This window comes from Gorilla gorilla, chromosome 15, assembly GCF_029281585.2.
Source record: "Gorilla gorilla gorilla isolate KB3781 chromosome 15, NHGRI_mGorGor1-v2.1_pri, whole genome shotgun sequence".
NCBI classification, from domain to species: Eukaryota; Metazoa; Chordata; class Mammalia; order Primates; family Hominidae; genus Gorilla; species Gorilla gorilla.
In genome coordinates, this window is record NC_073239.2 from 31,447,482 (window position 1) to 31,591,660 (window position 144,179).

General features: G+C 38.4%; 1 long non-coding RNA gene across 4 annotated transcripts; it reads left to right on the forward strand.

Annotated features, from left to right (window-relative positions):
- Positions 1 to 44,479: 44,479 nt before the first annotated feature.
- LOC109023193 (uncharacterized) lies at positions 44,480 to 104,919 on the forward strand. Of its 4 annotated transcripts, none has more exons than XR_008671314.2 (5): positions 44,480 to 44,579; positions 44,939 to 44,999; positions 55,211 to 55,351; positions 96,368 to 96,605; positions 104,726 to 104,919. It is a non-coding gene; the product is annotated as an uncharacterized lncRNA (long non-coding RNA). The 4 variants fall into 4 exon arrangements; XR_008671313.2 differs by lacking the exons at positions 96,368 to 96,605; positions 104,726 to 104,919 and adding exons at positions 77,236 to 77,412; positions 78,119 to 78,474; XR_008671316.2 differs by lacking the exons at positions 96,368 to 96,605; positions 104,726 to 104,919 and adding exons at positions 72,304 to 72,666; positions 74,578 to 74,782.
- Positions 104,920 to 144,179: the final 39,260 nt, after the last annotated feature.

The window sequence follows — 144,179 nt, forward strand, 5'->3', positions numbered from 1 at the left end:
ATCAGTGCGCCTTGAAAAAGAACAGAATAACAGCAACTTTTAGGGAACAAGGGAAGTCAACCATAAGGTCTGACTGTCTGTGGGGTTGGGCAAAAAGAGCCATATTTTTCTTCTTGCGGAGATCCTATAAATGGACATGCAAGTAGGAGAGATATCACTAAATTCTTTTCCTAGCAATGAATATTAATATTAATAACCTGGAAAAGGAATACATTCCTGGGGGGAGGTCTATAAATGGCCACTCTGGGAATGTCTGTCTTGTGCAGTTGAGATAAGGACTGAGATATGCGCTGGTCTCCTGCAGTACCCTCAGGCTGACTAGAGCTGGGAAACTCCACCCTGGTAAATTTGTGATCAGACCAGTTCTCTGCTCTCAAACGCTATTTTTTGTTGTTTAAGATGTTTATCAAGACAATACGTGCACGTCTGAACATAGACCCTTATCAGTGGCTCTGCTTTTGCCCTTTGCCTTGTGATCTTTGCTGGACCCTTATCAGTAGTTCTGCTTTTGCCCTTTGTCCTGTTCCCTCAGAAGCACATGATCTTTGTTAGACCCTTAGTAGTAGCTCTGCTTTTTGCCCCTTGAAGCATGTGATCTTTGTACCTACTCCCTGTTCTTACACCCCCTCCCCTTTTGAAACCCTTAATAAAAACTTGCTGGTCTGAGACTCAGGAGGGCATCACGGTCCTACCAATATGTGATGTCACCCTCGGCAGCCCAGCTGTAAAATTCCTGTCTTTGTACTGTCTCTCTTTATTTCTCAGCCGGCCGACACTTATGGAAAATAGAAAGAACCTACATTGAAATATTGGGGGTGGGTTCCCCCAATAAGTTAACATGGATATAAGAAAAATCACTTCACCTCTCCACTTTAATTTTCCTTCAGTACAAAGAGGATCATGTTTAATTTCTTTACCTACAGCAAAAGGATTTCTATGATGATTAATTCAACAATGCATTCTAAAAACTAAGTTTTAAGGATTATAAATGTCATAGAAATGAGCTGATGAAATAAAGCTAAGTTTTAAAATTTAAACTAGTAGAACACTAAATTATATTTTACAGTGTGATACCATCAATGTAAAAATGCATAGTATAATCCAAGAAGAAAATAATCTAAAATTTTAATGGTGATTCACTCTTAATGATAGGATCATGGACAACTATTATTTGCTTCATAATGTATTTTTTACATTTTCCACAGTGGGCACATAATTCTTTTATAACAGAGAAAAAATATTCATCTTTTTAAAATCCGTGCTATCTGAAAGAGGCACCCATATAAAGAGAAATCCCAATATTTAAAACTACTGCCACAGTTCTGGGGAGGACTGTGGGGCTTGATTACTTACTGAACTGTGACAAGGAATTGGTCCTCTCTTCAAGCTTCTCCCAGAGTTAATGTACAGGAGACATTACCAAGGATAATTCTGGACCATCTCCACATTACCTGGCTGAGGAGGATGAAAGCAATACAGAAGCTGACAGTTAATTAAAGAGGTTGCCACATGGTTAACAGGTCCAGACTGTGGTGGGTGACAAGTGTAGCTCCTGTAGGGCCTCAGAATAAAATTCCTTATACTAAACCAGTGAAATTCCTTATACTAAATCAGCACTAAATAAAGTGAAAGTTATATTTGGACTTTAGAGAAATTGCTAAGTTACATTTCAGTCAATAATATTCTCTACTAATTTTATACATACCATCTAGAGGAACTGAAGAATAACCCAAAAAGGAATCATATATAGATTCTTTCTTGGCAGCTGGATTTTCATTAAAAAACTATTTTCTACCTTTCTGTATTTTCAGCTTCTTGGCTTGTCTCTTTCACAGAGAAAGTTCCTTTTAAGTATTTCTACCATGCAGGAGAGTAGACCCACACTAATGACAGTGGCACAAGTAGATTTCTACAGCTTAGTTCTTCTCACTTCACACAGAACAATGTGCATAACAACCTTTTTTAAATATAATAGACTTAGTAAAATTCATCACTGGAAAAACTTGGTAGCTTTAAACCACTGGTTCTCAAACAGGGGTGATTTTTGTCTCCAAAACAACATTTGGCAATGTCTGGAGACATTCTTCATTATACAGTTATATAACTGAAGGATCCTGCTGGCATCTAATGAGCAAAGGCCACAAATGCTGCTAAGCATTGGGCAATGCACAGGACAGCTCCCACAGCAACTAATTATCCAGCTCAAAGGTCAACCATGGCAGGTTGAGAAATCCTTGAACAACCAAAACAAAGAAAATCCTAGAACTAGTTCACAGTCACCAGTATTCAAGAGTGAGAGATAAATTTATATCTTGTTGTTGTTTTTGTTGTTAGACTCAAAGTCAATTACATTCCTCTTAAGTGCCTGCCCAGTAAAACTTGAGATTCTCTACAGAAACTGGGAGAAAGGGTCAACTCTCTAGTCTTTACCAATCTCTCCCCACATAATACAAGCAGCAAGCCTTTTCTTATAAATAGAAAAGAGAAAGCATTCCTTCTAAATTTCATACATACCTGCTCATCACATTAACTATTATTTTATCACATTAATTAGCATTTTATATTTGGCAGAGACTATTTAACAACCTGAGAACAGAGAACAAGAATTAAATACAAATTAGGCTCTGGGGTTTTGTGGAGCCATAGGGAGAAGGAGAAGGATAGGTAAAAGTGGATTAAGAAAATGTGGCACATATACACCATGGAACACTATGCAGCCATAAAAAATGATGAGTTCATGTCCTTTTAGGGACATGGATGAAGCTGGAAACCATCATTCTCAGCAAACTATCGCAAGGACAAAAACCAAACACCGCATGTTCTCACTCATAGGTGGGAACTGAACAATGAGAACACATGGACACAGGAAGGGGAACATCACACACCGGGGCCTGTTGTGGGGTGGGGGTAGGGGGGAAGGATAGCATTAGGAGATATACCTAATGTTAAATGACAAGTTAATGGGTGCAGCACACCAACATGGCACATGTATACATATGTAACAAACCTGCACGTTGTGCACATGTACCCTAAAACTTAAAGTACAAAAAAAAAGTGAAGGTAATCAAGACAAAATCCAATAACCTCAAATTGTGCCTAAATTCATCATACCAAACAAAGTACATGAACTTTGAAATAAGTTAAGCGGAGTTTGAATTCCAACCCTTCCATTTAGTTGCTGCACAATATAAGACAACTACCTTCTATGAGTCTGTTTTTTTTCTATCTTAAATGGAAATAATAATGACACCTTCCTTCCAGGGCTCTTTTTGATCCCCAAAACCATAAGTGATAAATAAACATTAGCTTTCTTGTCCCCTCTACATTCAATGTTCTAACAGTGACAAGGTCATGTTTATTTTCAAATACTCTTCCTCAATGGAAGATTATTTAGTATCTCAGGGCTTTGATTTTCACATGATAAAGAGTATGCACGTCTCACATATATAAAGTGAATATCAAACAATTTATTAGTATCTAGTATTATGCCTGGTACTCAGATAGTGCTGTAAATTGTTAGCTATTGTTACTCCCCAGAAAGGTCCCATGAATACTCATCTTCCTGAAGAAGTCATCTTGGCCCACTGTGTGTTCTGATTAAAAGTCTCCAATATCTGTGTGATCCTGCACCAAGAAGTTGCCTTCTCTGGGTATTGCTACCTTAGAACACCTAAGCACACCATTCACTCACTCCTAGGGAGTCACTTGGATCCTGGTGAGAAGAAACTAACATTTTCCAAACGTATCCCATCTTTTCCCCTATTCTGGGGCTTGCAAGAATGAAAAATTTTAAGTTTCAAACATCAGGGTTTGTGTTCAGTATTGTACCTAGACCTTGGTGTACAGATAAATAAATCAATAACAACCCAGAAATAGGAATCTTGTGTCTGGGGCTTTGAAGGGGAGAACAGAGGTGTCCCTAGAGCTGTATTCTCACTAACCTTATATTAAATAATCTCTGAAATGTTGCCTACTTTTCTACTTTGAAAGCCAGCCTAACTTTATTATGATTTTTGTAGCATATTTGAGAGATTGTGTCTAACTATAGCCTGTCTGTATCTTTTTACAGCTTTTGACCCAGAGCAGTCAAAGTCAGCCTCTCAAAACTGTTCCATGTGCTATGCTGTACAATCAGCCCTACAAAGAACTTCATTTCTCCTCTAGTTTGTCCTGCTTTCACCCTTCACAAAAACACTAAATTGATTTGGCAAAGATTCATAAATGCAAGAAATATTTTGTCCTAGAAAAAAAATTCCATCATATGTCACATCTTTCTATTGCAGCGGATTTTTCCCACAGCAGCTAGGACAATGCAGTATGAAAGGAAGTTTACAGTTAATTTCATGTCTTCTTCCATGAACTAATTTCCAGATAGTCCCTCAACACCCCTGCTCTATCCTCTATCTCAGGACACTAAAGAGTTTACCATTCTTTACTTGATTCTTTTTTATATACAGCTTGATGTGTATTTATCCTCCAGCCTTGTACCTATTTACCTATCTTCCCAAAAAGACATGAAGCAGATTCTAAGCAGGACTGGCTCAGTTTACAGTTTCTTCCTGTAAACTGACATAGCACAGGTAATAGTCCATTAAAGGTAAGCAGTAAATGTTTGTTGAAAGAGTTACACCTAAAATACATGTCTATTTGTATACAAAGTATAAGACAGGGAGACCCTATATACCATCTAAAAACCCATGCACAGAGATGTTTTGTAAATATATGTTATTGCACTAACTCAGGTATCAAATGAACTTCTATCTGAACTGATGACACACTGAGAAAGGTCATCTCGGCCTTTGAGTAATGGAAAGTCATAGTGCCATCCAGCAAACTCAATTCACAATAAAGAATTCTAACACCTATGAGAACTGGCATCAGAGTATCTTACTTTTTCTTTCAGGCAGGCCAGTTCAAATTAACTCCAGCTCTTACCTGAGGGTGTGAAACTTCAGCTTAATTTCCATGGAACCATGTTCCCTGGCTCATCCCTCAGAGGGATAGCTTCTTCTTTAAGGAGCTTTGGCAGTGACATATTCGAAACACGCTTACCAATGAGTAGCTCTTAGAATGGCTCCAGATCATGAGACTTGTGTACAGTAAGCAAAAAGCAAACATCTTCTAAAATTGCTACAAGTGATGTGAACTTCAACAAGAGCAAGAAAAGAGGGCAAGAGAAATGCTTTCTCGTTTTACTATAACAATCCTGTGTACAGTACTGTAGTAAATGTTGGAGAAGAACGTATCTTACAAAAGCAGCTTCTAGGTCATTTTCAAGAACAGGAATGTTCTGAATAATCAATAATTCCATTAGCAAAGGGATAATGGTTGATATTTAGTCAGTTTTAGGTACTTTATTGTCTGTGATGGCTCAAACTTGAAAACACTCCTAATTTCCTTTAGAAACGGAAACTGGTGCGCTAAAAAAAAACAAAACAAAAAAAACTTAAGGGTTCATCTGTTCCAAATCTCATTGTACAGATGAAGAGTCAAAGCCTAGTAGATTACAAAAATGTATCCAACTTACCCAAGATTTCTATTTATTTATTTATTTGCACTCCAACTTGTTCCAGAAAAGATTAATGGCAACTACCAAAAAGGCATTCAGTTTGACAAGAGGAAATAAATAATTGAATGAGGTTAAAGAGGGATGGGTAGGAAAGAGTGAAGTCGGCGCACCAGAAAAGCCTCCATATTAGTTAGAAGTAGGCAACAAAATTGCTTCCAAGCGTTCTAAAAGCCAATCATGTAAAGAAAGAATCACAATCTGGTTCATGGTTTCACATCTATAAATTAAGAACACACCAGTTTCTCAGGAAGTTATTAATCCTGTGCCAAGATCACAGAATAATTTCTTTCAAATGTTCTCATAGAGAAGACCCTGAGTGTCACAGAAAATGCAGCTGTTAAGTGTCAGATGATTCTTTCTCATAACATCCACCCCGAAAATATGATGGCATCAAACTGGTAGCTTCAACTGCTGTTAAATAAAAGTGATTCTTGAAAGGACTAAGATGTTTTGGGCACATAACTCAATTAAGAGGTAGAATCTAGGGAATAGAGAGAAGTAGGTGAACTGCATAACCTTGAGGCCAGCCTCAAGAAATAACATTTTTCTCAAACATAATTGTGATAGATGTTGAGTAGCAGTGATTTGTCAATACTTAACCAGCCCCATCCTCCATGTGTTCTCTCAAGGTGGCCTTCCATTCATCCACTCACTGTTCAAGCAAGATCGAAGAGCATTCCTTGATGTCTCCCATTATTTTCCCACCCGTCAGTCAATAAGTTTATTAACTTTGTCTATCAGAACAAACCATTTCCCTCTATCCTAAACTTCTACACTAACTTGTCATGATTTCACCTAAAACAAAATTCCCTGAATGTAATCTTGTGCTCCTCCAGTCATGGTTCACAGAGAGATTTTGTGACTTTTTAAACACAATTCTAGTGATATCACTTCCCTACTTAAAACATTGCAGTATTTCCCTGGTGCCCTCAGAATAAAATTCCACGTTATTCACAGCAGGCCAGGCTTTGCATTGTCTGGTTCCTGACTGTCTCCAGCCTTATTTGGGGCTCCTCTCCTCTTCACTCTTTACCCCAGGCATATGGGTCTTTGGGTAATTTGAGGAGGAGATTAACCCTTTTCGTTCATCAGAACCTTGATGTCTCCAATTATTCACTTTTGTTGAACCTTATTTGCATATGCCACATTGTAATGAGTTGGTATTTGTGTGATTATGTTGTTAGAGTCTCTCTTCACTATGGAATATAAGCTTCACAAGGTCAGGAACTGCATATTTCTGGCTCACTGTTGTATTTCTAACCTAGCACAGTGCAATGTAAGCACTGAGATATGAGAATGAATAAAGAAAAAAATGGGATGATTAAACAGATTAATAAAAAATTAGTATGTAGAGTCTAGCTAACTCTTTTCTCTAGACATAAATACACAATAGACAGATAGAACATAATTTTATATATTATGATGATATGTAAAGCCATGTGTTGGCAGACATACCCCACAGTTTTCTTGTGTTTCTGCCTGTCTTCCAAGAAAAAGGTATTGACACCTTTGTTCTGGACTATCTCTGCAAAGATGTTTACACAGCTTTAGAAGACAGAAGTAGTGTCTCCCTCTAGAGTAGAGGGCATATCTGTTTTCTCACTGGGATAATAAATATAATGTCTTCCTCCTGAGACAAGGTTGGGGAAGTTTACCAGCAGCACTCTTACACAATTGAGGGTTTTCTAAATTCAGGGGTTCTCAGCTGTGACAAAAATCTACTGTCTGCACAGCATCTACCTGGGCTACTTTTCATTGCATTTATGGGATATAATGGACAAGAAGAACCAATCTGAACATGAAGCTCATGATACTTGCTGTGCTAGGAGAAATAAAGTCCTTTGTCTCTGACACAAGAGTTTTATGTCTCCTGCCAGCATCTACAAAACTATGGCAGGCTAACTTGTTACCTTTCAATTAGGGTAAAATCACAGATCCTTAACAATTTTTGACATTAGGTGCCTTAACAATTGACAGGGTTGGGAGGAGAATAGCGGAGGCTGATATCTTCCTGTGAAAAAATGGGAAATCTAGCAAAGACAATATCCCAATTTGTTGTGAATTGGAAATCCTCCTTGAAAGGTAATTTTGGGGTGACCCAAAAAATAAATGAGAAATCTTGGTTCCGGAGATGTATATCATAAAATAGAGTTAATAAATCTGTGATTCTTGGAGCACTTGCAAAAGAGATGCCTGTGTTTAAAATGAAGACCCCATGCCAAATACCAAATCTATTAAATCCAAACTATACTCATAGGATTGTATTTCTAGTTGACAAATCAAGTTTGCACTGATTTTTTTTTTATTTTTCCCTGACATTCTTAAAACCATGACCATGCATCTTCCCTGAGACAAAAAAAAAAATTTTAATGTGTCTATTGTACAAATGGTACTATGTTAGGGTTGGGCCAAAATAGGAAGCATATAGAACTTGTTCAACACCAATATCAGAAACCCTGAACTCCTAAACACATTCTAGCCATGCCCCCATCTTTCTCTCATTTCATTCTCAGTATTTGCAATTATCCCATTCATTGTCTCCAATTCTATATATTACTATTATATAAACATTATAGATAGATGATGGGTGGGTCGACAGATGAAAGCTAGCTAGCTAACTAGATAGATAGAGAGAGAGAGATAAAAGTAGATCCAAAAGCAAGATAAACAAGATATACTAAAAATCTCCATTTTGAACAGAACAAGTATGTAAGTTATCCATTTAAGAATTTTAAAGTTTTACACTAGCAGAAAATGAATTGTTGGAGTAGTCCTCTGTTTAAATTCATTGGTGGAAAATTAAATGACATTCCCAGCAACTAAAAAGCTCAATATCTAATAGTCTTAATTGCCAAAGTATAGTCTGCATTTTCTGCTTCCTTTACTTCACAAATATGCTCCAAACCTTGCAGTGTCCTAGCATGACAAGCACTGCTTGTTCAATGCCAGGAATGAAATATCTAATTACTGATGGAAACTCACCTGTGAGCACAACCCAGCAAGAGCCACTAGTGGGGCTCATTAAGAGACTCCTAATGGTTTTGATTCAAAGAACTCCCTGAAAACTGAACTGATTACATCAGAATTTCTGGCTGCAATGGTCAAAGTAATATCCACAGGATATGACAGGAATTATGATAAATATCGAAAGCTCTGTAAGTCAAAGAGTAAAATCACTTTTCTACCTGAGAGTTCTGTTCCATATAAAATGCAGAATATATCAACAGTGAAAAGCTAATCTTTTCACAGTGGAAGTAATGAAGATATACAACACATAGCTTGGCTAAAGAAAAGAAAAAGAATCCCTTCTGCATGAAGATTTTCTCTTCAATTTAGTTGGAAATGTGAATATCATACTAAATAATTCATTGAATTATTAAATGTCCACCAGATTAACTTGGAAAAAAATTGACCAGCCTTCACCATATATGTAAATCTTTTGTTGAAAACTTTCTCCTTTCAAATCAGTGTCTTCCAGATACCAGGTAGGTCTTTGAAAGTGACCTGAAGTTTGGTGCTATGACAAAAATAAGAAAAGTCTGAGAAACTGTCATAGCCAAGAAGAGCCTAATGAGACACAATAACTAAATGTAATGTGATATCCCAGATGGGATCCTGGAACAGAAAAAGAACATTAGGTAAAAACTAAGAAAATATGAATAAAGCATGGACTTTAGTTAATACAAATTGATTAATATTTGTTCATTGCTAGTGACAAATGTACCATACTATAAGATGTTAATAGGAGAAGCTGGAAGTAGAGTATATAGGAACTACGTGTACTATTTTTGCAATTTTCATGTAAATCTAAATCGATAAAATATAAAGTTTATTTTTGAAGTTTTTTTTTTAAAATGAGCCAATAAACTATTTTCTGAGAAACAAATTAAAGCTACAAATATCTGAAGCAGACTTGATGGTAAGCCAGTAGTGATTATCTGATTATATCCATGTAGGCTAATTATAAAACAGCTACATTCCAACAGAACTAAACATAATCTAAAGCAAGACAGAATGTTATATATAACAAACCAACCAGAGAACAACGGCACACCCAAGATTAGAAAATCTTCTATGCCTAAATGACTAGCATCTTCCTAAATGTCCACTTTTCTAGGACATTTTTTCAAAATGAAAACCACTATTTCACTGTTCCTGGGAAATATAAGCAGTAAACTAACCTTAAAAGGCAGTAAGAATAAAGTATGCAGAGATAATAAGCCATGAATTCAGGATTAAAAGTTACCTTCTCTTTTAAAACTTTTTTCTATACATGGTACTTAAAAATTATTTTCCAGGGTATAAAGTATCTCACTATTACAGAGACTTAATTGCAAATTCTTCTGACCCAGGACAAATTAAATTTCAACTCAAATCTAAATGACTGGTAAGGAGTATTTTGCTTCCACAGCTGGGCGATGGCCTTTCATGAAAACATGGATTGAAATGAGAACGTGAGAGAGAGACGTAGGAGGAGATGGTCATATTCATACTATAATTCAGCAGCTCAGCTGTATTTGAGCTAAATATAGCCTCAAGAGATATACTGGGAACCAAAATACCAATTATAACATAATTTTAGTATAAAAATATGTTTTGATTTTCAAACACTAAACTATAAACAACTGACTTTGGAACTCAGACCTTGTATAAAATGTATGCTGATATATATTCATACTGTTAGAGAGTAGGCAGATAGCCAAAAATGAGTAGGCAAGGGAGCCTCCTAGGAAAAGAAGTCCTGGAGATGCTGCCCACTGATGGTCAGGACTTCCCACTGACAGTCAGCAACAAGGATGATGCCTACGTTGGCTACATCTGGCCTCGTGGTTGGGATCCTCTGGCCCTGAAGGGGACTTACGATGCCTTAGCTGGAGACAGGTATGCAAGGGATTTTCCCCACTGACGAACATGCCCACTCCTCTAAAAACTCACCCTAGAGTAGCCTTCTGCTCATTATAATAGTAAAAAACACACCTCTGGGAGATTTTAAATGCTAATAACACATGCAATGTTTGTACTAACATGTACAACCATAGAGCCTGTGTACCCAAAAGACCTCCCAAAACATGCTTGCAATTAGCACCCACTCACGCCCCTTCATAAATAATCATGTAAGATTCTCCTAAAGAGTGTCCCTCAGCATTAGCTCCTGGTTCATTCTCTTGTGCATTCCACTCTGTTTTGACTTTGAGAGTGTACTGTCTTTTTAAATAATGGTGATACTGCTGCTGCTACTATTTTTCCAGCTGGACCAACCCAGAGCTGTTTTCTACTCCTCTCCAGGAATGTACCTATAGTCCTTCAGTAAATTCTGCTACAATGTGTCTCTTGACTGAATTCTTTCTTCCAAGTCAGACAAGAACCAAAGATGCTCACACTTCCTGATAACAATACCAGGAATTTTACATGTTGCTGTGGTGTTTGACTAGTGCTATGCCTATCCTCATCTCCACAGAAGGCCTGTTAAAGTACTGATGCTATTTGTCCTACGGAAAAAGTTGAGAAGATGAACTAAACTTTGGTTGCAGAGTTGTTCTGTATTCAAACTAGGGATGAGCTAATTTCCAGCCAAAAAGGAGACTGCAGAAATGGATATGTACATCTATATATTGGTCTGTTATGCAGTTACTAGAAAGGCTATAGAAAAATGTGCAATATCAGAGAGAATTTTTATAATACAATTATTTATTATAATACAATTATTGTATTATACACAATACAATACATTAAATACAATAAAATTTTTTTATTATACTTTAAGTTTTAGGGTACATGTGCACAATGTGCAGGTTTGTTACATAAGTATACATGTGCCATGTTGGTGTACCGCACCCATTAACTCGTCATTTAGCATTAGGTATATCTCCTAATGCTATCCTTCCCCCTTCCTCCCACCCCATGACAATTCCTGATGTGTGATGTTCCCCTTCCTGTGTCCATGTGTTCTCATTGTTCAATTCCAACCTATGAGTGACAACATGCACTGTTTGGTTTTCTGTCCTTGCGATAGTTTGCTGAGAATGATGGTTTCCAGCTTCATCCATGTTCCTACAAAGGACATGAACTCATCATTTTTATGGCTGCATAGTATTCCATGGTGTATATGTGACACATTTTCTTAATCCAGTCTATCATTGTTGGACATTTGGGTTGGTTCCAAGTTTTTGCTATTGTGAGTAGTGCCACAATAAACATACGTGTGCATGTGTCTTTAGAGCACCATGATTTAAAATCCTTTGGGTACATACCCAGTAATGGGATGGCTGAGTCAAATGATATTTCTAGTTCTAGATCCCTGAGGAATCGCCACACCAACTTCCACTATGGTTGAACTAGTTTACAGTCCCACCAACAGTGTAAAAGTGTTCCCATTTCTCCACATCCTCTACAGCACCTGTTGTTTCCTGACCTTTTAATGATCGCCATTCTAACTGGTGTGAAATGGTATCTCGTTGTGGTTTTGATTTGCACTTCTCTGATGGCAAGTGATGATGAGCATTTTTTCATGTGTTTTTTGGCTGCATAAATGTCTTCTTTTGAGAAGTGTCTGTTCAAATCCTTCGCACACTTTTTGATGGGTTTTTTTTTTCTTGTAAATTTGTTTGAGTTCATTGTAGATTCTGGATATTAGCCCTTTGTCAGACGAGTAGGTTGCAAAAATTTTCTCCCATTCTGTAGGTTGCCTGTTCACTCTGATGGTGGTTTCTTTTGCTGTGCAGAAGCTCTTTAGTTTAATTAGATCCCATTTGTCAATTTTGGCTTTTGTTGCCATTGCTTTTGGTGTTTTAGACATGAAGTCCTTGTCCATGCATATGTCCTGAATGGTATTGCCTAGGTTTTTCTTCTAGGGTTTTTATGGTTTTAGGTCTAACATTTAAGTCTTTAATCCACCTTGAATTAATTTTTGTATAAGGTATAAGGAAGGGATCCAGTTTCAGCTTTCTACATATGGCTAGCCAGTTTTCCCAGCACCATTTATTAAATAGGGAATCCTTTCCCCATTTCTTGTTTTTGTCATATTTGTCAAAGATCAGATAGTTGTAGATATGCAGCATTATTTCTGAGGGCTCTGTTCTATTCCATTGGTCTATATCTCTGTTTTGGTACCAGTACCATGCTGTTTTGGTTACTGTAGCCTTGTAGTATAGTTTGAAGTCAGGTAGCATGATGCCTCCAGCTTTGTTCTTTTGGCTTAGGATTGACTTGGCAATGCGGGCTTTTTTGTGGTTCCATATGAACTTTAGTTTTTTCCAATCCTGTGAAGAAAGTAATTGGTAGCTTGATGGGGATGGCATTGAATCTATAAATTACCTTGGGCAGTATGGACATTTTCACGATATTGATTCTTCCTATCCATGAGCATGGAATGTTCCTCCATTTCTTTGTGTCCTCTTTTATTTTGTTGAGCAGTGGTTTGTAGTTCTCCTTGAAGAGGTCCTTCACATCCCTTGTAAGTTGGATTCCTAGGTATTTTATCCTCTTTGTAGCAATTGTGAATGGGAGTTCACTCATGATTTGGCTCTCTGTTTGTCTGTTATTGGTGTATAAGAATGCTTGTGATTTTTGTACATTGATTTTGTATCCTGAGACGTTGCTGAAGTTGCTTATCAGCTTAAGGAGATTTTGGGCTGAGACAATGGGGTTTTCTAGATATACAATCATGTCATCTGCAAACAGGGACAATTTGACTCCCTCTTTTCCTAATTGAATGCCCTTTATTTCTTTCTCCTGCCTGATTGCCCTGGCCAGAACTTCCAACACTATGTTGAATAAGAGTGGTGAGAGAGGGCATCCCTGTCTTGTGCCAGTTTTCAAGGGGAATGCTTCCAGTTTTTGTCCATTCAGTATGATATTGGCTGTGGGTTTGTCATAAATAGCTCTTATTATTTTGAGATACATCTCATCAATACCTAATTTTTTGAGAGTTTTTAGCATGAAGAGTTGTTGAATTTTGTCAAAGGCCTTTTCTGCATCTATTGAGATAATCATGTGGTTTTTGTCTTTGGTTCTGTTTATATGCTGGATTACATTTATTGATTTGTGTATGTTGAACCAGCCTTGCATCCCAGGGATGAAGCCCACTTGATCATGGTGGATAAGCTTTTTGATGTGTTGCTGGATTCGGTTTGCCAGTATTTTACTGAGGATTTTTGCATCAATGTTCATCAAGGATATTGGTCTAAAATTCTCTTTTTTGTGTGTGTGTCTCTGCCAGGCTTTGGTATCAGGATGATGCTGGCCTCATAAAATGAGTTAGAGAGGATTCCCTCTTTTTCTATTGATTGGAATAGTTTCAGAAGGAATGCTACCACCTCCTCCTTGTACCTCTGGTAGAATTCGGCTGTGAATCCATCTGGTCCTGGACTTTTTTTGTTTGGTAAGCTATTAATTATTGCCTCAATTTCAGAGCCTGTTATTGGTCTACTCAGAGATTCAACTTCTTCCTGGTGTAGTCTTGGGAGAGTGTATGTGTCGAGGAATTTATCCATTTCTTCTAGATTTTCTAGTTTATTTGCATAGAGGTGTTTATAGTATTCTCTGATGGTAGTTCGTATTTCTGTGGGATCAGTGGTGATATCCCTTTGTCATTTTTTCTTGGGTCTCTTTGATTCTTCTCTCTTTTCTTCTTTATTAGTCTTGCTAGCGGTCTATCAATTTTGTTGATCTTTTCAAAAAACCAGCTCCTGGATTCATTGATTTTTTGAAGGGTTTTTTGTGTCTCTATTTCCTTCAGTTCAGCTCTGATCTTAGTTATTTCTTGCCTTCTGCTAGTTTTTGAATGTGTTTGCTCTTTCTTCTCTAGTTCTTTTAATTGTGATGTTAGGGTGTCAATTTTAGATCTTTCCTGCTTTCTCTTGTGGGCATTTAGTGCTATAAATTTCCCTCTACACACTGCTTTGAATGTGTCCCAGAGATTCTGGTATGTTGTGTCTTTGTTCTCGTTGGTTTCAAAGAACATCTTTATTCCTGCCTTCATTTCGTTATGTACCCAGTAGTCATTCAGGAGCAGGTTGTTCAGTTTCCATGTAGTTGAGCAGTTTTGAGTGAGTTTCTTAATCCTGAGTTCTAGTTTGATTGCACTGTGATCTGAGAGACAGTTTGTTATAATTTCTGTTCTTTTACATTTGCTGAGAAGTGCTTTACTTCCAACTATGTGGCCAGTTTTGGAATAGGTGTGGTGTGGTGCTGAGAAGAATGTATATTCTGTTGATTTTTGGTGGAGAGTTCTGTAGATGTCTATTAGGTCTGCTTGGTGCAGAGCTGAATTCAATTCCTGGATATCCTTTTTAACTTTCTGTCTCTTTGATCTGTCAAATGTTGACAGTGGGGTGTTAAAGTCTCCCATTATTATTGTGTGGGAGTCTAAGTCTCTTTGTATGTCACTCAGTACTTGCTTTATGAATCTGGGTGCTCCTGTATTGGGTGCATATATATTTAGGATAGTTAGCTCTTCTTGTTGAATTGACCCCTTTACCATTATGTAATGGCCTTCTTTGTCTCTTTTGAGCTTTGTTGGTTTAAAGTCTGTTTTATCCGAGACTAGGATTGCAACCCTTGCCTTTTTTTGTTTTCCATTTGCTTGGTAGATCTTCCTCCATCCCTTTATTTTGAGCCCATGTGTGTCTCTGCATGTGAGATGGGTTTCCTGAATACAGCACACTGATGGGTCTTGACTCTTTATCCAATTTGCCAGTCTGTGCCTTTTAATTGGAGCATTTAGCTCATTTACATTTAAGGTTAGTATTGTTATGTGTGAATTTGATCCTATCATTATGATGTTAGCTGGTTATTTTGCTCGTTAGTTGATGCAGTTTCTTCCTAGCCTCAATGGTCTTTACAAATTGGCATGTTTTTGCAGTGGCTTGTACCGGTTGCTCCTTTCCATGTTTAGTGCTTCCTTCAGGAGCTCTTTTAGGGCAGGCCTGGTGGTGACAATATCTCTCAGCATTTGCTTGTCTGTAAAGTATTTTATTTCTCCTTCACTTATGAAGCTTAGTTTGGCTGGATATGAAATTCTGGGTTGAAAATTATTTTCTTTAAGAATGTTGAATATTGGCCCCCACTCTCTTCTGGCTTGTAGAGTTTCTGCAGAGAGATCAGCTGTTAGTCTGATGGGCTTCCCTTTGTGGGTAACCTGACCTTTCTCTCTGGCTGCCCTTAACATTTTTTCCTTCATTTCAACTTTGGTGAATCTGACAATTATGTGTCTTGGAGTTGCTCTTCTCGAGTAGTGTCTTTGTGGCATTCTCTGTATTTCCTGAATTGCTAGATTGGGGAAGTTCTCCTGGATAATATCCTGCAGAGTGTTTTCCAACTTGGTTCCATTCTCCCCGTCACTTTCAGGTACACCAATTAGACGTACATTTGGTCTTTTCACATAGTCCTATATTTCTTGGAGGCTTTGTTTGTTTCTTTTTATTCTTTTTTCTCCAAAATTCTCTTCCCGCTTCATTTCATTCATTTCATCTTCCATTGCTGATACCCTTTCTTCCAGTTGATCACATCGGTTACTGAGGCTTATGCATTCATCACGTAGTTCTCGTGCCGTGGTTTTCAGCTCCATCAGGTCCTTTAAGGACCTCTCTGCATTGGTTATTCTAGTTATCCATTCATCTAATTTTTTTCAAAGTTTTTAACTTCTTTGCCATTGGTTCAAATTTCCTCTTTTAGCTCGGAGTAGTTTCATCTTCTAAAGCCTTCCTCTCTCAACTCGTCAAAGTCATTCTCTGTCCAGCTTTGTTCCCTTGCTGGTGAGGAGCTGTGTTCCTTTGGAGGAGGAGAGGTGCTCTGCTTTTTAGAGTTTCCGGTTTTTCTGCTCTGTTTTTTCTCCATCTTTGTGGTTTTATCTACCTTTGGTCTTTGATGATGGTGACGTACAGATGGGTTTTTGGTGTGGATGTCATTTATCTTTGTTAGTTTTCCTTCTAACAGTCAGGACCCTCAGCTGCAGTTCTGTTGGAGTTTACTGGAGGTCCACTCCAGACCCTGTTTGCCTGGGTATCAGCAGCAGTGGCTGCAGAACAGTGGATGTTGGTGAACCGCAATTGCTGCTGCCTGATTGTTCCTCTGGAAGTTTTGTCTCACAGGAGTACCCGGCCGTGTAAGGTGTCAGTCCTCCCCTACTCGGGGGTGCCTCCCAGTTAGGCTACTCAGGGGTCAGGGACCCACTTGAGAAGTCAGTCTGCCCGTTCTCAGATCTCAAGCTGCATGCTGGGAGAACCACTACTCTCTTCAAAGCTGTCAGACAGGGACATTTAAATCTGCAGAGGTTATTGCTGTCTTTTGTTTGTTTGTGCCCTGCCCCCAGAGGTGGAGCCTACAGAGGCAGGCAGGCCTCCTTGAGCTGTGGTGGGCTCCACCCAGTTTGAGCTTCCTGGCTGCTTTGTTTACCTACTCAAGCCTGAGCAATGGCAGGCGCCCCTCTCCCAGCCTCACTGCTGCCTTGCAGCTTGATCTCAGACTGCTGTGCTAGCAATGAGCGAGGCTCCATGGGCATAGGACCCTCCAAGCCATGTGCGGGATATAATCTCCTGGTGTGCCATTTGATAAGCCCATTGGAAAAGTGCAGTATTAGGGTGGGAGTGACCCGATTTTCCAGGTGCCATCTGTCACCCCTTTCTTTGACTAGGAAAGGGAATTTCCTGACCCCTTGCGCTTCCCGGGTGAGGCAATGCCTCGCCCTGCTTCGGCTCATGCACAGTGCACTGTACCCACTATCCTGCACCCACTGTCCAGCACTCCCCAGTGAGATGAACCTGGTACCTCAGTTGGAAATGCAGAAATCACCCATCTTCTGCATCGCTCATGCTGGGATCTGTAGACTGGAGCTGTTCCTATTCGGCCATCTTGGCTCCCGAGAAAATTTTTTATGATATGCTATGGAGGTCAAAAAATTGTTCTCAGTTCATTCCCTGTCATTCTCTGCTCTGTTCCATCTCAGAGGGAATCATATTTCCTTGTCCTGTGGCTTCCAATAGTTGCAATGACAGGCACAAGCAGAAAGCTGAGCACAGGTACAGCCAACAATGTCAGTACTGCACCCAGATTGCCTGGGATCCCTTTTTTATGGATTTTGCATGCATCCTAGCTGCTTTCATGTGATTTCATTTCAAGGAAATGCCTTCATTTATTTTCCTGAAAACTGTTTGCAGGTTCCCAGAGCCCACTTTTCCTAGCAAAGAACTGGAAATGCCCAGGAGTTTAATTCCAAGAGTGGGGCAGTCACCCTTAACCAATGACTAAGATGATCGGAAGTAGGAAAACATAGCTCTTTTGCTTCAGGGTCAAATAATTGAGGTATAGCTTACACTTCAGTGGTCCCTGCAGGATTCAGCTACAGCCATCCTCTAAGGTACTTTGCCTGGATTTTGGCTTTTGCCCCTCCCTTATCCTACTCCTTCCACTCCCCTATGGGGTTTCCCCAGAAACACTTCTGTAATAGTTCTTTCCATACAAATTCTTGTCCCAGTAAAACTCATTAAAAACCAGTAAAAGAAAGGGAGACACTAAGGGATGTTTTCCCTGTCCGTCTGCCTCAGTGCTGTCCCCAGCAAAGTCTGCATCTGCTCATTGGCTCCAATTTCCATCAGGTAGCCTTCACTGGGGGTTATTCAATGCAAGTACACTCAAGTCTTTTACATTACAGTTAAGACAATATGTGGAGGAATGTGACTGCAAGATTTGGGATGGGTGTCTCAGTTAAAGCTGAAAAATCTTAAACCACCAAAAACCTCTTGCTATTTTAGTGCAAAAATGGAGACTTGCACCTGCACTATTCTCTCATCTTATCATGTAGCCCAAGAAGCAGCTAACCTAACAGAATAGGAGATGGTCTACAGAAGATTTACTGGGGTTGGTGTGCTATTTTCCAAGATCTAGTATGTTTTAAAACAGAGGCAAATATAAGGTGTTATTTTCTCCCATTGCCAGTACACATAGACATGAAATCAACAGATGGAAATAGAAGTGGCTCTTTCACTATTACACAAAATATTCCATCATTGGAATCTTGCAGCCCTGTGTTCTGATGCTTTATAGATCTTAGTTCCTAAATGCCATCTGGTCATTTGGGGCTCCTCATGCCAATGATTCAACTGGCAGAAGAGGAGTTACTGCACCAGTTTTGATGGTTTACCCAATTTATCAAAGGGAAATTGCATTGTTAATAGGGACTGGGAAGACTATGTCAGGATCCACTAGGAAACATCGTAGTACTTTCATATCCAGTAGTAAAAGTTAATGGAAGATTATATAACAACCAAATCAAGGCAGGACCACTAAAGACCAAATGTTTCAGGAAGAAAGACTTAGATCTCGCCACCAAAAGAGAACCCAGTTAAGGTGCACCTGAGTGTAAGAGAACAGGGAGCAGATGGTGGAAGAAGAAATTGAAAAATATCAGCTATGGCCTCATGACCAGTTACATAAATGAAGACTGTATCAGCTATGCATATTTTTATTATTACTGTGCCTGTATTTCTTAACAAAATATCCATTTTCCCCTTTTATCTATTCTTTACTATTTTGTTGGAGGAGTACTAGTGAGTTCTAATTTTATAAACTTAGTTTTCAGAGATGACCCCACCATAAATAAGTATCCAGAATTAATGAAAGGGGCTACATATCACCTGGATAAACTGTCCTTGGATAATACAGTTACTTTTTGCCTCCACTTTGAAGGAAAGGAAGAAAATGGTTTTTTTTCTATATAAATGACTGCTGTCTTCTCTTAGATGGAAATATTAAGTTGTTGTGTGGGCATTCAACATGGGTAGAAGGATGAAAATGGAGGCCAAGTAACAAAAGGATAGACTATAAACAGCCATTCTACTGTTTGCTTTTAAATCCATTTCTTCTCTTCTCCACCCTCCTATGTATCACAGCCAACTACATTTCCCTGGTCCAAAGTATATAACAAGCAGAAGGCCAAAGGATAGGAAAAGTGAGGAAACTTGGCTATGTTCTTTATTTTATTTATTTTTTATTTTTTTGAGATGGAGTCTCACTCTGTCACAAGGCTGGAGTGCAATGGTGCGATCTCAGCTCACTGCAACCTCTGCCTCCCGAGTTCAAGCTATTCTCCTGCCTCAGCCTCCCAAGTAGCTGGGACTACAGGCGCCCACCACCATGCCCAGCTAATTTTTGTATTTTAGTAGAGATGGGGTTTCACCATGTTGGCCAGGATGCTCTTGCTCTCTTGACCTCGTGATTTGCCCACCTCGGCCTCCCAAAGTGCTGGGATTACAGGTGTGAGCCACCGCACCCAGCCTATGATTTTCTTCTTTTCCTGTTGCAGGTGCACCCCCAGCAGCAAATGTATCTTCTCTGTGGCTCCAGCTTCCACTTAACATCACCATTATCCCAGCTCTACTTTGCAGCCCCTCTGTAGATCTAACTCTCACTGGATGACCCTGGCATCTGTGTTATGTTAACTCCACTTCTTCTCTTTATTCCTTAAGGTCTATGAAAGTAGTAAGAAGCATTTTCCTACTGTTGATAATTTCTGGGTTCCCTCATCATTCTGTTTGTCTTCCCAACTCTTGAATCAGCAGTGTAATACGTTTCCTTTATTTTACACTTCTATTTAAAATATTGCTGTGGCTTGATTGTCCCCACCAAAACTCATGTTGAAATTTAATTGTCATTGTAACTGTGTTGAGAGGTGGAACCTTTAAAAGGAGATCACAAGAGCTCTGAACTCATGAATGGATTAATGACATTATCATGAGAGTGTGTTAGTATCAGGAGAGCAGTCTCCTGATAAAACAATGTGCTCAGTATATTTTTTTTCCCTCTCTGTGCCTTGTGTACACATTTCCTTGCCATGTGATACCTTCACCAATGATGCAGCAAGAAAACTCTCACCAGATGCTAGTTCTATGTTCTTGGACTTCCCAGCCTCCAGAACCATGAGCCAAATAAACTTCTGTTCTTTATAAATTACCCAGTCTGTTGTATTCTGGATAATTTCTATAGCAGCAGAAAATGGACCAAGATAAACAAGTACAGTGGTTTCTATTTGCTCCTAATACCATTCTTAAGTGTACAATATAGAATACCACATAGTATATACAATATGATCTCACTTTATTAAAGAAAATACATATACATACACAAAAAATGTTTTGGAAAGATATACTTGTATATTACTAACAGTGGTCAGGGAAGTCAGGTATATATATATATTTGAGACAGGGTCTCACTCTGTTGCCCAGGCTGGCATGCAGTGGCACGACCATGGCTCACAGCAGCGTCAACCTCCCTGCTCAGGTGATACTCACCTATCCCTCAGGTGATACTCTCACCTCTGCTTCTACAAGTTTGACTATTTTAGGTACTTTATATAAGTGGAATCATGTAGTATTTGTCTCCTGTAACTGGCTTACTTCACTTAGCAAAACATCCTCCTGATTCATCCATATTGTCATAAATGGCAGAATTTCCTTCTTTTAAAAGGCCAATAATATTCTATTGTATGAGTATGCTGCAATTTTTTCTCAACTCATCTATCTGTGGACACTGAGGGGTGGTGTTTTAGTTGGACTTATTAACGCTAGTTGTTCTGACACCTCTAAATCTCAGTGGTTTCACAAAATGAAGTTTCATTGCTGGCTTACCTCACAGTCCAATCAGATGTTTGGCAGATCAGTAGTGGTTTAGGGCTTTTTGCTTCTTCTGTCTGTGGTTCTAGTATCTATCCTTTGATATTCCTTTGGAGTTATCTGTTGGATCCTCTGCATTCAACCAGCTAATAAGTGAATTGGGAAGGTATAAACAATGGCATAAAATACTTAGGGGCCCGGTCTCTCCCAAGTGCTTGAATCATCCACAAGTGTTCTAAGTATGTCCAGTATATTTTTCAGGTTTCTTTTGTCTACACATAACAGAAATCCAAGTACACTACCATTAACAAATCGAGGTTAATTTTTTCCACAAACAACAACAAAAATAAGCAAAAATGAGAAGTCTTACACTAACACAACTATACCAAGTTGCCACCAGGAACCCAGGATTCTATATCTTTTCACTTTACCATCCTTACCATGTATCTTTCTTCTTTATGCTTGCAAAATGGTGCTATACTACTAAAGATTAGCATATTAGATCAAGTTCCAGGAAGGGAGGGAGAGGAGAAAGTGTTAATAGCATGTGCCACCTGTCCATCTCTTTTTATTCAAGAAAAAAAAATAGCTTTCCCAGAAACCATACTTAGAATGTTTTCTCTTATTTTTCACTGGCAAGACTGCATGTGCAGGGAAATTAATACAATGAGTATTTAACTAGCTGCATTACCATAGTGAACAAAGATGGGCTCCTGTAGCTAAGGCAAAAGGGAGGAAGGATGCTGGACAGCAACTATGAGCTTGTGCTTCATGTAGATGTGCCAGTCCTCCAGAGCTTTAGTTGAGATCTCTAGTGCACTGATTTTTTTTTCTCTGCCTCCTTTAAGACATTTAACTGTGCAGCCCAACCAATCAAAATAAACATCCTCATTTTCTTTAATATCCATAAGTCGAAGGAGTTGAATATTTCAGATTTGCTTCCTCACACAAGCTATAACTCTAATTTCCTGTTTGAGTCAGACAAGAGTGTGACTCAAGATATAATAATATAGGGTGGGGTCCCTTTATAGCATAGGCTTGGTGCCTTTTCAACTGAGGCACTTTCTGCCATACTCTAAGTTTATTCATGTTTCCTGACCTGGGAATGTGATTCAAATGACTGTGTGTATAACTGTGGTTTGCAAGAACAGACATCACACATGCAATTGGAGAGGCCTCTGGACATGCAGTTAATGCTTACTATCAACTTTGCCCGGGATCGGGGAGAGGCTTAGAACACTATTTTGCATTCGATAATGTGGTTTTAGTTCACTTACCTAAGACACATCTTTAAAATAGTTTCTGCTATGTGTAAGATTGATATTAGGTAATTGGGAAGACATGAAGATATATTAGACACAAAGCCATCTTCAAATACTTGACAAATTAATAGAGGGTAGATAACATGTATTACAATATCCACAATACAAATTAGATTATGATAAGCATAATGTGTGTAAAAAAATTATTTCCTTTGTGGGTGTGTAGAAAGATGACTATGACATCTATCTGGGTAAAATTTTGATAGGTAAATATAGGGAAGAGGAAGTCCAAATAGAGAGAAAACATAAGCATGTAAGCTTAGCAAAAAAAAAAGGGGTGGGGGGTGAAGTCTATGTTCATAAAATCTAGAAAGTACTTTAAAAATGAAGTTAACAACATGGGTTGAGACCAAGTTATGGGACCAGGAAAGTCTATATCTTAGGTGAATTAAATATGTCCACCTGTCCTGAGTTGTAAAACTGACAAGAAGCTTTTTTTTAAAAAAAAGTTACAGTTTAAAGGGGCAAGGGAAGAATTTGCAATAACAAGTTTTCCAAAGGTCCAATTAAAGGAGGCCAGAGGCTTAGAGTGAGGAATAAGGCTCGTCTAAAGTCTACTCAAGCTGAAGGAAATGTTAAGTCTGTCTCGGTGGTGTCTAAAAATATAACCTGGGGTCTACACAGGTCATGGTTGTTTCATGCAATATGGAAGGGAACCATAATATTGAAGTAAAACATAGTTAACAAATCCTGTATCTTCTTAATATTCATATTTAGGGAGGTGAATAGTTTAAATTAAATATATAACAGGTTTTATAACAATGTCTTTATTTTAAAATTCAAAAGCATCTCTGTTCTCAAAATTTATTAAATCAATGCACATTTCTAACTGCATGCCAAACAGCCTGCAGTACTGGAAGTACAGAGACGGCACCAAGACCAGAATCTTGCCTCATTTCTGCTAAAGCCAATAATGTTATGCTTGCTTGGCATTGTTGCCAGCACGGCTGTAGCTTGCTGTCACTCATCTCTAAAAAATTAATGGCATTAGTATAGAAAGTGTTGCCCTCCTACCAGTGTAATCCTGAGTTACTGGTGTCACTAACGCGAAGGTGGGAAGTTGAAGATTATTTTCATAATTGCTGCCTGCTCTGATGGAAACATACAGTGAACTGCTTTTTTTCAAGTGTCAACGAAAATACCATCTTGCACATATCATTTGAATGATTCATAAATCACAATGAAAGTTTGCCCTTGCTCAAAGGCGAAGAAAAAAATTTACAGGGGACTTAAATAGGTAGAAGTGGGTTTAAAAACAGCTTCTCAAACAAAAATGTTGGATAACACTAAGCGATGGTTAGAGACACTAGCTTCAAAATAACTCAGCTTTTCTTCAAGATTACTTGATTCTTTCAGAGTACATCTGAAATTTTCTATTAATTTTTTGCTTCTCTCAACTGTATGGATGGGAGGCATAATAAGATTTACTGTAGGTGGTATTTCCAAAATATATTTATGTAAATGTCACTTGGATAAAAATCCTGTACTCCCAGAGCAAGAAAATCAATCCCCAACATCACTGAATATTTGATCTATAATTACCTTCCAAAATTAGGTACCGGAAGGACATAATAGGTCTAATTCCACTGAAGTATTTTTAATAGCATATTTAAATCATCCCTGATTCCTCCTATACTTATTAACAGTTTTCTCAGATAATTTTATGAATGATAATGACAAATCTTCAGGGATTACTTAAAAGGAGTTTTCAAAACCATGCGTCAGGAAGACAAAAAAAAACAAAAACAAAAACAAAAACAAAAAAACATTCCATTGCTTTTTCGAGTAATTTTCTCTTTAGTGAATGGAAAATAAGAATCAAACGTTTAAATTTCAGTGTTTCATGAAAATAAAATATCCTATTATGCCAAATTATTTAGGAATTCAAAATTAAGTCCAAAATATCTTCAGGTTATGGTTTAGTGCCATCTAAAAAATACATGGGGCCAATTTTCAGACAGAAGCCATATACTTTCATATTTTTCTTTCAAAACTAAATAACAGCAAGAAAAAGGGAATATGAAGAACACAAAAATAGGTGAAAGTAAGAAAGAAGAGAGGTCAGTGAATACTAAGCTGGCTGGCAATAATGTTTCTGCTGAACTTGGAGCCCTTCGACTTCTGCTTTGAAGTCTGCATAAGTCAGGGACAGAGGCAAAACCTAGAGCAAGTGCTAAGTAAGGAATCTTATAAGAAATTATACTTCATAAGACTGAAATCTCACTGGGTTTCACCCTCAGTGTAAGGATTTGAAAAAGAAATACATACTCAGGCACAAAAATATAATAGTCTCAACCTTGGCACTGGAAACTGGAAAGAAAAGAGTTCCCTTGAGAACTCATAACCACAATCCAGACCTCATACTAGTATGCAAGCCAAACCATGCAGTCTGTGCAATCCATACAACTTTAATTGAGAATTCAAAGTGTTTCTGCATTGGTAGTGACCTAAGGGAACTGGCAGAAGCAAGCACAAATTATCTCTGGAGACCTCAAAAATATTCCTATAGATGAAATTCAAAGAAATACCAGCAAGTCAAGTCAAAAGTCACAAAACATACAAAGAAACAACACTATAGGTGAGGGCAATCAAAAATAATAAATGTTAGGATCTGACATGCAAAGAATTTGAGATTTTTGAAATTATCAAAATACTAATATTTCTCACAGAGTATTAAAGAACTATTAAAATACGTATACAGAAATAAAAGAGATCATTGAAAACATGAGTAAGAAAACTCTAAAGAATTGTAAGATATATATGAAAATAATAGAATTCCTAAATATGAAAATATATAATTAAAATGTAAAACTCAATGGATACATTCAACAGCATGCTAGACACAGAGAAAAAATTATTAACTAAAAGATAAAGCCTAAATATTATTCACAGCATAGCAGGAAAGACAAAGAAATGAACATATTAGTATTTGTTTAAAGAGAGATTAAGGAAATAGAAAAGAGATTGAGAGGATCTAGCATGAATCTAATGGAAGTTCCAGAAAAATAAAATAAAATAATAGGGGAAATTTAGAAGAATATGGAAACAGATATCTGAGAATATTCTAGAATTTTTGAAAGTCTCCAACTATCAGAAGCCCAACAATATTAAGCATGATATAGGAAAAAAATACAGATACAGACATAATCTCCACAGTTAGATACATTATTCATTTTGGAAAACGACAGGACACCATATTTCAAGAAACCTTAAAATCAGCCAAGGAGATAAGATCAATCATCTTGACTGTTTTACAGTAATGAAAGCTAGAAGCAAGATATGCTCCATGTGCTAGAAAACAAAAACAAAGAGACTGCCAGTCTAAAATTTTATAACCGGTGACAAAACCCTTCAATACTGAAGGTGAAATCAGTACATTTTGAGACAAATAAAAACTGAAAAGAGTTTGCCTTTGTAAACCTGAATATATTAATCAGAGTTCTCCAGAGAATAGAACCAATAGGATGTCTGTACACACACAGACACAGAGAGAGAGAGTCACGGAGAGAGAGATAAAAAGAGACAGAATGAGATTGATTATGGATATTGGCTCATACACTTAATGAAGGATAAGAAGTCTCACAATCTGCTGTCTCCAAGCTGGAGAACCAGGAAAGCCAGGGGTGTAATTCAGTCTGAGTACAAAGGCCTGAGAACAAGGGAAAGGGAAGGGGGACGTGGGGAGGAGATGCTAGTGTAAGTCCCCAAGTCCAAAGGCTCAAGAACCAGGATCTTCAATGTCTGAGAGGAGAAGATGGATGTCCCAACTCAAACAGAGAGACCTAATTCACACTTTCTTTCCTCCTTTATGTTCTATTCAGGTCCTCAATAGATTGAATGATGCTCCTCTACATTGATGAGTGCAGAGTTTTACTGTCTACTGCTGCAAATGCTAATCTCTTCTGGAAATACCCTCACAGACACACCCAGAAATAAAGTTTTACCAGTTATCTGGGCATCCCTTAGCCCAATCGAGTTAACATAAAAAAATCACCACCACACTGCACAAAAAGAAATTCTAAAGAATGCATACTACAGAAATAAGCCTTCTACAACTTTTACATAGAATTTAAGTATACCCAAAGAAAAATATAATTGAGATGGAGATACATTAAGTTATAATGTTTTAGGGACCTTATGTTTCCCTGGAGGAAGGTGAAGATTTTGATTAATAATAGGATTTTATAAGTTAGGAATTTCTGTTTTAATTTATGCGGATATAATAAAATAATAGAAACAGGCCAGGCCTGGTGACTGATGCCTGTAATTCAGCACTTTGGGAGACTGAGGTAGACAGATCACCTGGGGTGAGGAGTTCGAGACTAGCCTGGCCAACATGGTGAAACCCTGTCTCTGCTAAAAAATACAAAAAATTAGCCTGGCGTGGTGGTAGGCGCCTGTATTCCCAGCTACTCAGGAGGCTGAGGCAGGAGAATCACTTGGACCAGGGAGGTGGAGGTTGCAGTGAGCCAAGATCTTGCCGTTGCACTCCAGCCTGGGCAACAAGAGAAAAACTCTGTCTTAATAATAACAATAATAATAATAGAAACAAATTATATAAATTCTAAACTAGTAGAAAGAGAAACTGAGTTGGTTAAAAAAAATCAAGCTACAAAAGGGAATAAAAGAATACAAAGCCCAGGAAACATATTGTGGAGAAAAATGTACAAATTTATAAATGCATATGTAAGCTAAATATGAATAATACACTAAAATTTAAAAACATACATAAAAATGTAGAATAAAGTGAATGATAGTACAAATAAGATGGTAGATTTAAATCCAAATATATTATTATATTAAATGTCAACAGACTAAATGCAGCAAAGACAAAAATTACAAAAATGGGTATAAAAGAATTATATGTACATTGTGTATACACAAACATACATATTAATATATATTTATATACACACATATATAAACTACGAAGAAACAGAACATTTCAAAGTTAAAAGGTAGAAAAAAGATAAATACTAACAAAAAAACTGGTGAGATAAAGATACTAACAAAAGTTTTTATATATATATATTTTTTATTATACTTTAAGTTCTAGGGTACATGTGCACAACGTGCAGGTTTGTCACATATATATATATATGTGTCATATTGGTGTGCTGCACCCATTAACTTGTCATTTACATTAGGTATATCTCCTAATGCTATCCCTCCCCCCTCCCCCCACCCCACAACAGGCCCTGGTGTGTGATGTTCCCCTTCCTGTGTCCAAGTGTTCTCATTGTTCAATTCCCACCTATGAGTGAGAATATGCAGTGTTTGGTTTTCTGTCCTTGCGATAGTTTGCTGAGAATGATGGTTTCCAGCTTCATCCATGTCCCTACAAAGGATGTGAACTCATCATTTTTATGGCTGCATAGTATTCCATGATGTATATGTGCCACATTTTCTTAATCCAGTCTATCATTGTTGGACATTTGGGTTGGTTCCAAGTCTTTGCTATTGTGAGTAGTGCCGCAATAAACATATGTGTGCATGTGTCTTTATAGCAGCATGATTTATAATCCTTTGGGTACATACCCAGTAATGGGATGGCTGGGTCAAACGGTATTTCTAGTTCCAGATCCCTGAGGAATCACCACACTGACTTCCACAATGGTTGAACTAGTTTACAGTCCCACCAACAGTGTAAAAGTGTTCCTATTTCTCCACATCCTCTCCAGCACCTGTTATTTCCTGACTTTTTAATGATTGCCATTCTAACTGGTGTGAGATGGTATCTCGTTGTGGTTTTGATTTGCATTTCTCTGATGGCCAGTGATGATGAGCATTTTTTCATGTGTTTGTTGGGTGCATAAATGTCTTCTTTTGAGAAGTGTCTCTTCAAATCCTTCGCCCACTTGTTGATGGGATTGTTTGTTTTTTTCTTGTACATTTGTCTGAGTTCTTTGTAGATTCTGGATATTAGCCCTTTGTCAGATGAGGAGATTGCAAAAATTTTCTCCCATTCTGTAGGTTGCCTGTTCACTCTGATGGTAGTTTCTTTTGCTGTGCAGAAGCTCTTTAGTTTAATTAGATCCCATTTGTCAATTTTGGCTTTTGTTGCCACTGTTTTTGGTGTTTTAGACATGAAGTCCTTGCCCACGCCTATGTCCTGAATGCTATTGCCTAGGTTTTCTTCTAGGGTTTTTATGGTTTTAGGTCTAAGATTTAAGACTTTAATCCAACTTGAATTAATTTTTGTATAAGGTATAAGGAAGGGATCCAGTTTCAGCTTTCTACATATGGCTAGCCAGTTTTCCCAGCACCATTTATTAAATAGGGAATCCTTTCCCCATTTCTTGTTTTTGTCATATTTGTCAAAGATCAGATAGTTGTAGATATGCAGCATTATTTCTGAGGGCTCTGTTCTATTCCATTGGTCTATATCTCTGTTTTGGTACCAGTACCATGCTGTTTTGGTTACTGTAGCCTTGTAGTATAGTTTGAAGTCAGGTAGCATGATGCCTCCAGCTTTGTTCTTTTGGCTTAGGATTGACTTGGCAATGCGGGCTTTTTTGTGGTTCCATGTGAACTTTAGTTTTTTCCAATCCTGTGAAGAAAGTAATTGGTAGCTTGATGGGGATGGCATTGAATCTATAAATTACCTTGGGCAGTATGGACATTTTCATGATATTGATTCTTCCTATCCATGAGCATGGAATGTTCCTCCATTTCTTTGTGTCCTCTTTTATTTTGTTGAGCAGTGGTTTGTAGTTCTCCTTGAAGAGGTCCTTCACATCCCTTGTAAGTTCGATTCCTAGGTATTTTATCCTCTTTGTAGCAATTGTGAATGGGAGTTCACTCATGATTTGGCTCTCTGTTTGTCTGTTATTGGTGTATAAGAATGCTTGTGATTTTTGCACATTGATTTTGTATCCTGAGACATTGCTGAAGTTGCTTATCAGCTTAAGGAGATTTTGGGCTGAGACAATGGGGTTTTCTAGATATACAATCATGTCATCTGCAAACAAGGACAATTTGACTTCCTCTTTTCCTAATTGAATACACTTTATTTCTTTCTCCTGCCTGATTGCCCTGGCCAAAACTTCCAACACTATGTTGAATAGGAGTGGTGAGAGAGGGCATCCCTGTCTTGTGCCAGTTTTCAAAGGGAATGCTTCCAGTTTTTGTCCATTCAGTATGATATTGGCTGTGGATTTGTCATAAATAGCTCTTATTATTTTGAGATATGTCCCATCAATACCTAATTTATTGAGAGCTTTTAGCATAAAGTGCTGTGGAATTTTGTCAAAGGCCTTTTCTACATCTATTGAGATAATCATGTGGTTTTTGTCTTTGGTTCTGTTTATATGCTGGATTATGTTTATTGATTTACATATGTTGAACCAGCCTTGCATCCCAGGGATGAAGCCCACTTGATCACGGTGAATAAGTTTTTTGATGTGCTGCTGGATTCGGTTTGCCAGCATTTTATTGAGGATTTTTGCATAGATGTTCATCAGGGATATTGGTCTAAAATTCTCTTTTTTTGTTGTGTCTCTGCCAGGCTTTGGTATCAGGATGATGCTGGCCTCATAAAATGAGTTAAGGAGGATTCCCTGTTTTTCTATTGATTGGAATAGTTTCAGAAGGAATGGTACCACCTCCTCCTTGTACCTCTGGTAGAATTCAGCTGTGAATCCGTCTGGTCCTGGACTTTTTCTGGTTGGTAGGCTATTAATTATTGCCTCAATTTCAGAGCCTGTTATTGGTCTACTCAGAGATTCAACTTCTTCCTGGTTTAGTCTTGGGAGGGTGTATGTGTCCAGGAATTTATCCATTTCTTCTAGATTTTCTAGTTGATTTGAGTAGAGGTGTTTATAGTATTCTCTGATGGTAGTTTGTATTTCTGTGGGATCAGTGGTGATATCCCCTTTGTCATTTTCTATTGCATCTATTTGATTCTTCTCTCTTTTCTTCTTTATTAGTCTTGTTAGCGGTCTATCAATTTTGTTGGTCTTTTAAAAAAACCAGCTCCTGGATTCATTGATTTTTTGAAGGGTTTTTTGTGTCTCTATTTCCTTCAGTTCTGCTCTGATTTTAGTTATTTCTTGCCTTCTGCTAGCTTTTGAATGTGTTTGCCCTTGCTTCTTTAGTTCTTTTAATTGTGATGTTAGGGTGTCAATTTTAGATCTTTCCTGCTTTCTCTTGTGGGCATTTAGTGCTATAAATTTCCCTCTATACCCTGCTTTAAATGTGTCCCAGAGATTCCGGTATGTTTTGTCTTTGTTCTTGTTGGTTTCAAAGAACATCTTTATTTCTGCCTTCGTTTCATTATGTACCCAGTAGTCATTCAGGAGCAGGTTGTTCAGTTTCCATGTAGTTGAGCAGTTTTGAGTGAGTTTCTTAATCCTGAGTTCTAGTTTGATTGCACTGTGATCTGAGAGACAGTTTGTTATAATTTCTGTTCTTTTACATTTGCTGAGAAGTGCTTTACTTCCAACTATGTGGCCAGTTTTGGAATAGGTGTGGTGTGGTGTTGAGAAGAATGTATATTCTGTTGATTTTTGGTGGAGAGTTCTGTAGATGTCTATTAGGTCGGCTTGGTGCAGAGCTCAATTCAATTCCTGGATATCCTTGTTAACTTTCTGTCTCTTTGATCTGTCTAATGTTGACAGTGGGGTGTTAAAGTCTCCCATTATTATTGTGTGGGAGTCTAAGTCTCTTTGTAAGTCTCTAAGGACTTGCTTTATGAATCTGGGTGCTCCTCTATTGGGTGCATGTATATTTAGGATAGTTAGCTCTTCTTGTTGAATTGACCCCTTTACCATTATGTAATGGCCTTCTTTGTCTCTTTTGAGCTTTGTTGGTTTGAAGTTTGTTTTATCAGAGATGAGGATTGCAACCCCTGCTTTTTTTTTGTTTTCCTTTTGCTTGGTAGATCTTCCTCCATCCCTTTATTTTGAGCCCATGTGTGTCTCTGCATGTGAGATGGGTTTCCTGAATACAGCACACTGATGGGTCTTGACTCTTTATCCAATTTGCCAGTCTGTGTCTTTAAAGTGGAGCATTTAACCCATATACATTTAAGGTTAATATCGTTATGTGTGAATTTGATCCTATCATTATGATGTTAGCTGGTTATTTTGCTCGTTAGTTGATGCAGTTCCTTCCTAACTCAATGGTCTTTACAATTTGGCATGTTTTTGCAGTGGCTGGTACCAGTTGTTCCTTTCCATGTTTAGTGCTTCCTTCAGGGGCTCTTTTAGGGCACTCCTGGTGGTTACAAAATGTCTCAGCATTTGCTTGTCTGTAAAGTATTTTATTTCTCCTTCACTTATGAAGCTTAGTTTGGCTGGATATGAAATTCTGGGTTGAAAATTATTTTCTTTAAGAATGTTGAATATTCACCCCCACTCTCTTCTGGCTTGTAGAGTTTCTGCCAAGAGATCAGCTGTTAGTCTGATGGGATTTGTGGGTAACCCGACCTTTCTCTCTGGCTGCCCTTAACATTTTTTCCTTCATTTCAACTTTGGTGAATCTGACAATTATGTGTCTTGGAGTTGCTCTTCTCGAGGAGTATCTTTGTGGCATTCTCTGTATTTCCTGAATTTGAATGTTGGCCTGCCTTGCTAGGTTGGGGAAGTTCTCCCGGTTAATATCCTGCAGAGTGTTTTCCAACTTGGTTCCATTCTGCCCGTCACTTTCAGGTACACCAACCAGACGTAGATTTTGTCTTTTCACATAGTCCCATATTTCTTGGAGGTTTTGTTTATTCCTTTTTATTCTTTTTTCTCTAAACTTCTGTTCTCGCTTCATTTCATTCATTTGATCTTCAATCACTGATACCCTTTCTTCCAGTTGATCGAATCAGCTACTGAAGCTTGTGCATTCGTCACGTAGTTCTCATGCCATGGTTTTCAGCTCCATCAGGTCCTTTAAGGACTTCTCTACATTGGTTATTCTAGTTAGCCATTCATCTAATCTTTTTTCAAGGTTTTTAACTTCTTTGCAATGGGTTTGAACTTCCTCCTTTAGCTCAGAGAAGTTTGATCGTCTGAAGCCTTCTTCTCTCAACTTGTCAAAGTCATTCTCTGTCCAGCTTTGTTCCATTGCTGGTGAGGAGCTGCATTCCTTTGGAGGAGGAGAGGCGCTCTGATTTTTAGAATTTTCAGTTTTTCTGTTCTGTTTTTTTCCCCATCTTTGTGGTTTTATCTACCTTTGGTCTTTGATGATGGTGACGTACAGATGGGGTTTTGGTTTGGATGTCCTTTCTGTTTGTTAGTTTTCCTTTTAACAGTCAGGACCCTCAGCTGCAGGTCTGTTGGAGTTTGCTGGAGGTCCACTCCAGACCCTGTTTGCCTGGGTATCAGCAGTGGAGGCTGCAGAACAGTGAATATTGCTGAATAGCAAATGTTGCTGTCTGATCATTCCTCTGGAGGTTTCATCTCAGAGGAGTACCCGGCTGTGTGAGGTGTCATTCTACCCCTACTGGGAGGTGCTTCCCAGTTAAGCTACTCAGGGGTCAGGGACCCACTCAGGGAGGCAGTCTGTCCATTCTCACATCTCAAACTCCGTGCTGGGAGAATCACTACTGTCTTCAAAGCTGTCAGACAGGGACATTTAAGTTTGCAGAGCTTTCTGCTGCCTTTTGTTCGCCTATGCCCTGCCCCCAGAGGTGGAGTCTACAGAGGCAGGCAGGCCTCCTTGAGCTGCCGTGGGCTCCACCCAGTTCAAGCTTCCCGGCCTACTCAAGCCTCAGCAATGGCGGGCGCCCCTCCCCCAGCCTCGCTGCCACCTTGCAGTTCGATCTCAGACTGCTGTGCTAGTAATGAGTGAGTCTCTGTGGGCGTAGGACCCTCCGAGCCAGGCGCGGGATATAATCTCCTCATGTGCCTTTTGCTAAGACCATTGGAAAAGTGCAGTATTAGGGTGGGAGTGACCCGATTTTCCAGGTGCCCTCTGTCACAGCTCTGCTTGGCTATGAAAGGGAATTCCCTGACCCCTTGCTTCCCAGGTGAGGTGATGCTTCGCCCTGCTTTGGCTCATGCTCAGTGGGCTGCACCCACTGTCCTGCCCCCACCGTCTGACGAGTCCCAGTGAGATGAATCCAATACCTCAGTTGGAAATGCAGAAATCACCTGTCTTCTGCATGGCTCACGCTGGGAGCTGTAGACTGGAGCTGTTCCTATTCGGCCATCTTGGAACCACCCCCGCCAGTAACGAAAGTTTTAAATCACCAGTATTTACAACAATCTTATATTTATATGTATTGAATAAAATGGTCTCAAAACATATAAAGCAAAATTGATAGAACGACAAGAAAATAGAAAATTCCAGCACCATAATAATGAAAAAAATGTGTCACCATGTTTCTCACTGATTGCTCATTACAAAAAAGAAAAGATGCTCAAAGTCATTAGTAATCAATGAAAAGCAAGCTATAGCCATAGCAAGATATAACATCTCATCTGCCAGCTTGGCAGAAATTTATAAACTGAACAATAGGCCATGAAGCAACAGGAATGCTCATCCACTTGCAACTGCTCAGAAAAAAAGAGTTTGGTATGTGCATTCCTTTGAACTAACAATTACACTCCTGGAAATAGACCTTAGAGAAACTTCTTGTACATCTGTATCAGAAGAAAGGTTTGTTCATGAATGGTTTTTTTTTTTTTTGCATTTTTCAAAACCCAAAAGTGCAAACTACAGAAAGTATAAACTATGGTATATTTCTACAAAGGAAAATTGTAAAGCAACAAAAACAAATGAAAATAAACACAGCAACCACCAAATAATGAGGAAATCTCAGAAATATAATCTTGAGTAAAAGATTCAAATCACAGGAGAGTATAAGAACTGTGATTCTATTTAAATAAAATTAAAAACAGGGAAAATCAAAGAATATATTTGAGAGAGAGAGAGAGAGAGAGTGTGTGTGTGTGTGTGTGTGTGTGTGTGTGTGTGTGTGTGTGTGTGTGTGTGTGTTTTGCAATACAGTACAGTGGCTTGCATTGGGCCAACAAACCAAGTTGACTAAGGTAATTCAGAAAAATCAGGACATCTGGATGTGACAGCCCACACATTCAGGACTACTAGAACCCAACTTTCAGAACATTTTCCAGGTTTCCAAAATTTTCCCAAGTCAATATAGGCAATGAGGAATCAGAAAGAAATTTGAAGTTAAAAGGAATCAAAGCTCAAAGCTCTGAAAGAGAAATAGTAAGGCTATGGCCTAAGAAACAAAAGCTGTACAAAGCCCACAGTATTCATCATATTCTCTCCCTCAAATCCTCCAATTACTCCCCATAATTAAATACTAATCCCTTAGCATTCTGAATTCAACCCACTTTAGCTAAGCAAAACAGGCCACTTTATCCTCCAGCTTCACATTTTCTTCATTCCTCATTTTTGTTACTATTATTCCCTCTCTCTAAAATCCTTTTTGCACATCTCATCATGTCAAATCCCTGCTGAATAGGGAAAAACTGAATGCCTTTTCTCTAAGAGCTGAAACATGACAAGAATGCCCATTGTTACCACTGTTATTGAACCTAGTACTGAACGTCTAGCTAAGGCAATTAGACAAGACAAAAAATAATAATAATAGAGAGCATCCAAATTGGAAAGGAAGAACTCAAATAAGCCTTGTTTGCAGAGGGTATGATCTTATATTTGCAAAAACCTAAAGGCTTCAGCAAAAAACTGTTAGAACTGATAAATAAATTCAGTAAAGTTGCAGGATGTAAAATCCACATACGAAAATCAGTAGCATTTCTATATGCTAACAGTGAATAATCTGAAAAGGAAAGAAAAATGTAATCCCATTTACAATAGCCACAAATAAAATTAAATACTTAACCAAAGAAGAAAAAGGTCTCTATAATGAAAACTATAAAACACTGCTGAAAGAAATTGAAGAGGACACCAAAAAAATGGAAAGATACTTCATGTTCATGAACCGTAAGGATCAATATTGTTAAAATGCTCATACTACCCAAAGCAATCTACAGATTCAATGCAATCCCTATCAAAATAGCAATGGCGTTCTTCACATAGATAGAAAAAACTATCCTAAAATGTAAATGGAACCACAAAAGAACCCAGAATAGCTAAAGAAATCCTAAGCAAAAAGGACAAAATGGGAGGAATCACATTACCTGACTTTAAACTATAGAGCTATAGTAACCAAAACAGCATGGTTCTGGCATAAAAGCAGGTGTATGGACCGATGGAACAGAACAGAGAACCCACAAACGAATCTACTTACCTACAGTAAACTCATTTTTGACAACAGTGCCATAAGCATACACTACACAAAAGATAGTCTTTTCAATATGCAGTGCTGGGAAAACTGAATATCCATATGCAGAAGAATGAAACTAGACCCCTATCTCTCATCATATACAAAACTAAAATTAAAACAGATTAAACACTTAAATCTGAGACCTCAAACTATTTAACTACTACAAAAATATTTCGAGGAAACTCTCCAGGTCTGGGCAAAATTTTCTTGAGTTATACCCCACAAGCACAGGCAACCAAAGCAAAAATGGACAAATGGAATCCTATCAAGTTAAAAATCTTCTGCCCAGCAAGAGAAACAATCAACAGTGAAGAGACAATCCACAGAATGAGAGAAAATATTTGCAAACTACTCATCTGACAAGGGATTAATAACCAGAATGTATAAGGAGCTCAAACAACTCTATAGGAGAAAAATCTATTAATCCAATGTAAAATGGGCAAAATATTTGAATAAACATTTCTCAAAAGAAGACATACAGGACTGGGTGCCGTGACTCATGCCTGTAATCCCAGCACTTTGGGAGCCAAGGCGAGTGAATCACTTGAGCCGCGGTTCGAGACTAGCCTGGGCAACGTGGTAAAACTCTGCCTCTACAAATAAACACACAAAAAATTATCTGGGTGTGGTGGCATGTGCCTGTAGTCCCAGCTACTTGTAGGGCTGAGGTGGGAGGATTGCTTGAGGGCAGGAGGTCAAGGCTGCAGCAAGTCAAGCAAGCAAGCACTCCAGCCTGGGCAACAGAGCAAGAGGCTGCCTCAAAAAGAAAAAGACATGCAAATGGCAAACAGGCAGATGAAAGGAGCTTAACATCATTGATCATCAGAGAAATGCAAATCAAAACTATAATGAGATATCATCTCACCCCAGTTAAAATGATTTATATCCAAAAGATAGGCAATAACAAATGCTGGCAAGGAATGAAAAGGGAACCCTTGTACACTGTTGGTGGGAATGTAAATTGGTACAACCACTATGGAGAATAGTGTGCAAGTTATGCAAAAATCTAGAAATACAGCTATCATATGTTCTAGTAATCCCACTGCGGATACCCAAAATAATGGAAATCAGTATATCAAAGAGATATCTGCGCTCCCATGCTTGTTACAGCACTCTTCACAATAGTTAAGATTTGGAAGCAACCTAAGTGTCCATCAACAGAAGAATGGAAAAAGAAACTGTGTTACATATACAAAATGGAGTACTGTTCAGCCATAAAAAAGAATGAGATCCTGTCATTTGCAACAACATGGACGGAACTGGAGGTTATCATGTTAAGCGAAACAAGTCAGGCACAGAAAGACAAACATTGCATGTTTCTCACTTATTTGTGGGATCTAAAAATTAAAACAATTGAACTCCTGGAGATAGAGAGTAGGACAGATACCAGAGACTGCGAAAGGTAGTGGGGAGGTGAAGGGGAGGTGAAGGGGAAGTGGGATGCTTAATGGCTACAAAAAAAAAATGGCAAAGGGAATAAATAAGACATAGTATTTGGTAGCACAACAGAGTGACTATAGTCAACCATAATTTAATTGTAAACTTTAAAATAACTAAAAGAGTATAATTGGATTGTTTGTAATACAAAGGATAAATACTTGAGGGGCTGGATATCCCATTTCCCATGCTGTGATTGTTATGCATTGCATTCCTGTATTAAAACATCTCGTGTCCCCCATAGTGGATCTGTATGTCCCTATTATGTACCCATAAAAAATAAGCTAAAAAAAATGGATTGAGGTCACCAAGGGACAGAGTGTGGCATTTTTCTCAGGAAAAGTGACTAGCCTTCAACACGTGTTTCTATTAATAGGTATCAGATATTTAGACAAATGACATTATTAAATGTACAATAGCCAGCTTCTTTCACAACTCTGAATACACTGCTTAGACGCGAAAGCTGCAAAAGAATGCAGACTGAAAAGAAGTAGCCATCATTTAATGTTTCTCCACTCCTTTATGTACAGGAGTCAACAGTTTTATTATTTATTAGGATAATTGCATAGGCTGAACTATCAAGAATGAAATGGAATTGCCGAACCTTAACCCAAGGACTACCATATTGCTTTGAAACCCCAATTTTACTTCATCAGAAATCCCATTCATGAGGAATTATGAGTGTAGCACAGCTGTGCTATCTGTAAACTTTAGTCTCACCTCACCTTCTGTTTCCGAGGTGACCAAGGAGTTGCATATAAACTCTACAATCTAGTTCTCCCATGTTTGGCCTGTTCAGTGAATGGAACAAATCTCATGGGGGCAGGAGAAGTTAGAGGACAAATACCAACCTGTGGAGTACCTGTGGAGTAAAAGGTATAAACTCAATGTTCTGCAGTATATTATCTGGCAACACCTGTAAGCTATCTCCAAACAATAAAAGTTAATTACATTCATCTCTTCCCCTGGTCATAGTCTCTTCCCCTGGTCATAGTCATCATTCTAGCCCACATCAGCATACGGGGTTATTTAACATATTAAATAACGTTACAGCATTACAGGACTAGTTACTGTAATATCCCAGTTGATCCAAGCACTGCTTGGATATTGGCTGCAAGTCTGTTGGTTGCAACAAAATTCTCTTTGGAAAATCTCATGCAGTAGGGGTATGTAGAGGATTCATTGTGTCACTACACTTAATGAAACCGGTTTTTGAATATAAAATTTCCCCAAGAATTATATTCAAATATATTACTTCCATTTATGTCATTCACTTTCTCCAAAACCAGCTCAAAAATAAATTATTGAACTCAAAATATTTTACTCAGCCTTGATTAAACTCAGAGGTCATATGTTTCAGTAACAACTAGTGGAAATTTTAAGTAAAGAGCTGTTGAAATAGGGTTTTTGAGAATGTAAAGCAGATGATTACAAATTATCTTTGTTGAAATGAAAAATAAGGGGAATGTTAGTGGTATTTGCATATTAGTTGCCTCAAAATTTCAGTGAAAGTTGTTTTTTTAAGATCTTATAATCGTAGTTGATTTTTTCCTAAATCTGTTTACCCAAGGAAAAAAAATGAAATGTTTAACAACTACAGGAGTCATTAATTTATAAACTTGAGACTGTAAATGTTTATTATCAGAAACTATATTTGTTAAAAAAACTTACTCTTTCTTTAAACAATGTTTATCTTGGGAAATTGGCTTTTCTCACCAACCTTAAGATAATTAACCTACTATATATGATTTCACTGATCTGGCTCTAATTTACTTAATCAGTGTAAAAGAACAGAAAGATACTCATATAATTAAAAATATACATAAGAGAAATCAATGCCCAGAGTGATGATGTGAGAAGGGTGGACCCTCTTTCCAGTCAACCATTCAACTGCTGAAAATGATATTAAAAAAAATCTCCGGAAATTGTCTTAAGGCATACAGCAAATGGAAATCATTTAGTCCAGAAAATCTACTAAATCTCACTAAGGACATCAAGAGCCTGGGGCAATTGAGCCATGAATTTGCTCACATACCATCACTTCCCCCAGGCCCCAGATCAATATGATGGAAGCTCTACTGCAGGCATGTGCAGCTGAGACCAAAATTCTTCTCTACCTAGCTGCCAGCTAGAGACATATAGAACTAACAGACATCTATAGAACACTCACTCAATAAAAGCAGAATATTCTTCTCTAGTGCACATGGAACATTTTCCAGGAGAGCCCATATGCTAGGCCATAAACAACATGGGTATTAACCATAGGAAAAGGTCAAGAGAATTGTAAAGAAAGCAATTCTGACTTCACTAAACCCCTGAACCAACCCCAGCAGCCACCTACTTATAGATTTCTTGTTATGAGCTGAAAATAAACATCTTTTTATTAATCTGCTGTTAGTAAGGATTTCTATTTCTTGTTGAAAGCTGAAAGTATTCATAAAAAATTCTATTGCTATACCGGAAAGAGGAGAAGATGGTGCTTAAAATTTTGGCAGGAGATTGAGGCTTTTTACAAAAGAATATGCTTTTTTCTTCCCCACATACACCATTCGATTAGGACAATGTTAGAAGTCACTTGCACTATGGCCATCCACAATCTCACTTAATAGTATGCACAGCCTGACAGTAGAGCAGCCCAGTCATTCACCCTTATTGCTCAGGCTCTCAGTGTGCATGTGTAATGATGTCTAATCCTTCCTGTTTGTTTTCAAAGGCTCTCAACTTGTAGTTTAAAGCCTTGAATAATGATCTAAAAATCACTTTTAATTTGGTCGACAAACTGAAAAAAAATTAGAGTCGATACCAGAAAGTGGTAAACATCTTTCCTAGTCTCTTCCCATAAACTCTTACACTGGATCTCAAAGTGTAGTCCCCAAGCCAGCTGCATCAACATCATCTGAGAACTTGTTAGAAATGCAAATTCTCAGGCCCCCACAGACCTTCTGAACCACTTGCTCAGAGTTTGAGAGTCCCTGCCTACAGCACAGAGCCATATCAGGTGATGCACTCTCTCCTCCTACTCTTACGCTTTTCTTTCTTCCCATCTTCTTCCAGTATCTAGCTTTTCCCCTCTCTTCTGTCAGGGTTAAAAGCCTGCAGATAGTATCCAAATCCATCATCTGATCTCATTAATTATCAGGATGATTGCTGGCCCCACTCTAAGGCTCACGGGAGATTCTCCACTTCCGTATCATAATACATAACCCAAAAGCCCACGCCCCAAATATTTAACCACAGACTGTCAAAACCAGGAGGTAAGTAGAGTAAAAGGTCCTATATGTCTGTCCCCATCCTAAGTAAAGACATGGAACCTCTTTCTTCATTTAATCCACCCTTAATCATGGGCCCTTCCTCTAATTTTTCCTTCCTTCCCCCTCTTATCTCTTCACCTAGTACTCAGTCAACTCACTTCATGTTCAAAATAGCTCTCACTGTCAACTCTACCTCATTTCAAACTCCAATTATTATCTTTACTCTGTCTAAACTTCACACTGTCTATTTTCATTTCTTTTAGCCAGCAGAATGAAAGCTGAGCATCGATGAGCTGTGTGTATATATCCTAGAGATTCAGCCTAGTTATCTTGTGTTAAAGACAATGTATTATTGTTTCATCCATTTTTAATCAGCCCTCACTGCAGTGAAAAATGTCCTTTTTGAAGAAGTGATCTCAGTGTGAACCACCCCCAACCCTGGTTACGTTTTACTAACCTCTAATTAATGTACATATTCACAAGGTTGTTTTTATATGCTTCTCACTGTGTATCCCCTAGCAGATTTTTTAACAGATATTTCTCATGTATTTTTCTGATTACTTGAAGACTTTTAAAAATCTGACTTTGGTTATATGTTCATTAAAATGTCATGCAGCACTATCCTTCCAACTAGAGACAAAAAGGTAATGAAAGACAAACGAAAGCCAAGAGACTCCTCAGCCTGGGTGTACAGTAGAGTTCACCCCAATTACAATAAAGTATCCCTCATTTAAGCACCTAAAAAACAAGTTTAAACAGTACTATAGAACAGACGTCTCTCCTCAGGAGTGGCAGCCATTTGAAAAAAGATTTGAAGAGTATAATGGAAGTAATGCCTACATGTGTCTCTATTTACTGTTCTATGAACAAAGTTGCACTCTGCCAACTTTTATATTCTTCTTTTTTCCTTGGTACTGATATTTCTCTATTTTTATTTTATTTTGTTGTTTGAAGCCACCACAAATCCTTCTTGGAAAAAGCATCATAAAACCAATGATTTATTCTTAAAAAGAGTTTCAGTAGCATATTTGTTACTTTTAGTAATATTAAAGTGATAATAATAGAATAACTTATATAGTGCTTTTAACTTTTCTATGCATTTCATTAACATTTTTCCATGGATTCTTACAGTAAATCCAAGAGCAGGAATTTTTAAATTTTAACAATAAGGAATTAAAATTTAGAGATGTAAGTCTCTCAAGGTCATTCATTTAGATATTATTAACAATAACAAAAACAACAGCAGCAGCGGCTCATTATATTTGCAGATTGCTAAATAGGACTTAAACTAAGGACCACCGACTCCGATTCCTACGCTATTTTCTCTAGTCACAACATACCTCTCCAGCACCTATGAGAAAAAGTAACTAATGTACTTAGAATTATCAGGAAGGAGAAATGATTAAAGCCCAAGCCAATGATACACATCATCAGTCACTAGCATACACCTGAATATTCACATAGCTGCTCATTTCTCTATTTAAGAAAGTCTAATAAAGAAAGAAGTTAACAAAAAAAGAGCCTAAATAACCAAAGAAATCCTAAGCAAAAAGAACAAAGCCAGAGGCATCACATTGTCCAAATTTAAACTATACTATAAGGCTACAGTAATCAAAACAGCATGGTGCTGGTTAAAAAAAAAAACAAAAAACAAAAAAAAAAAACAGCAGACACATAGACCAATAAAACAAACTAGAAAGCCCAGAAATAAAGTCACACACTCACGACCATCTGATCTTTCACAAAGATGCAGAAAGGACACCCTATTCCATAAATGGTGCTGAGATAGGTTGTTAACCATACGCAGAAAAATGAAATTAGACACTCGTCTTTCACCAGATACAAAAATTAACTCAAGATGTATTAAAGATTTAAATGTAAGACCTCAAACTATAAGAATCCCAGAAAAAAAAAAAACCTAGGAAACACCTTTCTGAACATTGGCCTTGGGAAATAATTTATGACTAAGTCTTTGAAAGCAAAATTTAGTAAGTGGGACCTAATTAAACTAAAAAGCTTTTGAACAGCAAAAGAAACTATCAACAGGGTAAAAGAAAACCTACAGAATGAGAGAGGAACTTAAACAATTGAACAAGAAAAAGTCAAATAACCCCATTTTTAAAAATGGGCAAAGGTATGCACAGACACTTCTCAAAAGAAGACATACATATTAGCCAACAAACATGGAAAGTATTCAACATCACTAATAATCAGAGAAATGCAAATCAAAACCACAGTGAGATATCATCTCACACTAGTCAGAATGGCTATTACTAAAAGGTCAAAAAATAACAGGTGCTGGTAAAGTTGCTGGGAAAAAGGGAACACTTAAACACTGCTGGTAGGAATGTAAATTTGTTCAGCCACAGTTTGAAGACTTCTCAAAGAATTTAAAGAAGAACTGCCATTTAACCCAGCAACCCAATTACTGGGTATATATTCAAAATAAAATAAGTCATTCTACCATAAAGTTACATACACTTGGATGTTCATTGCAGTACTATTCACAATAGCAAGGATATGAAATCAACCTAGGTATCCATCAGTGGTGGACTGGATAAAGAAAAGGTGGCACACATACATCACAGAATACCATGCAGCCATAAAAAAGAGTGAAATCATGTCCTCTGCAGTGACATGAATGCAGCTGAAAGCCATTATCCTAAGTGAATTATCACAAGACTAGAAAACCAAATCCCACATGTTTTCACTTATAAGTAGGAGCTAAACATTGGGTATTCGTGGACATAAAGATGGCAACAAAAGAAACTGGAGGCTGCTAAAGGGGAGGGAAGGAGGCAGAAAAGGGTTGAATAACTATTGTATGCTCACCATTTGATTGACGGAATCACTCACACCCCAAACCTCAGCATCACACAATATACCCAGGTAACAATCCTGCACATATACCCCTTGAATCTAAAATAAATATTGAAATTATTTTAAAGAGAGATTGAGGTTCAGTGGTAGGACAAAATAATAGAAAAATCAGTGGCTCAAGATCCACCTAGTAGGTAGAGCCAAGACTAATTACTATTCTTATCACATGCTGGGAATGCACCATTACTTCCACTTGAACCTATTCTTTTCTGTCTTCCACTCTAACATACAAACTTGGAGTAGGTCATTGAGTTCTATGAACCTTGGTAGTGTCGCCTGTAAACTAACGTTATTGGACTAGATGATCTCTAAGCTCCCTATTCTAATGGCCCCTGCTTCCATAAATAAGAGGTGAGCAGGTTCTTTTAACAATTCTTGAAAAGTAACAAGTGAGAAAGCAATGCTCAGAGATCATCAAGTTGGGCTTGATCAACCCTAGCTAATGATTACCACACTTTAGTGTGCAGCAAAATCATCTGTAGTATGCTTAGGATTCAGGCTACGTATGTGGGGAATATAGCAGAGTTATGTGTATAAGAATTACTTCAATCTCAGTGTTTTAAATTCTCAACTGAGGAGCAAAAGGTCTCAGCCTTTTTATATAGGGCCTTCTCTCTCCAAATAGATGAAAAAGTTCCAGAAGTACCCACATGTACCATTTAAATGGCCCCTAATCCTCATCAGGATTGGACCTCTTATAAAAATCACTTTTTCAGTCTCCAAGGGAGGGATTAGTAAGGGAAGAGTTCACCAAACACCATGAAAGCAACTCCTTACAGCTCAGGTCTGGGATCCTCCAGTGATGCTGGTCTCGGGCCTCTGTCCCCCTACAGGTGCTCATTTGGGATCATTGACTGTTAGCCCTGGGATGTGTGTGGCTTATCATTCTCTCCAGTTAGTAGAAAAATGCTTTCCCTTTTCCTGTCCAATTTTATAAGATTATCTCAGAGTAAAGCTGTTTTGAACCCAGACAATAGTGGGGTTTTTCTGTTTGTTTTTTCCCACCCCTCATGAGACTTATGCAGTTATGTTTATCTTCCTTGAGCACCTAGAGCTCATTGGTGGTGGAGGGCATCTTACGGCATAGGTGGCCTCTCAGAGTCTCAGCAAGGTCACTCTTTTCCATATGTAATAATGAGCCATTGTTCTGTTCATCATGATCTCATAGAGCCTTTTCTTTTTCTCAGGTCTCATTTACTTCCTCTTTTTTTTTTTCCTTTTCCTTTTCCTATACCTTCCTTTGGTCCTTATAAGTATCCAAATTGCCCTGTAAGTATGAATTTTACAATAATGTCCTCAATTTGGTATATCAAGACTGATCTTAGTAGTTTCCTTGCACTAGGCACGTTCAGCTTAAAAACAAAAAGTGCAATCTATTTTCAATAGGAATAGATAACGTCGTCCAAAAGCCTGAGGATAACAGTTAAACCCATTGAAAATCACTAAAAAGCCCTTTAAAGGCTACTATTTTCTTTAATGACATTTTTTCTTAGTGTTGGATGCCCCCTACCACCAGACAATTGGTAATAGGATTGCAACTGGTATAGGGAAGGTGGAGGGACTGAGGAGAAAAGAGAAATTGAATTTATGTGTCTCCTTCTTAGCACAGCCTCAAATTTCTTTTTCAGAAAATAACTTCTGCACATACAGCATTAGGAAGCAGTGTTTCCCAACCACTACATTTGAATGGTGAGTACCCAACCCAGAGGTCTCAGGAACCTACTAGATTCCCAACTCTGTCATGATTTTGCACCAAAGGGCACTTAACTTATTTGTGGATGTAAAATGAAGAGAAAGACGCCTGCCCATCAGAAGTCAGCACCATGCTCCAGGCATAGGGCTTCAAAAAAACACAGAAGATTCAAAAATGAGGATTGTCATCTCAGAGAAGTTTATGAAATTATTAAAATTTGCAAAACAATTTTAATCCTATCCAGGGGTCAGGAGCTGCTCATCTTCCATCTGAGGGACTGGGCCAGGGACAGTTTTATCGAATGTGAATCTAGGCATTGCACCTCCATACATGACCATCAATGTTTACAGTTTTCTTTTCTGCATTTACTCTGGTTTCACCTTTCATATGGGACTCCTCTGATCTTCAATTCTCTCCCAACTCATGTCTTACCAGGCTGGCTCTAACATCTGATAACTGACATCATCTGGCCCTATAACTTCTCTCTCTCATGAATAGGCAGTCAAGGTCTGGCATATCCTGACTTCTGTAATCAATTGTTGTGATGAAAAAATTCATTTGAACAAACATAGAAGTGTCAGAAACATTTTTAGGAAGGCAGAACCGACCCTGGAAACAGAATAGGAAATGATGACAACATGCCAACTCGAAAATAATGTAAGTTATTCTACAAATAAAACCTAGTCAACATGAACAAATGACTCAACTGTTGCTCCCAACAATAGCTGTAGAAAAAATTTTTTAAATGTTGAAAATATAAATATTTGGGTAATTACCCACTGCCATTACTCCACACAGTGTCTGGATTTTCAGCTTTACCTTCCAGTCAGATGAAAGATTCTTGAACTGGTATGTGAGTTCCGCATCTTCTTTTTAGGAGAACTATTTAGACAATGGTCAACTTACAAAGAAATTGCCACTACTCCTGTGTGAAAAAAGGGCACACAGGAGAAGTAGTGGCAATTTCTTTATAAGTTAAGAGGAACTCTGCTAGTTGAGAGGAACTGCTCAAGTGTCTCTTAACTAGCAGACTTTCCTGGACTGCCTGAATCCCTGTCTGCCGTAAGAAGAGAATTTCAAAATGAACTGGTGCTCTTGGAGAGTTCCTGGGTTCAGAAGCGAGGAAACGGAAGAAGTTTCAAGACCTATGTGTATCAATTACTAATTTTTTTTGCAATTAAATCAAAAACTCTGGTAACAAAAAACATTTGTTTCCTTAGCAAGAAATTCAACAGGAGGACTGAGAGAAAGGCCCCAATTTAGCAACCGGGAACCCAGAATCAAATAGGTTCAGCGGACTTCAGTAGAATGGTCAGGGTAGAGACCATGTTGCAATGGGTTGTCTAAGAATAAGCAGTTTTTTTTTTAAAGTGCAGAGATAAATTATATACTCTAGACCTTAAACAACTTAAAAGACACACAAATGGCCAACAAGTATATGAAAAAAATGTTCAACATCACTAATCAACAGAGAAATGCAAATCAAAAACACAAGAGGTATGATCTCAGCCCCTATTATCAAAAAATAAAAACTAATGAATGCTGGCAAGGATGCAGAGAAACGGAAAACTTATATGTGTTTAGTAGGACTTATACTAGCAAAGCTACTACAGAAGACAGTAAGTGGTTCCTCAAAAAACTGCAAATAGGGCTACCACATAATCCAGCAATCCCACTACCGGGGCATTTATCCAAAGGAAAGAAAATCAGTGTAACAAAGAGACCTCTTCACTCTCATTTTTATTACAGAACTATTCACAATAGACAAGATATGGAATCAACCTAGGGTCTAACAACAGATGGCTGGATAAAGAAGATGTGGTATATACACACAGTGGAATACTATCAGCCATTAGAAAAAGAGGTTGAATTGGACTTACAGTTCCACATGGCTGGGGAGGCCTCAGAATCATGGCAGGAGGCAAAAGGCACTTCTTAATGGCGGCGCAGCAAGAGAGAATAAGGAGGAAGCAAAAGTGGAAACCCCTGATAAACCTATCAGATTTCATGAGACTTATTCACCACCACAAGAACAGCACAGGAAAGACCAGCCCCCATGATTCAGTACCTCACCCTGGGTCCCTCCCAAAACACATGAGAATTCTGGGTGATACAATTAAAATTGAGATTTGAATGGGAACATGGCCAAACCATATCATGTACATATATGACATTTCATGGATGGAACTGGAGGACATTATGTCAAGTGAAATAAGCCAGGAACAAAAAGTTAAACACCACATGTTCTCATTCATATGTGGAAGCTAAAAAAAGTTAACCTCATAGAGGTAAAAAGTAGAACAGAGGATACTAGAGGCTAAGAAGTGTAGGGGAAAAGGGATGGGAGGTAGGGAGAGATTTGTTAAAGGATACGAAATTATACCTAGATAGGAGGACTAAGTTCTAAAATTCTATAGCACTGTAGGTAACTATAGTTAATAACAATATAAAGGTTCAAATAGCTACAAGGAGGATATTGAATGCTCCTAACACAAAGAAATGATAAATATTTGAAATGATGGATATGCTAATTACTCCAATCTTATCATTACACATTGTTTGTATTGTCATATCACTACGTACCCCATAAATATGTATGATTATCCATTTAAAATTTTTTTAATTTAAAAAATAGAAGAAAAAACCTTAGCTTTAGAATTTGGCAGAGTTGCAGAGACAAGAAAAATTTCCCAAAAGGTATCTATAGATATTAAAAAACATTACAGAAGATTAAAAAGGGAAAGGGTAGGTTTTACAGTAAAATAATTTAGGGATATACAGAGTAAGCAAAGGTAAGCAGATGTCTTTTCATTACTGCAGAACTTCTCAGCACCTTTAACAAGCTACTGTGAGTTCTAAATATTCAAAAGGAAGTTAATAGTATATGAATGACTCAAATTTATTTGACGAAATGATTCTTTTTTCCACTGAGTACCTCCTAAAACTAGTGTTTAGAAGAGAGGCTATGGAAAACATGGCTTAAAGGATAGAGGATACCATTTTATAACCAGGTAGAAACTGGAAGTAAAAAAGGAGAGATTAAAGAAGCATTAAGGGATACCTGATGGGAGAAGGGCTCAGAAAGTATAAGAAGGGATGTGGCAAAAGTGAACAGGTGGAGGCTAGAAGGGTGCTTCTTCCTCAGCTGTCTGAGAGGCATAAAGAGAGAGGGAGAGAAAAAAGTGTCAGCACATCTACACAGAGCAAAGGGAGTGGAGGAAATTCACAGGGGAAGACTTCATTCTTTTCACACAAGAAAAGGTTAGATGTGCATAAAGGACAAAGGGCAGGGCTGACTAAGGGAAAGAGAAATATAAAGCCATCAGGGCCTGGGAAGGGGCACCAAGAACAAGGAATAAGTGAAGAAAGGGAGATGGGACAATATCAATTTCAAAAATATGCTTTTATTAACTGTCAAGATTGTAATTATGCATAAGCTTTGACCTAAAATTTTATTTTAATGGCATTTACTCCATATATATATATACACATATATATGTGTATATACACGTATATATATATATACACATATACTTGTATAAGTCTGTAGTTACAAGCCCTAGGATGTTTATTAAAACACCGTTTACAGTAGCAGAAAATTTTTAAAAACATCTACATGTAAATTACTTAAGGATAGTTAATAAATTAGCCCACATTCTTATATCAGAACAGTAGATAGGCAGACAATAAGAATATACTGACTTGAAAAGATGTCTAAGATATTTTATTAAGTGAAGAAATCAATTTATAGAACAATATGTATAACATGAACCCATGTGAAATAAGACTGTGTGTGTGTGTGTGTGTGCGCGTGTGCACATGCGTGCACACAAAAAATGTCTGGTGGTTGCATGTCTAAGTACATAGTTCTGGGCTATGGTTTTGGCGGAACTCAGGCTGGAAAAAAAGGAGGAATTTTTACCTTTTACTTCATATCCTTCTGTTTGGACATTTTTACAGTAAGCACATACTGCATTTATAGTTGTTACAGTTTGTTCCTTTCTGGATCTGCACTCTTGAGACCCTCCTCCTTCTCCCCTGCAGCACGACTTTGCCTCCCAGCTCCCAAAAATCAAGGGCAGGCTGTACTCTCCTGATGTGACTCAGGCCCTCCTGGACCTCAGGGCCTCATGAAAGAGCGTTTGCTTAGATTTACTGATAATTTCACTTTGTGACTTCACTTTGTGGCCAATCCTTTCTGGCTCTCTGATCTTCAGACCACAAAAATGTCATCCAGCTCTAAGTTTGATCCCAATTCTACGCAGACTAGAAAGGGCATGCTGGGACAATGACAAAACATTAATTTTGGGGGCAAACAAGCTTTGTTTCGAATAAATAACATAGAATGAATTCCTGGAACATAAGTGTGTTATGTTCACCATAAGTGTGTTATGTAAGTCCAGCCTGATCACATAATACTAAAAAATCAGTAAAAATACCGATTTGAAATTATTTTTATAGAAACCTGATTTTACCTGAACTTCCCTATTATTTTTTCTATGGACTCAAAATTCTTCTCTCATTTTTATTTTATTTATTTTCAAGGAGAAATTCATTGTCCGATATTCACTTTTCAGAAAATCCAGTCAAAATTTGCTTACAAGCCTTGCAGATGTTTCTTATAACCACTAGGGGTCAGACTACTACATTAGTAAAAGTCAAACCCAACTTGAAACGTGGTATTAATTGGTTGAGGATCAGGCTGACATTCTCCTGCATAAGAACAGAAGACTGACCATTTAAATTAAACATTTTATAAAGGAGATAATGAGAAAGAATGCATTTGACAAGAGAGACTCAGAAAGTTGAAACTATCATATATAATAAATATAATATAGTAAAGATATTTCATCCTTAATAAAAATTTCAATTATTCACTTGCTCATTCTCATTGGCAAGATATTACTCCAGTCTAAGTGGGCTCAGATCAGAGGATTAATCATTGAACTGGGCAAATGTTAAGAGAGCAGAAACAACTAAAATCATGAAACTGTCAGCAAAAAAGAAGAAATCCTCATTTATAAAGGATAAACCACATGACTAGCAGAGGATTGAGATGAACGGCAGAAACATTTTTCCAATGGATTTCAGCCATGGTAACAATAAATCTGAGTCATCTCACAGCAATGGGTGTATTCAGGAGTGTGGGCAGAGGGCAGCTCTGGACTGGGCCCCTGTTCCACTCGCAGCTCTGCCACAAATTGACCCTGTGGTCCTGAACACACTCCTTCTCTTCTCCTGATCTCAAAATGTCATGAGTAAGATTACATGATTTATAAAGAATCTTCAGGCCTTAAAATTAAACAGATTTATCTAATAATATTGTTACATAAAAGGTAAGAAAGTGAGGGGAAAACTTGCCAAGATTTAAGTTTTAACAAAAATTTTACAAATGAGGGCATTCACTCTCAAGATACATTATTACAAATTGTGTTTTTTAGAAATGGAACAAACTGAGATCATAGACCATATTTGCTGTCAGACAAAGTAATAAAAAGTCAAAATTTATTTACATTTTTAATGATAGTGTTTTGAAGTAAATACTCTAAGTGTATATGTAAACATATATGCAGGTTATTCCCTGGAATGATAAACAAATTAAAAAGTGGTTACCTGTTGGGGGTGGGGTAGAATTAAATGGATATGGATAGTGTGGCTATAAGAATATAAGGTTTGCTTCTTCATATATTGTTTTGATGTTTCTGTGATTGTATTACATGATGTATTACATTTTTTAAATTTTGAATATATCCATTGCCTATTCAAATTTTTTAAAAATTACTTTTAAACTTTATACATAGGACAAAAATGTGGGCCAATACAAAAATAAACACAACTGAATATGAACATCCTCCATGATTTGAATGGGGGTTAGAAATGACACAGGGATATTCGTTACTAATATAAGTTGGCAATACAACAGTGATACTGTGTTTTAAATGGGCTGCATCAAAATACCTCAACCAAATTGGTCACATCTTAATGGTTGTATATAAAGATTTTATTTGGTAGATTTTTCACCTGTGCCCCAAACCCTCACTGAGCTGCTTATACCTCATATGACACCAAATCAGGAGAAGGAAGAAGTTCCTCCCTCCCCCTTTTTTCTTTACATACACACATGCATGCACACACAGGCACACACTGGCTTGTGTGTCAATGAATATGAATATATGCAAATAAACAATGGAGATGGTTACAGGGAAATTGATTCTGCAAATTGCTAACCTAACTCACAGCCTTCTCAATATACAGGTCAAATGTAATTTCTATCAAAATTCCAGCAAGAGAATTTGTAGATGTAGACAAGATTATTGTAAAATATATATGGAAAGGCAAAGGAACTAGAATAGCTACAACCATTTTGATAAAGAATAAAGCAAGAAGAATTACTCTACTTGATTTCAAATTATATAGCTACAGTATTCAAGGCTATATGGTGATAAAATAGACACACAAATTGATGGAACAGAATGGAGAACCCAAAATAGACCCATACAAATATGTGCAGTTACTTTTTCACAAAGGTGCAAAAACAATTCAATGGAGGAACGATAACTTTTCAACAATGGTGCTGAAACAATTGGACATCCGTAAGCCAAAAAGATTAATGTGGCCCTAAGCTTCAACATCAAATTAAAATTAACCCAAAAAGTATTAGCCTGAGCAACATGGTGAAACCTCATCTCTAAAAAAAAGTACAAAAGATTAGCCAGGCATTATGGCATGTGCCTGTGGTACCAGCTACTTAGGAGGCTGAGGTGGGAGGATGGCTTGAATGTAGGAAGTCAAGGCTGCACCCCAGCCTGGATGGCAGGGCAAGGCGCTGTCCCAAAAAAAAAAAAAAAAAAAAGGATTAAAGATTTAAGTGAAATTTTAAAACTATAAAACTTTTAGAAAAAAGTAATAAGAGAAACTCTTCAGAATCTAAGACTAAAGAATTTTTAGATTTGACACCAAAATCATGCCATAAAAGAAAAGATTGATAAATTGGATTTCATCAAAATTTCATACTTTTTACAAAAAATTAGCCGGGCATGGTAGTGGACGCCTATAGTCCCAACTACTCTGGAGGCTGAGGCAGGAGAATGATGTGAACCCAGGAGGCGGAGCTTGCAGTGAGCCGAGGTCACGCCACTGCACTCCAACCTGGGCGACAGAGTGAGACTCCATCTCAAAAAAAAAAAAAAAAATTCACACTTTTGCTCTGTAAAAGGTTCTGTTGAAAGGATGAAGAGACAAGCTTCAGACTAAGAGAAAATATTTGCAAAAATGTATCTGGCAAAGGACTGGTATCTATAATACATAAACTATTCTAAAAACTTAACAAGGAAAAACCCAATTAGAAAATGAGCAAAAGACATAAACAGACATACTAGTGAAGAGGATATACAGGTGGCAAATAAGTACATTATAGGACATTTCACATCATTAACTGGCAGGGAAATGTAAATTAAAACTACAATGAGATATCATTACACACCTATTAGACTGGCTAAAATAAAAAATTGTGACAACACCAAATACAGACAAAAATGTGTAGAAACTGGATCACTCATACATTGCTGGTGGGAATGTAAAATGCTACAGACACTCTGGAGATTATTTTGGCAGCTTCCTATAAAACTAAATATGCAGCTGTCATCCAACCCAAGAACAGAATGGAGAACCCAAAATAGACCAACTTTTAGTTGCGGGGGGCGGGAAGGGGGTGGTAAAAAACTTCCATCCATAAAAAAACCTATACATGGATTTTTTTAGCTACTTTATTTGTAATAGCCTAAAATTGCGTACAGCCCTGATGTCCTTCCATGAGTGAACAGTTATACAAAATCTGGTATATCCATACATGCAATACTGCTCAGCAAGTAAAAGGAGTGAACTATTGATACACACAACAACTTGAATGAATGTCCGGAGAATTATGGTGAGCCCAAAAAGCCAATCCCAAAAGGTTAGGTACTGTATGAGCCCATTTATATAACATTCTTGAAATGACAAAATAATAGAAATGGAGAACAGGTTGGTGATTTCCCGAGGCTAAGAATGAGGTTGGGAATGTGTGAGAAAGAAGGAAGAATACTATAAAAGAATGCTACAAGAATTTTCGTGATGAAAATTCTCTCCATCTTGACTGTATCAACGTCAATATCTTACTTGTAATATTGTACTAAAGTTCTGTAAGGTATTAGCATTGGAGGAAAGTAAGTAAGGATATGTGGGATTTCTCTATATTATTTCTTAGAACTGCGGGTAAATCTACAGTCATCTCAAAATGATTGTTTGGTTTTATATATATATATACTTATATATATGTGTGTGTAATTTTAATTTTATACCTATATAAATATGTTTATTTTACATAAACTACTTCTAGAAGAATAATATAAACTATGACCTCGAGTTGTTATGGAAATGAGGATTATAGTAGCTATGCATATTTTTTCCTTGCTGGATGTGCATGTGTGTGTATGTACAAATTATTAAGTTATTACATACCAATTCCAAAGCTACTCTTCTCTCTGCCTTATGTTTCTGGAACTGAGACTTCACAAACCACACTTCTATTTTCCCAACTTAGGCTTTCCCTCTTAAGCTCCACCAACATAGGGAAACTAAAAGACAGAAGGAGAATAAAGGAACTTCCTCCTTCTCATTTGCTTCTTGTGGACTTCTCTGTTCCATGTCCGCCTGGGCATCACACAATAATAGGTCTTCTTCATCTGAGAGTATCAAGGCCTTCCAGTAGCCGCAGCTGAATCCAATTTGCATGTTTTCCAATCCTTGCAAAACCAGTCACATTGAATGGGTCTCAGCAAGCTTTTGCTATAAAGGACCACATAGAAAATATTTCAAGTTTTGCAGTCCATTCATTCGTATAGCAACTACTCAACTCTGCTGTTGTAGCAACAGGTGTAGATAATATTTAAATGAATATGCATGGCAAGTATAACTTTATTTTTGGACACTGGAATTTTAATCTTATATGAATTTCATGTGTCACAAAATATTGTCATCATTATAAGCGGAATTGTGCTCTCAAGAAGATATGTTTTACTTCTAACCTCCTATATCTGTGATTGTGACCTTATTTGGAAATGAGATCTCTGCAGATAATCAAATTAAGGTGAAGTCATTAGGGTGGCCCTAATCCAATATGACTGGTATCCTTTTTACTTTTTTTTTTTAGAAATGAGGTCTTGCTATGTTGCCCAGGCCAGTCTTGAATTCCTGGGCTCAAGTGATCCTTCTTCCTCCACCTCCGAAAGTGCTGCAATTACAGGCATGAGCCTTCATACCCAACCAAATGGTGCCCTTATAAGAGAAAAATGTCATGCAAAGACATGGACACAGAGAGGAGTCCGTTTTGTGAATGGAAGCCAAGATTGGAGCAATGTAGCCACAAGCCAAGGACTGATTGCCACCTCCAGAAACTAGAAAAAGTCAAAGAAGGATTCTATCTAGAATCTCCAGGAAATCATCGCCTTGTTGCTAACTCTATTTTGGATTTCTAGTTCCCAGAACTGTAAGAGAGTAAATTTCTGTTGTTTTAAGTCATGTAATTTGTGGTACTTTGTTACAGGTGGCCCTAGGAAACTAACACCCTTATTCTTTTATTTTTTAATCAATGTTTTAAAAATATAAAAACCATCCTTAACTCCCAGGTTATACAAAAAAAACAGGTAGTAGGCTGGGCAGGCCTATAGGCACCTGACCCCCACCTCAAAACATCAACATGTGCCAAGCAACGCCCATACAGTCTGAGTTTTAGACCTACACGACTAAATGTTAAGAATTTCAATCTCTTCCCTTTTCCTCCACCCTGAGGGAAAGGTAGATGCTTCTGTAATTGCTACTTATATTACACTTTGCTATTCTCTCTTTCCTTTTCAGTTACCTAGCTAATAATTGTATAACTAGTTAACAATTATTTATGTTAAATTTTCTCTTTTTAAAATAACAACTTTTTTTCCTGGCTGGATCCTGACGTAATTTTCTTTTTAAAAGATTATTCAAGATTTTATATGAAGTACATTGACCTTTAAGGCTTTTGGAACGCCATGGTAATTATTAAGTTTGATTTTAGGTAATTAAGTTTGATTTTAGGTAATTGAGACAACTCTTTGCAGAGCTGAAATCCCTGACACAAAAATTGCATACTTTATTTGTCACAAACTTTAATTAATAATCATTCTTGCTTTAATAGATTCATTCCTCTGAGGACCCTAAAGTACTTCAGAAAAACTAAAAAATGAATATCACGTTACACCAAAGAAGAAATGAAAGCTGCCAGTGTCTTCTGAAGTTAAACAGGCTCCTGTTCTTTGACCCAGCAATCCAATCCCAGGTACTTACCCAAGAGAAACAAAAACATGTATTTACAAAAAGACTTGTATAAAATGTTCAAAGCAGCTTTATTCATAATAGCCAAAATCTGAAACAACCCAAATGTCCATCAATAGGATAATGAATAAGCAAACTGAAATATAACCATATAATGAAATAGCATTCCATCAATAAAAAGGAATGAACTTCTGATACACAGAACAATGTGAATAAATTTTAGGGACATTATGTTGAATAAAAGAAAAGATACAAAAGAACATATGTAATTTTGTTTATATGAAGTCCAAGAACAGGTAAAAAGTAATCTATGATGAGGGAAAGCAGAAGAATGATTGACTTAGGGCACAAGAAGAATGTTGACTGGAAAGGGGCAGGAGGGAAGTTTTGGGGTGATAGAAATATATCCCAGTTGAGATAAGGATGAAAGAGGCTCATATATTTGTCAAAGCTTATCGATATGCACTTGTTTTTTGTTGTCGTTGTTGTTGTTGTTGTTGTTGTTGTTGTTGTTGTTGTTTAGATGAAGTCTCACTCTGTCACTCAGGCTGGAGTGCAATGGCACAATCACTGCTCACTGCAGCCTCAACCTCCAGGGTTCAAGTGATCCTCTCACCTCAGCCTTCCCAGTAGCTGGGACCACAGATGTGCACCACCAAACCCAGCTAATTCTTTTATTGTTTGTGGAGGTGGGATCTGCCTATGTTGCATAGGCTAGTCTCGAACACCTGGGCTCAAGCAAACCTCCCACCTCAGCCTCCCAAAGTGCTGGGATTACAGGTATCCGCCACTGCGTCCAGCCAATCTGCATTCTTAATAGGTGCATTCCACTTTATGTAAATTTTACTTTAAAATCTTAAGAATAAGTAAAAGAAAAAAAGGCATAGGTGAATCTCTAATTTTCAGATCTGAAATTCATAGATAACCTTTGGAATTATAGACTCTAAGCCTGTAGAAGGCAAGCACTAACACTATCTTGTTTATTTTATATATAATTTAACATGCTGTAATATATCTATTGATCCAATAGGTATTAATATTAGAAGCATGAGCATTTTTCAAACATATAAAGTAGGTATCACTTCCAAATAAAATCTGCATAAGTAATTCAAGTTTGGCCTTCCCTTTCATCCTTCCTCTGTTACAGTATAAAAGATTCTGAGAGATTTTGTTTTTCTGAGAAATTTCTTTTCTCACCACATTTTGATTCCCAGCAAGCATCACCAATATACAATAACTCATTGAAGGAAAGTATTCTTCCTTTGGGAAAAGACTAAAATTAAACACTTTTCATCTACCTAAAAATAATTACAATGGCGTCAAAATGTGAATAATTTAATCTGCTCATAAAATATTGCCTACCACTGACAGTGCTGGGCCTTATGTTCAGACTGACCCAATTTAAGAATTTCTAGACACAGGCTGGGTGCAGTGGCTGACGCCTGTAATCCCAGCACTTTGGGAGGCCGAGGCGGGTGGATCACGAGGTCAGGAGATCGAAACCATCCTGCCTAACACGGTGAAACCCCGTCTCTACTAAAAAATACAAAAAATTAGCCGGGCGTGATGGCGGGCGCCTGTAGTCCCAGCTACTCAGGAGACTGAGGCAGGAGAATGGCGTGAACCCGGGAGGCGGAGCTTGCAGTGAGCTGAGATCCCGCCACTGCACTCCAGACTGGGCGACAGAACAAGACTCCGTCGCAAAAAAAAAATAAAAAGAATTTCTAGACACAAAAAGTAAATTTCAAGTTGAAAAGTGGTCACAACACTCACCTTTTCAAGTCTAGTCCACAGACATTAACTGTAATTTTTTTGCAGCGTACAAGCCATTTTGGCATAACATTTGCCTTGTGTCATGAATGGCTAAGTGCTCCTTGTCTTTTTTTTAACCTTACTTTTAATGAAACAAATAATATATTGTTGGGGGCTGGGCATGATGGCTCACACCTGTAGTCCCAGTACTTTGGGAAGCCAAGACAGGCAGATAGCTCGAAGTCAGGAGTTCAAGACCAATCTGACCAACATGGTGAAACTCCATCTCTACAAAACAAATAAACGAACAAAAAAACCCAAATAACAAAATAACATATTGTTGGGTGTGTGTGCATGTAACTCAGAGAATAAATTTGAAACAACCGAAGTGCTCATGAATAAGAGAATTGATGAAATAATTATGGAAACATGCAGCTTTTTTCCTTCTTAATGAGGTACCTGTAAATGTGGTGGCATGAAAATTTTTCCTGGATATATTAAGTTGCTAAAAAGGAAGTCACAGAAAGGTAGGCGTAGTATGATCATATTATGTTCAAAAATCTATAACTGCGTAAAACAAAATGTATATAAATGCTATCAAAGGAATAAAGAAAACATTTACACCATCTACACTGTTAAAGTGCTTAACTAGAAAGAAATGTTAAAAAGAAGGTGTACACAAAAGGATTTGCACTTGAATTTTATAATCAGCACATAAATCCAGTTTCTGGAACAATGCTTGACACAAAGTAGATAACAAATAGTTGTTGAATGAATTAATAGATTACTTAAGGAATCAATGGCTTCTATAACTTTAAAACAAAACAATTATATGAAAAAAACACAAATAAATAAAACAAATAGAAACCACTTAAAATCTGCCACCCAAAGAACTGTTGTTTACATTTTGGCATATACATGTAGACCAATATTTTTATTTTTAATTTTCAAAAATTGTATATATTTATGGTGTGCCACATGATGTTTCGATATATGCACACATTGTAGAATGGCTAAATCAAGCTAATTAACAGATCTATTATTACCTTACACACTTTTCTTTTGTATATGTGATGAGAAATCTAAAATCTACTCTAAGTAATTTTCAGCAATTTTAATAAGTATACAACATATTATTATCTATATTCATCATGTTGTACAATAGATCCCCTGAACTTATTCCTCCTACCTAAATGAAATTTTGAATTCTTTGTATCCAATATTTTTCTTTTTAATATACAATATTAAAACACCAGGCCAGGCATGTAGCACAAGCCTATAATCTTAGCACTTTGGGAGGCAAAGAAAGGTGCATCTCTTGAGGTCAGGAGTTCGAGACCAGTCTGGCCAACATGGTGAAACCCCATTCCTACAAAAAATACAAAAATTAGCCAGGCGTGGTGGCACACACTTGTAGTCCCAGCTACTCAGTAGGCTGAGGTGGGAGGATCACTTGAGCCCAGGAGGTGGAGGTTACAGTAAGCTGTGATCATGCCACTGCACTTCAGACTAGGCAACAGAGTGAGACCTGTCTCAAAAAACAAAACAAAACAAAAAAAAAGATAAAACAATGCACAATATTTTGTAAATTGTCTCTTTCCCCAATCAAAAATATACCAGGGTATCTTTCTTTTCTTTTCTTTTTCTTTTTTTTTTTTTTTTTTTTTCGAGATGGAGTCTCACTCTGTTGCCCAGACTGGAGTGCAGTGACACAATCTCGGCTCACTGCAACCCCCGCCTCCCGGGTTCAAGCGATTCTCCTGCCTCAGCTTCCGAAGTAGCTGGGATTACAGGCATGTGCCACCACACCCAGCTAATTTTTGTATTTTTAGTAGAGACAGAGTTTCACAGTGTTGGCCAGGCTGGTCTTGAACTCCTGACCTCCAGTGATCTGCCTGCCTCGGCCTCCCAAAGTACTGGGATTACAGGCATGAGCCACTGTGCCCAGCCACCAGGATATCTTTCTCTGCCAATAAATACATGCCTCAATAATTTTTAATGTCTTCATTTTATTTTAGCATTCTTTTTTTATTCTAACAAAACTACTCTGCTTAATTTAAATGCCAATAATGTTCATTCAGTCAGTCAGTCAGTCAGTAGGTGAATCGATAAATACTTTTAAAGACCGTGCAATATTTCAGGCAGGTACTCAGGCAAGCATGGGAATACAATAGTTAGTGAGGAGAAAAAAGGCACCTGTCTTCACAGCAACTTGAGTCTATGAGGTGAGATATACATTATATGAATAAATAGAAAGATAAATACATAGTTTTAAAATATAATAAGAAATTTTTTTTAAAATTTGGAGACAGGGTCTCGCTGTGTCACTCAGGATAAAATGCAATGGCAAGATCAAAGCTTACTACAGCCTCTATCTCCTGGGCTCAAGTGATCCTCCTACATTAGCCTCCCAAGTAGCTGGGACTACAAGTGTGCACCATTATGCCTGGCTAATTTAAAAAAATAATTTAGTAGATATGAGGTCTCTCTACGTTGCCTATGCTAGTCTTGAACTCCTGAGCTCAAGCCATCCTCTTGCTTCAGCCTCCTAAAGTGCTGGGATTACAAGCGTGAGCCACAGCACCTAGCCAAGAAACTTTTCTAGAAGATGCTATTCATAATAGAAAAAAATACATTTAGAAGATGTAATTCAATAATTTCCCTTTGTGAGTGTCCAATTTAAGCTGAACTTGCAGGATGGATTGAATTTGGCCAGGCAAAGAGAGAAGAGAGCACTGCAGACAGTGAGAACAGAATCAGAGAAGAGCACAGCACTGTGGAATAGAGAGAAAGCAGAACTGAAGAAACCTCTGGAGGAAGGGGGTGGCACTAGACTAGGTTGCAGGGTAGAACTTTGGATTTTATTATAAGTGCAAAGGGGAGCCACCAAAGAGGGATTTTGTTTTTGTCCCCTCCCCATCCCATGTATAAATGTACAAGATTTTTCTTTCTTGAGTTCACTGACCACTGAGAACAGAATGGATTGCAGGAGCAAGAATGAAAATACACCGATGATGAATAAAATGAGGGTTTCCAGGCTTGGGAAAGTGTGAAGGAGTAAGAACAGCTATCCATGAATAGCAAGTGTTGCAGAATGACTTGGCAAAGAAAGATGATGGGGAGGGAGTTGGAAAGTGTCTTTCTGTAACAATTCGATGCACACAGTATTTTACATATAATTTCAGGGTCTTTGTAGAACCCGTGGGTAGAAGACCATAGCTTTAAGACAGGTCACCATCCTCATCAAGAGAAAAGTGGGATTTGAGATGGGTTTAATAATTCTCTTGCCCTTACTGCCCTACTTGCCTTCCTTCCTTTCCCTTGAGAATGCACCAAGACCTCAGGAGCCAAGGTAAGGTTAATCTTAAAATATTAAAACTAATTTACATTGTCAGTGTACCATCATACTTGTTTAAAAAAAGGAGACTGCCCAGAAGGAGTGTGCTGGGAGCAGAAAGAAACCAACTTAGTGCTATACTCTTACCACAAATCATTTAAAATGAACATTTACGAACTGGCTGGTAGGCGATGAAATACCTTCCCAAATTTCTCTGCCTGGTCTTTCCCTGTCTGGTCATTTACTGTGGCACTTCTACATTGCTAAAAACAGGTTCTCAAATATGCCAAGAATAAGTGAGTCCACTTTCCTCAATCTCCAAGGGATAGGAGGCTGACATTAAACTGAAAGTAATCATTCTGAATAGAGAGATGTTTTATTGTTTGGGGCTTGTTGGTATGGATTCTTCACCAGTGTTTTGTTGTTGTTGTTGTTGTTTTTCTTGTTGTTGTTTTTAATATACTTTAAGTTCTGGGATACATGTGCAGAACGTGCAGGTTTGTTACATAGGTATACATGTGCCATGGTGGTTTGCTGCACTCATCAACCCGTCATCTACATTAGGTATTTCTCCTAATGCTATCCCTCCCCTTGCCCCCATCCCCCAGCAGGCCCAGTGTGTGATGTTTCCCTCCCCGTGTCCATGTGTTCTCATTGTTCAACTCCCACTTATGAGTGAGAACATGCAGTGTTTGGTTTCCTGTTCCTGTATTAGTTTGCTGAAAATGATGGTTTCCAGCTTCATCCATGTCCCTGCAAAGGACATGAACTCATCCTTTATTATGGCTGCATAGTATTCCATGGTGTATATGTGCCACATTTTCTTAATCCAGTCTATCATTGATGGACATTTGGGTTGGTTCCAAGTTTTTGCTATTGTGAATAGTGCCGCAATATACATACATGTGCATGTGTCTTTATAGGAGAATGATTTATAATTTTTGGGGTATATACCCAGTAACGGGATTGCTGGGTCAAATGGTATTTCTGGTTCTAGATCCTTGAGGAATCGCCACACTGTCTTCCACAATGGTTGAACTAATTTTCACTCCCACCAACAGCGTAAAAGCATTCCTATTTCTCCACATCCTCTCCAGCGTCCGTTGTTTCCTGACTTTTTAATGATCACCATTCTAACTGGCGTGAGGTGGTATCTCATTGTGGTTTTGATTTGCATTTCTACCAGTGATGATGAGCTTTTTTTCATGTTTATTGGCCACATAATGTCTTCTGGGTGCTCCGCCCTGTGCTCCGCCCTGTCCAAATTTCCAGGCGGCTTTGTTTAAACTGTGAGGGGAATACTGCCTACTCAAACCTCAGCAATGGCGGGCGCCCCTCCCCCCACCAAGCTCCAGCATCCCAGGTCAACTCTAGACTGCTGTGCTGGCAGCAAGAATTTCAAGCCAGTGGATCTTAGCTTACTGGACTCTGTGTGGGTGTGATCCACTGAGCAAGACCACTTGGCTCCCTGGCTTCAGTTCCCTTTCCAGGGGAGTGAATGGTTCTGTCTTGCTGGCATTCCAGGCATCACTGGGGTATGAAAAAAAACTCCTGCAGCTAGCTTGGTGTCTGCCCAAAAGGCAGCCCAGTTTGTGCTTGAAACCCAGGTCCCTGGTGGCACAGGCACCCGAGGAAATCTACTGGTCTGTGGGTTACAAAGACTGTGGGAAAAGCGTAGTATCTGGCCCAGAATGCACTGTTCCTCATGGCACAGTCCCTCATGGCTTTCCTTGGCTAGGGGAAGGAGTTCCCTGACCCCTTGCACTTCCCGGGTGAGGCAACACCCCACCCTGCTTCTGCTTGCCCTTCGTGGGCTGCACCCAGTGTCAATCCAGTCCCAGTGAGATGAACCTGGTACCTCAGTTGGAAATGCAGAAATCACCCTCCTTCTTCATCGATCTCACTGGGAGCTGCAGACCGGAGCTGTTCCTATTTGGCCATCTTGCCTGGGAATCCCTGATTCAACCCAGTGTTTTTAACTAAAAGCAAAAATGTAGTCATTTCTCTGCCCCGATAAGGTACCGCACCATATGTTTTCACAGTGTTCTGTAATTATCAAGAATATGACATGTCCTTTGCCTTTAGGTATAAGGGAAATACCAACATAGTTTCCAGTCTGTAACTTTCTGCTGGGAGGGCTAAAGGAAAGAGTCATACCATAAATCTAAGGGTCTCTTCACTGAAGTTTCTGTAGCGCCTCTCTAACTTCTCCATGCCATAGGGTCCTCCCCTCCTCTGAACTCATTCAGTGGTCATAGGCTCCTCATATTAGGTATCTTTTGTAATATATGTCTTGCCTTCACAAGACCCTGGAGGCATTATCTCTTACCTTTGTCTGTGCTTCCCATGAAATTGGTACAGTGCTTGCTCCCTATAAGCACTCAGCTAATGCCGATTCATACAGCATAAAAGTTTCTAAAATTTGGTAGGGGATAGAGTCTTTTTTTTTTTTTAAAGGGATCCAGAATAACAAGATGTTCTAGACTTTAGAACAGTTCATATGGCTATTAGGTCATCCTCCGAGATTCACATTCTTGTGAATGTGGTACAATCTTGAATGTTTTTAAGGAATCCTCTGGCTCTGGGTTTGTCTAGGCAATAGAAAATGAAGACTCTAACCCCAAGGAGGGTAAAGCTGCTGGGAAGTAACGTGAACACCTCATCTCACCACCTCTGCCTTGGGAGTCAACACAAATTTACCTTTAAGAAAAAGCAGACATCCTAAAGAACTCCAGGGCCAATGGAGGACCCTGGCCTTCCTCAGAAGCTGACACAGAAGGCCAAACCTTGCTCACTCTCAATCTAATTTCCCTAAGCTCATTTTTAACCGGTCAGGTCACCACAACCCAAATAGCCAGCATTCCCACAAGAACAGGTCCAAGTCAGGATAGCTGTATTAATTGTATTAATAGTATGATACCCACAATAAAGGAAATGAGAAGCCCATCCTCCCGTCATGAACTCAGCCCTGCACTGACCAAACCCAAAGGAGCAGTCAAGGAGCCACAATTTAAGACAATGACATATTAAACTGAGGCAAGAGGTGAGAGACTAAAACTGCATTTTGAGGAATCATTAAAGGAAGCTGAGGGTGTTTGACCAAGAAAAGAGAAGGCCTGGTAGCTGCATTGTAGAATTTGAAGGAAGAAAGTATATGAAAGATGTTGACCATTCCAAAGCCAGCCAGATGGCAGAATTAGAAGCAGTGAGTGAAACATATACAGGGCAGATGTCTTAGTCTAGGTTCCTTAGAAAACAGACTCTAAGGCAAAGCTTAGGCATTACTGCTTTATCTGGGGGCAAAAGGTAAAAAAAAAAAGACATGCATGGCAAGGAAGGAGGGAGAGCAAGAAAAAAATAGTATGTTATCAGGCTGTACACAGCTTCCCAAGAGACACCGCTGGTCACACGTCTCTGCAGAAGCAGGGCAGGCACTGCCCTATGCAGCAGTCAGCAGGAAGAAGAGGAGCTAGTCATTTATCTCCCGGATCCTTCCTGACTCTTCACTCTCCACATGGCACAAATATCCCTACACTTCTTTTTGTTTTGTTTTGTTTTGAGACAGAGCCTCACTCTGTCACCCAGGCTGGAGTGCAGTGGTATGATCTCAGCTCACTGCAACCTCCGCCTCCTGGGCTCAAGGGATTCTCCTGTCTCAGCCTCCCCAGTAGCTGGGACTCCAGGTATGTGCCACCATGCCCAGCTAATTTTTGAATTTTTAGTAAAGATAGGGTTTCACCATGCTGGCCAGGCTGGTCTCAAACTCCCTATCTCAAGCGATCCGCCCTCCTCAGCCTCCCAAAGTGAAATACCCCTACACTTCTTAGTAACCTTCTCCTACCCCTTCAAGGGGCACTGAGAGAACCAGAGCCTCAGTGGTGCAGCAGGATCTGATCTGGCCCAAGCCCTGGAGTTGCCACAGCTCCTACCACAAAGAATGTGACCAAGGCTGTGCCAAAGCCCAGCTGTCACACCCAGGAAAGTCAGAAACTACTGAGTGTAAGGAGATGAGGTGGCCACAATGGCAGTGGCGGCCAAAGCTTTATAACTGCAGGAATGGCCAGAAGCTGGGCTAACAGCCAAGGCTGTGGGGATGGGTTCATAGACCACACCAGAACATTAGGTTTTAGTAATATGTCAGTCTGAAACCATTTAACATTTGAAACCATCTAACGATAGAATTAGCCAGTGCTTTTCAAACATTACGTATATATGAGTACCCAGTACCCAGGAATCCTGTCAAGTGAAGATTCAGATTCAGCAAGTCTGGGATAGGGACTCAGATCGAGCATTTCCTACTAACTCTCCAGGGATGCCCCGTTGCTACTCCCAGGCTACACTCTGAATATTAGGTGAATGTTCTGCTTCACAAAGTGGTGAGTTTTACATCCCTAGGTGTGTTTTAGCAGATCCTGAATTGATTGATCTTCTGACACAAAAAGTCAGGTATTTTGCAGAAAAGGTCTCCTGCCTGGGAATAAAAGGTTGAACTAAATGACCACTGTAGAACTTTCCAAATCTAAGATTTGTATTTATTTACCAAAACCTGATGAGCACTAAACCAATAATGAATGATACATTAGTTTAAAAAGAAGAAATGCCTAGCTTTAATCTTATTCATTGCTCACTTTTCAATGACTCCTTATCAAATCCAAAGTACAATTAGCCAAGATCCTGATTGAAATTTAGAGCTTTACCTAATGACGACTGACCAGAAATGGATGTAATTCAGTCAGTAACTAATATGAGTGATGTTCTTCTCATCATCTCCCTTTCAAAATCCTTCCTCAACCACAAGAAACTCAAGGAGTAAATGCAGAGATGTTAAAAGGTATAGACAGGACATCTAGGATTATAGGATTATTAGAGACTGTCTCCTCCAGACTCTTATCAAGCCTGAGTTAAGTGTAAAGTGAAAATTCAATCCTTTCACTTCATTCCCTGATGAATGAAAACCAAAAGAAAATCTCAATCCAGACGCTTAGGAATGTGAGTTTCTAGACAGCTGAGTTTTCTAGCAAGATAAAAGCTAACGCTTTAGAACTAGATATATTTTTCCTTTTTGTCTAATGATTTTATTCTAATTATCACTTAGAACTGCCGTACAAATTTGAATTCACCACTTCTCTTCACTTTTCAATTAATTTATCAAGTTTTCATATTCCCTATTATCAAGAGACACGGTATCGGCTTCTTTCAGCCTTCTCCATATACACACTGGGCTTTGTCCCTGGATGCTGAAGCCGTCACACTCCAGGAAGAGAGAGCTGCTTAGTTTTCAAGGCTGGGCTGGGAGAACCCGCATATAATTCTACGGAGTTATAACTGTCACTGCTCCTCTCTGCCACACGGTGGCACTGTTGAAGACTGGCTCTACCCAGTGATGCGTGTCCGCTGCTGCAGAGCCTGTCTGCCCGCCTAGACCCAGATAGAAATTTCCGTGGATCCCAGAGGAAGGACGGCCCCATCTCCCAGGGCTGAGCTCAGCCACGTGGTTGCAGCTCTTCCTTCCTTACACTCTCGTGCGGCATACGCCAGCTTCCCCAAATGCTGCCCAGCCCCGAGGGATGCTGTTCAGGACTCTTCCAACATTCACCACTTCTCAGATCCAGAATCCTTTTCTCTCTTCCCTCCCTCAGAATGGGGTGTATAGTTGGATTTTAAACCTTCAAAATACAAAAGGTCTTATTACAGCCCTCTTTCCTGTACAACCTACACCAACCTCTCTCAGGAAAGCTATCCTCAGTGACTCCTAGGTGCCCTTACCCAGCCCCAGCCTCCTATTCACTTTCCTGACTTCTTAGACAAGATACACTGAACACAATTTAACTTTTTGTTAACAAAAAGCTTTAACAAAAAAGTCTCACAGCCATCATTATGAACATCATAGTTTGGTTTGGTTTGGCCGTGGTATTTTTTTAAGGTAAGCATACATGTGTCTTTTGTATTAGAAAAATTATAGATTGGAGACATGATTTGACAATCCTATTGCAGAGCTAATATTTTGGGGAGATCCTTGATTTCTAACCCATCTCTGGCTGGGAAGCACATGCTCTTTGAAGTTCACCATGTGGTCTCCCCACCTCCCTGCCTCCCTACCCAGGACTCTCTGACATATGCCATCACTTCTTCAGTCTTACTCACTTCTTTTTTACATACATATCTTTATGCTTCAGCTAAATTTAACTATGACCGTTTCTCCAAAAACAAGCTATACTTTCCCATCTCTGTGCCTTTGCTCATGTTGTTCCTATTTTCCTAAATTGCCCCTTATTTTATCCCTGCCTTTTGAAAGCTTAACCACCCTTTGAGGTCCACCCACACACTAAATCCTCCTCCAGGTTTTTTATAATCCCTCCCGCTGAATGTGATCTCTTCCTCCTTTGTACTTCCACAGCAATTTATGCATTATCTCTTTTAAGGTAATTTCATTCCTGCATGGCAAACATTTGAGATGTTGACTTCAGTGAACAAAGAATTTTAATTTTTTTTCTACAGCATTGAGAATAGAATCTTATACTTAGTAAGCATTTAGTAAATACATGCTGGATGGAATTTCATTGCCAAAAGCATACTTGAACCTTTAGTAAAATTCTTCTGCTAATCTAAGATTGGTCCCTTTTAGCATACTCTAATCGCATGAGGATTAAATTCAAAAGAGAAAATATAAAATAGGAAGAAAAGGAGGATACTGAAGTTTTGTATAGGTTGCAAAAGTCCCAAATGGTTCTCAGAGCTAGGAATTCCTACTGATATGTTCAGTGACCTCACGGCATAGAAGAAAATCATCCATGTTTGCAGCTGAGAAAGATAAATGGGGAATTGGGGGATGTAAAAATGGGGGTGTCATTTCATAGAGCTGATCACTCTCTCTTCTCTTGGTTCCCATGATGACACTCTTGCTTCGCTTTCCTGACATCCAACTGATCCCAGTTCCCTCTCCTCAATCTCTTGATGCTGGAGTACCCCAGAACTTAGTTCCACCTCTTCCATTGTTCTCCATCTACCCCTTCTTCCTAAGAGGTTAACTTTGCCACATGAGCAATTTACAATCCACTAGAAAATGACTGATAAGGAGCACTGATCTTAACCATCATAATATATTTCCAGCTTCTGACATTGGCACAGAGACTTGCAGGCTGTGAGTGACAGGTGGCAATGAGTGTATAAAATCAGAACTTTAGTTCACCTAGGTGTTTCTTTGGACATGTGATGATTTGTAAGACTTGTGAATAAAATCAAGTGCATGTTTGAGAACCAGCCGTACCCAGTGATGTGCATCTGCTGCTTCAAAGAGCTTTTGCTGGTCTATACCCAGGTAAAGATTTCTTTTACCTGGAAAGAAAAGGATAAGTAGAAATGATCCTGAACCAATGTTTTCCTTCTGCTTTTCTTGATGGTAATCAGAGAACTCCACAGACATTAGACCTCATAAGGCAAGTCACTGTGTGTTTACACATGCCAAATGTTTTGTTCTTTGGAGCCTTTTTAAGAATGGAAGAAAATAAAAAATGCAAGAGCCTTTTATGATCATTTATTGTACTGCTGCTAATTTGAAGCCTGCCACTCATAACATGGGGAATGATGATTACCATACATATAGTACTATATACATATAAATATATAGTAATATAGATATTATCATATAGATTTATATATAGTAAATATTATATAACATATAGTATATAATATATACTATAACATATAGTATATAATATATACTATAACATATAGTATATAATATATACTATAACATATAGTATATAATATATACTGTAACATATAGTATATATTATATACTGTAACATATAGTATATATTATATACTGTAACATATAGTATATATTATATACTGTAACATATAGTATATATTATATACTGTAACATATAGTATATATTATATACTGTAACATATAGTATATATTATATACTGTAACATATAGTATATATTATATACTGTAACATATAGTATATATTATATACTGTAACATATAGTATATATTATATACTGTAACATATAGTATATATTGTTTATACATAATATACTATATATTCCTATTTTCCTAAATTGCCCCTTATTTTATCCCTGCCTTTTGAAAGCTTAACCATCCTTTGAGATATATGTTATATAATGTTATGTATTATAGCATATTATATATTTTATTATATTATATAGCATACATAATATAGTATATGTAAAACAATATATACTATATATAGACAGTAATGTATATTACTATAGATTTCTATATATAGCAACATATATTACTATGTCTATATATAGTATATATTGTTTTACATATAACATATATAGTAATATATATCACTAGATATTAAAATATATATAAAAATATTACTATATATTTCTATATATAGTAATCTTATTATATATTACTATATATAGAATATATTACTACATATTTCTATATATTACTATATATAGAATATATTACTACATATTTCTATATATTACTATATATAGAATATATTACTACATATTTCTATATATTACTATATATAGAATATATTACTACATATTTCTATATATTACTATATAGAATATATTACTACATATTTCTATATATTACTATATATAGAATATATTACTACATATTTCTATATATTACTATATATAGAATATATTACTACATATTTCTATATGTTACTATATATAGAATATATTACTACATATTTCTATATATTACTATATATAGAATATATTACTACATATTTCTATATATTACTATATATAGAATATATTACTATATATAGAATATATTACTATATATAGAATATATTCTATATATTACTATATATAGAATATATTACTATATATTACTATATATTCTATATATAGAATATATTACTATATATTCTATATATAGAATATATTACTATATATTACTATATATAGAATATATTCTATATATTACTATATATAGAATATATTACTATATATTTCTATATATATAGAATCTATTACTATATATTTCTATATCTATAGTAATCATCATTCCCCTTATTATGAGTGGCAGGCCTCAAATTAGCAGTGGTACAATAAATAATCATAAAAAGTTCTTGCATTTTTTATTTTCCTTCCATTCTTAAAAAGGCTCCGAAGAACAAAACATTTGGGATGTGTAAGCACACAGTGACTTGCCTTATGAGGTCTAATGTCTGTGGAGTTTTCTGACTTTATATATATATGTGTGTGTGTGTGTGTATATATATATGACTATATATGACTATATATGACTATATATATGACTATATATATGACTATATATATATAGTACTATATAGAGTAATCATCGTTTAATAATCATTCCACAATGAGAGAAAAAGACAGAGAGAGAGAGTCTTGCTCTGTTGGCCAGGCTGGAGTGCAGTGGCACAATCACAGCCAACACGGTCTTACCTGTACCTCCTGGACTCAAGCAATTCTCCAATCTCAGTTTCTCAAGTAACTGGAACTACAGGTGGTGCCACCACACTTGGCTAATTTTTAAAAATTTTTTGTAGAGATAGGGTCTCCCTATATTGTCCAGGCTGGTCTCTAACTCCAGAACTCAAGCAATTCTCCCACCTTGGCCTCCCAAAGTGCTGGGATTACAGGCATGAGCCACGGCACCCAGCCTTATATATTCTTCTACCATGGAAGTTAGTAGCTTTGTCTCTGGTAAAAAGTCTTTACCCTAGGATACATAAATGCTGGTGTGTGTATGTGTGTGTGTATTTGTGAGTATGTAAGTCTGTGTGTATGTGTAAGTGTATATTTGTGCATGTGTGTATATGTATTAATGTGTGTATATGAGAGTGTATGTGATGTGCGTGAAATTCTCTCCTTACCCAGTTCCACACACTGATGCTTTGACTGAATCAAATTGCATTCTCCAGAGGTAGCTGCTGAACTTCCTGATTTTATTCTATACAAAATACCAAAAATACTTCCAAATAAATGGGTTGTTAAGTACCCTTCACTACTTTGGAGGGCTGTGCCTGACTTTCTTGCCACTGTGGGAATTTTACCAATAGTATTGAATGGAAGTCAAATGCTTAAAAAATAAACAAAACTTACTTTCTAAAAACAGTTTCATTTAAATCATTTTAGAAACTATCTTTAAAACCTGATACCTATAAAGAAAACATTTTTCTTTAAATCTTCATAGGAGAATATGAGTCATCCAATCATAACTTCTTTCCTCTTATAGTGAAACTTTGGTTAGTTCAGAACTTCTATTTCCTTGATAAATTACCCTGACATGTCCTATATCTGAAGAACCTAAAATAGCTAGGTTTAGAAAGGAGGAATCTAAGCCACATTATCATGGCCAGTGGTCCCTAAACATTTTTAATTACATACCTCATCAATAAAACACATTTTAGCATTTGATCATATTTATGTATATTTATTTGTAAATTATGTACATGTACTACTGTATAGATATCGTATTATCTATATAGCAAAGTAGAAATAAAATAATTTTGGGAGCCAAATTAAAATAAACGTCACTATTTTAAAATTTTTATTTTTTAATGGCACAAAAAATCCTTTCTTCTCCTCTTAGAGATCTTATTATTGATGGTAATATTTTCAGTGGCAGCAGTGAATTGAATATATTTCATTTTTTGTAAAGTCTTGGTTTGTCTTCATGTTCTGAACGCATAGTTTCAAATGTCTTTCTAGTCGTAATGGCTTCACACTATCATTAATCAATAACTCAAGGCATAATATACAATGACTAAGGCACATGGCTAATGAGACTGGATGTGAATCTATATTAGTTTGTTACGGCTGCCTTAATAAAGAGCTAAGATTGAGTGGCTTAAACAACAGAAATTTCTTTTCTCACTGTTCTAGAGGCGGGAAGTCCAAGATCAATCAAAGTGTTGGCATCGGTTTATTGTGAGCTGTTCCTGCGAGGGAAGGATCTGTTCCAGGTCTCTCTTCTTGGCTTGTGGATGTTTTTCTTCTCCCCGGGTCTTCCCATGTTCTTGCCTCTATTCATATCTCTGTGTCCAAATTTCCTCTTTTATAAGGACACCAGTCATATTGGTAGAGCCCACCCTAATGATCTCATTTTAACTTAATTACCTCTGTAAAAACCTTATCTCTAAAAAATGTCACATTCTGAGATACTGGAGGGTTAGGATTTCAAAATATGAATTGGGTGGGGTAGAGACACAATTCAGCTCATAAGAAAATCCATATTTTAAATAGTTTTGTTTATAATGTTGAAGTTATGGGTCAATTTCTTGTCAGATGTGATCACCTCTGCCATTGGCCTTGCATTACCTTTATCACATGATTTCAATACAGAAATCTTTTAAGACCGTTGCCCATTTCCCATGCTTATATATATAAACTGCAAACCCTCATAAGATGCTGAAAGAAAAGGATGAATGACAGCACTGTTGTGTGGCACCACCCCTCCCTCATGGCACCTTGACCATCTGAAATCTAGACCATCTGAGGGTACTACCAATTTCTTCATTGCATAAAGCTCTGATTCATCCTTTTTTATATTAGTTCTAATATATGATAACTAATTTTATATTTAAGCACTATATTTTATATTAGTTCTAATATTTTATGCATACTATATATATACTTAGTTATAATATATTCTTCCAGTGTGGCAATGGATTGTCTTGTGGGTGTGATCATCCCATGTTGGAGACCTCTGATCCAGACCACACTTTCTAAAAACTACCTGCACATTTTCAAATTCAGACTGAAAAAGTTATTTATAAGAAGGGCCTGTGGCTGTGATGTAGGCTGTGAAATCATGTCGCAGTCAAACCAAATCAAAAGGGCCCACAGACTTATGATACTCACTTTCTCTTTTCATTGCCTCCAATACACAGGTATTTAATTGTTCCCTGAGGTTTAAGGCAGTGGACTGAGGATAATACAGCCTCCAGCTTTCATTAGTTCAAAGGATGATGCTGTTCAATCCATACTGTTTGGGGCATTTGTTGAAAATGTCATTCAGAAGATATCAACACTTTCTGAGTCATGGTTTGATTGAATTTATAGAATTATGTGATAGAAACCGCATTCTTCACAAAAGTCACAGGCAATAATGACGACAAGGGTTGAAAATGAAAGATGCCAAATATTCTGATCAATTCAATAAGGCAAAAAGACAAGTTAATTCACTCAGTGCTCCAGGCATCAACTTCATAGAAGGAATGGAAGTTCTACCTGTTTCCTAAAGAACTACAGAGGTAAAATCTCCTTTGTTTATAATGCATTTGGCCAAGTGTATTCTAGTTCTGGGGGCCTAAATAGGCCATCAAAAGAGCAACAATGCAGAGGCCAAATTATATATTCAGAGGAAATTAACAGCCTGCCAAAAGGAAAGGAGACCTATCAAAAAGAACAAGACCGAACACCCTGTTGAGGTGGCTCTAAAATTCTCAGAGTTGGTCCTGCAACCATAATGCAAAAATAGCAACAAAAGCCGATTAAGTGGAGAATGTTTGACGTTTTTCATCCTCCAAGTGCATTCTAAACTGGCACAAAACAATTACTTTCTACAGTTCTGGGTAGAAAGGAAATAGCATGGGTGAGCATTACAACGGTATCTAATCATGGTACAGCAAAAGTAGAACAAGTCTGGAGCCTTGGTCCTCTGTGACCTAGGGATACTTACCTCACATCCTGCCCCACCTCAGTGATCTTAATTCCCAAACACACCATGCTTCTGGGTGTTTCTATGACTTGTAATGGTAGTTACAAGCTAAGTTCATGTCTCTGCTCTATGTAGCTTAAACTGTCCTACTCAAGTCGCTTTGAGTACTGCCTCTATTTCATTGCACATAATTCTACAATTATCCATCTTACTACATCACAATGTTCTTATCTAAACACTAATCTCCCTTACTAGACTACAAGCTCATTAAGATCAGGGATCATGTCTAATCTTCGTATTTCCAGTGCCAACACAGATACTGACATTTAATAAGTACACAGTAAGTGTTTGGGGGACATAAAAAATAATAACCTGTTCCACTGTTGAAAATTTTCAAAATCCCTAGTGTTGTCATACACATGGTCTTATAGACCCCTCACAATAAATTCATTATCAATATTCTTATTTTAAAGGTGGGAAAATTGTGATCAGATGAGATAAATGATTTGTTCAAGGTCACAGAGCTTTTAGGAGCAGAAGCAGGACTTCCACCCAGTTTCTGATGCCTAGATTAGTTAATATTTTTTCACCACCCTACAGCAAATTCATGCCTTCTTCTGAGAGGGAGGGAAGGAGGCACTCATGCCCAATAGTAAGGGAACCAGAGGCAATATTCTAGGTCTGTAAATGAGAGAGACAGGACCTGTGAGTTGCTTTCTTATACCGATAGAATACCTGCAAGGGTAGCCCACTATTCTGTACAATTAGTTAATGAATAAATGAATGAACAAGCTGCCAGACTTCAACGCACAGAAAGCAATTTTCATCCAACAATACAGCTCATCACTGGCTTCAGGTAAGGGCCTCAAATGTCCAGATGAGGCCTGAAGGCTTTGAGGCTGATTCTGAGAGAAAGTACATGTGGGGTAAATCAGTTGTCATTACAATTGAGATCTTTGTCCCACAAAACAGGCACTGCATTAGTTCAGCTTATGATTAACTTTTTCCAGTAACTGCAAAGAGGCTAGGCATGTGTCCCTGTCTGCCCAGTGATCACTCCTATGCACTTCCCTCGGGATTCTGGACGGATTTTCTAGAGTAGGGGTATTGAGAGTTCTCAAAAGAGAGGCTTTGGAGACAGATGGGCTTGGGATGAAATCGTCATTCCTCTCTCACTGCCTGTGTGGTGCTGGACAAGTTGTTTAACCTCTGTGTGCCCCAGAGTCCTCGTTGGTGGAGTTGGGTTGATGCGTGTGTCTATGTCATAGGGTTTCTGTGAGAATTAAATGGGGCTGAAACTTAGGTGATAATTCAACCAAGGTTTCTTAATTTGGAGCCCTAGGTCCTCTGAGAGTCCTCAGATTTTTCTCAAAATTCAAAAGGTCCGTGAGAATGTAACCTTGTGTTTTCATTTTCATAATATACATATTAATGCAACACAGCTGTGTCATCTGGATGAACATGAGATTCTAATAGCTGCCTATGTATTTGTGTTCACAATCAGGTGTACACCAAACAGAGGGCAAATGCTGTTACCACTCATTGTGCAAGACTTTTGAGGCAATTTGGACATAGACAAATGATGGGAAAATTGAATCATTATATGGCTCATGACAGTATTGAAAACTCAAACATCCAAGGACCTGTACCTTTGCTAAGTGCCATGCATATGTTGCTGATAAAGATGCAATAAATACTCTTTTGTTAAATTATACTTATTATTTTTCAGTATGGGGAGCGTGCATTCTAAATTGAGCAATCTTCGGTATTTTAAAATGACTTTATAATTAAAATAGCAAAATAATAATAACAATTACAATTTAAATAACGATTAGCAATAATTAAGATTGTCATGAGTAAAAATAATTATGCCAACTCATCTTTCTATTAATACACTTAGCATTGACAATTTAAGTTCAGCCAATATCTGCTTTTTAAACTGTCATGAATTTGAATTGTATTGGTTGTCATTTTGTTTATATATACATACATATATCTATATCTATAGATACTTTTTTTTTTTTTGAGACAGGGTCTCAGTCTGTCACCCAGGTGGGAGTGCAGTGGCACAATATCGGCCCACTACAACCTCCTCCTCCTGGGCTCAATCCAACCTCCCACCTCAGCTTCCAGAGTAGCTGGGACTATAGGGTACGCCACCATGCCCAGCTAATTTTTTGATTTTTTGTAAAGATAAGGTCTCATTATGTTTCCCAAGCTTGTCTCAAACTCCTGAGTTCAAGGGATGCACCTACCTCGGCTTCCCAAAGTGCTAGGATTACAGGCGTAAGCCACCATGCCCAGCTTATATTTAATTTGCAAATTTGTTTTCATTTTTATGATTGTATAGCACACATGTAGTTCTATATTTTTACATATTTCAGAAATTTTATAATAAAAAGTAATAAAGGTATGCTGAAGATCTGCAAGAATTTATTTTCTTTAAAAGAGATTTGTATGTAGCCTGGATTACTCAAATTCAGACATTAAACGAGATTATCTCTTTCACATCGAAAACCCTATGATAAGGAAACTAATAAGTGCAGGATACAGACGGAAGGGATAGGAACCAATGCGGTGTCCTCAGATCATTATGAGACTTTTCATTATAATCATTAAACTATTTTATTTTTTGAGACAGGGTCTCACTCCATCACCCAGGCTGGAGTGCAGTGGCATGATCTCAGCTTACTCCTCAACCACCTGGGCTCAAGCAATCCTCCCACTTCAGCCTCCCAAGTAGCTGGGACCACAGGCATGCACCACCACACTCAGCTAATTTTGTTTTGTTTTGTTTTAGATGGTGTTGTTGTTGTTGTTGATGGTAGTGGTGGTGGTGGTGGTAGAGACAAGAATTGAGAGTGAGTTGCTTGGGTTGGTCTCAAACTCCTGGGCTCAAATGATCCTCCCACCTCAGTCTCCCAAAGTGCTGGGATTACAGGTGTGAGTCACCATGCTCAGCCCAAACTATTTTTTCTGTCTGCTTTCCTACAAGGAGAAAGTAAAGACAGCAGAGATATTCTAGCTGATCAAGAACGAAATGCTACCATGCAAATTTAAAACTATAAAGGGAAGCATCTCACACTTTGCATGGTTGTATCTCATCACTCAGAGGTCAGTAGACAGGGAAAGAGCTAGTAGTTCCCATCTAGTCAAATAAGGACTGTCTTGTCCATGGAGGATTCATTACAAAACTGCTCTTAATATTTGTGAGCTACAAAGTCCACACATCTTAGTGAATTAACCCAGCAGTTTTGTTGTAGGAACCCAGCTGGAAAGTGTTTCTAAATGACTGATAGCAGCTCCTGTTTTCTTCAAGCCTAAACAAGGACAAAGATATTTCTTTTTAAAGTTCTGGGGAGGGTGGGAAGGGCACGGCTTTTTAAATGTGTAGTGTTTATTCCTAGATTGGCATCCTCTTTGCCTCTATTGATGAGCAGCACCTCTCCCTTTTATTTAAATTCACTAGTTTGGTGATCACGCGGTTCCAGAGGAGAAGGCAGAAGTGATAGTGCAGCAGAGTCCCCACTCCTGTAACCCATGTGCCAAGTTATAATCTGATAGTTTCATGTAATAATAGGTTTCTAAATTGTGGAGTCAGACACAAAAGGTCATCAGCAGATGGTGAAACTGGTTGGGCCAAGCGAAGGGAATAAGGCACCCTGAAGGGCACACTGCCTTGGACTGACGCGACATCACACGTGCTTTCTTCCTTCTTTTAGTCCTAACGTGAATGGATCTTCTCAAGTACGTGAAGTACGAGAGACCAGAGGAGGGCATCTAACCCCAGACAGCAAAAAGACAGGATGTCCACAGATGCTTGGTGGGAGAGATTGGACCAATAACCGTGACAGTGACTCACTCCAGCAATCTGTGCCTCTTTTGCAAACATTTGAACTCAGATTGAGAGTGAGTTAATGGTAGATATAACTAGAAGCATAAAGACACAAAAAGACAATAATGACAGCTTGATATTTTGAACAGTTACTGGGTCCCGAGCAATGCTTTAAACATGTTACACCCATTATCTCATTTGATCCTACACCAAGTCTATGAGGTAGGTAGCATTAGTATGTAGAAACTGAAGCCAAGAGAGATTAGGTAAAGTGCCTGATAGTACACATAATAAGCCAGAATTCTAACCCAAGTAACCTCATTCCAGGACTCCAGCTAAGCCACTATGCTGGGAGCAGAGATGGGGAAGAATTGCTGAGTCATGATAAGAGAAGGCACTACAGGAAGAAACAGTGAACTCTTAACAGCTGGGCAAGCAATGAGTCAGCCTGGGTGGTCACTCCAGATGCTCCCGGACACATCCCAATTTCTAGGATGCCTTGCTGTGAGTGGTTTGTCACATATGTCCTAGTTGTGCAACTAGGTTCCTTGGGTTCCTATGAAGCCTAATCTCATTTCCACAAGTATCCTTGTAATAAGCCTTCTCCATTGTTTTGGATAAACTGTGGATAAACTCTCTTGCCTCCCAAAAGCCTAAACCTGGAGTAAACTGGAAATGATTCCCCAGCAGTGGTTCTCAAACTTTAGTGTACATCAGAATCACCTGGAGGTTTGTTAAACCAGATTGCTGGGCTCCACCCCCAGAGTTAGTGATTCACTAGGTCTGGGAGGGGCCCAAACATTTCCATTTCTAACAAGATCCCTGGTGATGCTGATGCCACAGATACAGGAACCATATTTTGAAAATGGCTAATTTAGAGCCTAACCCCAACGTGGAGATGCCCAGAAAGAGTGGCCTCAACTGGGAGCTTGTTAGAAATGCAGGGTCTCAGCACCCACACAGGCCTACTGAACCAGACTCTGCATTTTAAAACCCCCAGGTGCTTTGTGTTCATGTAAAGTTAGAGAAGCACTGCTAGAAATATCAGGAAGCCACACACACAGAGGCTAATTTAGCAGGTTGGGAGTGTGGCCTGCGCATGGGGACTTCCCGAATCTCTCTATGTGATTCTAATGTGCAGCCAAGGTTGTGAACTGCTAATCTTTTGGTGACATACTGGCATTTTCTTTTCCTCCACACCAATGCACAGGATATGTACTTCTCAAGGAAAAAAAGTGGTCACTATATATATTAAACTGACAGACGAAAAGTGGAAATAACATATGTCTTAGATCTCCATTTTGGCGAAGACAGGCTTCAGCTATAAAGAATCGAAGAATAAAATGAAACCAACAAAGTGAAATCATTTCTGAACCCAGTAAATATTACTGCAGCACTGATCTGCTGAACCAGCAGAGGAGTCCAAAAGAAAAATCTACTCATCCCAAATGAGTATTTATTCTCAATATGATGTGTTTCACTAGCTCCTTTCCTCTAAAGCACTTTTTTTCCCTTGCATTGTTTTTTTTTTCTAATTATATGTGTGGCTTTAGACAAATTATTCCAATTCTGTGCACCTCGAGTTTATCAAATAAAAATCAAGAATAATCTCTAGCTCATAGTGTGTAGAGACTGAGTTTGATTCTGTATGAAGTGCCCAGCGCAGGCCTGGCCATCTAGTGAGAGAACAGTAAATGGTCTACTTGGGAGAACTCCTCAGTTAGAACTTTAATGATTAGGTAGCTAATGATCTGTAATAACCTCCTTAGCACCTGTTAATCTCACTTTAATAAGGAGAGTATGTCCGGCCTTTTACAGGAAGCCACAGATACTCCAGCCAGCAAGATTGGAGGCAAGGCTGGATCTGGACCAAAGAGGCTGGTCAGCAAGTGCTTGGGAGCCAAGTCCTGAAAATATTCATCAGAAACGTTTCCTGCAGCTTCAGTGGCCTGTAGACTGGGCAGCAGGCAACTCTCTAAATTTTACTGCAGTCAGAAGTTCAGGATGGGAACCTGCTCAGAAAGGGTGGGGCGCAGCATTTCAGGGGTTATGGTCATCTCCAGGAGAGTGGAGTAGGTTGTGAAGAGGCGAGTACTTCTACAGAATCTCTAAAGCCATCATTTTGACATAGGAAATATAGAGGGTAAGGGATTGAGATGAAAAATGAAACTACTCTTTCAAGTGTGTTTCCTCCACACTTCTCTCTTATCCTCCTTTGTCTGAGCTCTTCCATGGGTGGTATTTTAAAAGATGCCTTTTCCAGTAGAAGTTTTGTAATACTTTAAAAATGCTCAGAGGCATTTTTCCAATTTGGAGTCAATATACATTTTATACTGATGAGATACTGCAGTTAAGTAATTAGCTGTCTGCAACTAGTTAATTAAGAGATACTGCAGTACCTTGGCCTCAGGCATTAAGCAATTCTAGCTGATAAGCTGGAAATTGGCAAATAGGAGGATTGACAAGACACAAGAGCATAATGCGACACTCAGTCGCATTTGACAAAAAAAAAATTTGTTTTTCCAGTGGGTAAATGAGTGAGTGCCATCTAAAGTCATACAGCTGGGTCTTTTAAGAAACCCAAATATTGTCAGGAAAGTGGAGACTTCCAACTGTTGGAAAATGTTGCAGTAAACAGAATTCTTCCTGAATTTCATTCTATTTTTATTTTCCTATCACCCCAGTCCTGAAATTACTGAATTCAAGCGGAGAGTTAAGACTGAGAAACCCTTGAGGTTGCCACCTGACAGGGTCACAACTAGCAGAGACCTCGTGTGGACTTTTAAAGGGCAGCTTTTCCTCTAGCCAGACCTTTGCCCTTGCTCCAGCATCCAGCTTGCTGAGTAGGACCTGAATAGGACTCCACCTACGCTTACCCTTTGGGAATTCATGCTCAACCTGCACAACCGTAGGCAGGACCCCCACCTCCCACCCACCCAGATCAAAGGAAACTAGACTTTGGAGAGCAAATCCTCTCGGAGAAGAGATCAGATCATTTCTCCCTACCTTGGAAGGAAAGGAACATTTCCAAGTGAAAGGTCTTGTCTGCTACTCACCTACAGCGCAAGTCCCACGGTGCCTTGAGTGTTTGCGAGTGTCTCCTCACACCCAGAAATGCCCCACTAAGGGACATCTGTGTTTCTTGGAGCTAAGAATTACCTATTGGTGAGTGAAGTAGGAAATAGAGGAATAGTATCAGAATCTGGGCGGGCCTTCCACATGCCCACCTGAAGACCATGATGTGTGACCACGCCCCTTTAGGAGCATGCCCTCTCCCACTCCTGGCTCCCATCGCTTGCAAATTCTTATGTAATGAGAAAATGCTGAAAGAGTATACACATGTGAAGAGGATCAAAGCAGAAAACAAATTGGGAAATTACAGATTCCTCCTTAAGTCAAAGCACTAGACTATTTGAATGGTATCTCTCTCCCACACAGTGTTCTTCAATGCCGTGCTCATTGTGAGCTGCACTGACTGTCTGCATAAGAATCACTTGGATACATGTCAAAAATACATCCTAGGCTTACTAAATCTGAATTAGTAGGAACAGAGCTAGAAATCTACATCTTTTAACAAAGTCTCCAGGTGACTTTCATGTATTCCGAAGTTTGTGAATGACTAATCTACCAGGACTGGTATCTTATACAGTCAATGTTTGTTTATCTATCAGAATCTGGGAGGGCTTTCCACACGCCCACCTGAAGACCATGTGTGACCACGCCCCCAGAGGAGCATGCCTTCTCCCACTCCCCAATCCCATTGCTTATGACTTCATTCACATTTACAGCGTGGACAGTGAATCCCCAATGTCATTTACACAGGTATCTATTAGCCCAAACCTAGTATAATTCTACTTGACTGTCAGCACAGAACAGCAATATAACTTCCACTGGCCATAAATAATCATGAGCTTTTGCTAAGCTGTTTCCATTGAACTTATATGGGATCAGTCATCCAGTTCTGAAACTGCCCTAAAACCAATCATATCTCAAATACATGCCCATTATCATGTATCCCCATTCACTCTGTTTCCAAATCTTGGGACAGTGCTGAGAAGAAGCTCTTTGCTGAAAGAGTGAAAGTATAGTTGGGATGGAAGGAGAAACACATGAGTAGGTCAACTTGTCTCTGAACAAGGCAGTCCATTTCCTGGCCACATTCAGAACCTCCTTTTTAGTGCCCATAGAAGACTCCATGAAGTTAAAGGGTGCAAAGGGCTTTAGGACAGACCAGGAGAACAGCTTTAAAGTAGTCAGGGTGTATTAGTTTCCTATTGCTGCTATAGCAAATTGCCACAAATTTGGTGGCTAAAAACCATACAGATTTATTATTTTATAGTCATCTTTTAGTTAAAAATCTGGTATATGTCTCACTAGGCTAAAATCAAGGCACCGGCAAGGCCGCATGCATTCCTTTCTGTGGGGTCTAGGTAGGACATTTCCTTGCCTTCCAAGTTCTAGAGGCTGTCTACACTTGTTGGCTTGTGACCTCCTTCCTCCATCTACAAAGTCACAAAGGCAAGGCAAGTCCCTCTCATATCGCATCCCTCTGAGCTCCTCCTGTGCCTCACTATTCCACTGGTAAGGATCCCCGTGACTATACCAGGACCATCAAGATAATCAAGCATAATCTCCCCATTGTAAGGTCAGCTGATTGACAACCTTAATTCCATCTGCAACCTTAATTCCTCTTTGAATGTAAGCAACATATTCACAGGTTCCAGGGATGAGAACATGGACATCTTGAAGGGGAGGGTGATTATTCTGCCTACCACACAGGAGAACTCTGAACCCTAGTTCAGGATGAGAGTAGATGTCATAAACACCACATGTCAATTCCAAGATATGAGGTTAGGCTAAAAATAGGAAAGTAAATCTAGTGATCAGAAGCATGAGGGATTGAAGGAAAGAGGTTAGATAAAGTGATTCAGGACCCATACAGAGAGTTATGCAGTAGAGTTCAAGGCTTGCTTTCACAGGATGCCAGTTGCATTGTGGCACCACTCATGAGCTTGAAAGAGTGTGTAGGTCCAGACAAAATTTCACTGATGCTATCTCATCTCTCAATCTCTTACCATTTTTCATAATCCTCCTGCTTGCTTTTCTCTCTTCTGTTTACCTCTCTGATCTCTTCCATATCTTCCTCCTAACCCTTATTTTTCTTCAAAAATAAATGAAAGAAAATCAACTATATATAAAATTGGGGGAAAATTAATGTTTTTACAGTATTTTCTGAATTTCATTACATGCATATACTACATGCCAATGACATCTGGTTTGATTATTACCTTCTAAGAGGCATTGCCTTGTATTTATCTTTGAAAAAAATTGAAGAAATTTTACATACATTTTAGCACCTATTACAAAGAATCTAACAGTGTCACGAACCCAGTAAACATTAAAATGTAAATTGATGGGAACAAAAAAGCATTTAAAAATTGTTTCAGGGGAAAAACAAGAGGTCAACCTGAGGTTCAGAGTTAAAGGAATTGCTGAGTAATAGATAATGCTACTAAGAACACTGGCTGAAGTACACTGGAATGCAGAAAAAAATGGATTCCTGTTCTACTGGCTGCAGTTCTGCCTGGAGCAGGTTTTTTTTCTTTTCTTTTTTTTTTTTTAAATGATACTTTAAGTTCTAGGATACATGTGCAGAACATGCAGGTTTGTTACATAGGTATACACGTGCCATGGTGGTTTGCTGCACCCATCAACCCATCATCTACATTAGGTATTTCTCCTAATGCTATCCCTCCCCTAGCCCCCCACCCCCTGACAGGCCCCAGTGTGTAATGTTCCCCTCCCTGTGTCCATGTGTTCTCATTTTTCACCTCCCACTTATGAGTGAGAACATGCAGTGTTTGGTTTTCTGTTCCTGTATTAGTTTGCTGAGAATGATGGTTTCCAGCTTCATCCATGTCCCTGCAAAGGACACTAACTCATTCTTCTTTGTGGCTGCATAATATTCCGTGGTATATATGTACCACATTTTCTTTATCCAGTCTATCATTGATGGGCATTTGGATTGGTTCCAAGTCTTCGCTATTGTGAATAGTGCTGCAATAAACATACATGTGCATGTGTCTTTATAGGAGAATGATTTATAATTTTTGGGGTATATACCCAGTAATGGGATTGCTGGGTCAAATAGTATTTCTGGTTCTAGATCCTTGAGGAATCACCACACTGTCTTCCACAATGGTTGAACTAATTTTCACTCCCACCAACAGTGTAATAGTGTTCCTATTTCTCCACATCCTCTCTAGCATCTGTTGTTTCCTGACTTTTTAATGATTGCCATTCTAACTGGTGTGAGATGGTATCTCATTTTGGTTTTGATTTGCATTTCTCTAATGATCGGTGATGATGAGCCTTTTTTCACATTTGTTGGCTGCATAAATGTCTTCTTTTGAGAAGTGCCTGTTCATATCCATCACCCACTTTTTGATGGGGTTGTTTGTTTTTTTCTCCTGGAGCAGATTTTTTTGGATCTCCTAACTGGAGCAGATTTCAGCATGTGTCTGTATTTCTGAATTAGATGCTGATACAGAATCATCCGTGACCTTAAGTCATCATTCTCTGCCTCTGGCTCAGAAAGATAGTTGTATTCTACTGACTATTCACTTTTGTGTTGGGTTTATTTTATATTATAACAGTAATAAATGCTCAGTTTATCTTCCCAAAATTCAAACCATGCAGAAATGCATGAAGAGCAAAAGTCACTGCTCTACTCCTTCCCCATTCTACCTTCTCTTCCCCCAAAATAACCATTAAAGGGTACATATTCTTCCTGGCCTTTCTCTGTGTCACACCGAGGTATGTGAGAACATAGGTATATCATTTTTGTTGTTCTCATTAACTTGCTTTTTGCACTCAATACATCCTGGATATCCATCCATGGAAGTATAATTAATTCAACCACCTTTTTAATTGGCTTTATAAAGGGAAAAATGCCCTGTGATTTGTTTAACTCCTCCTTTGTGAATGGATATTTACTTAGTTTCAGTTTTTTTTTAAGTATATAATGGTTAATTTCACTTGCTTTTTCCTGATCAGTTTCAACATTGGGCATATTCTCATGCTGTATTGTGATGCTTCCTTTGAAGGCTATTAGGCTCCTGTGGGTCCTTTGGAAGGTTGCTGTGGTCATCAGTACACAGTATCAGCCCACCTGGAGTTAATCTGGAACAAAGCAAACTGAGATTCTGGACAATGGAGCAGAACCATCCTTCATTCTCCCCTGGGCTTCTCCCTATCTACCCATAGGCTTCCTCTTCCCTCTGTGAACTAACACAGAGGCTTGTGGGACTTAAATCGATAGTTCTCATGGGGCAAGTCATCAAGTTTAGGGAATATCTTAGTCTTCTTTATTCCTCAATTTATGGAAGAGTATTGGGCTACAATCTCTGAGAATTTTCAAAATGGCATTTAAAAAAGAACATGGATTTTAGAGACAGACAAATCTAAATCCTCCGTCTGTTAAATTCCTGATCTTGACCAAAACACTAAACATTTGTGTTAAGGGTGCTCCCAGGATTGCTGCAAGAATTAAATAGATTAGATGCTCAATAAATTTAAGAGTTCCTTTCATCTTCTTGTCTCCTTCTGCGTAGTGCCCTTGAATACGTGGGTCTCTCCTTCAACCCAACAAGGCATCAGTGCCAGCCAGTATAGTCTTGCCCTCTCCTTGAATCATGGACTGGAGGCTGCTATTTGGTCTCGGTTCAGCCAGCTGATTTCTCTGAAGACTGGGTTTTTGTCCTTGCTCTTCTTTCACCTCATGTTTAGAAAGGAAAGATTTTCTTGAAGGACACTACTCCACCTAATTGTCACATCCTTGTTTCTCTAAAGCTTAAAAGCCTCTGGATTCCAAAGCCTACCTGACATTGGATCAAAATTCCCAAGCTTGGATTTAGACTTGACCTTCTCTTATTCATCATTCCTTTCGTCTCCCCCCACCCCATCATTCAGTCTCCATTTATGTTTCTGTGCCCCCATTCCCTCCAATCTGTGCCCCCATTCCCTCCAATGCCTGTGCTGGTTCTACCATAGCTTTCCTTTGCTAGAACAATGAGGCATTGCCATGCAGTCCATTAGGCTCCCAGAAGTTCACCTGGGCTGACTGTTTATCTTGGTTCTAGTAAATAATGCTGATAAAGAGAAGGAAGTAAAGTTGTCCAAGAGAAAGGTATGTTTCTCTCTCCTCTCTGTCCCTCTTTATTGCCTATTAGTCACTCATGGTACAGGAAGCTCCCCTTTCTCCCAAATTGGGAAAATTTATCAGTCTATGGAGATAATCTCTGACAAAGTCAAATAAATCAATGAGCATACAATTGCTTATTATGGGAGCAATGGGCGAGAGCAGAAAACAAAAATAGCCATTAATATTCCGCAGGTCTGAGATCAAGTTAAAACCTTATAGAAACTAATCAAAGCTTTCACCTTTTTATATTTGTACCTGGCTCTGTTATTATTAGAGTTATATCTAAGTGCTTTTCTGAAACATATGCAAATATGATTGCCAGAATGGCAGAGGCATAATGTCAAGCATTCTGCTTTCATTAACAAATCTATCAGAACTTGCCCCTTAGCTTTATCACTAAGACCGTTAGTGTCTTTAAGTATTAAATAATCATAATAATAAAGAAGGAAAATGTTGTATATAATTTGCAGAGGTGCTATCTGTATTCATTAGGATATTATTTCAGCTGTTTAAACAGAGACCAAATCACAATAGCTGAAAACTAGATAAAAGGTTATTTCTCTCATTAAAGTTCAATCAGATAGATTCAGCAGGTAGACACTGTACTCCACAAGATCACCCAGGGATCAAAGCTCCTTCTATCTTGTTTTGTCATTTCTTACAGTGTTGTTCTTGGCATGGTCTAAACCAGCTTACCCCACTGCCACATTCATCCATCAGCCTATGGGAAAAGGGAAAAAGGATGTGGAAGGCAAGCAGCTTCCTTTTGGGAACATGATCTAGAATTTTGGACGTTATTTCTGCTCACATGCCATTGGCCAGAACTTGGTTGTGTGGCCACACCTTGCTAAGAGAAACTGTGAAATGTAATTTCTAATCGAACAGTCATGTGTCCACTTAGACCTCAGGTGGTTCTGTTACCAAACTTCACCGTGCCACATATACAACTTCTATCCTACTTAAAAATATATATTTTAATAATCATTTCCCCATGCTGTTAATAAATCTTCATGAACATCATCTTTAATGACTATGTAATGGTTGTACCTATGACAGTATTTCCCTGCTGTCAAACATGTAGGTAGTTTCCAGTTGGGGATTTTATAAACAGTACTGCAGTTAATATCTGCCACATGAATCTTTATTTGCTTTTCTGGTTATTTCCTTGGTATTTATTCCTACAGGTAAGACTGTTTTACTGAAAAGTTATACCAATTAACCTTCTCCTCAGAAGCAAATGAGGGGGCTACATTTTACACCACCATCACTTGCAATGATTTGGTCTTATTTTTTATCTTTGCAAATTCGATCAATTGAAAATTACATCTAATTATAATTTTAAATTTCATTCCTTTAATTATTAGTGCATTTACTACTCATGAATTTTAACATGTTTCTGGTATTTATTAATTATTTATATTATTTCTCTTAAGAATTCATCTTTGCCCATTTATTATCTTAGATTTGTTCCAACTGTAGAACAAGATAGTAATAGTGCCTGCATAATAGGGTATGGTGAGAATCAAACAAGAAAAGGAATGACAGAAACTTTGTTTCTTCTGGTTTCTTCTGAACAAGTTCTGCAGACTTGGGCTCAGTCTATGTTGTAGCTACAATGGAGTGGTCTGAAGAGCCCTCATCACTCTGCCGCACAACCCCATCTTATTTTCTTCATTGTACTGATGATGATCAAAGATTCTATTTTTCAATGGTATACTTATTTTTGTCCCTCCCCTTCCCCACTAGAACCAGGCCCTGGTCTCTCTTCTCTACTCATATTTCTTTATCACCAAAACAGCATCTGCCACACAGTAGATGCTCAATTAATATTTTCTAGATAAATAAATAAACCTCCTTCCCTCACTGCCAGAATCTCTTGACCTTGTTAAAAACTTAGGCATAGTCTTCAATTACCTCTTTGCCAAAGACAAGATGTGATGCCCCCACCAAACCCTCCCACATTCATGCATACTCACTGACTCATGCTTCTAGGCTCTTCTTGCCTCAGCCCCCATCTGTCACGCTTACAATCCCAATTCAAAGTGCCACCATCAGTTGCTCCCTAACATTCCACTGAACTGCATCACACATCTGGCATGGTTTCTACTAAAACATATAAGTTTCTAATTAGGAGTAGTCTCTAATGTAGTCTCTAATCAAGAATGAAAAGAGAAGGCAAAAAAGAGGAGAACTCTGATCTGGCTGACTATAAAATGTTATCCTCATGCAGAAAGGACTGTGGCTGCCTGACTTTCTGGTTGGAATCTGAGAGCTAGCAACAGGCTGTGTTGGTAACAGAGAGCTTTTTCACATCCTCTGCCAGATGATGTGTACTTTTCCACACCACAGGGTGGAACAAATGGAATCCATGACTGTGCTTCTCAATCCAACACCACTGATGTGGCAGGATTTGGAAATTCTCAAGTCCAGCACGTAGTCTTTCCTGCTTATCAGAGCTTATCCTGCTTATCAGAGCTGCTGCAATTAAAAAATATATACTTGTACATTTTGAGACGGATTTTCATGGGGTGTTAGGAGAGAACAGATGTGGTCCCTCTATCTAGAATAAAAGTCTAGTTAATGTCAAATTTTAAATTTGCTTTATTTAGCATGCAGTAAGAGGTATTATACATTTTTTTCTTCAATGTCTTGTCCTGTTTTACTTTTGTTGCTTCAGAATTAATATGAATAGTTTCAAATGCATTTTAATATTTGAAAATTAATTCCACTTTAATCGGCAACTATTATGGTCTATAGGAATAAACGTTTTTGAGACCCAATAATTAAGGAATTAAATTTTAGAGTCTCTTTAACAAATTAAAAAGCAGGGAGAACATATTAATTGTTTTTGGAACTTAGGGCTGAATACTCCCTAATAAAAACGTGAGCTATCTTTCTGAAGTTCCCATGGAAGGCATACCTCCAGTTCTCTCAATTCCGAAGCCTCTCTCAAACTCTGCTTCTCTTCCTGCATATACTCAGTTCCTTTCTGAATTGAATGGAAGCCCTCTTTGGTAAACTTACTTCAAAAGTATGTTCTGACCACCCTTAACCCCAGATCTTCCCATCTTGAAACAAGGTAAAATACCCTTTTCTCTCATTGTTCTATTTAAAAGTGTCTATAAACCCATGAAAAGACTGCACGTTACTTTAGAGTCACACAAGACACATTTTTTACTGGAGATTCACTGGCAAGGGAATAAGTGGTTGGCCAGATAAATCTTTTCATGTGTCCCATTGTCTCACTATGTCCTAAATGTTCGTTCAACGAGGCTGTCTATTGTGGCCAACATTCAGCATGCCTGCAACTAAAGCAGACTTTGTTGTTACTTCAGTCTTTTCCAGATACGGCCTGGGATTTACATCTGGGGAGCAAGGATATAGCAGCCCAAGAATAATTAGATGGGGCAAAATATTTACCCTGATGAACAAGGCACTGACATGGCAAGCAAACCAAAATATCCCCAGTCACAGATACGATGACAAACTCTCTCTCCAAGTCCTCATGTCCTACTGTTGTTTGAGTGATTATACCTAATTCCATCTCAATTCCTCTCAATGTTCCTCACAAATTGATGACCTAATAATTCATGCCAGGATATTCTTGGTTATACTGGATTTCTAAGGCATTTTAATTATCATTATGCGTTCAGGGATACTGATTTCTACAATACAGAAATGGTTGAAACTTACAAGTCTGTGAAACCAGAACTTACAAAACCTATCTTGTTCTGAGTAGCATTGAAACTGTCAAGGGATAAATTGGTATTTAATAAAATCATCTTTTTATTATTACCATGGGAACTCTCCACAGTACACAAATACAGATGCTGACAAGGAATAAAATACCCAGCACCTCTGGCATATATTAATATAAAGGCAACGTAAAATGACATACAAATATACAAAATTCTAAAATAACTACTCAGGACAATGTTTAAAAGTTTCCAAGGTTTTCAGTTTAGAAGACCAATTTTTCACAAAGTTCTAGTATGTCAACAAAAGTGGGCATCAGTAAGACCTAGCCCAGTAGCTAATGAATCTGGAAAATTCAATCTAAACAGGACTGTCTTTTTTCCATAGTAATTTAAAAGACATTACATATCAGATGTTTCAAGATTATTCTTCAGAAGAGTTCAGAGAAATGGCTTTGATAATGACAGCTTTGAATGTGGGCAGATCTTCATTTCTAAGAGGAAATCTGAAACTAGGTTGTGGCAGTGACAGTCACAGGATCCTATAAGCAAGGTCACTGTTAGGAAAGTCAGTAGCATGCCATCCTCTCAGCTGATAGGAATGGGGCCTTGGGCCTGAAATACTTCCTTACCAAGAGATAAAGAGTCCTCACGGCCTGTGCTGGACTTGTCACCTTGGGTGGGAATATCTTTCCCTGTTTCAGACTCAACGTATGCTCCTTTGTTCTGCATAAGCATGTGTGTTATTTGGCACCTGGCCAACCGCATGATTATATCTGTTCCCTGTGGAAAGGGAGTGGCATTCTTCCAATATAGCACAAGAGGGGTGTGTGCAGGCCAATGACCCTGTGCCAGCTGCCAGGAGGGACCCCCTGGCCATGGAGGACCAACACCTACCACTGAAGCTGACCTCACTCCATCTCTTTTCTTTATGAGTGAAGCATTGCTCCACCCAGTACTTCACTGCTTTGGGTTTTCCTTGGAGACTCCAATACCAAGATGCAGTGGGCAGAAGTGCTCCTACTTCTGCTTCTGATAATAGGCAACAGATGTCACTTGCTTGACAGTCATGCTTTAGATGAGGCAAGAGTCCTGCCTCATAAGCACCTTAGAATGAGAATAAGTTGAAAATGCTAAGCTAGCTGCAGTAGCAGATGAGCTTCCAAGTTATCCTGCAGGACTTGTAACATCACACAGACATCACTAAGATGGGTTCATCCAGAGGAGATGTGGAGGGAACACTAAACACTGTTTGTCTTGAAGAAGTTGTAGAAACTCCTAGGAAAAGCAGTGTACTGACCTGGATTTAATTTGTGAACCCAACCCAACGGTGAGCCAACAATGAACTCACTGAGTTGTAATAGGCCATCGAGGCTATGTGATCTAAACATTTACATCATTATTTCACAGAGGCCAGCCTGCCAAACAGCTGTATCAGAATCCACCTGGGGGAACATTCTTTTTTTTTTTTTTAAATACTTTAATTTCTGGGATACATGTGCAGAACATGCAGGTTTGTTACATAGGTATGCAAGTGCCATGGTGGTTTGCTGCACCCATCAACCCATCATCTACATAAGGTATTTCTCCTAATGCTATCCCTCCCCTAGCCCCCCACCCCCGACAGGCCCCAGTGTGTGATGTTCCCCTCCCTGTGTCCATGAGTTCTCATTGTTCAACTCCCACTTATGACTGAAAACATGCAGTGTTTGATTTTCTGTTCCTGTGTTAGTTTGCTGAGAATGATGGCTTCCAGCTTCATCCATGACCCTGCAAAGGACATGAAGTCATTCTTTTGTATGGCTGCATAGTATCCATGGTGTATAGGTGCCACATTTTCTTTATCCAGTCTATCATTGATGGGCATTTGGGTTCCAAGTCTTTGCTATTGTGAATAGTGCTTCAATAAATATACATGTGCGTGTGTTTTTATAGGAGAATGATTTATAATCCTTTAGATACATACCCAGTAATGGGATTGCTGGGTCAAATGGTATTTCTGGTTCTAGACCTTTGCGGAATCGCCAACACATTGTCTTCCACAGTGGTAGAACTAACTTACACTCCCACTAACAGTGTAAAAATGTTCCTATTTCTCCACATCCTCTTCAGCAGCTGTTGTTTCCTGACTTTTTAATGATCACCATTCTAACTGGCATGAGATGGTATCTCACTGTGGTTTTGATTTGCATTTCTCTAATGACCAGTGATGATGAGCTTTTTTTCATATGTTTGTTGGCCACATAAATGTCTTTTTTGGGGAAGTGTCTGTTCAGATCCTTCGCCCACTTTTTGATGGGGTTGTTTTTTTCTTGTAAATTTGTTTAAGTACTTTGTAGATTCTGGATATCAGCCTTTTGTCGGATGGATTGCAAAAATTTTCTCCCAAACTGTAGGTTGCCTGTTCACACTGATGATAGTTTCTTTTGTGTGCAGAAGCTGTTTAGTTTAATTAGATCACATTAGTCAATTTTGGCTTTTGTTGTCATTGCTTTTGGTGTTTTAGTCATGAAGTCTTTGCCCATGCCTATATCCTGAATGGTATTGCCTAGGTTTTCTTCTAGAGTTTTTATAGTTTTAAGTGTTACATTTATGTCTTTAATCCATCTTGAGTTAATTTTTGTATAAGGTTTAAGGAAGGGGTCCAGTTTCAGTTTTCTGCATATGGCTCGCCAGTTTTCCCAACACCATTTATTAAATAGGGGATTCTTTCCCCATTGCTTGTTTTTGTCAGGTTTGTCAAAGATCAGATGGTTGTAGATGTGTGGTTTTATTTCTGAGGCCTTCATTCTGTTCCATTGGTCTATATATCTGTTTTGGTACCAGTACCATGCTCTTTTGGTTACCATAGCCTCGTAGCATAGTTTGAAGTCAGGTGGCATGATGCCTCCAGCTTTATTCTTTTTGCTTAGGATTGTCTTTGCTATGCAGGCTGTTTTTTGGTTCCATATGAAAATTAAAGTAGTTTTTTCTTATTCTGTGAAGAAAGTCAATGGTAGCTTGATGGGGTTAGCATTGAATCTATAAATTACTTTGGGCAGTATGGCCATTTTCATGATATTGATTCTTCCTATCCCTGAGCATGGAATGTTTTTCCATTTGTTTGTGTCCTCTGTTATTTCACTGAGCAGTGGTTTGTAGCTCTCCTTGAAGAAGTCCTTCACATCCCTTGTAAGTTGTATTCCTAGGTATTTTACTCTCTTTGTAGCAATTGTGAATGAGAGTTCACTCATGATTTGGTTCTCTGTCTATTATTGGTGTATAGGAATGCTTGTGATCTTTGCACATTGATTTCTATCCTGAGACTTTGCTGAAGTTGTTTAACACCTGAAGGAGATTTTGGGCTGAGACGATGGGGTTTTCTAAATATACAATCATGTCATCTACAAACAGACAATTTGACTTCCTCTCTTCATCTTTGAATACCTTTGTTTCTTTCTCTTGCCTGATTGCCCTGCCCAGAACTTCCAATACTATGTTCAATAGTAGTGGTGAGAGAGGGCATCCTTTTCCTGTGTTGGTTTTCAAAGGGAATACTTCCAGCTTTTGCCCATTCAGTATGATATTGGCTGTGGTTTGTCATAAATAGCTCTTATTATTTTGAGATCCATTCCATCAACACCTAGTTTATTGAGAGTTTTTAGCATGAAGGGGTGTTGAATTTTATCAAAGGCCTTTTCTGCATCTATTGAGATGATCATGTGGTTTTTATCATTGGTTGTGTTTATGTGACGGATTATGTTTATCAATTTGCTTATGTTGAATTTGCGTGTGCATCCCAGGGATGAAACTGACTTGATCATGGTGGATAAGCTTTTTGATGTGCTGCTGGATTCGGTTTGCCAATATTTTATTAAGGATTTTTCTCATCGATGTCATCAGGGATATTGGCCTGAAATTTTCTTTTTTTATTGTGTCTCTGCCAGGTTTTGGTATCGGGATGATGCTGGCCTCATAAAATGAGTTAGGGAGGAGTCTCTCTTTTCAAATTGTTTGGAATAGTTTCAGGAGGAATGGTACCAGCTCCTCTTTGTACCCCTGGTAGAATTCGGCTGTGAATCCATCTGGTCCTGGGCTTTTTTTTGGTTGGTAGGCTATTAATTACTGCCTCAATTTCAGAACATGTTATTGGTCTATTCAGGGATTTGACTTCTTCCTGATTTAGTCTTGGGAGGGTGTAGGTATCCAGGAATTTATCCATTTCTTCTAGATTTTCTAGTTTATTTGTGTAGAAGTGTTTATGGTATTCTCAGATGGTAGTTCATATTTCTGTGGGATCAGTGGTGATAGCCCCTTTATCGTTTTTTATTGTGTCTATTTGATTCTTCTCTCTTTTCTTATTAGTCTGGCCCCTCTGCTGCAGGTCTGGTAGAGTTTGCTGGAGGTCCCTTCCAGACCCTATTTGCCTGGGTATCACCAGCAGAGGCTGCAGAACAACAAAGATTGCTGCCTGTTCCTTCCTCTGGAAGCTTCGTCCCAGAGGGGCATCCACCAGATGCCAGGCAGAGCTCACCCATATGAGGTGTCTGTTGGCCCCTGCTGGGAGGTGTCTCCCAGCCAGGAGGCACGGGGGTCAGACACCCACTTGAGGAGGCAGTCTGTACCTTAGCAGAGCTTGAGAGCTGTGCTAGGAGATCCTCTGCTCTCTTCATAGCCAGCAGGCAGGGATGTTTAAGTTTGCTGAAGCTGCACCCACAGACGCCCCTTCCCCCCGGTGCTCTGAGGGAGATGGGAGTTTTATCTATAAGCCCCTGACTGGAGCTGCTGCCTTTCTTTCAGAGATGCCCTGCCCAGAAAGGAGAAATTTAGAGAGGAAGTCTGGCTACAGTGGCTTTGTGGAGCTGTGGTGTGCTGTTCCGGGTTCAAACTTCCCAATAGCCTTTGTTACACTGTGAGGGGAAACGGTCTACTCAAGCCTCAGTAATGGCGGATGCCCCTCCCCTCAATAAGCTGGAGTGTCCCAGGTCAAATTCAGACAGCTGTGCTGGCAGCCAGAATTTCAAGCCTGTGGATCTTAGCTTGCTGGGCTCCATGAGGTTGGGATCTGCTGAGCTAGACCACTTGGCTCCCAGCTTCAGCCTCCTTTCCAAGGGGGTGAACGGTTCTTTCTCGTTGGCATTCCAGGTGCTACTGGGATATTAAAAAAAAAACTCCTGCAGCTAGATTGGTGTCTGCCCAAACATCCACCCAGTTTTGTACTTGAAACCCAGGGCACCAGTGGTGTAGGCACCCGAGGGAATCTCCTGGTCTGCGGATTGTGAAGACTGTGGGAAAAGCGTAGTATCTGGGCTGGAGTGCATCATTCCTCACAGCACAGACCCTCACGCCTCCCTTGGCTAGTGGAGGGAGTTTCCTGACCCCTTGCACTTTCTGGGTAAGGCAACGCCCCACCCTGCTTCTGCCCGCCCTCTGTGGGCTGCACCCACTGTCTCACCAGTCCCATTGAGATGAGCCGGGTACCTCAGCTGGAAATGCGGAAATCACTCGCCTTCTGTGTTGATTCGGCCATCTTACCAGCGACCTCGGGAACATTCTTAAAATACAGATTTCCAGGCCACATCTTGGGGACTTCTAAATTAGTTAGTCTAGAATAGGGCCCAGGCAACTCTACTTTTAACAAACTCCACTGTTGGAAAAGCAACTTGAAAAGATGCATGTACATACTGGACAATGGGTGATATTCCAGGCAGGAAATCATGTCAAAGAACCATCAGACTGTGGGTCCTAGCAAAAGGCTGAAGCATGGCAGCATTTAGAGATGAAAGCAGACAGGCAGGCCAGCAGAGGCGGGCAGTTCCTGTCCACAAAGCTTAGAAGAAGGAGCACAGTCACAACCATGAAGTGGGGTTTACAGAAAGCTGCTCAATGCTGAAAATGATCAAATCCTGAGCAGGTTATCCACACAGGGACACAAGCATGTCAGGACCAAAGAGGTGAGTGGAACTGGACAAACCTGGGGCTTGGTCATGAGAATAGGACAGAGGTCCAGTCTTTAAAGCTAACACAGAATTAAGGGGCATTAGTGCTTGTTGAACATCAATTCTGTGGAAGGTGCTTTTCACAGGCTGGCTCTGGTGTGTTACCCTCACACACACTGATTTAATCCCCATTTAATAGATGAGGTGGATTTAAAAGGTGAACAGGGGCTAATTTTTATCTTACTGAGCCACAATATCACCATCTTTAAAATGAGTAGAATAATTCTTACCCTGGCATGGTATGGTCCCTGGTACACAGTAATGTTTAAAAGAAATTTCATAGTCTCTGAAAGGAAACCCTACACTTACGTTTTGCTATTTTGCAATACAATGTGTTCAAAAACATACCACAGCTTTTTATATCTAGTTAACTTCCCTAACTAGCTTTTAAAGCCTTCTCTTACCCAATCACATGCTCCACACCAAATGCATTTCTCACACTCCTCCGAGCCCCACACTCCATGCAAACTAACCCAGAGGCACACTAGGCCTCCTTTGCTATCCTCTCTATTGCTAGGTGCTGGAACACATCTGTACATTTTCCCCTTCCTCCTTCCTTATATATATAAACAGTGAATTTGTAGTAAATACATGATCTATGCCAGGCACTGTACTGCATATTTTATTTGCATTATTTCTTTCAAGAGTCATGATGACCCTATGAGGTAGCTATTATTATTTTAACACTTTTACCAATGAGTAAAGTGAGGCCTTAAAGAAGAGACACAGCATACATAAGATGACACATTTAGTAAATGACAGAGACATGCTTTGGACTCAGGTTTATCTGTGAACAAAGCCTTCGCTTCTAGCACCTGTGCCATGCTCTCTGCTGTTGACCCAAGCTGTTGGTCATACAAGGCTGAACTAACACTTACTTCCTCCCTGAAGGGGAGGGCACCTCTAGCCTTCACTGGATCAAAGGCAACACCAAAATTTTTATTTAAGCACATCAAAGTCTGGAAACCAAATAGAGAATCAGTGAGAACACTTCATTATCCCTTGCAAAAGGTGACCTCAAGGCAAAACAGGGAAAGAGTGAAGCTCTCTGAATCCTTAATACTTGAGTCTTGTTCCAGGAAGATATTAGCTGGGCCTCATTTATTCATTTATTTTTATTTTTTATGGGAATTTTTAAATTTGTGTCTCAGTAGGTATATGTATTTGAACATAAGACAGGCCATATTTCATACAGATTGTGTGTATTATGGGTGAAGACATATTTTGTGCAAGTCAGAAATAGGCATCACTTTCACCATGGCTCGCCTGGGGTAACTGTTTTGGTTGCAAAGCCACTTGGTGACCAACATCTGTTAGTCCCTTAGGAACCAATCTAAATTAGATAGGTGGCAGAAAGAGAGTGACTCTGCGTGTGTAGCACTGGAAAGTCAGATATCTTCAAATAGCAATCTTAAGGTAATTTGGGGTACTGTCTTCTTTTAATATGTTTTCTGATTATAAAAATAATACATGGTAACCATAGTACCATTGAAAAATACAAAAATATATAAAGAACAAAATTCTTTAATCCTGTGATCCCACTTCCAGAGATAACAACTAATATCCTTTATCTTTCTTTCTAGTGAAGTGATCTTTAAAAGCCAAGGAAAGGAAGACAGGAAAAATGAAGATAAATCCCAAAAGATCAATATTTACTTTTAGTCTGCATTTAAGTGTGCATCGTTGAGAGAATCCACGGAAACTTTTATTAAAGATAGAATTTGGACTTGCCAACACATCAACAATTTATGTTTAGAAACAAGATACTCAATCTCAAGTTATCTTCCCCCATAAGCCGCATTTAGCTTTTTAAAAATCAAGGTATTGAGATGCATTATACATATTGCAAAATCGATGTTTTTAGGTGTACCGTTTTATAAATCCTGACAAATTTATACTGTTGTGTTTACAATACCACAAACAAGAAACAGAACATTTCTATCACTCCAAATGTTTCTTTGTGTCCTTTGTAATCAGTTTTCTTCCTCCAAGGCCAGAGCCTGATAACTACCAATCTGCTCTGTGTCTTAATAGCTTTGCCTTTTCTGGAAGGACATCTCAATGGAATCCTATAGTATGTAGCGTTTGAGACGGGCATCTTTCTTTTAATATATTTGAGATTCATCAGTGTTGTTGCATGCTAAATAATATTCCATTGAATAGGTTTGCTGCAATATGGTTTATGCATGCACCAGTTGGTAGACACTTCTGTTGTCTGCCAATTTTGGCAATTATGAATAATACCAATATAAACATTTGTGTGCAAGTCTTCGTGTGCAAGATGTGTTTTCATTTCTTTTCAGTAAATTTCTAGTGGTGAGATTTTGAAGTCATATGGTAAGTGTATGTATAACTTTAAAAGAAACTGCCAAACCATTTTCCAATCAGGCAGTAAAAATCTGCATTTGCATTGACAATGTGTGATAGTTTCACTCACTCCACATTACTATAAGCACTTAGGATTACTGAGTTTTTAAATTCTTAGCCATTTGACTAGCTGGCCTGTTGTTATGATTTAGATTTCCCTAAGCACTTACAATTATAGGATTTTTTTTTTTTTTTTTTTTTTGGAGACAGAGTCTTGCTCTTGTCTCCCAGGCTGGAGTGCAATGGTGCCATCTTGGCTCACTGCAACCTCCGCCTCCTGGGTCTAAGCGATTCTCCTGCCTCAGCCTCCCAAGTAGCTGGGATTACAGGTGCCCACGACCACGCCGGGATAATTTTTGTATTTTTAGTAGAGATGGAGTTTCACCATGTTGGCCAGGCTGGTCTTGAACTCCTGACCTTAGATGATCTGCCCGCCTCAGCCTCCCAAAGTGCTGGGATTACAGGCGTGAGCCACTGCACCCAACCAGATTATCTGATTTTTTAAATTTTAGCCATTGGAATAGATGGGCTGTGGTTATGATTTAAATTTCCCTAGTGACTAATGATAGTGGGCATCATTTTATGATTTTTTTTTTGCCATCTGTATCTCCTTTGGTGAATTCAAATAGTTTTGCCCATTTTAAAATTCAGTGTGTTTGTTTTCTAATTATTGTGTTGTGAGAGTTATTTATATATTCCTCATACCAATGCTTTGTCAGGTAAGTGTTAACCAACATATTATTCTAACGTGTGGCTTGTTTTTCATTTTCTTTTTTTTAGGATTTTTTTTAAATTTAAATTTTATTTTAAGTTCAGGAGTACATGTTTATGTTCGTTATATAGGTAAACTTGTGTCATAGGGGTTTGTTGTACAGATTATTTTGTCACCCAGGTATTCAGCCTAGTATCCATTAGTTTTTTTTCCTGATCCTCTCCCCCATCCCACCCCTCATTTTCCGATAGGCTTCAATGTGTGTTGTTCCCCTGTATGTGTCCATGTGTGCTCATCATTTAGCTCTACCTTGTAAGTGAGAACATGTGGTGTTTGGTTTTCTGTTCCTGCATTAGTTTGATAAGGATAATGGCCTCCAGCTCTACCCATGTTCCTGCAAAGGACATGATCTCATCCCTTTTTATGGCTGCATAGTATTCCATGATATATATATATGTACCATATTTTCTTTATCCAGTCTACCATTGATGGGCATTTAGGTTGATTCCATGTCTTTGCTATTGTAAATAGCGCTGCAGTGAACATACGTGTGCACTTATCTTTATGATAGAATGATTTATATTCCTTTGGGTAATATAAATACCTAGTAATGGAATTGCTGGGTCAAATGGTATTTCTGGCTCTAGGTCTTTGAGGAATCGCCACATTGCCTTCCACAATGGTTGAACTAATTTACATTCCCACCAACAGTGTAAAAGCATTCCTATTTCTCCACAGCCTCATCAGCATCTGTTGTTTCTTGACTTTTTAATAATCACCATTCTGACTGGCATGAGATGGTATCTCATTGTGGTTTTGATTTGCATTTCTCTAATGATCAGTGTTGTTGAGCTTTTTTTTCATATGTTTACTGGCCGGATAAATGTCTTCTTTTGAGAAGTGTCTGTTCGTATCCTTCACCCACTTTTTAATGGGATTGTTTGTTTTTTTCTTGTGAATTTGTTTAAGTTTTTTGTAGATTCTGGATATTAGGCCTTTATCAGATGGACAGATTGCAAAAGTTTTCTCCCATTCTGTAGGTTTTCTGTTCACTCTGATGATAGTTTTTTTGCTTCAGAGAAACTCTTCAGTTTAATTAGATCATATTTGTCAATTTTTGTTTTTGTTGCCATTGCTTTTGATATTTTTGTCATGAAATCTTTACCTGTGCCTATGTCCTGAATGGTATTGCCTAGATTTTCTTCTCATAGTTTTGGGTTTTGCATATAAGTCTTTAATCTATCTTGAGTTAATTTTTGTAAAAGGTGAAAGGAAGGGGTCCAGTTTCAATTTTCTGCATATGGCTAGCCAGTTTTCCCAGCATCATTTAATAAATAGGGAATCCTTTCCCCATTGCTTGTTTTTGTCAAGTTCCTCGAGATTAGATTATTGTAGATGTGAGGTCTTATTTCTGAGATCTCTATTCTGTTCCATTGGTCTATGTGTCTGTTTTTGTACCAGTACCATGCTGTGTTGGTTACTGTAGCCTAGTAGCATAGTTTGAAGTTGGGTAGCATGATGCCTCCAGCTTTGTTCTTTTTGCTTAGGATTGTCTTGGCTATACAAGTATTTTGTTTTTTGTTTTTTTTGGTTCCATATGAATTTTAAAGCAGTTTTTTCTAATTCTGCGAAGAAAGTCAGTGGTAGCTTGATGGGGATAGCACTGAATCTATAAATTACTTTGGGCAGTATGGACATTTTTGCGATATTGAGTCTTCCTATCCATGAGCATGGAGATGTTTTTCCATTTGTTTTTGTTGTCTGTTATTTCCTTGAGCAGTTGTTTGTAGTTCTCCTTGAATAAGTCCTTCACTTTCCTTATAAGTTGTATTCCTAGATATTTTATTCTCTTTATAGCTATTGCAAATGGGACTTCATTCCTAATTTGGCTCTCTGCTTGTCTATTATTGGTGTATAGGAAGGCTTGTGATTTTTGCACATTGATTTTGTATCCTGAGACTTTGGTGAAGTTGCTTATCACTTAAGAAGCTTTGTGCTGAGATGATGGGGTTTTTTAGATATAGGATCATGCCATCTGCAAACAGAAACAGTTTAACTTCCTCTCTTATCCTTTATTTCTTTCTCTTGCCTGATTGCCCTGGCCAGAACTTCCAATACTATGTTGAATAGGAGTGGTGAGAGAGGGCATCCTTGTCTTGTGCTGGTTTTCAGAGGGAATGCTTCCAGTTTTTGCCCATTCAGTATGATATTGGCTGTGGGTTTGTCATAAGTGGTTCTTATTATTTTGAGTCATTCCCTTCAATACCTAGTTTATTAAGATTTTTTTAACATTAAGGGATGTTAAATTTTATCGAAGGCTTTTCTGCATCTATTGAGATAATCATGTGGTTTTTGTCTTTAGTTCTGTTTATGTGATGAATTACGTTTATTGATTTGAGTATGTTGAACTGGCCTTGCATCCTGGGGATGAAGCTGCCTTAATTGTAGTGGATAAGCTTTTTGATGTGCTGCTGGATTCTGTTTGCCAGTATTTTACTGAGGATTTTTGCATCAATGTTCATCAGGGATATTGGTCTGAAGTTTTTTTGGGTTTTTTTTTTTTTTTTGTATCTCTGCCAGGTTTTGTTATCAGGAAATGCTGGCCTCATAAAATGAGTTAGGGAGAAGTCCTTCCTTTTCAATTGTTTTGAATGGTTTCAGAAGAAATGGTACCAGCTCCTCTTTGTACCCCTGGTAGAATTTAGCTGTATATCCATCTGGTCCTGGGCTTTTTTTGGTTGGTGGGCTATTTATTTCTGCCTCAATTTTAGAACTTGTTATTGCTCTATTCAGGGATTCAACTTCTTCCTGGTTCAGTCTTGGGAGGGTGTATATGTCCAGGAATTTACCCATTTCTTCTAAATTTTCTAGTTTATTTGCATAGACGTGTTTATAGTATTCTCTGATTATTGCATTTCTGTGGGGCCAGTGGTGAGGTGTTTTTTTTTTTTTTTTTTTGAAATGGTGTTTTGCTCCTGTTGCCCAGGCTAGAGCGCAATGGCACAATCTCGGCTCACGGCAACTTCCACCTCCCAGGTTCAAGCGATTCTCCTGCCTCAGCCTCATGAGTAGTAGGGATTACAGGCATGCACCACCACTCCTGGCTAATTTTGTATTTTTAGTATAGACGAGGTTTCTCCATGTTGGTCAGGCTGGTCTCGAATTCCCGACCTCAGGTGATCTGCCTGCCTCGGCCTCCCAAAGTGCTGGGATTACAGGCATGAGCCACTGCTTCTGGCTGTTGATGTCATTTTTTTAAACAGTGAGTCAGAAGCATGAAAACAAATAGTGATAAATGCTTTAGAAAAATCACTCTAGACTTTGGTTTTAACAGCATTTCAGGTGGAAAGTGTATTTTAGAACAAACAAGTCAGTCTGCCCAGTTCTCATCTCTGTATTCTTCCTGTCTTTGTGCTTGCATTAGGGCTTCTTTACTCACACCCGTGGACTCAGCCATGGTCAGCTCAGTCGTGGGACAGGAGGAATTTAAGATCTCTAGCCTCACACTGACTGAGGATTGTGTTTGTTTATGCTACTCTGGCCCTGACCTTATACTCAGGTTCAAATACTAAGACATGATTGATTGATAGACAGATAGATAGATGATATATAGATAGATAGATAGATAGATAGATAGATAGATATAGATAGATAAACAGATAGATAGAAGTTTATATTATACACATATGCACAGATCTATGTATCTGTATCAGTCAACCTAGCTGTCGATCTATATAGATATATCTGTATGCCAGTCACCTGGTAGGTGATATGGCACAGTTTAACAAATATTTATAAAGGGCCTACTATGTACCAGCTTCTGTAATGAGTAAGACATTACTAATAAAATTAGAATAAGATCTGGTTCCTGCACCTAAATAGTTTATAGTCAGCATTATGCAAGTAGAGATTACCTTTTTAAATCATCAAAGTAACTCTGTAATGCAGCTATTATTTTAAACAGAATAGTTTTTAAAGGACCAGAAAAACACAGAGAAATGAAACAACTTGCTCAAGGCTCTGAAGAGAATAAATGGTAGATGTCTTTGACCCCCAAATACAAACACTTGATATACTGCCTGATATACTGCCACTGCCTGTGAATCTTTCCAAGATCTGGTCCCCAACTTTCATCCTGTTTCTAGCATGTCAATCAACCTATTAATCACTTTGCTTGACTCTTGCTAACTCTTAAGAGTCCTCTAGGGAAGTCCCTAGGGACTGAAATTCTCCCTCTGTACCCCAGTTGGCGCTTGAAGCAGTGCTTGCCAGATGCCCAGAGCTGGGCCCTCAGCTCTCCTCTCTGGGTCCCCCATTCAAGGCGGAGAGAGTCACAGTGCTGGAGTCCATGGGCCTAACAGGATCCCTGTTTTTCCAGTGGTGACCTCCCTAATGCTCCTGGCTTCATCAGATGATCCCACTCGTCTGTCTCCTAGCCCCATGGATACCATGCCACTGCCTAGCTGCCAACACACCTCTGGGGCCTCCAAGGCCTGGCTGGGGGTGTTCTAGGTTCTTGCCTCTCCATGTGTGACCTATCCCAAGGTGGTTAGTCAATTTATGCCCGGCCACACCCCACAATATTACAGGAAGTTCCATAAAGGCATTCAGTCTACCAGCAGAGCAGTCAGTCACTAAAATCACACAGCCATAGGGTTCTGCACCAGAAGAGAGAGGACTGGCAAGCTGGAGGGAATGGTGCAGTCTATCTCTGTTTCACACACACATACACACACACACACACACACACACACACACACACACACACACACACACACACACACATGCATACTGCCTCTCTCTCTTTTCACATACACACAGTCTCTCTCTCTCCCACACACAATCTCCTCTTCCTCTCTCTCCTATCCACACTTGCCCTCACTCCCACAACCCCCTGAGAATTATGGTTCTCTGGAACTGAGCCAAAGCAAGGAGTCTTCACCCAAAGCCACAGTGAAGGGGTCAGAGGGTCAGAGTCATTTGCTATGAAACTAGCGACACTCAGGCTTTAGGGCCCCTTTTATTCACTGGCCTCTCTGAGTCTTGGGGGTTGTAGAGTGTTCTATGTGGCAAAGGGAAACCAGGCTACAACAGGAAACATTTCATGTGAGCATTTCTGATAAATTACTTAAAGATATCTCTCCAGAAAGGGATAGGATCCATGCTGTGATTTATTTTCTCGTTTTAAATAAGTATTCTGATTTATTCTGCAGGAAAATCAGAGATCACTTCCAACTCTCCTTAAGCTCTTATGCAAGTTCTTCCAGCTGGATCTAGAAACCAAACTGACACCAGGCAGATTAACAAGAGAAAACATACAAATCTTATTCATTTTACATGTGGGATCTTCACAAGAAAGAAAATTAAAAAGTGGCCAAAGCAAGATGCTTTTATGCTTTTTAGACAAAGAATGATAAATTTGAGAAGAAATGTCAAGACAAAGAAAATCTGGCTAGGAATAGTACATTTCTAGGGGAGTCAGTAGGAGATATATTGGGGGACATGTAAAACTAGTGAAAGATAAGAGTTACTTCATTAAGCATATTTATCCAGATCCATTACAGTTCTCAATTCCCAGTGTCTCATGATAAGGGCTATCTTCTCACCCTGGTACAGACAGAGTACCCCTCCCAGAGGAAACTTTATGGCTTGCTGCATGCAGGAAGAGACAGGTCAGCTAGCCTTTTCTAAACTACAATTTCTCCAATGTTTTCAACTCAAAATAATCAATACACCAGTTCAGCATGTTGTGGGATGGCACATCCTTCCCTCCTTTAATATCTAAGTTAATATTGATGATTTTGTATATTAAGAAGGTCCCAAAATTGAATGAGCTATGGGCACCACAAAGCCAAGATCTGCTCCTTAGGAGGGGTGTACTGGTACCGAAGAAGCAAGGAAACTCAAAAATTGTGCTGTGATCAAAACATCAGAAGGAGAATCTGAAGTGTCAGCCATTGGAAGAAGCAAAAGCATTTAGGGAAGTAGTTGCATGGAGTCTGGGATTCTGGAGTCCAGTTACAAGCAAACAAATTGGGAAGAATTCAAAGAATTGCCTGAGTAATTGCGGCTAATGGACAAGGCAGGGTGTCAGGGACCCAACCAAGAGAGCTAGAGTTGGTTTTGTGGCTGCAGTCCAAGCAGAGGAAACCAGAAGATGAGCGCCACTGCACAGACTAGGCAGATGGTGGGAGAGGGGAAGAGAAAGCCACTAACAGTCACCGTCATCGACCCCAAGACATTGTACTTCAGTAGTGGGGTTGGGTGCCTTACACTTTTAGGCTGCATCAGGGATTCCTCAAAGAGGATACAGTGCTAAACCTGCAGTTATCAGGACAGGCAGCAGAATCTTGCCCATAAAGAGGGAATAAGAATGCATACCTATCTTATAACATTGTTGAGATGATTCAGTCAATGGTGTAGATAAAATGTGTAGCCTGGTACTTTATGCAATCATGGAGAACAACTCAAGCTCTCTGGAATATGATCCTACCTTGAATATAGTAAGAAGAAAAGGAGTTTAAATTCTCCTGGTAGGAGGGATGCAAATTCATTCAAACGAAATAAGGCAGTAGGAAGGAACAACTAATGTGGCTTTTAGAAGTAAATCATCAATGCAATGCAAAGATGCTGTTTATGTGCTTGGCTTATTGATTTAATAAGTTTCTTGGTAAACTTTTTTTCTGCTCAGTTAGCAGTTGGTTAGTTTTCCTTTGTAGTAATAGTAATAGTTTAAATGTTCCTTGCAGTAATGACTGTCATTGCTATATTTTATTTTCTAAGTTGATTTTGTACTCTAATATCAGTCTGCTATGTTTTCCGGTGTTGTAGGAAATTATTCTTAAATGTCTTTCCATTTCAGTGCCATGTTTGTGGACATCCCCCCACTGCCCTTCATCCTCAGAAAGGAACAGCCTCCTGTGGGTTGACTTGGTGATATCTGTCCAGAGATAATGTCTCCAGCCCCAGGCTCATCACTCAGACATCTGCCCTCAGGAGGACACGTTCATCCCCAGCACCAGAGACATGTCTGCCAAGGCTTTTGGAACTGATTTTATCCCCATGCAAAAAGCTAGATTCTAATTCTGTCTGATCACAAAAGGTTGAATCAAAGCCCTACAACTGAGCTTCATAGACCAAAACAAGAAATACATGGAAAAGTTGCCAAAGGATTTTAGAAGATCAGAGGCTGTAATTCATTATAGATGTGGGTCCTTTTGCTTTCCTCTAAGGAAAAAAAATATTCAATTTTATTAAGAAAAAATTCCCACTAACTGTGGCCATGTTCAAAGCACTCACAGAAAATATTTTGAACGCACAGGGTTTCGCTCAAGGAAGAATATTCATCATTTCAGGGTGGGGGAAAGGAGCTGGTCATTCATTTTCTCTCACCTTATCCTAACATTTATAGTTAAAAAGGGATGGATTTGGCTTTGCCTAATCTCCATGACAAAGCAATTCTTGCCTGACCTCTCAAATTCTCCCCACTCCAGAGATTGTATGACCAGAAGGTGGGATCATAAATCCCCAAGAGATGACAAAGGTGAAAATGGAATCAACAATCGCTACCTAAATTTTCAGGCTCTGAGACACCTTCCTAAACTATATGAATAAGCCACAGCAAAATGCTTAAATCTCTCCAGCTATTTTTTCTTTCATTGATAAGTTATATTTCTTTTTGAAGGAAAGAAAATATCTACCTCAGCTCTTATTTATTAAAACTTACTTAACAAAGACACTACAGGTGAAAACACAGCCACCATCACTCTATATTATTTTCTAAAATGATTTATAACATAACATTCAGCATAGATAACAGTAAAAGTTAAAAGAGGATCATGAAATACAAAATAAATCCAATTTAATAAAGTCAAAACAAAATCATTGTTCTTTTGTAAATGTTGATCACAAAGCTTAAAAAATGTACTTGAAATGAAAAGCTTCAGAAATAAAACAATTGTACCAAATTCAGTTTAGTATTTTGTATTTAGTATGTACCAAATAAATTTTTATTAAATTATTCATGATCTGTGTCACCAACAACTGTGATGATCAATACACAGTCATATGATCTTGGGTGAAGTCTGTGCAGCTCAACATGATTCAGTTAATTCAATATTATAAGTGCCGCTGCTAATTTGCCCAAATTATACTATCAATTCCTCCTTAATTATCTAGTTGATTTCTCAGCCCCACATTCCACTTTACGCCTGACCTCAGAATGACATACAAACATAAAAGTGGAAATTTAAGACCCGTCAGATGTAGTTCAAAATCTAAATCCATGACAGCGTGGGCAGCAAGACTAGTGGTACTCACACCATGAGGCCCCTAGGGATCGAGGTGTTCACAGGCTGTCCCTGTAGCCATGCCCTCGCCTGTGATGAAGGAAACCACTATACAGTGACTTCTCTGGGAAAATCTTCCCTCTGCTGTAGAGAAAATACAATCAGGGCATTACCTGATTGGGCAAATTGATTTCTGCTCTAATAGGTATTGATTATCTGCCAGGCCATGGCCTCCTTCTGGGGGTACTACAGAGAGAAACCCACAGACATTTTTCTCACACCAGTCAAGTAGCTTAAACTATTACCTTACACAGTGGCTAGGGCAGCTTGTAATTAATATAGTTCAGCCAGTTTGAGAATCTGGTTGGAAAGGCAGAGAAAACCATTGTGGTGCTTTGCAAATGATTCTGACTCTGAGATATCAGGAAAAGGGTGCTTAGGAAAAAAATAGTATAGGGGAGGCAAAATTTTACCTCTAGTTTCGTAAAACTTTTAAGCTGGGGCTGAGAATTAAACTGACCTCAGACAGATTAACAGAAGAAAAGTAACAAATTTGTTTGATATAAGTTTTACATGACACCAGAGCCCTCATCAGGAAATGAAGACCCAAAGAAGTGGCACAACTGAAATGATTTTGTATATGCTAGGTTGAACAAAAAGAGTCAACTGTTGAAAACTAAACTATTCAGGGAGGCTAAAGGAAGATAAAAATAATTTTAATAGGGTCTGTTTGTTCAGAATTTTCTCAGTCTTATCTTCCCATTCTAATGATAAGAATGTTACTTTCCTTCTGATATAAAAAGGACATCTTTCATCTGGGGGTTTTATCTCCTGCTTTTAGGAAGAAAAAGGAAAGCATCGGAACACCCTTCTTGTACCTGCTGGGTTTTTTTTTATTATTATACTTTAACTTTTAGGGTACATGTGCACAACATGCAGGTTTGTTACATATGTATACATGTGCCATGTTGGTGTGCTGCACCCATCTTTTTTTTTTAAATGACTTTAATTCAAAATAATCCTTCCGCTAAAGTGGCACATTTGTCAGGGTGCAGGGAATATTCTGCCTCCTTTCAGTAGGTGCAGATGGATTGTCAGTACAGATGAATATGTCTAAGTGCTCATACAACAGGCAGATCTGCCTCCCCACCCCCTTGGGATCTTTCAGTGGTTGGCTTTGAAGTTGGCATAATTTTTATCTTGAGTTTCTTAGACATTCATCGTAAGACTGAATACTTTTACTAGGAAAACTGGTCTTGCTAGCTTTTAATGGTTTCAGTTGTAACTTTCAGTGACAAGGAACACATTCCACAGTGCAGTGTGGGAGGAAGCATTCCTGACTATGAGTCACAAGACTCAGGTCTGGTTCCACCTCCACCAGCAATAATCACATAAAACCACCACCAAGGTCCATTCTCCATCTCCCAATGGAATTGATAGGCTACTCTCTGCCATATCCAAAAGGACTATTGAGAGGAAATATTATAAGACAGTTCAAATAACTTTGGAAGAGAAGCAAATATACCCTGATAAGATAGTCAGGGGCATAGGCTGTCTGCACACAGAGGCAGAGAATGAAGGCAATTAGTCAAACAATTACTGCAGAAAATACTCCTACCTCCCACAGAGAAAAAGAAAAAAAAAAGACAATGCACAGGGACTTACCAACACTTATTTTACTCAGCAGAGTATTTCATATAAAAGGAAAATTTTGGCTGTCTGAATTACCCAGATAGTTTCCTTAAAACCCTCTATTTCACATGTGTAGTGATAACCTCAATAAGGACCCTATTCTCCCTCTAGGAAATGGGACAGTAGACCTGAAATTACATCTTTCCCTTGGAATTTAATTCCTAAAGAAGACAAATTATTATGTTACTTTCACCCAAATGGAAATTCAGAAGGCCACAAGACCTATCTGGAGTTAGCTAAGGGGTTAAGATTCAGAGTCTTCCCGACAGTGTTTTTTCAAGGCATATTTTTAGAGTATCAGACTGAATCCCGGGGATTTCTGGGTGACTCTTGCAAAGGATTACAACTTAGCCCTGTGGTTGTGCTGCCAGGACACATATATCAGGATCTCAATAAATTGCAGTGCTTCAGGCTTAGACAAGCTTTGGGGGATTTTATTGTGATCATTATTTTAATTTCTGGAAAGAGATTGTGAAAGTTCTTCTCAAACCCATAGATAGGATAAGAGGATGATACACCAGTTTTACACACTCAACTTAAATATTATTTGAAGGGAGAGAAAAGGAAATAATTCACTTGCTGTGTCTTGCTCTTAGATTCCAGAAATGAATCTACATTCCTAATTTTTCAAAGACATTTGATGGAAGCCTGTGCTTCTCAATTTACAAGACTAATTCACCCTCTACTGTCTTTATAGCTCAGGTATATTATTTAGCATGACAATATCCCTATATTTATAAAGCAGATCATTTTAATAATGCATAATAGTTATTAAGAATGTCAATTAGAAACCCTTTATTTATGCTACTTTTTTTTTTTTTGAGACGGAGTCTCACTCTGTTGCCAGGCTGGAGCGCAGTGGTGCAATCTCAGCTCACTACAACCTCCACCTCTTGGGTTCAAGCAATTCTCCTGCCTCAGTCTCCCAAGTAGCTGGGACTACAGGAGCACATCACCACACCCAGCTAATTTTTGCATTTTTAGTAGAGACAAGGTTTCCACATGTTGGCCAGGATGATCTCAATCTCTTGACCTCATGATCTGCCCATCTTGGCCTCCCAGAGTGCTGAGATTATAGGCATAAGCCACCACACCCAGCTGCTATTTATGCTACATTTTTATAATCAACTTGGATGGAAAACAGACAGAGCTCTACATTCATGACTACAAAATGTTTTATATGCAACTTCCTGAGTATAACCTAATTGCCTATAGAGAAAAAAAATGCTCTTCTAGAAGCACCTTCTGTTGAAGTATCTTATGTTCAGGAGAAATTGAACAAATGTGACAATGCAAACTTCATACCTACTTATGGTAGCACTCCAGGAGCGTGCCACGCCTCCTGGAAGCTGTCAAATTCACTTCTGGGTCTCAAAAATGGGAATACAAACATTTTTCTAAGTTACTGCATAAGTCTTACCCAAACCTAGCAGAGGTCAAAGTCTCCTCCCTCACCCTTAATACTAAGACCCTTTTATCTAGGCAGTGGCTTTACTCTGTCCTACTAAGAGATAGGCTCTCCCTTCAACTGCTCATCTCAGACCAGGCCAGGTAATCAACCCTGCATCCACCACTCCCACCTTCAGGAGAGCCACCTCCTGCTGAGTCCATACTGGACCCTAATTCAGAGCAGGAACAACCTGATACTACACAGGAAACTAGCAGCAGCAAGGGAAAAAAAAAACAGCAAAAACAATAGAAAACTAGTCTCTGTCCTAATCTTTCTAAACAAGGTTTTCATATAGATGCAATTTGAACCATACTAAGAGCCCAGCATTAGATTTATGTTTGGATTTCCAGACCAACAAACACTTACTTGTTTTAGAGATTCAAAGAAAAACATGATGTGCAAAGACATGTCAGAATTAAGGACCTTGTTCAAAAATATGCTCTGTGCCAGGTGTAGTGGCTCCTGCCTGTAATCCCAGCACTTTGGGAGGACAAGGCAGGAGGATCACTTGAGACCAGGAATTCAACACCAGCCTGGGCAACGTGGTGAGACCCTGCCTCTACAAAAATGAAGAAAACAATCAGGCATGGTAGTGTGTGCCTGTAGTCACAGCTACTCAGGAGGCTGAGGCAGGAGGATCGCTTCAGCCCAGGAGTTCCAAGCTGCAGTGAGCTGTGATCACACTACAGCACTCCAGCCTGGGTAATAGAGCAAAATCCCGCCTCCACCTCAAAAAAAGAAAGCGGGGGTGGGCAAACATTAAAAAAAAAAAAGTTCTGACTACATAAAGAAAGTAAGTCAAAGTAATATAACTATATATCAAGTTCCAAAAACAAACAACATCTTCTTTTTTTTTTAAGACAGGGTCTCACTCTGTCACCCAGGCTGTAGTGCAGTGTTGTGACACATGGTTCAATGCAGCCTTGACTTCCTGGGTTCAAGTAAGCCTCCCTCCTGAGTAGTGCATGGTGGTGCATGTGCCTGTAGTCCCAGCTACAATAATGCACCAGTATGCATTATTTTTTATTTAATGTAGAGATGGGATATCAATATGTTGCCCAGGCTGGTGTTGAACTCCTGGGCTCAAGCATTCCTTCCACCTTGGCCTCCCAAAGTGCTGGGATAACAGACATTAGCCACCACACCTGTTCCCCAAAAAATTTTATTGGAAAATGTCTTCTTAGACCTAGCAAGGCCTCCAAATTAAATATATGTATGTAAATATATATTTGTCTGTATTTGTGTATCTTGACTCAGTATTATTGAATGTCAGGTTTAAAGGGGGCCCCAGGATACTGATGCTCAAATGATGATCTACAAGCCCATTAAACCACTATTGATGTTTGCAGGATCTAATTAAAATGATAGTAAAAGATGTGTGTGTGTGTGTGTGTGTGTGTGTGTGTGTGTAGCATTGTCAGTTTGTCACTATCCTTATCCCCAAAAGATCTGTTCTCTATTGTGTCCTTCTGTTTTTTTGTAAAAATTATCTTTTATGAAATGATAGTTGTAGTAGAAAGTTGTTTTGGTTTTTTGTTGTTGTTTGGCTTGGGTTTTTTTAATTTGACAAAATAAAACATTGAAAACCTGGTAAGTCCACATTTTGGGGTGGCATGGGTATTTTACTGATCCTTGAAATTTGTACATCTGGGATGTATGACCTAGACAACATGTACCAAATCTATCTGATGTTTGAATGCTTCTTAGTAACTTTCACCTATTAGTCCTAGTTCTAGCTCCTGCACCCACACAGACTCAGCTGTCCCTGTTCCAGATGAAAGTCCTTTCTATAGCTGAAGACAGTGCTTCTGTTCCCCCTAAGATCTTTTTTTCTCCAGAATTAAAAATCTTCTATTGTCTTCAACTCTACTTTTGAGCCAGACCTCAAAATAGAGCCTGTGAGATAAAAGAAAACATTGAAAGAAAGAAATATGTATATACTTAAAGAAAGAAATGCCATTTCTTTTATGTTTTATAAATGAGGAAATTGAATCCAAGTGGTTAAGAGACTTAACTAAGATCTAACAGTGTGTTACTGACATTCACTACTCAGCAAATCAAAACATCTTACCCTTGAGAAATGTTTGCATTAAAGCAAAGAACAAAAAGACAGTAGCAGATGTATGTAAATTGATTCAACAAATATTTTCAGTGTCTAAACTATGCCATGAATTATGGTAGCTAAAAGGAAACAGGTTCCCTGCTTAGAAGCAAGAAATAGTAAGTAAATAAAATAGCAAAAATGTGAAAAAGTAGCATGACAATAGAAACAACTACTTCAGTTGGGGAAGCTGGAAAGGCACAAGAGAGGAAGTGAAATTGAGGTTGGGCAATGAAGGATGAACAGGAATTTTCCAAGGAAGGTTAAGTGTGTTTGGAGGAAGACATAATGAGTTCAATTCCAGAGAGCTGAACTTCAGGTAATTTTGAGGCACCTGGAGGAGATAACCAAGGGGCAATTACACCATGAAAAAAGAAAATTGAAAAAAAACAGACATATGTGGTACATGCCCACAGAAAGTAGTGCTGAAAGAAAACTTTTTCATTTTTCTACCAGATTGGAAAATGCTTTGTATAAAAGTTTAAGATGAGTTTACTTTTAACTATATGGACAAGGAAGGTTTTCTTTCTAAATCATGATGGAGAAGTCCATTCTCATTGATAGCAACAAAATAAGAAAGAGAATAGGAAATATAGCTACCAAGGAGGTGAGTTTCAACATAATGAGAATAAAGTTACTCAGTGTTAAACTTCCTATCTTTAACTTGTAGATACTTGTAGAGGTAGTGTTAGCTTTGAAATTTCTTGAGATTTCCTGCTTAATAAGATTAATTTCACATAAATATGGAAGTTACTTCTTGATACTTGGTAAGCACTTTGAAGTTATTTTTATCCCAGTACAGACAGGTAGTTTCATTTGGAGTTCAGGCAGATCAGGATTACTCCGTAGTGAGAACAAGTACATTCAATACAACAGGCTGCAATTGTATGACACAGTTCCGCTATGAGCTCTTCAACCACGTGCCCGGTGGGCCTGCCTCCTCCATGCTCCCTCTACCACCCACAGACTTCCACTCCTGGTGTCTTATGGAACATAGACATAGACATCATCACCTCAGCTTCCAGATACACTTAAACACAATACCGTGCACATAATAGCAGCTTAGTAACTATTCCAAACACGATAATTATCATTCTAAAAAAATAAATAAATATGAATCAATAATACCTAGCAACAGTGCCTGTTCACATGCTTGGGATACGTATTTGGAGGTCTTTTAGCAGGCATAGATCTTGGAGAAAACTTCTTGCAGGTACTCCTTCCTTTTTACCCATCTCTTTGAAAGTTTCAACTCGAAATTTTAAATAATATCCTGGATACTCTATTTGGTTATGTTAACCTCTAATACTACATTTAAACTTACTGAATAAAATGATCACTCTGTCCTGGGGCTTCTATTTTGAGTTTTCTCTTGGCACCATTTTAGCATGCACTTAAAAATGGGATTTTTTTTTTTTGAGCTTGGATGAGATGCAGAATAATTTTCTGTTATGCATGACTGAGAGGCAGGAAAGATATTTCAGAAAAACAAAGCTCTGTCTCTAAGTGGTTATAAGAATAATTTGAGATAGGACCGCTAGAGAATTTAATTTTAGCAGTATTAATATGTGGAACAAAATACTAAAATGTTGCTTTCATACTTTGTGGTACATTGTTAATCATACATAACAGCTATGATTAATTCAAACTTTGGTTGCATCTAAAGAATTCTCTATTTTCCTGCATTATTCTGTAAATATGAGATGAATAAAAGCATTTCAGTCTGATGTTTTTAATTATCTCACCCCTTAGTCATAGATAAATCCCATGGAAATGGCCTTTGTAAATGCACTCTAATAACGACCCCAGAACATTTAATTTATGCACAAAAGTTGCTATAATTATTTCTCTTGGTAGCTTGTTTTAACACATTGATAGCAAGAAACTCAAGAGCCTCTATTAAAAATATAGAGCTTCAAAATAAAAAACCAAGACTTAGATACAAACTATTCAAGGATACTGTTCTCTTGGGCTGTTGGTCAGCCTCTCTCCAGTTTAAACTGCCTCTCAGCAAAAATGCCAAGATACTTTCAGAGAATATTACACTCAAAAATATTGCCTCTATATATATTGGCAGTGAGCATTGTCTGGGAAGGAATAATATTATCTCAGAAGGCTACAGAAATTGTTCAGTGAAAAATAATGAAGTAAATTCAATGTGGCAATTCAAAACATTGAAAGTAAAGGCCTATTTTACAAAGGTTTTCAAAGCTAATTTGAAGTTTTCTTTTGAAAATTTTTGACTCCAGCATAGACCCTACTCCTAAGGCTTAGTAAAAAAAGAAAAAAAATCTCCTTTGTAATGAATGCTTCAAAGAAACTTCTGAGCAATAACTTGTGGTACTGTGAGATAATTCATTTTAAAGCTAATTGTGAAAGCAAGGCCATCATTTAAAGAAAATCAATGGACAGTTTTTCCAGCTAATCACAGAACTGATGTATTCCTTGTTCTCTTTCTCCTTGACTTCTTTATACCACCAAATACAGTTGAAAACATTTACCCCTTTTCCTCTGGTCATAGCGCTTGCCTTGTTCTTTACCTTTCTCTCCAACCATATTCTAGGTCCCTCATCTCTATGTTACCTTCTATCCCCCTCTGATCATTAACTCACCATCAAAATCTTAGCCATGTAAAGCAATGGGATTCTATCTTTAACTTTATGTTTTCCCACATCAAATTTAATGCTGACTGTTTTAGTTCTAGCAAAGGCATATTTATTCTTCCAACCACTCAGAATTACAACCTCGGTCAACTGATTATCTCATACTCATGCCCCATATCTAGTTAGACACCAGCCCCTCTGGATGTTTTCATTGTAATGTCACCTAACAATATTCATTTCTGTGTAATGGGATTTTGTGATAAGTGTATATTAATTATTTAAATACACACAAAGTACATCTCTAACATATTCATAGGCAATACAGCCCCTATAGATCTATATCTTCTATGTGTCTTGTTCTAATCTCATTGTTAACCTTTCTATTCATCTTTGCTTGATTTCCCAGCTCATTTCACATGTCCTCAATCTCCCACTTCTATCCTGTACATGTAAAGTAGACAACTTCACGTCTTACTTGGCTAAGAAATATTGAAGCCTTCCAGTGTGGGTTTTCCCCATTTACATTCTTAAAAACCCTCAATATTTTACAGAATCCTCATTCATTCTTCACTTTCTTCATTTTCCAAGTGGCCTTGGTTCTTTGCCTTTCTATCTGTTCTTGGATCTTGGCCCATCAATCGATTATGCCCTATCCCTCTCTGGCATTTTCTACCTCCTTCTGAAAAAACAACTTCTTCCCTTCTACCTGCAACATTCTCAAGAACTTCATCCGAGAAAAAAGGGCCTTCTTTTAACTCTGCTAATCTCTAAAACTACCAGGCCAAGTCTCCCTTTCCTTCACACTACTCTTCTTGAGTGGGCTCTGCCTCCCCTTCTTAATTTTCCACTGACTTCTCAACCCACTGTATTATTTTCAGTCTTGAGCACTTTGCTGAAATAGCAATCTTGAAGACCATTGCTTAATTACTAAAAGCCAAATCCAATAGCCTCATTGCAGTTCTTAGTCTTCTCAGCTTCTCTGATACATTTGCCACTGCCAACGGCCTGCTGATTCTCAAAATTCTCTCTTCTATTGGCCCCTGTGATTTTCCAACCCCCTGAGTCCCTTTCTATTTTCTTGAGCCTTATTGGGTTTCATTTTTGGCATGTCTTCCTCTTTCTATCCTGTAATTATAGATTTCTCCCAAGGTTCTATTGTTAACCCTTCCCTTCTCTCTGTATATTATTTTTTAGGCCAATTTCACTGGCTTGCATGTGGCTAGCAAATCTGTATATCTTCCTTTTCTCTTGAAATGCAGACCAGATTTCTAACCACTACCCAAACAGCTCTATTTGGTGTTTTGCAGGCACCTTCAACTCAACATATACAAAATGTAGCTTACCACTTTCCCTATAAACTTCTCATCCTTGCCTGAATTTTGTTTTATCAATTTCCTTTCATTTTAAAAAATCCAATAGAATTATTCTATTTACTGTCCCCAAACACAGCTCAACCATTACTTCCTAGATATTTTAAGTTATCCTCATTATGGAATTACTTTCTTCTCTCTTTCTAGCCATCCAAATACTACGTAACGTTTCAGATTTAGTTGTTGAATCTCTACTGTTCCACGGTCTGACCACTTCTCTCCTCTGACTCCTACATCACTGATGGTCCCTTTCTTTGTTTCACATTTAACAGATTGTTACTTATGACTCATTTATTTTTTATCATATTTTCATTTAACTTATTAATATGTCTATAACTTATTTACTAAATTTGATTGTAATTTTTTTCAAAAGCATCACTCATAGATTATATTTCCTCAATCTACCTCTCTCATTCATGTATTCAAAGCATGTTTGTGAGGTATGTATTTGTCTTGTTCTATTCAGGCGGCTATGACAAAATGCCATAAATTAGGTGACTTATCATAACAGAAATTTCTTTCTCACACATCTGGAGGCTGGGAAGTCCAAGATCAAAGCACTGGAAGTTTTGGTGTCTGATTGAGGGTCCACTTCCTTGTTCATAGATGGCCATCTTTTCACTGTAACCTCACATGGCAGAAGGGGCAATGAAGCTATCTGTTTTTTTTTTAATAAGGGTACTAATTCCATTTATGAGGTCTCTATCCTTATCACCTAATCACCTCTGAAAGGCCCCAACTTCTAATACTATTACATTGGGTGTTAGGATATCAACCTATGACCACTGGAGACACACAAATATTCAGTCCATAGCAATACTATATGACAAACACAATGTTAGACTCTGGGAAAAGATATATATACATATCATGTTCCTGTCCATGGAGGAATTTACCATCCAGTAAAAGTGTCAGAAGTAAAAACAGATAGGTACAGCAATGTTATAAGTGTTTAGTTAGAGATGTATATGGTAGGCTTTGGGCACACAAGAAAGTAATGCCTTAAGGGAATTAAAGTTTGTCCCAAAAGATGCCACTTAGGTTTATTTTTAAAGGAGGAATAATATTTAAGAAGGTAGACAATGACAAAAGGGCATTCCGGGCAGAGCAAAGATAAGTAGTCTAAAAAATACGTAATTAATTTTCAGAACACAAGTAATTACACATGGGAATACTAGGATAGTGACAAGAATTTGGAAAGACAAGAATCACAAAAGGCTTTAAATATCAAGCTAAGGGTTTTTATTCTATCCTGGGGACAATGGGAAGCCATGGGAGGCAGATTTTAAAATATAACCTTTTCATTTAAGTCATACATACAGAAAGGTGCACAAACCGTAAGTTTACAGCTCAATGAATTTTCACAAAGCAAACACACCTGTACAAACAACACATAAATTAGGAAAGAATATACTACCAGAACCAGTGGAAAGATTTTAAGCAATGGAAACATATTATCGGACTTGCATTTTGAAAGATCTTTCTGGTTCATTGGGGAAGGAAACTGTTGGCAGGGAAATCATTTAAATTGTAAAGGCAAAAAAATCACAAAGGCCTTAAAGTAGTGGAACTGTGAATAGAGAGGAAGGATTATGTTTAAGAAATATTTAGGGCTGGGTACAGTGGCTCACGCCTGTAATCCCAGCACTTTGGGAGGCCGAAATGGGCAGGTGGCTTGAGTTCAGGAGTTGGACACCAGCCTGGCCAACATGGCCAAACCCCGAATCTACTAAAAATACAAAGATTAGCCGGCTGTGGTGGTGCATGCCTGGGATCCCAGCTACTTAGGAGGTTGAGGCACAAGAATCACTTGAACCAAGGAGGCGGAGGTTGCAGTGAGCTAAGATCACGCCAGCCTGCACTCCAGCCTGGGTGACAGAGTGAGACTCTGAAAAAAAAAAAAGAATAAAGAAGGAAAGAAAGAAAGAAAGAGAGAGAGAGAGAGAGAGAAAGAAAGAAAGAAAGAAAGAAAGAAAGAAAGAAAGAAAGAGAAAGAAAGAAAGAAAGAAGGAAAGAAGGAAAGAAAGAAAGAAAGAGAAAGAAAGAAAGAGGGAGGGAGGAAGGAAGGAAGGAGAAAAGAAAAGAAAAAGAAGGAAGGAAGGAAGATTTAGGAGGCAAAATTAAGAGACTTTGATAAATCAATGTGTGAATTGATGGAGAAGTAGAATCGTGGAATCTAAGACATGCGACTGGGTTAATGATGGTGGTGGGTAGTTTGCAAAGATAACCACAACAACCCCTCCCATTCATGAGTGGATATTATTTTGTAATTGACTTTGCCACTTCTCCTGTCAAGAGGGAGAATCTATTTCCCCACCGCTGAACTCTGGGCTGGCTTTGGGACTTTCTTTGACCAATAGAATTTGGCAGAAGTAGCATTGTGTGACTTCTGAGGATAGATTTCAAGGGGCCTAGCAGCTCCTGCTTTAGTCCTCATGGATACTGCCCAGAGTCTGCCATAGATAGACACTAGTCCTAGAAAATAGGAGAAAATATGGTGTGAGGGCCATTAGGTGGGCTGGGGTAGGGGTGGGAGAAGGCATGCTAGCCAATAGCCAGAACCAACTGTAAAACAAATGCATGATGCCATCTTGGACCTTCCATCCCAGATGACTTTCTAGCTTAATGCATGAGTAATCCCAGGAAAAAAAAAATGCCAGAACTGCCAGCTAACCAATGGAATCATGAGAAAGAATGATTTGTTGTTATCTGGGGTGATGTGTTGTGTAGCAATAGATAACTAAAATAAAAATTGGCACTTGGAAGTAGAATAGAGCGATACCATAACAAAAACTTAAAAGATATAGCATTTGTTTGGTGACTGGCAGCTGGTGGAGGCTGGAAGGCAGTGAGGAGAATGTCAGTGAAAGCCATGAGGCATTGTTATTAGAAGCAGGAATAGGGTGACTTGTGTTATGAAATGGTGGAACAACTAGCAAATATATCACTTGTGGTAATTTATTATAGAAGATATATAATTTGCCTACCAAGATTTTGGATTTCCAGGTTGAACACTGAACTTATCAAGTGGTTTTTTTTACCTGGGTATGATAAAGAATTGCAAAATAAAGAGGAGCTGAAAAGGAAATTATTTCATTTACCAGCATAATTTACAGGAAATATAGATGGGTCAGGATTTGTTAAGTTGGAAAATAAAACTGTTTCTCATCCCCATTCTCTTCAGAAAGCAACAGATTTTCAAAGTTAGAAATGGTAACAAGATAAAGATCAAACCAAGAATATGGTTTATTGTAAGATCCCTTGTTAAGACCTCTGAAAGATTTTAAATAGTGACTAGTAGATAGATTCAGTTGGGGAAAAAAAAGTCTTCCAAGAACCTAAAGTTACTACCCTATGGCAGCCTTACAAATAACTCAAGGTAGAGAGAAAGGTCTGTCTCAAAAGGAATTATGGATGTGACCGACTTGCGGGGCATGGGAATCCAATCGGATATATAGGAAACTCACAATGTTTTAAGAAAATTATATCACCTTTGACTAAAAGGTCCAAAGATCATTCAAAATGAAAAGAGAGCTCTAGGCCCTAATTTCCTATTGGCAAGAAGCAGACTGAGAAAGGTACTCAGCTGCAAACATGGTTCACTTTTTAAAGAAAAACAAGAACCCAGAATATGAAGCAAGAGCCCTGAGTGTAGAGCCAAGAGACTAGGGGAACAATGGGTTAGGGAACCACTGAGAAAGCAGAATATACTCTAATTAAAGAAAACAGGAGAAATTGGAGAAACTGGTGACATGTACCTGGCTACAGAATTGCTGCAGACTAGTTGTTGGTCTTCCTCCTTTTGAATGGGAGCATCTATTGGAATGATCTGTTCGGATGTGCGAAGTGTGGGTGGCTAGGTCTTTTAAATTCACAGATCTCTGGAACAGGATCCACACCCAGGACAAGACTGAATGTACAGGAAATTTATTTAGGGAAGTGCCTGTGAGAGAACATGGTAAGGAAGCCTATAAAGGCCAGATGCACGAGTCTGCAATGCCATTCTGACCCCAAGTGAAGGAGAGAAGGAAGGAAAGGTGGATGGAAGCATCTTAGACTGCTGTGTGGTTGTAAGGAGTGTTTGGCAAGGTCACCGGAGAAGACTCATACCAACATCACTTATCATAGTAGTCCCTCATTTCCAAAAATTAGCCTTCCATTGTATCCCTTCTGCACCTTGTCATTGTCTGGGAGCAGCCCATGGGAGGTTGGCCACAGTGCAAATACAGGAAGGATTGTGAAGCACAGAAGCCAGCTGTGCGTAAATCAGTTACACTCCCTACTGTCACTGATCTGAGAGATGCCTTCACGTAGCCACCACAGACCACCACCTGACAATTCCCAAACCCTAATCTCCAAGCCTAGTTTCTGTTTAAGAATTCGAATCATAATTTTTTTGTCACCAATTATGTTCAGCAGAGGCCCCAAATACACCTCATTAATAAGTCATTATTGAGTCCCTATTATACACCAGACATTGTATTATTCTGAAGAAGCTCATAGACTGAACAGAGAGATAAATATGTAATAAATCATTACAAATCATATGTTCTTTCAACAAGTATTGACTATGAACCTATTATATACCAGGCACTGGTAAAAGTGCTAGAGATATAACAGTAAATAATACATGACAATGTGCCCTACTTGGATGACTGGTGCCAGCTGGATAAGTCAAATAAATAGCCACATAATTATTATACAATGTAGTATGTGAGTTAGAAAAGACATTCTCTATAGCTTAAAGCACAAATAGTAGCTGGAGCTGTTCATGTAAAAAAGGGGAAAGGCAGGGTTTCCCAGATTCTCAGAACAGAGTAGGCAATGACATGTAACAATGTATTTTGTGAAAAACTACCTGATCTTAGTTGTCGCAACTGGCAATTTAGTAATTGAAGTGAAAAATAACAAGTCCTGAAGTTGAATGTTTGCTGAATGAATGAACAGTTATGAAAGGAGAAAGGGGGTGTGGAAAAGATGCAAAAGATATTTAAGAAATGCAATTGTGAGGATTTGGTGAAAGATTGGATTTGGGGTGGCAGAAAAAATATTTGGTGAAAGATTGGATTTGGGGTGGCAGAAAAAATATTTGGTGAAAGATTGGATTTGGGGTGGCAGAAATAAAGAATCCTCTCAGTCTTAATATGTCCAACGCTTGTCTCACCTCCTGTATTTTATCTCTTTCTTATTCCACCATTCACAAAGGTGCTCTAGTTGGAAACCATAGAGCTTGGTATGCATGCTGTAAATGCATATTGAGTAAATTAATTAATATGAGTCAAAAACATGAACTGATGTCATTGCCTGTATTATCAGGGTTCTTAGCTGCAAGCACAAAATCTATTCTGCCTAATTTAAGCAGAAAAATGACTTATTAAAGGGTACTAAATAGCTCACAGAAAAAGGAGGGAGCTGGAGAAACAGATTGGAAGTTGAGCTTTTAGGAATAATGCGCAAGACCAAACAGCAGAACTGGATGAGAGGAAATTGTGCCACCACCTCCAATGCTAAGAACTGAGCGCTAGGAACTTGACTGACATGGCTGCTGCAGATGGCACCACTTCCACTCTTCATGATGTATTTGGCCTTCCCAACACCAAACTGCTGCCACCCACAGCAGCAACGACAAAGTCTTCCATGAAGCCTGTTTCCTTAGGCATCAAGTCTTGTATGGGCTTATCTGATTGGTGGAGCCTGAGTCACTTGCCTGAGTCTCAGCTTCATGGAAGACTGAAGGATTTGAGTTTTATCTTCAAAGTCAGAACACCTCTGTTGAGAAAGTGGCATTCAATGTGAGAAATTCCCCAAATATGGAACGTATTCGAGCCATGATGGGCAGTCATACAGATGATGAGCATAACTGCACTCATCTTGTGATTTTTATCTAACAGTTAACTTAAATGCCTATTTAGAAAAGGCTCCAAGCAAACCATCCAAAATTAAAAAGGAATAGTCCCTGTCTTAAAGTACACATTTCAGAAGTTGAAACCCCTTTAAAAACTGTGAGACTGTTCCCTCCTGCAAACAAAGATAGTGTGTCACAAGTTTTGATTGCAACTAATGTGTGACACTGTTTTAAATAAACAGGACTATGTTCCTCAAAACACATCCTCTTTCTCCAAGTGTACAAAGTTGGCTGACAATTTCTTCCATTTAGTGGGTTCCATTATTTATCTTGGATTGAATAACAGTCTATTTTCTTCTTTCTTCTTCAAATTGAACAGTTTGGGAGTGCTTCCTGTCAGCTATCACTGCTAGTTCTTGAATAAAATTTGCTCAAATATTTCATAGTCTAATCCAGTGCTTCCAGTAGAACTGTCTGTGATAATAGAAATGTTGTGTATCTGTGGTGTCTGATCAGAAACCACTGGCCACATGAAGCTATGGAGCCCTTGAAACGTGGCTACTGCCAGGGTGAGATTGAATTCTTCATTTAAAATTTTAATTTAACTGTAATTTATCTAAACTGAAATAAATTGTCACATATGGCTGGTGGCTAGTTAATTAGACAATGTAGGTCTAAAGCTTAAATATTCACAAAATAATCCTAGGCTCTTCAACTTCCACAATTCTTTCCTTTACCTCTCTTCAACTAAAATATTACTAACTTTAAGATCTGGGATTGGGTCATTCTCCCTTTCTTTAAAGTTCATTGAAAGTCCCTGGCGTAGAGTTACATAAGTGTCTCCTTTATTGGAATCAGTCAGAACTGGACACAATCCAATGACAAAATCAAGATGACCTAGACAACTGGCTACAAGGTTCCTTGATCCATCCCGATCTCACTAGAAGAAAAATCCAGTGATTAACAGTGAAGTGGATTATACAAAAAAAATTAGGCCAGGTTATATACATATCCATTTTAACAATAGAGAGATAGACAATTCATATTAATTACACATACACTTTAAAGTCTAGTCACAGAAAAAAAAAATGGCCACAATGCTATTAACGCAAATATGCATCACTACAACTGTAGGATTAATTGTATGATCTTAAATGAAAATAAATGCATAATGATGAAATTAAATCAATCACAATTTAGGTTTTTTAAAAAAGACAGTAGTGATGAAAACCACATCAAAGTAAGTCCACACCGATAAGGCACCTAGAAAGCAACTCTCACTCACATGCATGCTCTTTGGGAACCTGCTTCCCAGCCAAACAATGTGTGGCAGCCTGAATTCTTAGCATTACCTAGGTTCAATTTTAGTTTATAAATACAAAATTTTATAACTCATTTGAGAGAGCAGTTAAATTGAATGCAAATTTACATCCACATAAGTTGCGCATCACTCACCTGGAAAACCTGAAGGAAGGACATGCTTTGCTTTAGATTGATTCACAGCCCCAACCAAGGACTCTCACACCTTAAGAACCCATGAGCCAGAGAGGACCTTAATTGAATTTGGACTCTGCCATTGTGTTCTCCTCATTTGGGCCATAGTCTCCAGAATATAAATAGATAAACAAGCAGATCAGATAAGCAAGGGTCAGACACATGATATTTTACTGGATTGGACATTAAAATGCATCCTTATCTACACTGAGATCAGTTTTCTCACTCTTCTAAGATGTAATCTTCTCCATTGTGAAAGCCATCTTGATCACTACAAATGAAATCAGGGAGGAAACGAAGTAGGGGAAACTGGAAAACTCAGACAGGTCTGCAAAAGTGTCATTCAGAGCATGGACAAAGACATTAAAGCAATGTGACCTCTCCCAAATATACTTAAGTCCAGCTCTGTTCCTTGGCATTCTTTAAGAAAGTGAAATCTCCCAGACGGAAAATCATTTACTTATTTATTCATTCAACAATATGTATTGGGGCCCTGCTTAACAGCCTCGTCCTAGGTAAATAAATACAGAGAAACATAAACACTGTTCCTACCTTCCAGGGATTACAAGCTACTCACTGACACTAATTTACCAGGCTCATTCTCAGCCTGAAGTGACAAAATTCAGTTCATCTTAGCATTAGGTGACACTCATTTTTTTTAAAGGATGGCACATCACATCTAAATGTTTCAGAAGTTCTAATTCATTTAACTATTTTTATATTATTACAGTACTGAATAGGAACAAAATAAGGAATCACTTATTCATAGCAATAATCACAGCATTATGATAATCAATTGTATAAAATGGTAATATTTCTATGATGAAAGATCAGTATATAAAAGTCACCCCTGAATATCTAGAAAATTCAGAAGTCAGATGGAAATCAAACATCAGATTCTTTATTTTTGAAGAGTAATATAAAATCCAATGTATTGAGAATAGTTTCACAATCAGGGACAAAGATAATCTTTAGAAAAATAGAACATTAAACTAGTTTTAATATTTCTACATGTAAAACATCGTGTTCAATGTGAAGCATAAATGAAAGTTTAGTCCTCCTCAATCTAACCTCCTTCCATCAATTTAATAGTAGGGACTACTTGCAGGCATTTTTACTCAGCAGGTCCTTCCACTACCTGGAGGTAGAGAAGAGTAAACCAATAAATTAATGCTGTTTCACATTATCTTTGTGAAAATCCTTAGAAGATTTTCTGTGACACGTTCATGACAGATTTCCAAATATAAAAATACGGATAGCTGCCTGTCCAGAGAGACCACTCCTTATACATTTTCATATACTATAACCTCCAGCTTAGGAAGCAGACACAAGCAAATCTTTTAAGCTCCTCTTCCATATACATTCATATTCTACAGCACTAATCTCCAAAGCAATGTGCACATACCCCTGCAGGATACAAGATAATTCATCGGAATTCTGAGAAGAATTTGGAACATTTGCTTGCATGTATATAAAAAAATAAGAAATAGATTAAGGTGACTACACACAACAGCCCTCATGTGGTCCACAATGTCAGATGGTCACACATGTGCACAACACAAGAGGTCTCCAGAGGGAAGCAGAGGAGTTCCATGACACTGAGCGACTGGTATTGGCAACCCCACCCAATCTTTGCCTCTAGCATACTGCAATAAATTGTTGTTTGCATGCACTTTGTTAAGTGTATTTAAAAATTCTTTCATCTATATTAGTAGAATCCCAGGCACCAGAGTCTAGCTGTCAAAAGCAGAGTTGTTAAAGCCAAAATGGCTAGGTCCAAATCCTGCATGATTTTGAATAAATTTGTTGTTATTTAACTAGTCTCTGCCTTACCTATCTCATCTGTAAAATAGGAATAAAACCTAACTCATAATGTCATTATGAAATTAAATTAGTTAATATTTGTAATAAAGTGCTTACAGTAGCTCGGAGCAAACAGTAAGCACCATATAAATCTCTGTTAAATAAATATGTGCTCATGAGATGAGGAGTATGCCTGAAAATATCTTGCACTGCAAAGAGATTCGATGATTAGCTTGTGGCAAAATATTTCAAACTCTTGTCAAATTAAAGATGAATTATATTTTAATCTTCATTAGTAGAATTCCAGGCATCAGAGTCTAGTTGTCAAAAGCAGAGTTGCTAAAGCCAAAAGGCATGTACTCCAAATTTGCTGATCTTTTCTGTGGTAAGTGGCTGTTAATATTGAATGTTCTAGCAGATATTAAAAAAAGAAAAGAAAGTTGGATGATATTTTCTGTGAAGTCAAGTGCCTCCTACAGACATGTTATACACACTAATATGTCCTATCAAGGTAAGGGTGATATTTGAGCAATGAGTAGAAAGTAACTGCTTCTTTTTGAGTGGTATGAAAGCAGTATATTGAAGATGAGTGTTCAGAAAGAGTGTTTCTATCATTGTGTGACTTTTTTGTGATACGATATGTGTCATCCATTAGCATTTTTATTTCTACACACAGAAAAACTTGAAAACAGAAGTTTATAATTTGCTTTGTAAAAATCCAAAGAGTTGCATTTGTTTGAATGCATTTGTTTGAAGAGTTGGAATTGTTTGAAAAATTTTAAATGCAACAATATCCCATTTGTACTTTATATTTTTATTTATTTTTTAAAGTGGGGCTTGTTTTATCTTTGTCACATTATTTATAGATTTTCCTTTTGTGTTGTATGCTCACGTTGTATTAGTCAAGAAGAAACATGTATATAATTTATAAATAAGTAAATAAGGGCTATAAAATAAAAATATATTTTTAATAATTTGGGTGCATGATTGAAAAAAAAAAGACCACCATTCTACTATCTGGAAACAGTAATCACTGAATGCCTTCTATGTGCCAGGAACTTATCATACATGATTTTATTTAATCCTCACAATAACTCTAAGAGATAGGCACTCGTGTTATTTCTATTTTACAGAATAGGAGATTAAGGTTAAAAAGGTGTTAAATCATTTCCCCAGAGCCATAGAGCATGTAAGTGATGGAATCAGGTTTGGAACACAGCTTTATCTGGCTCCAAGGGCATGATCTTGGCCATGCTTAATGGCCAATTTCCTAAATACAGAACAGAGGGACTGTGGTGGTATTGCATGGCAAAATAACTTGAACAGAATAACAGCAGAAAATTCAGATTGCTTAATTTATAGTAAAGACATTTAACTGTACTTTGGTTACATATGCGCAGCCTTCAACTTTCAAATGGTTTGTACTCTAAACTTGGAAATCCCTTGTTAGAAATGTAGAATGCATTTTATTCTGGCAACAGGATTAAAGATAGTGGCTGAATTTCTGGATTATATAGAATCCTATTTTTCTCATAATATATCTGAATTATTAGACACTAGCAATGAAAAATAGTAGAAAACTAAACTTCGGCAATGTCAGTAATTAAACACATACACAGAATCAGAATATTGCTACTTAAGGAAAAACATGTTTTAAAGTACTATGATAACGCATAGGGTAATTTTGTGCATGCATTCAAAGGAATAATTTCTAATTTTCATGGACTGTAGAAGTTAATGGCATTAGTTCTTCACAATGCCTAATTTAACATCAAAGTATATAAATTTAATTTTCTTGATAGAGGTGAATAATTAGTGTTCTTTTACTTTTATTAGAATTAAAGCTGTCTTTTGAGCAAATGGAAAAATGGTAAAGTGAGCAGACAGAGAGGGGTTGAGACTTTGGTTTTCCTGAGGTAATTAGGAAAAGCTAGAAGAAAAAGAGGAAAAAAAGGAGATTAATGATATGTGTATACTTGTGGGAAAAAAAAACAAAAACAAACTATTGTCTTTAGTAAAATTGGCTAACCCTTGGGATGTAGAAAATCAACCGGAGCATGGCCCATGCTTATTCAAGCCCATTCGTGTGGTTCTGCTAGGTGCCCAGCACATCGTGTATTGTAACCTTGGTTAATGCGTTTGGATGATATAGTGCCCCTTCTCCCAAGGTTGTCATACCCTCGGTTCTGCTGGTCCAGAGCAGTTTGGTTGATGGTGGTAGTGGTGGGCAACGGGTGTCTGTGATGAATGGATGTCATCTAATGTCTCTAATGCCAGAAGAACGGCCTCAAGGTGGCCTTGATCGCAGTGAATAACCAATGCCCAAATAATGTGTCCAGGATTTTAAATTCAGGAAAACTTAAGATGAAGCACAATTTTTTCAATGAATTAAATGAGCAACCTCCATTGAAAGAAATATTTTACAAGGCATCTTTGAAATCTCCCAGTATTCTCTAATTCACAAGAGGAAAAACATTAGAATTGGAATGGTTTTTGAAGACCAGGTCATTCTCCTTATCTTTAAGAGATGTATTTTCTGTGTCCGCTTTCCCAGATTGCTGAACTTAGAAATATACCGCCTACCTCCATTTTTTTTTACAACATACTTCAAAATTTATTGTAATTTAACTTCTTAACCCGTGCCCTCTGTAACCTTAAGATGGGGCATAAATTGATATGACTTACCCCCTTCCTTCTTGAAACTCTTTTCTTCTACTTAACTCTTCTTACTCTTCTACTGTGTAAAATGCTCCATTTCTGTCTCTCTCTGTGACTTTACATTTACTACACTTCTAAATTTAAGTGTCCCTTGACATTCTTCTTTCAGCTCTATTTTTCTTCCTTACACTCTTCCATGGGATGTCATCCACACACTACTTGAGCAATTACTACCATTGAATAACTCCCTGATGTACATCTCTATGTACCCCACATTTATATATCTTGACCTCTAAAGTCTGATTACTTTCCATCAACATCTGACAGTAAATCAACTTGCTAAATTCAGTAGATTCTATTTCATCAATGATTTTCCCATTCAGTCTCTCTATACAGTCATACCGTCACCTCAACAATTTGGAGGCAATAAATACATCCACCCTGGGCTGTCAAATAGCAACCCAAATACTCCCTGCTTCCACCTTTCTTCTGTGGGTTCCTTTTGCTCAAGTAACCTCTGCAAGCATTTTCTAAACATATAGTGTCCTTGTTCAAAAACATTTGACAGCTAACAGAAGATTATACACATATACATAAAATGTATATACATATCTACATATGTGTGTGTTTTTTATTATACAGGTATACAGAAATTAGTTTCAATGACTTTTGGTATGCCATTCTCTCCACAGTATGGCCACAGCCGATGAATATAATGGGGCAGTTTAACATACTGGTTAAGTGCATGGACTCTGAAGCCTGACTATCTGGGTTTGAAAACCAGCTCTGCCAATCAGTAACTACGACAGAGAGAATTCTAACATGGCCCTAAGAGTCCTGGCTCCTGGTGCACGCACACCTTTTTCCAGTTATTCAGTCAAACAATAATCTAGGCACTGCCTGTGAAGGGATTTTATAGAAGCAATTAAGGTCACAACTCAGTTACCTTAGGATAGGGAGACCATCCACGTGGGCCTCATGTAGTCAAACAAGCCCTTTACAGACTGAGAGTCTCCTCTAGTGACTAGTACACAGGCAAGTCAGAGATTCAAAGCATCGAAAGGATTCAATGCGCTGATGCTGACTACTTGAAGATGGAGAAGGCCACACGGTGAGGTATATGGGCTGCCTCTGAGGACTGAGAGTGGCCCAGCTGACAGCCAGCAAGGAAACGGGGACCTCAGACTTATAGCCGCAAAGAAATGAATTCCGCCAACAATAAGAACGAGTATGAAAGCTGATTTCCACCCCCAGACGCCAGATGAGAGCTCAGCCTGCCTGACACTGCAGTTTCAGCCATGTGATACCCTGAGAACCTAGCAGTGCTGTGCTGGAATTCCGACCCACAGAACTGGGGGCTAACAGATGGGTGCTGTTTTAAGCTGCTAAATGTGTGGCAAATGGCTACACAGAAATAGAAAACTAACACAAGCTTCATGACATGGCAGCTATCTCCCCCCAGAGTGAAACAGCAAGGAGGTAACCGCAGTGCTTTTTTGTAGAAAAACAATGCCAGAGTCTACTTGTTAGAAGTCGTCAAGTCACTAAGCCCAGCCGACACTCAATGAGAGAGAAATAAGGCACCATCCCTTAAAAGAAAGAGTATCAAATAACCTATGGACATATGGTAATTTTTAAGTTACCATAAGCCAGGCATAGTGGCTCATGCCTGTAATCACAGTACTTTGGGAAGCTGAGGTGGGAGGATAGCTTGAGCCTGGAAGGTCAAGGCTACATTGAGCCGAATTTGTGCCACTGCACTCCAGCCTGAATGACAGACGGAGACCCTGTCTCAAAAAAAAAAAAAAAAAAAAAATAAGAAAAAGAAAAAAAAGAAAGAAAAAAGAAAAGAAAACCTACCATAATAATAGTAATCATTAACGCTTTCTTATTTTTACTATTGCTAGGTAATAGCTTATTTAACCCCAAAAACAACCTTCTAAAGTAGGTAGTATTTTTACATACCTTTTATAGGTGAGGAAAGTGAAGCACAGAGAAGGTAAGTAATTTGCTCAAGATCATGACTGGCAGCTGGCTGTGCTAAATGCCAGTCCCCAAATCTTAACTCTGAAGCCTAAGCTCCTACCCACTATGTTAATTTTAGCTATACACTTGAAAATATGCTTCATAATAAAATATTGGCCAATGAAAATGAAAACAATAATTGAGTGAGCTCGTAATTAGTTCAATGACCATTTTCAGAGATGACCAATTAATGACAAATTCAAAGTTGACCTGGGGTCAGGCTCTGTGGCTCAGGCCTGTAATCCCAAAGCTTTGGAAAACCAAGTCAGGACCCTCTTTTGAGGCCAGGAGTTCAAGACCAGCCTAGGCAACATAGCGAGACCTTATTTCTACAAAATAGCAAATAAAAAAAAAACTTGGGTGGGCATGGTGGCACACTTGAGCCCAGAAATTCAAGGTTACAGTAAGCAATAATCCAGGCACTCCAGCCTGGGTGACACAGCAAGACTCTGTCTCTTAAAAAAAAAAAAAAAAAAAAAAGTCACCTGGAAAGAAACATTCAGTAGTTTGTTTAGAATTCTATCACCTACATTTATTTCTAAAACAGTTTGTTAATGCCTCGAATATGAACATCAATGGCATGCTTACTAAATTAATAAATGGTAAGAAGGTAGTAGAGTAGCTAATATACCAGCTGACAGAAACAAGATCCTAAAAGTTCTCACAGTATATAATTATGGGTCAAATCTAACACAATGAAATTTTAAATGATAAATTTAGAAATTCAGCACTTGAGTACTGGCTTGATGAGAAATAACTTGATATGCACTTACAAAAAAACAATTTTAGGCAGGTGTTAGTTGACTCTAAATTCAATATATGTCAACTCAGTGAGGTACCTGCCAGAAATTTGACTACAACCTTAGGTTGTATTAGAAGCAGAAGTGATGTTGCTCAGAATAGATCTACAAAAATAAATTCAGCACTGGTTGATATATTGCAAAGGGATGCAGGCTGCACGTGACGACTCATGCCTGTAATCCCAGCACTTTGGGAGGCTGCGGTGGGCAGATCGCTTGAGCCAAGGAGTTTGAGACCAACCTGGCCAACGTAGAGAGACCTCACCTCTCCAAAAAATGCAAAAATTAGCTGGGTGTGGTGGCACATGCCTATAGTCCCAGCGACTTGGGAGGCTGAGGTGGGAGGATATCTTGAACCCAGGAGTCAGAGGTTGAAGTGAGCCGAGATCGCACCACTTCACTCCAACCTGGGTAACAGAGTGAGACCATGTCTCAAAATAAAACACAAAAAGAGAAACAGAGAAAAGGGATGAAGGAATGTACAGAGAACAGATTCACTAGAATTGCAGGAGTCTTAAAAAGCATGCCAAAGGAGAAACAATTGAAGGACTCAGGAATATCTAATTTGGAAAAGAGAAGAAAGAAAGGAGACTATATTTCCTGACTCAAATACTAGAAGAACTGATATGAAAAAAATTTCATTTTATTTTGTGTGGTTTCAGAAAGCAGAACTAAAATAAATGGCTAGTTCTGAGGAGGCAGGTTTTTCATCAATACAAGAACTCTGACAATTTGAGTCACCCGACAGCAGTCCAGGCTTCCTGAGAAGACAGTGACTTCTGAGTCACTAGAGGATTTCCAAGGGCAGCTGAATGGCCACTTGTCAGACCTTGTAGGGAAGATCGATTTTGCAGGTGGAGAGTTGGAATAAATTACTTCATCACATTCAAACTCTAAATGTCTTCAATCCTATGCTATGATTCATTGATACTTCTTCAACCTTAACTTTCACTGTTTGGCCTACTAAACCATGCCTGCCAGCAAAGCATGGATAGTTTGTGTCCTCTGTAATTACCTTTCATTTCTTGGCTCCACACCTTTTCTCATCTTCCTTTCACCTGGACTGACCTTTGCCATCTTATGAGATTGGCAAAACCATAGCCATTCTTAAAGATCAAGCACAAAGCTATCTTATCCCTGATATTTTGTCTAATAATTGATCTAATTATCCTCTTCACTCTCTTAGTACTATGTTCATCTCTCTAGTACAGCTTTATGATATTCTGTCTGGTATTATACATTTTTATAGCTGTTTTTATTCGCTATAGAATTGAAATCTACTTGAAGGCAAGGGCCATAGATTGCTCATTTCAGCATTCAAGTGCAATTTTTAATACAACTGCCTATGACTGCCCTAACAATAAATACTTACTAAATAGGATTTGACACAGTTGCTGCGTAAACTCAACAGTGAGATTGGAAGGATAATTTAAATGTATTTTCTGATTAAATGAACTTCTGAAGCAGAATACCTATGCCTCTCTTTCACTGACCCTACTACTAGTTCCTTTTCTTTTTTCTGCCTATTTTTTTTGTTGTGCTAAAATATATAATATTACCATTTTACTTATTTTAAATTGTACAATAGAGTAGCATTTAGTATAACTGTCACCGCTATGTAGTTCCTTTTCGATCATCCAAAAAGAAGACACCATACCCCTTAAACAATAACTCCTTATTTTTCCTCTCCACAGCCCCTGGAACTACTAATCTGCTTTCTGTCTCAATTCTCCTAGTCTTTTGAGTTCTGGCACAGTCTTGTGCCAACTGGTTGGTTATTCAGTAAATATCTGTAGAGCTGAATTTGAATAAAAAGGGAGTCTCAGAAAATACACATGATGAAAGAGAAATAAAAAGACCAAGATGGATCTATTGCTTGAAGACTAAATTATTTTAAAATAATATTGTTTCCAAGCTTAATATTGTATAGAAAAATGTGATTTCCAATTTGCCAGTCAAATACTTTGAAATATGCATTTTTATGTAAATCTAAAGAAACCACAAATAAGAAAGTAGCCGTGCAAAAAATATATTTGAAGGAAGCCTTTTAAAGTCTAATTTTGTAATCAGAACCTCCTAATTTCCCTCACAATATACATGAACAGTTAAGATAACAAAGAGACATCATAGGAATTACTCTTGAAGAACTGTTAGATTTTTCATAAATTCTTCACCACAATAGCTTATTTTGTAATATTCAAAATGCTATTGTATCTGACCTTGCCTTCTTAAAATAAAACCATTTAGTAAAGAAGGATTTCCTTTTTATGTACTTGTGTGATTTCTGGAAGTTAGAGAATTCACAGGGGTAAGTTTCCCAAACCAGCTGTCACTTCTAAGCAACAACCCCATTTAAAATTCTGGCACTGGTTTGTTATCTCATTTATTAATGGTCACAAAAGACTGAGTTTGGCTCATAAAAATATTCCTTCACACTAATTTTCTCTTCCTCCATGATAGCATCTATACCTTTATAATTTTATTATATGTTTTATTTCTGCCAGCGGAAGATCTCCTGCTTCATGCCTCAGTTTCTGAACCTAATACATTAGTTCAATAGATTCTGTTACTTAGAGGAGCTGTACATTTTTTGTTCAGTACTAAGAGCTCTCTGAAGTGGGTTTACCAAAGTATAATTATGTGCAAGTGACAATTTAAGTTAATTAAATTCAGTGACATTAAACTAACCATAAAACTCCCAATGTGTACAAAATGACTCATTTTCAATAAGTCCTATTTAGTATCATGAAATTGTAAAGGGTTATGATTTCATTAGATATTATTTCAAACAATGTTGGGACCAAAATTAAGAGGATTCTTTTTTTCAAAGAAAAAAGGCTGCTTTGCTGTCGCGGTTATTGTCAAGGTTATTTTTACTTATTCTATCCCATTCAAGACATTTCTTGGCAGGGCGTGGTGGCTCAAACCTGTAATTCCAGCACTTTGGGAGACCAAAGCGGGTGGATCACTTGAGGTCAGGAGTTCAAGACCAGCCTGGTCAACATGGTGAAACCCCGTCTCTACCAAAATATAAAAATTAGCCAGGTGTGATGGCGGGCGCCTGTAATCCCAGCTACTCGAGAGTCTGAGGCACAAGAATTGCTTGAACCTGAGAGGCAGAGATTGCAGTGAGCCAAGATCCTGCCACTGCACTCCAGCCTGGGTGACAGAGAGACTCCGTCTCAAAAAACAAACAAACAAACAAGACATTCCTTAAGTCATATTTTGTTTCTTTGTATATCACAGGAAAAATGTAATGAGGAAATTTTTTGATTGCTCTAAATGGAAGAAGAGACAATATTAGATACACAAAAGAAAGCAGGCTGGGTGTGGTGGCTCATGCCTGCAATCCCAGCACTTTGGCAGGCCAAGATGAGTGGATCACTTGAGCTCAGAAGTTCAAGACCAGCCTGGACAACATGGTGAAACACCATCTTTACAGAAAAACAGAAAAATTATCCAGGTGTGGTGGTGCTCACCTGTAGTCCCAGCTACTCAGGAGGCTGAGGTGGGAGGGTCACTTGAGCCTGGGAGGTGGAGGTTGCACTGAGCCGAGGTCAACAGAGTGAGACCCTGTCAAAGAAAGAAAGAAAAAGAAAGAAAGAAAGAGAGAGAGAGAGAAGGAGAGAAAGAGAGAGAGAGAGGGAGGGAGGGAAAAAAAGAAAGAAAGAAAGAGAAAGAAAGAAAAAGAAAGAAAGAAAGAAAGAAAGAGAAAGAAAGAAAGAAAGAAAGAAAGAAAGAAAGAAAAAAGGAAAAGAAAGAAAGAGAGAGAGAAAGAAAAGAAAAGAAAAGAAAAGAAAAGAAAAGAAAACAGTGAGGGTGGGGAAATCTTTCAAAAAGCAACACTGAGTGTGGATTGGAAGGTGTGGTAGAATCACATGGCTAGAGAGGATGTAAACAGATTTCATCTTTCTGGGCTTACCTTGACAAGGGTCTCAAACATGTGCATACCCTTTGCATTAGCAATATCACTTAATATACTCTATGGAAATATTTGGAAAAAGTGAAATGAATATATAAATAATAATGTTCCTTTAAGTGTTATCTATAATGAAAAATGAACCCCAAATAAACCTAGAAACAATCTAACATTCAAAGCTAGGTTATGAAATACCATATAGCCAGTAAAAGCAATTATATAGCTCTATATTATTGTCAGGCAGAGAGATGACAACATAATGATAAAAACAGTTTACAGACAGTATGCACAGTCTGAGTCCATTGTAATTACATATATAACTGAAGTTTTGAAAAGATAAAGAAAGACTATCTGTAGGTGGTACATTTATGGAGTTTTCTTCCTTCTTGCTTATCTATATTTTCCTAATAATGATGATGGATTTCTCACATAATTTGAATGCAGAAATTTCAAATAATTTTTTTCTAATTCTAAATTCTTATGCAAATTACCTAAAACCCACCACGTTGTTCCCAGAGGACTATATAAGCTGGAAAAATAATAAATGCAGGTAGATGGATGGATAGAATAGAGAATTATTTCCAAACAATAGTACATTGCAGTCCGTTGCTACTCATACCACCTTGCCTTATTTCAGAACATTTGTTTTGGGAAAACTCCTGCTAAAATATTTAAAAATGAAATGACTTGATTAATTTTGAATGTCTTCATTTTATTTATTTTTAAATTCAATGTATTTTAATGCTTTATTTCATTACAGCTATATAGTGAGCCCATGCCTTAGTCCATTTTGGTTGTTACAGCAAAATATCAAAAGCTAGGCAGCTTATAAATTACAGAAATTTATTCCTTAAGTTCTGGAGGCTGGGAAATTCAAGATCAAGGTGTCGGCAGATTTAGTGTCTGGTAAGGGGCTGTTTCCTGTGTTATAGATGGCATTTTCTGGCTATGTCCTCACACGTTAGAAGGACAGAATGAGCTTCCTTGGTCCAGTTTTATAAGGACACTAATCGCACGCATGAGGGCTCTGCCCTCAAGACTTAATCATTTCCCAATAAGACCCTTTCCTAACATCATTACCTTAGAGGTCAGGATTTCAACATATGGATTTTGTGCACACAAACATTCAGACCATAACATCCCAGTGCATTTTAAGCTAAATAATATGACTAAGTGGTTTTGGTGTGCCCACTTTTTAGGGCTACACAAACATAGTAAATACTCATGGATCTGCAGGTGACTATGGCTTAGCTGCTCTAGGTTGGTTTGGCTGGGAAGTCATGCTTCCGGATTCAGGATGGCTGAACTTGGCTTCAGGCTTTGGATGGGGTTCCGGTCTGCTCCATTTGTGTTTCTTCTAGAATCCAGGGTGAAGCAGCAGCAGCTATCTGGGCATGCTCTTCTCATGCCATATCCCTGGAGTACAAAAATTAAGCCAAATTACCCAAATACATGTATAACTTCTCCTCGCTTCCATTGGCCAAAGTAAGTCACATGGCCAAGCTTAAAGTCAGTGGGTCAGGGAAGTATATTCTGTTCCTAGGGAAGGGAAAGTGATTGGATATTGGATAAATGATTATCCTAATTATCACAGTAAATGAATCCATGAGCAGGAAGTAACCTACAAGTCATTGCATGGAAAACCATGTGAAAGGAGACTTTAATTTTGGCATTGAGAGAAACCTTAAGCCAGTTCTTGGGTGAGCATTTCCACGTTCTGTTTTTGCCTTAATTACCCCTCTACTTTCCCTCTCATTTTATTCACTAAGTCTTCAAGTAATCTTCATTTGTCCATATATAGGGCCGCTACACTATGGTAACAGACACTCTCTGTGGACCCATATGACTATTATGGGCTGAATGTTTCTGTCTCCCCAAAATTCATGTGTTGAAACCCTAACCTCCAATATGATAGAATTAAGAGGTACAGCCTTTGGTAGGTAATTAGTTCATAAGTGAGGAAGCCCTCATATATGGGATTAGTGCCCTTATAAAAGGGATCCCAGAGAGCTCTCCTCACCCTCTTTCTATCATGTGAATTCAATGAGAAGACAGTTTACAACCCTGAAGAGGGCCCTCACAGAACCCAACCAAGCTGGTTCCCTGATCTTTGACTTCCAGCCTCCAAAACTGTGAGAAGTTTCTGTTGTTTATAAGCCACCCAGTGTATGGAACTTTGTTATAGGAGCCTGAATTGACTTAAGAAAATAGCTTTTGATAGGATGAAAAGTATACGTTCTCAACATCACTGGACAACTTCACAACAAGTCTACTCCTGAGAACAGTCAAAATCAGTTGAATCATTCTCCCAAAGAGTAGCTAGTTTAAGGTAAATGAGATGGTGGTCATAGAGCGGGATTTTTCCTCTGTGACCTTTAAGGGCTCCTGTTGTAGCTGAAAGAAAGAAACGTAAGTTAAACATGACCATATTTAATTCTTTCCAGGTGAAAATTAAGAATGTCACTGGAAAAAATGCAATCAACCGTCCCTGAGTACTCTTCCTCTGGCATACTGGCACTAGCCAGGCAAAACCTTTAAATACACGTCTGCTCACTCTCCTCCATCCAGTTGCCAGGGGTCACCAATATTCCCATTTACTCCTTTATCCCCAGTGGCATATAGGTTATATTGCATCATACATTACACAAAGGGAAAGGATAACATATTTTCTTGACACCTATTTGAATATGCCCAGTGACACAGATAAAAGAGAAAAAAATGAAATGAGTGACAAGGAGATCTATTTTGTTTCATGAGACATTCATCGCAGCAGTGACTTTGGGCTGATTCTGGTAAACATAACACAGTTGTAGTTATACAGAAGATAATCTGCATAAATTTGATTTCTTGCCAAGAAGAATTTGTGCATGAGGAGAGAATGGTGTATAACAACATAATTAAAACCTAAGGTGCAGAGTTAGGGGAAGTGAATGCAGTCTTGCCAATTTTGTTAAGGCCAGTCCTTTTGAAGGCTCCTTCCTCTTTCTCTTTATTTATGAGTACCACAGGGTGGTGACACTCTGAGTCTTGTTGAAAAAAGTGAATAGTCAAGGTATAAGTGGCAGGTTGGAGGTGAAGGGTTAGAGAGTTTCCCCTATCCCACCCTTCCCACTCCCCAACCTGGGAAGACAACAGTTCCTGTCCTTCCTAGCCAAATCATCTCAAGTCCTTTCTTCAGTTCCTGAATGTCAGAATATCAGAATGAAAAAAAAAGAAAAAGAACAAAAGAAGAAAGAAAGAAAGAGAGAGAGACAGAGAGAGAGAGAAAGAAAGAAAGGAAGAAAGAAAGAAACCATCTTATTCTGATACTTTCAGTCATCTTTGCCTAATGCATATCTGTCAAACTGAGATCAGAATTTATCTGAATAAGGTAGTTTTTTCATTTTTAGGGAAAGGAGCACTTTTGGTGAAATTCAATAAATAATAAAAGAAATAGATCATTTGTTATAGATTATTCAAATTCTTGTATATGTAGCAAACTGTATATTCTATATGCTGCCTATTGCAAAAATAGGGACTTTGTGCATTTAGAAATTATGTTATTAGGCTGGACAGCTGGGCAGGTTTAAAACTTTTTTTTTTAAGTTTTTTTTTTTTTTTTGCCCAGGCTGATCTCTAACTTAACTTCTCAAGTGATCCTCCTGCCTCAGCCTTCCAAAGTGCTGGGATTACAGGTATGAGCCACCATGTCTGGCTAGGTTTAAAACTTTCAAAGATTTAATCCTAAATTGAAGATAAGAGAGTTAACTAATATATAAAATGAAAATAAAGAGATGCAGAAGTAATAATTATCACAAAGAATTTGGTGATCAAATAAATATATCCTGCTGAAATTGAGCTATTAAATGAATCAGATATGATTAAATAAAGTTTAAACTCATAAAAATACTTTTAAAACCACCACTTTAATAAAACAACTGTTTCTTATCCATAGAGGCACATCATCTTGCCTGACCTCTCAACAGTATTCAACACAGATGACCACACCTTCCATCTTGAAATACGATTTTCCTTGCTCTAGAATTACTCAACACTTTTCCAATGTGCAAGTCACCTTTGACAGCTCTACCTCCTCATCAAGACCTTCTAATTCTGTATACTTCCTTGTGGCTAAACATGGGCTTTTTTCCTAGTCATTCTACAATCATTCTATACTATAGCACTAAATACCATCTAAATGCTAATTGCTCACAAATATATAATTTCCAAACATCTATTTTCTGAGTTCCACACATGTATTTTAAACTATCTATTTGACCCTTCCATTTAGCTTTCTGACAAGATCTCAACTTCTTGTCCAAAATGGATTTTTCAGTTTCCTTCCTAAATTTTCAAGCGTAAAAAATAAATGAATGACATCATCATCTACCCAGTGGATTAAGGAAGTAATATGAAGACTATAGTTAATGTTTTCATCCCTATTCCCAATCCATTAGTAAAATTTGTTTTTCCTACCTCTAGAATATAGCTCAATCTGACTACTTTTCTTCATTTAACAGTTTCATATCTAGTCTAAACCACAGTCATCTCTCTTGCTTGGATTACTGCAATCCAAGCAGTAAACCACTTTGGTCCCCAAAGTGGTTTCCCTTCATCTACTTTTTCTGAGTCAGGCTGGAGTGCAGTGGTGCAATTATGGCTCACTGTAGCCTCAACATCCTGGGCTCAAGCAATCCTTCTGCCTCAGCCTCTTGAGTAGCTGAGGACTACAGGCACGGGCCACCACACCTGGCTAATTTTTTATTTTTATTTTTTGTAGCAATGAGATCTCACTATGTTGCCTAGGCTGGTCTTGAATGCCTGGGCTCAAGTAATCCTCCTGCCTCGGCCTCCCAAAGCACTGGAATGACAGGCATAAGCCATCATGCCCAGCATCCCTTTTTCTACTCTTCGTTTGTTTCAATCCATTTAACCATATAGCACAAGAGTGGTTTTTTGATGTAAATGCATCCCTGCCACTCTTCTGCTTGAAAAGCTTCAGTGGCTTCCCTGCAGGTTAGAAAGATAAATCCTGAAGGCACAGTATGACCTGGTCCCTCAGTTTTACCTTTCTTCTCTTACTCATTATGTTCCAATCAGTCTGGTCCTTCTTTTACTCCTGTAAAAGAGGAAATATCAAACCCTCCTGTAAAAGAGGTAGCATTGACCCTTTCCCGCTTTGGGGTTTCTGTTCCTACTGTTTCCACCTAGGACAGTCTTCCACTAGTCCCTTCTTGGCTAACTGTGATTCTTCCATCACCTCCTCAGAGGGTGCCTTGATGAACAGCCCCCACCACACTGCAACCAGCTTAGGTCCCCCTGTTATATATTAATATACTCTTACTTCACAGCATGAGTTATGGGTTGTAACTATATGTTTACTTGCTTAATATCTTTCTCCTGCATCAGACTGTGAGGTCTGTATTGGGAATCACATTCGTGGTTTTCATAGCTGTATCCCCAGTGTTTAGCACAGTGCCTGACCTACAGAAATTGTTAATATTAGGTATGTGATTTGTTGCAATAATACTTTTATATGATTTTATGTTCTGAATATTTTCAGTTGAGCTGGTTTTATAAATGCTCTAGTAAGTTATCCCATTTACTATCTATAAAAGATACATAATATTCCACCAAATGAATATGATAAAATGTACTTATTTCCCCACTTTCTTGTTATCCATGTTTGCTGTTATAACTTTGTTATAATAGAGCCGTTTCTTTTTTTTTTAAGTATCTCCTTGAGGAAAACTTACAGAGGTGAGACTCACAGGATCACAGCTTCTGAATATTTTTTTCACATAAGATCAAGATCACCAATTTTTCTTCGAAAGTATAACGAATTACATTACCCCCAAATGACTCATCTTGGATAAACTGGTCATACTTTTTAAATGCTTATCAAAGAAAATATGCCTACTCTATGTGAACTGCAGGTCCTGCCACAAATCTGTCCATGTGGGTCATACTAATTGTATGAATTGCAACTGTATCAACACTAGTGAAGTCTAATTCCTTGTAAGTCCTAGGAGCATTGCCCATTATACTTTATGTGTGATAAAATTATAGTGACACTGGGATATCTTTGGGAAGATAGATTTATCGTAAATATGGCATCATATGTCTAATCTAGATCAAAGTTTTTAATTGAGTCTGCTATCAATTAAAAGTAACAAAATGACTTGTTCTTTTCCTTCCTTTTTTTTTTGTGACATGGTCTTGCTTTGTCACCTAGGCTACAGTGCAGTGGTGTGATCGTGGCTGTGATCATGGCTCACCACAGCCTCAACCTCCCAGGCTCAAGCAAACCTCCAGCCTCAGCCTCCCAAGTATCTGGGACTACGGGCACACACCACCATGCCTAGCAAATTTTTTTTTTAATTTTTTTGTAGAGATTAGGTCTCATTCTGTTGCCCAGGCTGGTCTCCAACTCCTGGGTTCAAGCAATCCTGCTTCCTTGGCCTCCCAAAATGCTGGGATTACAGGCATGAGCCATCATGCCCAGCCATGACTTGTTCTTTTAACTTGTACGTTGCAGCCAGAAACTCATTGCCTTTACTCAATGAGGCATTACAAAACTTGAATTATAAAAACTAAATATTTTTCAAAAAGGTTTCTTTATAAGGAAAAGATGCCAGAAACTGAAAAACTTTCCCAAAATACGTTTTTTAAAGAAATAAACTAATATATTAAGTCTTAGGTGGGAATAGACATGAGACAAAAAGTAGGGAAAGAGGGTAATCCTTTGAGAGTCCACAGCATGCTTAAAGCCAGAGGTCAAGGCCCTAGCAAACAGAAGTTTTATTCTACTTCCAGAAAGAGAGGGTAGGCTGATTTTGGCCAGGTCTGGTTGGGGAGTGTTGTGATGAGGTGAATTCAGATCTGATCCAGGCCAGTAGCTCCTGCAAAACTGGGATAGTTCCATGGCCACAGTTAATGGGGGCTCTTCTGGGATGAATATAACATGGTTCCTGGGTTCCTGTATCAAACAGGCTCAAGTCCACCCCCAGGGCTGAACTCAATTTTCTAGAGCTATTTACTACACTAATTGAGCTCTTTCTCTCCTCTCTTCTTTCCTTCCTTTCAATAAATAAATAAGTTTTTGTTTGTTTGTTTGTTTGTTTTTCTGGGACTGCCCTGCTAGACACTGTAGAGAGTATAAAGAAGGTTCCAGCAAGGCCTCAGGCAGGACAGATTAGACCCATGAATAGATACTTGTACAGTGTAAGAAGCAAACCATGGTAAGAACCAAAGGAAAAATATACAGGTAAATGAGTGGGAGATGCCTCCGGCTGACTCTATCAGTGAAGATTTCCACAGAAGAGGCATTTCAGGCAGCTCAAAAAAAGGGGAGGATTTAGCTACACAGAGATGGGGCCTGGAAATTGGAGTAAGAAAGGGCATCAGGGCAAAGAAAATTGATTTCACTTTTGAAGTGCTTTTTGTTTTTCTCCAGTCTTTCTGGCTGGGTATCCTAGCGAGGGCAGTGCTTCTTAAACTTTAATATGTAAATGAATTACCTGGAGATCTTGTTAAAGTGCAGATTCTGATCTACCAGGTCTGGGCTAGGCGGGAGAGTCTGCATTTCTACAAGCTCCCAGGATGATGCTGGAGCTGCCAGTCCAAGAAGTGCACTTTGAACAACAACATTCTAGGCCTTATGTTTCCAAGATGGGGCAGATGCAGTGGGAAATTACAGGGCCACACATCTGGCTGTGCAGGTCCATGGGGCCTGGAAAGCTTCTGAGGACAGAGCAGCAGTGCTTCTCTCATTGTTAGCCTTTTGGCAGGGGTCAGGGACCCTAATAAACAGAAGAGAAGGAGCTGCCCTGCATTTGTAATATAGAAGACCTCTCCATCTCAGACTGCAGGTGGACTGCATCGTTCCATCATCTCCAAACCAACAGCACAGAAACTCTGTGTGGTCACTGACTCACTTGTGTCCTAGCAGAATAAGGGATTCTTTGTTAGCTCAAAGTCTAGCAGTTCCTCTGGCTCTTGGTGGAGACAGAGTAATTTTAACCCAAAAATAGGTCTTTCAAAAATATTGCTGAAATAAAGGAAGCAGTAATTAGGATGGTTCAGTCTACCAAACTCCAAACTTAATACAAGAAACCATGTCTGCATTAAGATAGAGGCCTTACTGCTGCAGAGGGTGGTTAAAACAGACTTTGTATGTTTTTATTTTTCTGCTGGATATTATTCTGTAACACTTCTAATTCAAGCAATTCTAGAAATAAGGGAAGAAGAGCCATATGTAACTATTTATGACCACAATTCAGAACTAGTCACATCTTGAGTCATAACTTCATAAACATAAATAATGAAATCTCTAAACTATTAGTCTACTCTTTTTGAGCTTTTATTTGGAAATACAGTAATAGGTGGAAACACTAGGACATCTGGACAAGGGAAGGTAGAAATTTTTTAAAAGCACTTTCTATGTATATAACATTTTCTGTGTGTGAAAAAAGAAATGCTATATTCCATCTGTAGAGTAAAATGGGATTGCCTGTGGCAAAGGCAAGGCTTCTAAGAAACAGCTCAGACTGGAAATTCAAAACACACTCTGGGTTTCCCCCTTCCATTTTTCTTGAAGTTACCAAGATGAGTGGTCATGGGATGAAAGTGCAATATTTATTCAGCATTTGCTGTGGGCGAGATACTGTTCTAAGCATATTACATATGTGCTCCCTTTTAATCCTCCAATTACAACTATAAATAGATCTTAATATGCCTATTTTAGAGATAAGACAGCTGACAGAAAAGTTGTAGAAGATCATAAAGCAAGGAGTTGGAAAAGAATTTCAAACCCACATTTGTCCAATATAAAATCCTTACACTTTTTACCACGGCATGGTGCCTCCTAATACCAGATTTCTTGGTGTCTCTTGCTGAGGACAGTTTGCTTTCTGTGGCAGCTGTCCTTATTAGATGTTGGGTTACATAGAAAAGTCTGTGGGATTGGCAACAGGTCAAACTTAAAGACCTTTAAGATTCCTTCCAACCTTTACATACATCCTCCCACCATAGTGCCTTTGTATATGCTATTTTCTCTGCCTGAAATTCTCTTTGCTTTTTTTTTTTTTTTTGCCTATTTAACTACTTCAGATTTATCCTGCAGACCTTAGCTTAATCATTTCTTCAAAACAGTCTTCTTTTCCTTTGTTCTGTTCACTGTTTCTACTACAAATTTTTTTTTTTTTTTGACAGAGTCTCAGTCTATCACCCAGAATGGAGTACAGTGGCACACTCTCGGCTCACTGCAACCTCCGCCTCCCAGGTTCAAGTGATTCACCTGCCTCAGCCTCCCAAGTAGCTGGTATTACAAGCCTGTACCACCACACCCAGCTAATTTTTGTATTTTTAGTAGAGATGGGGTTTCACCATGTTGCTCGGGCTGGTCTTGAACTCCTGACTTCAGGTGATCCACCCACCTTGGCCTCCCAAAGTGCTGGGATTATAGGCGTGAACCACTGCACCCAACCTCTACTACGCACTTTTAATAGCGCGATGTACCTTTTGATTGTGTAACTTATCACAGATGCAATTTTACATTTATGTGTGTGTTCTAAATATCAGATTCCTTATCTCTAAAATGAACTATTTGTCTCCTGTCCCCAATGACTCACCTGAATGATAACAAGTTGCAACTGTTATTTGTTGATTGGCTCTTTCCTCTGTGCTAGGTGTTTGGTGAGGTAATCAAAGATCTTTAAGACTTGTTCTCGGCACTCAAGGAACTAATAATCTGATTGAAAGGGTGTTGCTAAGAAATATAAAATGATTACAGAGCAACCAAGTTCAGGATGTAACCACGTCTTTTGCAAGAAAAAACTGCTTTCTTTTGTTTTTTTCCAAAGAACTCTCTCTCCTTCTAATCTATGTCTTACTTATAAACACTGGCATATGAAAGCTGATGCAGTTTCAGGAATAAAGTAATATAATTAGAAAACTGGAAAGAAGCTTGGAGAACAGTGGAAAACCGATAAAGGTGAGAAGGAAGAAATGAGAACCACAGTTTACCACATATCTCAGAAATGTTCCATCTTATAGTGAACGATAGTGGGCCAAAGCTCACCAAATTTGATATCAGCAGTCAATATTTATCTTGACTCTTAAAAGCAGAGCAGAGAAGGAACTATATGTTTAGTAAATTAGAGATAAAATGTGGACCATGTCACCTCAGTCAAAAAAAGAAGGTGGACTCCAGTTATAGACAGCTAGAACCCTTAAAGGATAAAACCACAGACCAAGGGTAATTGTATAGGAAACAGAATAGGGTCCCA